This window comes from Peromyscus leucopus, chromosome 13 (genome assembly GCF_004664715.2).
Source record: "Peromyscus leucopus breed LL Stock chromosome 13, UCI_PerLeu_2.1, whole genome shotgun sequence".
NCBI lineage: Eukaryota > Metazoa > Chordata > Mammalia > Rodentia > Cricetidae > Peromyscus > Peromyscus leucopus.
The window spans coordinates 57,501,966-57,615,997 of record NC_051074.1 but is presented as its reverse complement, the minus strand read 5'-3'; the positions used below and the strand labels follow the sequence as shown (position 1 = coordinate 57,615,997).

Sequence of the window (114,032 nt, the reverse complement as noted above, 5' to 3'; positions counted from 1 at the left end):
TTCCCATCGTTCGGAAGTTACTTGATCCTTTGGTCCTCCTACAACTGAAAACGCCTCATCCTGGACTCTTGCTTCCTGCAAAGTAAGCCGGGTGGGTTGTCTAGGCAAAGCGGACACAGCGGGAGAGGGCAGCGACTACGTTTCCCAGCATGCCCTGGTGGGAGCACAATGGAGCATGGCGTCATCCGGATCACGTGGCGGCGGCGCGTTTCCCGACGCTCTGAGGGAGTCCCGCTAGGGTCCCTCCCCATGCGGAGGGCCCTGCTGGGCCGGGAAAACTACAATTCCCGGCATGCCTCACCTCGGGTGCGCCTGCGTACAGGAGCAGCCCGGCGGGCGAGCGGGTTGGTTTAAAGCGCTGTAGTCCCATGGAAACAGACCTGCTGGCCGCGGGACGGAACTGCAGGCTGGTAGATGAATTAGGGGTGAGGCTGGGGCCGGGTCGGTCGAGGGAGGTGGGCGGCGCAGGGGAGAGGCCACCAGTCCCTTTCCCGCCCAGGCCGAGTCCCGTCCCGCCCCCCAGTCCTCCAGGGCCTTGGTTTACCCGGCCTAGCACGCTGCCTGGCAGTGAAAACCGCCTCCGGCTCCATTGGCTTTGGTTGGAGCATGGCCGCAGGAGGGTGGCGGGTCGCTGAGACCGCTCCATGAGCCTCCTTTCCCTTCCTGGGAAGGCCTTTTCAGCACCAACGTTTGGTTTTCTTTTTCTTTTTGGTTTACTGAGACAGGGTTTCTCTGTGTAGTTTTGGAGCCTGTCCTGGATCTCACTCTGTAGACCAGGCTGGCCTGGAACTCACGGAGATCCGCCTGCCTCTGCCTCCAGAGTGCTGGGATTAAAGGCATGCGCCACCACCGCCCGCCCGGCTTAATGTTTGGTTTTCTCCCACTGGTTTTCCTCCCTGGCTTGCTTCCTAGACAAGAGGGGTTTTCATTTGTGCACTGTTTCCTGCCTGTGCTGGAATTAGACCTTGTTAAATATTTATTGTCATGTTTGTTTGGCACCCACAGCAGCCAAGGCACTATGCTGGGTGCTATAAAACAAACTAACCAACCTCCCCCCCCCCCAAAAAAAAAGCCCCTAAGGACTGTAATTCTACTTGAAGACATGTTAATCAACACGGGACAACCGAGTCTTGGTTTTTCATGGACTCCCCCAGTGATAGGGAGGTGGAAAGAGGATGGAGGGCATTTCCAACCAGCTGCTTTCCAAGCATTCTTTGGTCATAGTGTTTAGGCTTTTGGAGACAGAGTTTCTCTGTGCCCTGGAACTTGCTCTATAGACCAGGCTGGCCTTGAACTCACAGAGATCCACCTGCCTCTGCCTCCCAAATGCTGGAATTAAAGGCGTGTGCCACCACTGACTGACTCCAGGCACTCTTTGGGACATAACACATATCTGTTAGTTTCCTCTGATAAAAGTTGCGTGCCTGTAGTCAAGTCAGTCAGATCCTTTCTGATGCAGACAGCGGCTGTCTCCTGTATCTGGAAACGCTTTGGAGACACACATACAAATGTGGTGTCAGTGCTACAGATGACAAGCTAACTCCCATGCAATGACTCAGTCCATGGTGTGATGAAGACAGCACAGGCACTTCACCTGCACAGGCCAGGTTAAGACCTCCAGTGCTTAGGAGGAAATTATATTTGCAACCTGAAGAGAGGAACCTGGAGCCAGAAGGCAGAAAGAAACATACAAGACCTATGGTCAGGAGGCACCTGGGGTGTATCACGGTAGGGTGCTCACCAAGCCCATGTGGTGGTGTGTGCCTGTAATTCTAGCATTGGGAGGCGGAGACCTGAGGATGAAAAGCTCAATGTCGTCCTCAATGCACAGTGAGTTTGAGGGCAGCTTGGGCTACACAAGACCCTACCTCCAAGCATAGCTAACTAACTAAATAAATAAATAAATGTGCCTTAATGAAATATATTCATCTCTACCTACCTTAGCAGACCCTAACTGGTAAGCTTCTGTGTTTTCTGAGGTCTCAGAAAGATAGCATTTGTCTTTGGCAGTCTCCTTTCTCTCTTTTTCCAAAATTGACACCAGCCAAAAAAATCTGCCCCTAACACCGTGGGCATTCTCAGAGTCTCTGAAGAGGTCCTGTCCCACCCCCATGTAACACCCCTTACAAGCCCATGGCTGAGCTTGTCTTTTCTGTCTTTACTTTGGACTCAGAAGCTTAAAATGATAACACAAGTGTAAAGCATCTCAAGATACTGAGTATTGGACTTGATACTGAATAGACAGTTCAGCTGTTAAGAGCACTGGCTGTTCTTCTGGAGGACTTGGGTCCAATTCCTACCACCTACGTGGGTGATAGGTACACGTCTAACTTCATCCTTCTGCATGTGGCTATCCAGTTATCCCAGCACCATTTGTTGAAGATGCTTTTTTTTTCTCCAGTATATGTTTTTGGCATCTTTGTAAAATATTAAGTGGCTGCAATTATGTGTACTCATGTTTGGTTCTTCTATGTTGGTTTTTGTACCAGTACCATATTGTTTTTATTACTATAGCTGTGTAATATATCTTAAGTTATAGAACCATAATCTCTCCAGCATTGTTCTTTTTGCTTAAGATTGTTTTGACTCGCCGGGCGTTGGTGGCGCACGCCTTTAATCCCAGCACTCGGGAGGCAGAGCCAGGCGGATCTCTGTGAGTTCGAGGCCAGCCTGGGCTACCAAGTGAGCTCCAGGAAAGGCACAAAGCTACACAGAGAAACCCTGTCTCGAAAAACCAAGAAAAAAAAAAAAAAGATTGTTTTGACTCTCTGGGATCATTTGTGGTTCCATATGAGTTTAGGATAGTTTTTTCTTTCTATTTCTGTGAAGAATGAGATGGGGATTTTGATTGGGATTTTATTGAATCTGTAAATAGCTTTTGGTAAAATGGTCATTTTCACAATGTTAATTCTGATCCACTAGCATGGGAAGTCTTTCTTTTGTAGAATATTGTTTTAAAGTGTGTTACTTTTGTTTATGTTGCATTTGTTTAACTCTGTGAAGCTGTGTTCCTGTGCCTGTCTAAACCACCTGATGGTCTAATAAAGAACTGAACAACCACTAGTGAGGCAGGAGAAAGGATAGGCAGGGCTGGCAGGCAGAGAGGATAAATAGAAGGAGAAATCTGGGAGAGAAGAGATCTAGGAGCAAGAGGAGGACATCAGAGGCCAGCCACCAAGCTACACAACCAGCAGTGGAGTAAGAAAGAAAGGTATACTGAGGCAAAAGACAGATGGGCTAATTTAAAGTTAAGAAGAGCTGACAAGAAACAAGCCAAGGTAAGGCTGAGCATTTATAATTAAGAATAAGCCTCTGTGTGTGATTTATTTGGGAGCTGGGTGGCAGGCCCCCAAAAGAGCAAATACAAGCAATAACACCTTCCATTTTTTAGTGTCTTTATCTCTTTCTTCAGAGGTTTAAAGTTTTCATTGTAGAGGTCCTTCACTTCCTTGGTTAGGTTTATTCCTAGGTGTTTTTCTTTGAGTATATTGTGAATGGGAATGTGTCCATGGTCTTCTCTGTATATTGGTAGTATATAGAAAAGCCGTTCATTTGTGGAAGTTGATTCTGTGTCCTGCCATGTTTCTGAATTTATTTATTTCTAGAAGTTTTCTGGTAGAAATTCTTGGGATCTCTGTAGTATCATATCATCTGCAATTAGAGATAGTTTGAGAACTTCTTTCCCTATTTGTTTTCCTTTAATTGCTTTCTCTCGCCTGTTGCTCAAGCTGATACTTTGAGCACAATGTGGGGATAGTGGACATTCCTGTCTCATTCCTGACTTCAGTGTGATTTCTTCAAGATTTTCTCCATTTAGGATGATATTGGCTGTGGGTTTCTTGCATATAGCTTTGTGTGTGTGTGTGTGTGTGTGTGTGTGTGTATTTTCTCTAGCTCTACATTCTCTAGAACGTTTATCATAGCATTTTGGATTTTGTCAAAGGCTTTCTGCATCTATTGAGATCATGTGATTTTTGTCTTTTAAATCCATTTATGTGGTTTATTACATTTATTGGCTTGTATATGTTGAACCATCCCTGCATTTCAGGCATAAAGTCAACTTGGTCATGATGTATAATCTTTTTGATGCATTCCATATTCTGTTTAAAATATTTTATTGTATATTTTTGAGTCTATGTTCATCAGGGATATTGGTCTTTAGTCTATCTTCCTTCCTTCCCTTTCTCCCTCCTTCCCTCCTTCTTCCCTCCCTTCTTTTCTTACCTTTCCTCCTCCTCCTTCACTGTTGCATCTTTATCTAGTTTGGTTAATAGAAAGTTATTGGTTTTGTACAAAGAGTGCTCCTTATGTTTCTATTTTTTTAAATAGTTTAAGGATTATGTCCCTTGTTTGAGGACTGTTCTTTGAATGTCTGCTAGAATTCTGCAGGAAATCTGAACTTTTTTTTTGACTGGAAAACTTATTACTATTTGAATATCCTCATTTGTGTTGGGTCTGTTTTGGTTGTTGACTTCTTAGCTTAATTTTGGTGGTTTGCCTGAATCTAGAAATTCAGCTGTTTCTTTTGGCTTTCCCAGTTTAATGTAGTGCAGGTTTTTAAAATATTCCCTTAAAATATTATGAATTTCTTGGTGTCATTTGTAATGCTTACCTATTCATTTTTTATTTTGTCACTTTGGGTCCTGGCTCTCTTTTGGTCAGGTGGGCCAAGGGTCTGTCAATATTGTTTACCTTTTCAAAAAAACCAGTCTTAGATTAGTTGATTCTTTGTATTGGGGGCGGGGTTGTTCGTTTGTTTTTTCTATTTCATTGATTTCTGTTCTGATTTTTATTATTTCTTGCCATTGGCTGTGTCTGGATTTGGTTTGTTTTTCCAACTTTTGGAGTTGCATCTTTACTTCTTTAGTTGTGCTCTTTCTGATTTTTTTAATGTAGGCACTTAGAGTTATAAATTTTCCTCATAGGACTGATTTCATTACGTCCTAGAGGTTTTAGTGTCTTATGTTTTTATTTTCATTTAGTTTCACTAAGTATCTCTTTCTTTATTTCTTCTTTTATCATTTCATCATTCTTTAATGAGTTGTTTAATCCCTTTGAATTTGTATATTTACTAGAGATTTTTTCTTTTTGCTATCAATTTCAAATTTTATTGCATTATGGTCAGATAGAATATAAGGAGTGATTTCATGTTTTTGAGTTTGTAAAGATCTGTTATTGTATCTCAAGATGTCATCTATTTTTAGTTCTGCTTCTATGTGCCACTGAGTAGAATGTATAACCTTTGGTGTTTATATAGAATATACTGTAGATAATAAGTCTATTTGTTATATGATATCAGTTAATTCTGATGTTTCTGTTTATTTTTTGTCCAGATGACCCATCTATTGGAGAAAGTAGGACATTGAAATCACCTACTATTAAAAGATTGAAGTTAATCTGTGTTTGAAATCAAGAACTAGATTTTTTTCTTTTCCTTTTTTTTTTTTTTTTTTTTTTTTTTCTTTATGAAATTGGGCACCCTTGAGTTTGGTGCATGTATGTTTAGGATCGTAATGTCTTCTTGGTTGTCTTCCCTTGAATAGAATGAAATGTCCCTTTTTATCTCATTTGATTAGTTTTAGTTTGAAGTCTATTTCATCAGATATTAGGATGGCAATGCTTGCTTCCTAGTCTCCTTTTGTACATCCTTTTACTCCAAGATAGTACCTGTCTTTAAACTAAGATGTGTTTCTTGTAGGCAACAGATGGATTTATGTCTTGATCAATTCAGCCAGTTTTGTATCTTTTGATTAGAGAATTGAGACCATTAATATTTAAAGTTGTTATTGAAAAGTGTGTATGTGTGTTTGCTTTTTGTTTTGTTTTTTGAGACAGGGTTTCTCTGCGTAGCCCTGGCTGCCCTAGAACTCACTCTATAGACCAGGCTGCCCTTGAACTCAGAGTGTTGCCTGCCTCTACTTCCTAAGTGCTGAGATTAAAAGCATGTGTCACCACCATCCAGCATTTGAAAAGTGTGTGTTAATTGTGGTCACAGTATTGTTGATTTATGTTGGTGTATTTTGTGGTTTTGGTGTATTTTGTGTTTTAATAATTATAGCTTTGTATTTCTTTCCACAGTCTCTTTGATGTGCTTCTTCCACTCTTCAGCCTGAAATAATGCATTTGTTCTCTTTAAGTTATTTCACCTTAATTTCACTGATCTGTTTCTTTGTATCTTCTTTAAATCCCTCAAATTCTTTGATGAAATTGAAATTAAGATTTCCTTTTAAGTTCTGTGTCCTGGAGTTCATCTAGGTAGTTCTCATTGGCAGACATTTCTACAGGAGTGGTAGGTTTTGTAGAGAAGATACTGGCTTGATCTTTCCCATTGTTTATATTCTTGTAAGGAGACCTGGGCATATGGATTGTTCTCTGTAACGCATTTTTTTTCTGTCCCACCAGCCAGCTCCCAGATAATGACATGGAGATTACTTATTAATTATGAAAGCTTGGCCTATAGCTTAGGTTTGTTCCTAACTAGCTCTTATAACTTAAATTAACCAATTTATATTAATCTACATTCTATCACATGGCATTACCTCTCTTCCATCTTGCACCTCTTGTTTCCTCTCCATGTCTCCTGGCATCTCTTGTGTGCCTAGATTCTCTTCCTCTTCCTTTCTCTCCCTGGAAATCCTGCCTATACCTCCTGCCTACCTCTTGACTGTTCAGCTTTTTACTACACCAGTCATAGCAAATACATCTTCACACAGTGTACAAATATCCCACAACATTTCCCCCTTTTTGTCTAATAAAAAGGAAAGGTTTTAACTCTAACATAGCAAAACTGTGTACAATAAGAACAGGTAGGAATTATATCCACAATGTCCAGTCCATTTGTATTTGGCAAATTTAGAGAAAGACTTTAACCTATCTTAGTGAGTCCAAAGTTTTGTACCTAATTCACTTTCTATCCTAACTTGTATTACCAATGCAAAACTATCCTTTTAGACCTCAAAGCATTTTCTTAGATAAACAATTTAAGTTTTTCTGTTTCTCTACCTTATACACTTTCTATCTCTCATGTAACTTTTTGTTTCTGAATTTGGTAACAAGGAAAATTGTAACTATAACTATCTCATCTTCAACTCTATCAGCAGCCTAAGAAGGATATAATATTACCCAAGTAAACAGGAAGTGCAGAGCAAACAACTTCTAAGACTATAGAAATTAAAGAGACAGATGGCTGTCTGGACAGCCACCCAAGATTCCTCTGCAACATTGGGGCATCTGTCTTTGGCCTACAGACCTAGAATATCTGACAGACTTTTCTATGAAGCAGGAATTTTGAAGAACTGTCCTACTTTGTCTTGGCAAAATTAGGCTGTCACCTTCTTTTGTGTCCTGCTTATTTAATTCGGGCAGCATAATGTCAGTAGTTGAGGCAAGGGCAGTTTCTTTGAACAGTGACTAACTTTGTCATAAAGAAAGCAAACTCCATGTGGAGGTTCTTCAATGCCCATCATTCTTTTTTGAAATAGATTGTTACGTACTACCAGAAGCAGATGAGTCTCACTATGATGAAAAGCCTTGGCATCTCCCTGTCATGAAAAGTCTTATGTTATTAAAACATCTTAAATGCCATATTCTGGAGGTCTATGAATTGTTTGAAGACCATCTATCTATCTAAAATATAGCTCTGTATGACCTTAAAAGCATACCTAGCATGACTACAAGTTTGATTGTTATAGATGACTAACTACTAACCTGTGTTTCTTAATTATTTTAAATGGTTTATAATATTAGCTTTCAAGGACTAGAACTTTACATTTTTAAATGAGTTGTATAGGTACAATGGCTTAAACAAGATTAAACACACACATATAAATTTTGTATATTATATATGTATGTATATATATGTAGTGTAACAAAAATAACCCTAAATTTGATCAATATACAAAAATCCATACCATTGTAAAATATTTGAGACTAGTGATTTTTTAAAAGTAGATTCCCATAATTTATATATTATATCCCCCTCTTTTCCCTTCAGAGAGAGGTCCCTGAATCTAATCTCCTTTTAGATTATTTTTCTGACCATTATCAATAACAACTTGTAACCAACCCCTCTAAATGATGGGAAACATCCATAACCCACCACAGAACCAAAAACCACCCACCCCACCTCTTTGGAATGAGGGTGTCGTATTCTCTAGACTGCTTCCTTGTTGTCTCATGGCAATGGCATCTTTAGGAGACCCCAAGAAAATTGGAATACTGGTCAAGTCCTGGAGAGCTAGCTGTATTATTTTGTGTTTATTCTCTGTGTGATAGCGAAGTGTAGACCTTTTCTGAAGTCTTGGCTGAATTTGTGAGTCTGGACCATCTCATCTATCAGCTTTGAAGTTATTCTGTGTGCAGAATTTTGAGGAAACTGCAACAGAGGCATTTTGAGAAGCTGGATCACCAGACTACTTGTCTTTATTGATGTTTGTTTTTTTTTCCTTCTGAAAACACAAACTTTTAAAGGTAACATATATATCTGCATTAACACAAGTATGGAATGTGCAGTATGCACAAGTCAGTTAAAGATGATTTTTTGTTTTATGTTTGACCAGGTAAAAGGCATCTGTTAACTTTATAAGTTTGTTTGGACTGTATAACCAAACCTCTATCCATGCTATATGAAAGGATGGTATGTAATAATAAGTGATGAGGACTCTGTAGCCAACAAGATTTGTCATGTCTCAGAGCTGTTCCTATAGTAGAGGGATCAGCAAACATGTCACCTGTTCTGTGGTCCTTCTTGATTTCTATTTTCATGTCTATAGCCAAGATTTTCGGGAGGTCTCCCCAATCAAATCTGATCTTCATTAATTTTGAAGAGAACCATAACCTTTTGTTTCCTGTGGAAACAAAGGCATAACCTTTCCCCCAATGTAACATATTTTCTGACTTCCATTTTGAAGTTAAGACGTTCTTAAAATGTATAGGTCGGTTTCATTTAGCAGTTTCCATAACCCAATGTCTGTGAGCAGCTATTGCTTTTATACTTTAACATTTAAAAAATACAATGTCGGCCGGGCGGTGGTGGCGCACGCCTTTAATCCCAGCACTCGGGAGGCAGAGCCAGGCGGATCTCTGTGAGTTCGAGGCCAGTCTGCGCTACCAATTGAGTTCCAGAAAAGGCGCAAAGCTACACAGAGAAACCCTGTCTCGAAAAACCAAAATACAAAACAAAACAAAATACAATGTTAAAAAAGCACCATACAGGATCCAGATTCTCTGTGTATTTTCCATCTTTATGTGGCTTATTCTTTTTACATTACTTTAGCTTTTATTTAAAGACTTTATTATTTTTATTTATTTTTAATATATTTAATTTTTTTCTATAACTGTCTGTACCTGTTTTCTTTTCTCTAACATCTAAGCACATTTTAAAGCATATTCTACTGTTCAAAGGTGTTTTGGGTCTAGACCTGACTATCTGCACATCTGCAGCATTTTCTAACTACAAGACAAACCTCAAATGGTCATGTCAGGCTGGCCCCACCCTCCGTGGTTCCCTGAGAGCCCTACCCTCATGCTGGTGCATTTACCACCCCAGCTCTGGGAAGCTGTTGTGTCCATGATGCTGCAGGCATTTTACCTAGCACACTGGCTGCTCAAGTGCTCTGCTGTACAGCCTCTTAAAAGATCCCCACCTCTGTACACCGAGCCTACACAAGAGACCATTTTTCTCAGGCCCTATGTGGATATTTGAGCCTCCATGTTGGACACCATATGTAGTTTTTATGTCAGTTTAACGCCTGCACATGAATCTACTGATATTTTAATTATTGTCTCCTGCCCCACAGCCCCTCATTCCGTGCCCTGAAGGCCACTCATGCCGCACTCTGGTGAGGCTTCTGGTCTCTCAGCCCTGGCTCCGCTGCAGCCGGATATGTGGGTTTAAATTAAGTCTATCATTCTATGTATCAATAAGACTCAGAAGTCAAAGGCTGGGGTGAAAACCTGCTAGCTCAGAGAGGCTGAGTAGCAACTGGCTGACCTTGTTTTTCATCCAGAGACAGTACAAGAGACACATTTCATCCCACAACCAAGAGGAAGCTCAAACTCCAGTCCCTGCCTTTCCTTCCTGTGTGCCTTCTCTATCCAAATTTATGACTTCTCTATGGGCAATTCCAGTCATCTAGTGGCTCCACCCCCTAATTCAGGGTCTAACTATGGGGCAGTCTCAGGGGTGTCAGAGTGTGATCAAAATATTCCACAACAGTTCTGAGTTTATTATGAACAGAGCAGGTTGGGGAAGCAGAGTAGGTGTGTGTGGGGGGGGCAGATTAGGTCTAGAGGTTGGAAATGGCTTGGGGTGTAATGAAATCAGTAGACAGAGGGGACTGGGGGGGGGGAGATATGCAAGGATGTGCTTTCTGTTCCAAGCCTAGGTCTGTCTGGTGGAAAGGTTGGATATGATGTGTGAGAGGCCTGTTTTGGGATTTTGGACAAAATGTTACACCAAGGTGCAACTAAGGTGGTGCACTGGTTGGGCCCAGGCTGGATGTGGTTGTTGGTCAAGTTCGGCTGGGGCAGAGGGGGTGAGACCCAGGGTCAACCCTGGAGGAGGGGGAGCGTGCGAAGTCTGGGGGCTGAGTCTAGTTCTGTCATACGTGTGTGTGTGTGTGTGTGTGTGTGTGTGTGTGTGTGTGTGTTATGATATATAATGTGACTAAACAGTAGAGTTTAATTTTTCCTAGTTTTCAGTTCCTAGCATAGAATTTTGAATAGAGATCTACATATTATGTGTGTATTTTACCACCCCTTTCACTCGATATTGTTTGTGATTTGGATATTATTTTAGTGCATTTTTTACTGTGTATGGTATTCTTTTGCACAATCCTGAGTGGTCACTTGAGTAATTATAGTTTAGAACTGTTATAAGTAATGTTTTTATCAACATGCTTATACAAATAGCCTGGTATGCATATGAAAAGTGAACGAGCTATTTGTTGTTTTTAATAAAATCTTGTGCCAGTTTTTATTATTGCTACTGTCAAACATCCAAATTTAGGATTAAAGCAGCACTCATTCTGTGCTCCTTTGTAGAGACAATGACACATAGGTGTTCTAAAGGTATTATCTTCTAGCTGGGATGTTAGCAACTAAAGATGAATTCTTTGCTTTTAAGGTTCTATTTATTAGCCTGAGCTACAGAGCTGTGACTCAGAGGATCTGCCACAGGACTGTGGATTGTGGGAGTGTGTATAGCATTTTGCCGCCGTGTTTGGGCTTATCAGATCCAGAGGATGGGATGAATGAGTAACTGCAATAAAAGTGAGAGACTTTGACTTTCAAGCTTCACTTTAGCAGATACATGTATTGGATGCAAGTCCTTATCTCACATTCCTTTAGCATCCCTCAGTTACTGAGGGTCTTCTTGCTGACTGCCAGGGCTGCCCTCTCATTGCTCAGCATCCCTATGCCACAGTTACTTCCAAGGGCTCCGAAGCTTGACATTGATTTTTGTTTCCCATGGTGGGGTGAGGCATATGTCATGGGGGTGGTTGTTGGGCAAGAGAGTTTTCAGATGCCCTATGACCTGTTACTAATAAATCCCTAAAGATGGGTTTGTTTCAGAGTGCACCCTTACAGTGGCTCCTTGGTCAGTGTCCACTCTCACACGTTCTGTTCCACGTTATAACAAACACCACCTCCCTTCGACACTGTGTTCTCCCTGTCTCCTCTGAACTCTTTTGATGGAGCTCACAAGGACTGGGGGGCTGAGGGGAGGCCTGAGAGGGATTCTGGTCTTGCAACCTGTCATTTTGTTTACCTCTTCCTTCTACAACCAGAACAGCAGCGCTGGTGATGCTTGTCACCGGGAATGCCTGTGAGCAGGGACAGGAAGTGAATCTTTGAGCTGTGCTGTGTTCAGAGTCAGCAATCAGAGGATAGAGGATTAAAATCCTCCAAATCTGCTTTCCCTTCTCAGCTGCAGCTAGAACCCTTGGTAGGAAATGGAAAAAGAGCCAATAATTCCAGTGTTGAGTCTTCTGTGTGGCAAGTGCTAATCCTTGCTTCTGAGATAAATGCTTGCACAGACCTTCACATTTCGCTCGTTATTGTCCCTCTGCAATGAGATTTTCATACTTGAAGGCCACTTCCTGAGCCCTCCAGCCCAGTAACGGTATCCAAGGAGATTCCTTTCCGCAAGTGTTCCCTTACAGAGAATACAGAATGTCACTGTTGCTTCCCCATCCTTAGCCCAGTTTTTCCCATTTTGGAATAGGAATATTTACTCTGTGCCATTCTATGTTTGAAGTGTACAACTTGTTTTGATGTTATAGGAACTCACAGTTAAGAGGCTTTGGATGGGGACTTTTTAAAGTTACGCTGAATGAATTTTATAAGATGGCCACGAGCCATTGGATGGCATAAAAGCAGTGTTTTGGTGTCACATTGACAAGGAATGGAATTATGATAGTTAGTGTTACTAATTTAACAGAATCTAGAATAACCTAGAAGATAGGCATCTGAGCCATGTTCCTGGGTCATTTTCTAAATAAGACTGGGTGGCATGTTGGAGCCCACTAGGTTTCCCAGTGGCTGTACCCAGCAGGACTGCATAAGAGGATGATTGGATCATGGGCCTGGGTACCAGGTGACTGTAACTAGCAAGGGGGAGGTCTTTTGCCCCACCCCTTGGCATTGGTATAAATAGACCTTTGGAATAAAGATCTGGGCCAGTGGATAAGGACCCAGGCCCACCTGAGTCTATCCTGTGTTCTCTCTCTCTCTCTCATCCCTCATTCCTCAAGAGTCCTGGGGTAAATAAGTATGGGGGCTGGTCCCTTACAGTGGGACCATCCCTTGATTTGGACTCTATAGAATGGAGACGGAGAATTTACAATCGTTGGGTTTCTTCTCTGTGGTTACGGAAACGGTGTTGCCAGCTGTTTTGAGCTTCTCCTGCCTTGACTTCCTTGCCGCCGCGGTGTACCTTGTACTGGGGACGAAAGTCAACCCTTCTCCCTCCGAAGCTGTTGGTGTGCGCGTGTTTTATCAGAGCAGGGGGAACAGGGACGAAGGTGCCTGTGAACCAGGTCTCTGCTTCTCTGTAAGTACTGCATGGCCCTCTTAGCTACTTTTCAACTCCTGTTACAAAGCACCATGTCCAACAACAACAAAGTATTTAATGTGGGGCCTAGAATCCACGACTGTTGTGTTGGAGAGCATGATAGGCAGACAGGCAGGATACTGGAGCAGCAGCTGAGAGCTCACAGATCCGTCCACAAGCCGGAGACAGAGGAAGCTAACTGGGAAGGGTTTTTGAAACCTCAGAGCCCACCCCAGTAACACAATCATCTAAGAAGGCCACACCTCCTAATAGTGCCGAAGTAGTTCCACCAGCTGGGACTAGGCATTCAAACTTATAAACCTATGAGGCCGTTCTCATTCAAACCACCACAATGGCTGACTGCAGGAGGGCTTTGAAAACTTGGCCTCATATGAGAGAAAGAAATGATTAATTTGCCAGTAATACCTGTAAAGAGTTTTTGCTCCTATTATGAAAATAAGGTTGCAAGATGTTTTTGAGCACTGCTGCTTCAGTGTGGACAAACAGTAAGCTAATAATTATGTTTGCTTTATTTGTCGTGTACAGGGTATCTGTTTGTGGTTTGTGTGCATTTAGAGGCCATAGGTCAGCCTCGGGTCACTTTGTTTTTTGAGGCAGGATATCTCACTTGCCCTGGAATTTACCAATTGGACTAGGCTGCCTAGCCAGCAAGCCCCAGGGAGTCTTGCCTCTGCTTCCCAGTGCTGTGCTCATCTGTACACAGCCACCATCTCCAGCTTTTTCATGGGTTTTGGAGCTTGAATTCAGGTCAAGGGAGGAGATCAGAAAGCCTGCTGGTGCAGACATTCTCACTCTCCGTTTCCTGGCCACTGTATTATGAGCTGCTTTGCTCCACACCAGCCTTCTCATGATGCTGGGACGAAGCCTCTTAGTTTGTGAGCCAAACTAAGTCATCCTTTTAAGTTTTTCTCGGTGGTTTGTTGTAGCAACAAAACGTCGAATACATCAGCTTAAGGGGGAAGGATTTCTTGTAACTCATATTTTCATAGTTTTGGGTCTGTGGTCGCTTGGCCCCATCACTGTGGTCCTGTAGCAAGGCAGAACATCCTGACAGGGTAGCAGAGCACCGCCACTCTCTGGGAAGCAGTGGAGAGATGAGTGGGAAAAGAGACAAGTGGTGCCCTTGGCAGACGCGTGCCCAGTGTTCTACTGCCGCCTCTAATGAGCTGTTACCTCCCAATAGCTCATTCGGTGTAAATTCATCAAAGATAGCCTCCTCAAGATCAACCTTCAATAACCGGATCCACCAGGCGGGATACCAAGGCTTCAGCATCAGTTTTTTGGAGGACACTTAATAAACTATGCAGTTATAATGGGAATAAGTAGTAACAATAGAGAAAACTCCCTCAGAAGTCTTAGCTTCCTAGTATGTGACCACTAAAAGCAAATAGGGTAGACTAGATTATAATGTGATAGCAAAGTACTTAACAATCTCAATAACTTACCACAGCTATATAGGTCTACTGTTCACTCATTTTATGTCATGAATGTTTCACTCTGGGACCCTGGCCCATGAAACAAATCTACCTGAGATGTTGCTTATCTCATGAAGGAGAGGGAAAAAAAGATGGTGAATGAGAAGTTGGCTTTTAAAGCTTCTCTTCATATTTGAGCAAAATAGGACACATATCTATTCTGTAGTAAATAAGACAGGATGTATAATCCTCTCAAGGAAGGGCCAGTGACTGTTTCCAACAGTAAGAGAACCTCCCATGCTAATAGTGTAACCTTGTGACCTTAGGTGCGTATGGAAACTACAGTGTACCGACCAGTCCTCTCTCCAACCCGCGTCAATGCAACAGCTTCTGAGACGTTCACAGTACTTCAGCAGAAGATGAGAATTGTTGAGGAGCAGACCAGTTCCCTGAGAGATGACCTGCTGATGCTGGGCTGTGCTGACAAACGGTAACAGAAAGTTAGCTAGATCGTTGCTGCAGTGTGAAGACTTTTAACCTGATGCTTAGCAAAAAGCAGATGAGGTAGATAATTCCAGGAAATATGTTTCCGTGTGAACTTTGACGCAAACATATTTTTAGATAGAGTTGTCGTTCTGTGATAGAGTGTCTTTGTTACTTTTCTGTTGTTGTAATAAAACATCTTGACCAAGGCAACTTACGGAAGAAATGGCTTATTTGGGGCTTCCTGTTCCTCAGGGCTGTGAGTCACCATGGTGGACTGGAGGTAGAGAGCAGCAGGCGGCTGGAGTGAGAGCTGGGAGCTCACTTCTTGAACAGCAGCCAGGAAACACAGGAGATGCTGGGAATGGCAGGGGCCTTTAGAAACCTGAGTCCACCCCCAGTGACACTTCCTCCACCAAGTCCACACCTCCTAACCTCCCCATACGGGGCTATCATTCCGGAGTCTGGTATTCAAATGCCTGAAACTTATGGTCAGATCTCATTCAGAGCACCACCAGATGTTAGTCAGATCTTTGTTGCTATAACAAAATACCCCGGAGGCCATCTTAAGGGAGGAAGGATTTGCTGTTGACTCACCGTTTCAGAAGTTTGGGTTCTTGGTGCTTGGCCCTGTCACTGTGGGTCTGAAGGGAGGCAAAATATCATGGCAGAGAAGACTTAGCAGACCTAGAACCCCCTGGCAGCAGAAACAGTAGTGTTAGAAGAGTGGGAAAAGACAGATTTCCTTTAGCAGTCCCCAGCTCCTGATGGTGTTCTCAGTGTGCACTCGTCCATGGTAACTCAGTTCTGTTACCTTTCCATGGGTGGGTCCACCCCCCACCCCACCCTGGTACCTTTGCCTTTAACATTTGAGCCCTTGAGGAGCACTGTATGTACAAGCCATAAACATAGCCACAAGTTCACAATATTTTAGATTTGGAAATCATTTAAAAGAAAAGCTGAAATGATTCAGGCCTTTAATTTGGTCTTCATTTTTTTCTTCATATGTATTATAAATTAAAAGGCAGGTTTGAAATCCTTAACTGTTTCATGCTTTAGAATGAGGAACTATTGTAGACCTGTTTTTTCCCTTGTAGTGCTAAAGAATTTTTTTGTTGCTGTTTTAAAGCTCGTTGGCTTGTTAATAGTAAGGGTTATACATGTTTATGTAGCCAATATAGAATTTACTGGTGTGATTTGTTTTAGAAAAATCATAAGTATTTTCTGAGTGTCTCACATTAAAACTTTATAGTAGTGTAGTTATTATTGTAGGGCACATAAATTACTTTTATCATTTAAAGATTAAATTTGGTATAAATGCTGAGTATTTTGATAAAACAATAAGAAATTGTTTTATGTTTAAATATATTGCTTCTATGCTAACTTTAATTTCTAAGTTACCATTATAAAATTAATATTTATCATGTTTTATGTGTCATATGTTTTGTGTTGATTTACATAAGAAGTTTTTTTTTTTAACTTCAGATTAAAACAGCCAAAGGGATGGAAAAATGGCTCAGACTAAACTGTTTGCCATTCAGTATGAGGGCCTGAGTTCAGATCCCAGCACCCACACCCACATACACGTTCCCCACCCCAAACCCCTAAGGCCCCTCAAAGCTGGGCATATCAGTGTTTGCAGTCCTGGGTATGTGGAGACAGGTGGATTGCTGGACAGTCAGTCTAGCCTAACTGGTGAGTTACAATTTCAGTGAGAGGCTCTGTTTCAAAAACTAGAGATTGAGGAAGTCCCCCAGTGTCAGCCCCTAGCCTGTGCACACATGCGTGGCCAGCTGGGGTCATAGATGAATGCTGCTGCATTTTGTGAGGCTGCCGGGGATCTGACTCAGGACGTGGGTTTTTCTCTTACAAGGCGGCACTTGACCTGGGGAGCCCCGTGCCCAGACCCCTCTGCACTGTCTTCTACACGTGATTGTCTTTGGCAGACAGGACAGATTCATTTCTTTTCTGAGTTCGGTGCCTTTCATTTTGTTGTTCCCAATTGCTCTTCTCCAGCTGTTGGATACTTGTGGTGAAATTAGACGTCTTAGTCTTTACTCCGTACCTTAGAGGAAGTCTTCAGCGTTTTACAATTGTGTGGCCTTTACAGTGTTGAGGAGCACTCATCCTCTGTGCTGTTTGTTGGCAACTTTTTATGAGGGGCATTGGCTTTGTCAGTTGTTTCCCTGCATTTATTGAAACAATCATAAGGGTTTTGCTTGTCAGTGCCTTGCAACAGATGAGGAAAAGGGCAGGCCACCTAAGTGCAGCTAGGAAGCTTGGCCTGTTCGATTTGTGTTCCTCTGTTCTCAGGGTGAAGCTGAGAGCAGACATTGTGTTGTCCACTCTGGCTTGTGAGAGCGTCCGTGTCTGGTGTCTCTGCTGTCCTTTGCACTGCACCCCTGATCCTGGGAAATGGCTCCCATGTCCACCTCTTTATTTTCGGTGGTCTAGGGACATTCAGAAATGCAGAACCCCATCGAGTCCCAGAGCTAGGTGTTAAAGATGTAGTCTCTTGTGTAGGATCTGTAGAGTGGGACACTCAGCCCTGGACTCATCTCAGGAAGGATCTGTAGAACTGTAGCTGTCACCACAGTGAGGCTGGGGAAGACTGAAAGTACTGTGCTGCCTCTAGGCAGTTGGAGGTCTGTGGTTTGTTTGCCTCGTTACTTCTTGTGTTAGTCAAGGTTTCTATTGCTGTGAAGAGACACCATGACCAGGGCAACTCTTATAAAGGAGAACACTTAATTGGGACCAGCCTACAGTTTCAGAGGTTTAGTCCATTATCGGCGTGGCAGGGAAACATTACAGCGTGCAGACAGGCAGGCAGGGTGCTGGAGGTGGAGCTGAGAACTCTACATGTTGATCTACAGGCAGTAGGGAATGAACTGACGCCCACACTGAGCATAGCTTGAGCTTCTGAGACCTCAAAGCCCATCCCTACAGTGACACACTTCCTCCAGAAAGGCCCAACCTACTCTAACGAGTCCACACCTCCTATAGTGCCAGTCCCTATGGGCCAAGTATTAAAACACATGAGTCTATGGGGTCTATACCTATTCAAACCACCACATTCTACTCCCTGGATCCCATAGGCTTATAATCATAACACAGTGGAATATTCATTTAGTCCAACTTCAAAAGTCCCCATAGTCTATCACAGTCTCAACAATGTTTAAAGGTCCAAAGTTCAAAGTCTCTTCATGCAATCTCTTAACTGTAATCCCCGTAAAATCAAAATCAAACACACAGATCACATACTTCTAACATATAATAGCATAGGATATACATTACCATTCCAAAATGGAGGAAAGGGAGTGTAGTGAAGAAATACTGGACCAAAGCAAGACCAAAAACCAGCTCGGAAAACTCCAAACTCTGCATCTCCATGTCTGATGTCAAATCGCTCTCAGATCTCCAGCTCCTTTTAGCTTTGTTGACTGCAACACAATTCTCTCTCCTGGCCTGGTTCCACTCTTTGCCAACAGCTTTCCTTAACAGGTATCTCATGACTCTGGCATGTCCAACATCTTGGGGTCTCCAAGACAATCCAGGCTTCTCCTTCACAGCTTCATACATTGGCCTCTCTAGGCTTCCATGCAGGGACATCCCTGATACATGGCTGGCCTCAGCAGCTTTACGTAGTCAAGGAGGAAGATTCCATGACCCTTTTCTTCCCATGACCCCTTTCTTCTATCCTTGACTCTAAAGCCAGGACCAGATGGCTGAAGCTGCCAAGTTTTACTGCCTTTGCTGGGGTGGGAACACGGTCTCCTTGCTCAAATGACATTTTCACCAACCTTTTGTTTTTGATGGTTTCCTTCACTGCCTAAACTAGGCCTTCCTAGAACTTGCTTTGTAGACCTTCTGAGTACTGGAGTTAAAGGTGTGCACCACCACGTTGGATGTAAGCTGTTCTTTACATTCTATTTCTTAGTCTATTTATCACCTTGAACACAGGACTTAGCTTCATTCCACCTTTTCTCCTTAGTCTGTACAGTTTGTATTTTAACTTACTTAGCTTGCTTCTTTTCATTCTAAATCTTCATTAGTGTTAACACATTAGTTATTAAACCACACGACAGAGTCTATTCTAGGCTGTTTTGAGATTTACTCTACTAACGAATTAATCCAAATTTCTTCACTTTAGCCTCAGGCAGACTCTTCTGACAAGGGCAAAAAGCAGCCACATTCTTCACCAAAATATCACAAGACTCTCTCTAGGCAGCATACTAAACTTCTCCTTTGAAATCTCTTGAGCCAGATCCCACAGTTCAGATCACCCTCAGCACCACTGTCTTCTGTGTTTCCACTACTAGGGCCCATTAAACCCTACAGTGCTTTTTAAATCAAGCTCCCAAATTCCGCATTCTTCCAAAGAAAAGTGTGGTCAGTCCTGTCACAGCAATACCCCAGTCCATGGTACCTACTTCTGTCTTAGTTAGGGTTTCTGTTGCTGTGAAGACACACCCCATGACCATGGCAACTGTTGTAAAGGAAAACATTTAGTTGGTACTGGCTTACAGTTTCAGAGGTTTGGTCCTACATCATCATTGTGAGAAAACATGGCAGCATGCAGGCATGCATGGTGCTGGAGAAGGAGTTGAGAGATCTACATCTTGATCTACAGGCAATAGGGAGTGAACCTACTCCCACAGCTTGAACTTTTGAGACCTCAAAGTGGCCTCCACAGTGACACACTTCCTCCAACAAGGCCACACCTCCTAATAGTGCAGCTCCCTATAGGCCAAGCATTCAAACACATGAGTCTATGAGGCCCATACCTACTCTAACCACCACACTTCCCCATGCAAGTTAGCCAGGAGCCAGGTCACTGAAGCATGTGCAGAGAAACCCCTTCAATGTAGAAACCAGGAGCTATCTTTTCTAGCCCCTTGTCGGCATGGGTCCATAGGAGTAGAAATTCTGGACGTGCTTGCACTCCTGTTTACAGCAGCCTGTTGGTGGTGTGATCTACAAAGACTCAAATGTCCCTTCCTGTCCAGTGAGAGAACTGGGAGAATTTGAATGCCCTTCTTTATGGGGCATTCAGCAATGAACTAGTTTCTCCTTAGGTAGATTGGTAGTTGTAGGATACGCCAGAGAGAAGGCTTGGGAAGCGCTGAGCTCCTTTTTAGGCTCCGGAGCCCCAGTTGTTGGTCTACTTAATTCAGTTGTCAGCAGCAGTAGGAGAGGACACTGGCAAACCCCTTTTAGGATCTTCTTCCTGGGGAATCAAGTCTTTGCAAGTGTGCATTTTTCTAGAACTGTCATTTTGTTCTGTGGTCTAGAGGCATTCGTACTCTTAATCCCTTTGTTCATATGGCCAGGAGAATTCAGGGGCCAAAGCTCAGGGAATGTAAGAGTTAGGGTGATGTAGCCCACCTGCTTCTGTCCTTCTATCCTTAGGGAAAATTGGGAAGTCAGAGATTTTGTTCTAGTTGTCGAGTGCATGCCTTGGGTAGGGGTTGGATCTAACTGTGCCTCAGCCTTTTCTGAACATCCAGTGTGGATGTGTGGAAGAGTCTCATCTTGTTCTTGACACTCTCTTAGAAAGAACTGGTCTGTGTTTAGTGCTGTTTTTGTGCGTTCTTGTCTGAAGGAGTCAGGAGCCTCAGGTTCTACCATGTTGGTGTCACTGCCGTTCTAACTAGAGTGGCTGCATCGGCTCAAATGACTGCTTTCACCACCGTAGAAACTGCATGATGTAATGTTGTTTTGGGGTGCTTTTCCAGAGGTCAATTAGAAACTTCAGACTATTTCGGAGACCCTGCCAGCCAGAAAATCATTAGTCCTATCCCAAGTGAAGTAATTTGTCCAGAAAACCCAGGTGTTTTATGGAAGAACTGTGAGTTTCTGGTAAATCGAATGTGCCATTTGGAAAACCTCATCCAGTCCCTGAAGATGAGCATCTTCCGTCTGCAAACTGAGAAGGAGTTGAATCCACAGAAAACAGGTATGGATGAAGAGGATGGCTACAGAGAACTCGGTTCTGCGAAGGTGCTTGCTGTCTCTGATTCTGGACCCTTGCTCACCTTCTGCTCTGTCCTCTGTGCTTCTCGTAGCTTTTCTGAAGGATCAGCTGAATACAATACAGGAGGAGCACTGCATGGACCTGAAGCTGCTGCGCCTGGAAGTGATGAATTTGCGCCAGCAACTGAAAGATGTCAAGGAGGAGGAAGACAAGGCACAGGATGAAGTGCAGAGACTGATGGCCACTTTGGAAATAGCCACCGAGACAACGGTTCGTTTTCCATGTTCTCAAGTGCAGTTTCCCTGCTCCAGAGAGCCAAGGGCTCCAGAAAACCGAATTTCAAATGGGTGGTGTGGACCTTAAATTCTTGGCATTTGAAGTGTGTCTGCACTGATAACCTCCAGCAGTGTGTGTTGTCAGCGGTTGTTAGTAGACCTCCTGCTGTGTATGAAAGATAGTGAGCATCTAAACTCTGTCCTCTTTCAGAGCTACATGGTAGTTGGGAGGCTAAGGCATAACATGACAAATAAGAAAAAGTCTAAGTAGAAGACACTGAGGGAACATTGCACAGGAAGACTGTACTCGGGCATGTTTGAGAGAAGGAGAATCTTGGCCAGTATAGATCAGTCACCTTCAGACATGATACACTTGATCTGAAGGCAAAGGCATCTCAGGGGACACATTTGCAGGCAGAGAGGACACCAGCAGTGTTGTTCTGTTCCAGGGACAGTCTGTTTTACTAAGAGGAGTGGGGCTGAGGGAAGTCTCTTGTCCACAATCATGTGCTCGTCCTCCTCCTGTAACTAAGATTCTGCTGGGTGCCACTGGGTTAAAATAGCTAAACTCCAGCTTTCCTGAAGTGAGAATTTGTGGGAAGTAAGCTGAGTAGTGCAAATTTTACATTGCAGAGCATGTAAAAATCAAGAATAATTAACACTTTGGATAATCAATGGGGAGTGATTAAGAATTTTGATGGAGAATCCATGTAACAAGAGGGGAAACTAACTAGATATTACTATCTACTGACTATGGAGAAGAGACTAACTAGATGTGACTGTACTGACTATGGATGGAGAGGAGACTAACTAGATGTGACTATCTACTGACTATGGATGGAGAGGAGACTAACTAGATGTGACTATCTACTGACTATGGATGGAGAGGAGACTAACTAGATGTGACTATCTACTGACTATGGAGAGGAGACTAACTAGATGTGACTATCTACTGACTATGGAGAGGAGACTAACTAGATGTGACTGTACTGACTATGGAGAGGAGACTAACTAGATGTGACTATCTACTGACTGTGGAGAGGAGACTAACTAGATGTGACTATCTACTGACTATGGGAGAGGAGACTAACTAGATGTGACTATCTACTGACTATGGAGAGGAGACTAACTAGATGTGACTGTACTGACTATGGAGAGGAGATTGGTAGCAAAGAAACCAGTTTGGGTTCTTTTATGAGTCTACATAGGTCAGAACTAGCATGGTGGCGTTTTGAAGGGAGAGGGATTTTTTATGAAAGATATTCTAGAATTGGGTACAGGGTAGAAACTGAAGGTAAAAAAGAAGAAAACCACAACTTGAGTCTTTATCTCTAGGATTATATCTACTTTATATCTAGTAATAATTAAAAAAGTGTGTTTTCATTCTGAATTCCTAAGCATGAATAGCATTTGAAACTGGTAGTGGTGGTGTATGCCTTCTTAAATACATCCCAGCACTTAAAACACAGCTTTGTCTCTATGAGTTCAAAGCCATTGATCTACATAGTGAGAAACTCTCTGTCTCTGTGTCTGGGTTAAGAGCACTGACTGCTCTTTCAGATGACTCAGGTTTGACTCCCAACACCCACATGGCAGTTTACAACTCTCTGTAACTCTAGTTCTAGGGGATCCAACACCCTCTTCTGGCCTCTGTGGGCACCAGACATGTACATGGTACACATATATACATAAATCTTAGATGCATAAAAATCTTTAAAAAAAAATACTCCAATTGTGAGGACTGGAGTTTGGATCCCCTTGACCTACATGGATTCTAAGCCAGAAAGGCAGCCCTAATATTCAGAAGGCAAGAACAAGCTCCCTGGAGCAAGCTGGCTGACCAGACTAGCAAATTCTAGGATGGCTGAGTTCAGATGAGAGGTCCTTACTCAATGTGTAGTGCAGAGGGTAATCCATGGAGACACCCATTGTCATCTTCTGGCCTCCACATACATATGTACATGTGTGCACACACATGTATACTCATACATACATACACATGCATATGCATACATGTGCACACACATTTACCCATAAATACATACACGCAAAGAATAAATAGCACTTATAAGTTTGCCGGGGGAGGGAGGAAGACTGGATTCGACTGGATACACCCAGAGACAGTTTCTTCCTGTCATTTCAGGTTACTAGATCTTTCTTCCTTCTCTTTCTAGAAGAATGCAGCTGTTATTGAGGAGGAGCTGAAGACCACAAAGCGTAAAATGAACCTTAAAATTCAAGAGGTAAGAGAAGACGGGAGATGCTGGAAAAGTGTTGGGGTTGCAAGGGGAAATCAAGGAAGTGGAAAGAATGAAAAGAATCCTTTGAAGAAGAAGCCATGTCATTGCGTGAACACTTAAAACATACCACACAGAGCTGAAGCAAGAGTGTCTGCTGTCTGTTGCCTAAAGATGTTCTCATGTGTTAAAACTGCCCTGAAACTGGATCAACGACAAAACCCAACAAACAACAAACACCTTTGAGCCGGTAGAGAAACAGTTACTAAATATGGTGGCCCATAGGCGGCTGTTAAGTAAAACCTTCACCTTTGTGTGGCATTTTAATATAAGTTATGTTAAGATGGAAACTCTACCGTTCTTCTTTGACCTTGCAACCTTCACATCAGCTGAAATGTTTGGAGTTCTGGAAGGGGTGGCTGCCAAAAGCAGTTGAATTAGTTGTGGGTCTCTGTGTTGCTTTCATCTATTCAGAAGGAAGCTCCTCGAAGGCTTTAGAGATGCGCTGATCTGGGTATAAGGATAAGTCACTGGACTCAGTTTCACTCTGTCCCTTAAGCAGTGTGCAAGGTTCTTCACTATGACCTGACTAACCCCAGGTTCTCAGCCCCAGTGATGGTGGTTTTTGTGTGTCAACACAAGCTCCAGTCATCAGAGGAAGGAGCCCAGTTAAGGAAATGTCTCCATGAGATCCAGGTGTAAGGCATTTTCTCAACTAGTGAACAATAGGGAGGGCCCAGCCCATTGCGGGTGGTGCCATCCCTGGGCTGGTGGTCCTGGGTTCTATAAGAAAGCAAGCTGAGCAAGCCATGAGGAACAAGCCAGTAAGCAGCACCCTCCATGGCCTCTGCATCAGCTCCTGCCTCCAGGATCCTGCCCTGTTTGAGTTCCTGTCCTGACTTCCTGAACAGCAATGCTGAAGTGTAAGCTCAATAAACCCTTTCCTCCCCAACTTGCTTTTTAGTCATGGTGTTTCTCACAGTATTAGTAATCCTAACTACACCAAGCCTATATTTTTATTTCATTGTATCAGTTCTGTTCTGTAGAGAACCTTGACTAATTTGGCCCTTTTTAGATACTTTAAAATTTTAATTACTATTTTTTCATTTATTTTACACACTGACCACAGTTTCCCCTCCCTCCTCTCTTCTTGTCCTCCCTCCCATTTATCCCCCTCCCCATCCACTCCTTCTCTATCTCCACTCAGAAGGGGGCAGGTCTCCCTTGGGCTTGAACAAAGCATGGCACATCAAGTTGAGGGAGGCAGCTTTGGGGACAGAGTGGAGGGGGAGAGTAATAGAAGATATGTCTTGATGGAGGTGGGGCATTTCTGGGTTAGGGAGAAACCTGGTACCAGGGAAACCCCCAGGAGTTCACAAGGATGACCCCAGCTAAGACTCCTAGCAATAGTGGAGAGGGTCCCTGAACTGGCCATCTACTGTAATCAGATTGGTGACTACCCTAATTGTCATCAGAGAGCCTTTTAGATATCTTAACATAAAGTTCAATATTTTTTGGTTTATAGAAAAGTTATGTAGAAAGTATGTACCCACTCTCTAAACTCCCAGTTTTTTTTTCTAACATTATATTAGTGAGGTAGTTTGGCCACAATTTATGAAATGATACTGATGCGTTACTGAAGTCAGTAGTTTACATTAGAATTCACTTTCTGTACTGTAGATTTCTATGAATTTTAACAAATCTATCATGCCGTGTACCCACCAGTTCAGGATCAAGCATAAAGTTTCACTGCCCTAAAGATGCCTTGTTCTCCACACACAGCCTCATCCCTTCTGCTAGCCCCTCGGAGAACACTGAGCTTTGCATTGTGTATATGGTTTGGGTATTGTTGAGATCATCCTTTTGGACTGTACAGTTAAAGTTTCTTCATGTCTTCCCAAGGCTGATAGTTCATACCTTTTAATTTCTGAACAGTAATGCATTACATGTAGCACTGTTTCCTCATCCATTCACCTATCAGAGAACACCCAGGCATCTTATAGGTTTGTATGGACATAAGATTTCCACTTACTGGCTTGCACTGCCACCCATGGCCATGGTGGCATCTGGGCCCGGGCTGCTCCTGAGGACCATGTCAGGGTCCATGGTCTTACAGAGGCTGGGAGCTGTGATCATGACCATGGCCCTTGTCGACACCAAGCCACACAGATGCCTGGGTTCTGGGTCACCACCTGTGGCCATGTTGGATTCTGAGGGACATGTTGCTGCCAGGACCATGCCAACCTCAGTGGCCTGCCCCTCACCTGAGAGGAGTGTCCCAGCACCCTGGACTGACCAACTCAGCTGCCACCCAGGCACACTTCTAGGGCTTGGAGGATGTACACCCCAACATCTACCCTATCTATGACCTGCTGGAGTGTGTGAAGAGACTGATCCTGGGGACTCATAATTGCAGGATCTCCGTGACTAGGGGCAACAGCAGAATATTGGAGAGGAATGTCAGTAGGGTTCCAGTATTGATGGTGTACCAAAGCCAGAGGTCTTGAACCTGACCAACAACTCATTACACAATGAACATTTGCAAGTAAAGTGTGGGAGCCCGGCTTTGTGGCTTGATTTCCATCTGAGAGGTCAAGCTTGTCTTTATTCCTTAAGGCTGGATAACAGGATGTTTGGCCAAAGGTGTGGTTACCAGGTGTTTTGAGAATTAAGGAGGTGTTTACACTTGTTTGTACTTTGAACCATGATGTCCTTGAGAGGGGGAGGTCTTTTGCCCCCCTCGTTTTGGGTATAAAAAGGCTGTGAGTAATCAACTCAGGGCAACTCTGATATTGACTCAAAGCTCTCCCAAACCTATTCTGTGTCTCTGTTTCTTTTACATCTACGTCATCTCTATTTTTCATCTCTTATTTCTCAGTCCTCACTCCTCTCTTCAAGGCTATTGGACAGGCTGAGTGGGACCCAGCAGTAAAGCTGTTTGGACAAAAGGGTAGAATGTATGACACGCAGCAGTCCCAGGGCCGCTAAGATGAAGGAAGAGATGGGGAGAATGGAGGAGTGAAGAGTTTTCCTTTTTTAAAAAAATTACTGTTTACTTTTTTCTTATTTTTATTTTTTAGCTTTCCTTTGGGGGGCACTACAAGAGGGAGAGGTAGATATGGGAGGGACTGGGAGATGAGTGGGATTGTGGTGCATGTTGTGAAATTCCCAAAGAATCCAAAAGACAATAAAAAAAGATTTCCACTCACTTGGGTAAATAACCCTAGAGTATAATTGCTGGGTTGTAATGCAAGTCATATTTAGTTTTATTAGGAACTATTAACCCATCTTACAATCTAGTGAGACCATTTTGCATTTCTACCATCGGAGAATGAAATGCTTTGTTGCTGCACACTCTCCTCGGTGTTTGGTGTCAGTGTCTTGAATTCTTGATATTCAAATAGATGTGTAGTTTATCTTGTTCTAAGTTGAATGCCCCAATAATATATGATGTGAGAAATTTTTCTTGTATATATCTCCATTGGTGAAGTATATTATAGATTATTTTCTCATAATTGAATCTTCTTAGTTTTGAGTTTGTTACTTTGTATATTTTGGGTCTAATTTGAAGGTGCCCTGTAAATGGACATTTCCAGTCCCAATTGCCAGTTCCCAAATAACTGACTTAGAGCCTTAATATTACTTGTAAATGCTTGGCCAGTAGCTCAGGCTTGTTACTAACTAGTTCTTACAACTCAAATTAACTTATTTCTATTAATCTATGTATTGCCACGTGGCTCAAGGCTTTACCTGTCCTCTGGTATATTTTGCTTCCTGGGCAGCTGGCTGGAGTCTCCTCTCTCCTCCCTTCTCCTCATCATCCTTAGTTTGGTCACCCCACCTATACTTCCTGCCAGGCCAATCAGCATTTTATTAAACCAATTCGAGTGACAAATCTTTACAGTGTACCAAGAGGATTATTCCACAGCATTTCTCCCTTTTTGTCTATTTAAAAAGAAAGGTCTTAACTTTAACATAGTAAGACTATATACAACAAAAACAGTTATCAAGTAAATTACAGTTGTAATATCCAATCTATTTGTATTTGGTAAAATTAGAGAAAAATACTCTATTATCTATCTTATCTTTGTGAGTCCAAAGTTTTGTACCTAATTTATCTTTTATTATAACTAAAGAAAAACAACTATCTAGTCTCTAACTCCATCAAAGACTCCAGAAGGATGAAATGTTACCTAATGACAGGGATATCAGGCTGCCTGGATAGTTACCCAAAGTTTCTCTGTAACATTGTGGCATCCAGCTCTGGCCTATAGGCCTAGCATATCTGACAGACTTTCCGGTGAAGCAGGGAATTTTGAAGGACTGTCCAACCTTGTCTTGGCAAAGTTCATCAGTCACCTTTCTTGTATCCTGCTGGTCCAGTTTGGACAGTAACTGTCAGCAATTGAGGCAAGGGCATTCTCTTTGCCCACATGGCTAGCTTTTGCCATAAAGAAAACAAACTCCATATGGAGTTTCTTTGATGTCCATCATCCTCTTTGAAGTAATTGGTGCTGCCAGGAACAGACATGTCTCACTGTTGAGCAAAGTCTAAGAATATTAAATGCCATATTCTAGGTCTTTGAGTGTTTGAAGATTGCCCATTAATCTGAGATATATCTCTGTATGACCTTGAAAACTTAACTAACATGACCATAAGTTTGCTATTATATCTCAAATATTATTAAAGACCAGCCTTAATAATAACCTTCCCAGGGACCCAGAAGAGAAGCTATGAATGGCGAGAAATATTTTTGAGAAATGAATCTAAGTACACCAAGCTCTTAGTCTGTCTACTTTATTCCTCTGGGATAAGATCCTATCTACACAGCTACAGTTCTGTACTCAGGCCTAGCTCCTTTCTTACCTGATTTCTCTCTACATTTATCTGCTATCCCCTCTAAATTCTATCTTAATTCTCTCATCTTAGTTCTGCCCCATCTTGGTCTTTCTCATCTCGTTCTTACTCATCTGGCTCTTCCCCATCTTCCATCTCATTCTTCTAGTTCTCCAGTCAAAAACCTCTCTCAGTCTCTGAGGTTTACAGTTATATGCCCATGCAACAGCAGTGTTCTAAAGCAAGGTCACCAGGCTTGAAATTCTTACAGGGTCATAAAGGCAGACAAGAGTTTTCCTCAAGCAGTGACCGTCAGGCTTTCTTTTACAACCCCAAAGGGGAGTGGTAAAGGAGGAGGTCCACTAAGAGCTAAAATTGGTTAATATATCAGAAAAAGGAAATTTATGTGCACAAACTACATTCCTAGGGGTGGTTAGGTAAATGTTAGGAATCTATAATGTTAGTATAAATACCACTAAGGCTGTATAAGAAAGGAGGGTCTGAGCTTAATTTGCCTTAATTCAGGAGATCTTTTGGCCTTGGATGTTTGATAGGAATTTCAGATAAAATACATGGTTATGAGTTCTTGGAAGCACACATAGCATACAAGAAAATCATTGTAGGAATTGGCTAATATATATATATATTAAAGCTAAAATATCACCAAGACTTCTTAAGCCATGGCTTGACCTTGGAAAAGTTGACTTTTTCAAGTAGTAGCTTTTGTGATAGTAGCTGAATTCCATTACATTTTCCTGCTGCTTGCAGCAATTATAGATGACTATTAATCTGTATTTCTTAATTATATATTACATTTTTAAATGACCTGCATAAATGTAATGCCCTAAACAAGAGTAGACATATACATACAATATAACAAAACTAACTTTAAATTTCTATCAATAAACTAAGATTCATACCAATGTAAAATATGTAATATTAATAGTTTCTTGAATTAAAGTAGATTAAAAAAATCTGCCCTTTTATCCTATCATTTCTATATCCTCACTGTTTCTTTTTCAGAACAAGATCCCTGAATATAATCTCCTTTGTTTAACTTTTTTCCTGACCATTATCTATAACAGCTTGTAACCAACCCCCTTAAATGATGACAAACATTCGTAATTTATATTGGGGAATATGGGCATAGTTCTCTAGAGTACTTCTTCCTGATTGGGGGACTCTATTAATCTTATGGGGACCCTGAGAAAATTTAAGATTATGGTCAAGCCCTGACTGGAGAATTCTATGAGGCTAGATCATTTCAGCCAGCATCCTTGAAGCTGTTCTAGATGCAGAACTCAGAGGAAACTGCAACAGAATTGCTCTGATATGTTGGATTATCTGGGTCATTCATCCCCATTGGAGATTTTTCAAGGGGTCTTCCTCAATCAGACCTGATTTTTCTTAACCTAGAATGAATCCAGAGCCTCTCATTTCCCATGGAAGTAAAAGTATAACTTCTTTCCCAAAGTAACATATCTTTTGATTTAAATTTTGAAGTCAAGATATTTTTAAAATATATAGGCTGGTTTAATATAACAGCTTTTATAATCAAATGTCTCTGAGCAGTTATCATTTGTTTATTAACCATCAAAAAATTTAAAGACAACATAATAACATACAGTATCTAGACACTTTGTGTTTTCCATCTTTACATGGCTTATTATATTTTTTTATCACACTATTTCTTTTTTAAGGACTTTTTTGCCCTCTTTCTTTTCTCTCCCAAGCCTACACGTATTTTTTTAACACACTGTGACCCATTCAGAGGCTCTTTTTGTCTGAATCTATCCATATTGTGCATCTGTATCTTTTACTGACCATATGAGTCTTTAAACCGCTAAGCAGCGTGGCTAGGACCAAAGCAGTTGCTTTGACGGCTAGATCCGCACCGCTTGGTTCCCTGAGAGCCTAGTCTCGTGGTAGAGGTATGTTTGCCGCCAGCTCTGGGAGCCGTGTTCACTGCCCAGCTCTGGGAAGTTTCTGAGTCCGCGCAGTCACCCAGCGGCGTGTCTCCCCCTGCTCATAAGCGCCATTAAAGTGTTTGACAGTAGAGCCTCTCACCAGAGCCACCCACTTTGGCCACTAGCATTGGGCCAGAAAGCCGGCTTTTAAAGGAGCCGTGCCTTTGCTCACCGCCAGCAAGCAGAGCCCACTGGAGAAAAGGCAGCTACCACAGCAGCCGTGCTTGACTCTGTTCTTGTGTGTCTAGAATCCCTTTTTAAGCTTTGTCAGGTTTTATGTATAAATTTCGGCCACATGTTGGAACACCATATGTAAACGGATGTTTTCGGTCCTGGCCACCCAGTCCCAAATAACCGACCCAGAGGCTCAATATGAATTATAAATGCTCAGCCAATTTATAATTCAGCAATTATAAATAGCTCAGGCTTGTTACTAGCTAACTCTTACATTTAAGTTAACCTACACTTCTTATTTATGCTCTGGCATGTTGCATACCTTTATTAGTATGGCACATTCATCTCCTCTCTCTGTGTCTGGCTGGTGACTCCTTTCTACCCTTCTCCTTCCCATCATGCTTAGTTTGGTTACCCCACCTATACTTCCTGCCTGGCTACTAGCCAATCAGCATTTATTAAACCAATTTGAGTGACAAATTATAGTACCCTCTAAAGATTCATGTGCTAACAGCTAGATCCCCAGGGGTCTTAGACAGTGGTCAGACCTTTAAGAGATGGGAGGCCTAGTGGAAAGTGCTAATTCATTGAGGATAATCACCCTTGGAAGGGATTAATGTAGTTTTCATAGAACCCCAGTTAGTTCCTATGAAAGTGGAACTATTTTTAAAAGGAGTAAGTCTGGCCTATGAATGTGCGGCTTATCTTGCCTATGTGATTTCACCACTGTGTTCCTTCTGTCATGAAGCCCTCACCAGAGCTGAACATACGTGGTTGTCCAGTCTTGAACTTTAGCTTCTAAAACTTTGCGCTAGAGGCTGGAGAGATGCTCAGTGGTTACGAGCACTGGCTGCTCTTCCAGAGTTCAATTCTCAGCAACCACATGGTGGCTCACAACCATATATAGTGGAACCTGATGCCCTCTTCTGGCATAAAGGCATACATGCAAATAGAGCACTCAAATAAATCTTTGAAAAACAACAGCAACAACAACAAAAAAAAAAAACTGTGAGCTAAATAAAGCTCAAATTTTTATACATTATCTAGCCTCAGATATTTTATTATAGTGAAAAATAAAAGACTAAGGATATTAGCCCTCTGTCAAAATGTGTCTTCTTTCTAAAGCATTTTCTGCCAGTCTATAGTTTGTCTTTTAATTTTCATAGCAATATCTTTCAGAGGGCAAAAACTCTTAATATTAATGAAGTCTAATTAAAAATGTCTTCCATAGACGGTAATTTTGACGTTTTATCTAAAAAGCCATCAACAAACCCAAGTCACGTAGGTATTTTCATGATGCTCGCTTATCCTGGAGACTTGCTGTGCACTATCATTTCTACTGTCCTTTTCTCTGTGCTGCTTGTAAGTTACCAGTGGGCCTTGGCCCTCAATTTGTAAAACAGGTTTCCCCACAGAGAGATGAGGGTACAAACTTGACTTCATTTTTTGGAAGGTACGATGTAGCTAGAGTTTTCCTGCCTTGCTCACAGTCAGGACAAATCTCTGTCACCCGCCAGTCCCACAGCCGCTCAGACCCAACCAAGTGAACACAGAGACTTATATTGCTTACAAACTGTATGGCCATGGCAGGCTTCTTGCTAACTGTTCTTATATCTTAAATTAATCCATTTCCATAAATCTATACCTTGCCACGTGGCTGGTGGCTTACCGGTGTCTTCACATGCTGCTGGTCATGGTGGCAGCTGGCAGTGTCTCTCTGCCTCAGCCTTCCGCTTCCCAGCATTCTCCTCTCTCCTTGTCCCACCTACTTCCTGCCTGGCCACTGACCAATCAGTGTTTTATTTATTGACCAATCAGAGCAATTTGACATATAGACCATCCCACAGCAGGACGAGCATGTCTCTTATGTCTTGTAAACCACTGGATGGTTGCATCTGTATTAAGGTGGGGTGGTGTGATGGTCACATCTGTGTTAAGGTGGGGTGGCTGTGATGGTCACATCTGTGTTGAGGTGGGGTGGTGGCTGTGATGGTCACATCTGTGTTGAGGTGGGGTGGTGGCTGTGATGGTCACATCTGTGTTAGGGTGGGGTGGTGGCTGTGATGGTCACATCTGTGTTAAGGTGGGGTGGTGTGATGGTCACATCTGTGTTAAGGTGGGGTAGTGTGATGGTCACATCTGTGTTAAGGTGGTGGCTGTGATGGCCACATCTGTGTTAGGGTGGGGTGGCGTCCGTTGTCTCCTAACTGCAGTTTTGCCCTGTAGCTAAGGAGACAGCTGGCCCAGGAGAAGCACTTCAGGGAATCTCTGGAGAAATCTGCATCGTCCATGCTACTCAAGCTCCAAGAAATGGGGTCAACTGTGGAGGCAGAGCGGCAGCAGGTAGAGATTGGCTGTCCTTGTTTGTTAGAGAAGCAAACCACAGAAGGGAGAGCTGGCGCTCTTCCTTATGAGCTTTCCAGTTTGTTTATTTCCTCTGAATTATTGAGGTACTTTTCCTTACTAACCTGTTAACATTCTTACTACAGTCTTAAAAATATAGTGCAAAATAAGAAAGGCTTTGCTATTTAATCCAACAGTCTTAATTCATGAATGGGAAAGTCAAGGCCCAGAGAAGGGAATCTGTCTCAGGTTTTAAAGAGGTGAATTATGTGGGTACAGTAGCCTCCTGTACCATGCAGTCTCTGCTATGGGCACTGATTGTGGAAGTCATTGCCTTAGCTAATGCTGTATGTGTCTGATCTGGTTAGAAAATAAAGGCTAAATGGAACTAACCCTTGAAGCAAATAAATAAAATAACCAGGAACATATGTTATGTTTCTGCTTTCAGTTATTGTATTCATTATTAACATGGTATTTTTGTCTTCATTGTACTTATTTGAAGTACCTTTATGCATTTAAAATACTTTAAATTCAAATTTTAGTATTTATTATTTGAGTGCATAATCTTTATCATTTTTACCGATGACTATACTTCACAACTGCATTATCAAAAATGAATATTTTACTGAAGGAATTTATAAAAGATCCTATTTCAGTCAAAGTTAGTTAAGTGTAAAAAAGACTAAAGATGCAGTTCTTCTCTTGCTCCAGCTGACCTCATGTGCTCAGTAGCCTCCTGTGGCTAGCAGCTATTGTGTTCAGTGTACATAGGATGCTCTGATGGACAGCACTTTGAGTAAGAAACTGTGGTCTGCTGAGATTTCAGCTGGGACATACAGGCATGTCCCTTTCCTCTCAGTGACACTAAGGTTGAAAATTGTGCCTTCCGTGTTCTCTCAGGTCATGCATTGCCGTACAGAAATGGCTTTTCTTGCATAATTCCAGGTGCACACTTTGCAGCAGAGCTGCACTGCCCTACACAGCTCCATACAAACCACCCAGGAACTGCTGGCCCAGGAGCAACAGAAGAATGGACAGCTGGAGACGGCCACCTCGCAGCTCAACTCTGACCTAAGTATGCAAAAGCTCCTGAGAGCACAGTTCTTTAGCTGGCCAGGGTTGGTGGTACTTCCTACAGCACAGAGTGAAAAATTGCTGGGCTCCTTTACATATGGTACTGGACCCCAGGTAAACATTGGTAATAAAATTTGATCTGAATTTTCTGTGGGTGTGGTACAAGATTGGGTAGGACCTAACTTATGCTAGGCAAACTCTTTCACTGAGCTTGCTCTAAGGCCTTCTTTGGGTTTGGTTTGTGTGTGTTTGCTGAGATGGGGTCTCACCCAGTTGTCCAGGTTTGGGTGTGCGATCTTCTGGTCTAAGCCTTTTGCCTCTATGTTCACAGGTGTGTACCGGTACGCCTGGCCGAGCCTCTTATTTATAAAACGTTCTCTTTCAGTTTTTCCCTTCCGTGACCACTCAAGCGTGCACAGTGAGAGCATTTAGACACTGGATTTAAAAGTGTCCATAAACTGTTAGTAAGGAAACGAGGCCGTTCTTACTGCAGCCAGATTCACCATCTGTGAATGTGAGCCCATATTCACAGAGGCTGGTGATTGCAATGCTCCTGTCGGAGAGCTTAGAGCGATTCCCTCACTTCACAGCTTTGTCCTCAGAAGGACAGGCGGCGCGTGGAGAGTCTCGACCCCAGGTCTAGTGTGCGGTCCTGGGGCCTCAAGCCCATCAGCCCTTTGGCCCCTGCTGGTGCTGGTGCGCCACTGTAAAGCGGCCTTCGGCAACCTCCGCACCAGGGACCACGAGAGTCCGTACACGAGTAGCGGTTCGCCTAGAGCTTTCGCAGATTGTATCCTTGAATGCTCAAGGCTGTCTACGGCCATTCCAAGTTCTAAAAGAAAGAGAGGAAAAACTTGACCCTGTGTCTTCTCAGCATGCCGAGTGTTTGTTTCCTCTAGTGTCCTATCTGCAGTGAGATAGAAAGCACCAAGGGAAGAGTAAACATGACGGTCATGTAGAGAAAAGAGTACGCCAATGTCTCTCTGCAGTCGTTAGCCCTCAGGGCGGCCGAGAGGGCAGTCACGGTGTCTGGTTCTCGTTGGCGGTGCCCCAGATAACCGTCTGTCTTCTGATTGGACACCCACCCTGTAACGTTGTGTTTCAGTTCATGTTTCTTCCTCGGGCCCTCATTTTCACTTTACAGCACCTTTATTAGAAAGTAAGAAAATATGCCCGTTACACAGTAAAGAGATGTGCAGACTGTGCTCAAGGACCCACTGCACACAGCAGCAGGGGTTCAAGTGCAGATGGCTCCATGTCTGAACTCTCTGGTCCGTCGGGTTTCTGTGACTTAGATTAACTATTTTTATTTTTTTTTTTTTATTTTTGTAAAGCATGTGTGGAAGACCACTAGATGACGATTAAACCAGATAGCATGAGGGAAAGGAAACTCACCTGAATACCAACTGTTATTATTGACTCTTTATGTACAGTTTTAGTTATTTAAAGTATAAATAGTTATATGGCTAGGTTAAGACAAAGAAATGCCTTTAAATGTTTTCCTCAATGTTTTAAAAATAGAAAAGCATATTAACAATTAACAATATATAACTTAAAATAATTGTTCTCTAGAGATAAACATTCTCCCTTTGTTCATACTTTGAGTATAACTTCAGAACAGATCACAACATTTATCTCTTTTCATTTTTCACACATTTTAAATTACACTTAGTGAGTCATGGATTCACATCTTTAAAAACCAGTTTCTACAAGATATTCCCTAAGCAAAATATGAGTCTTTAACATGTTCTGTAATTGCCTGGCTCTAGAATTGAAGTATAACAGCACTAATATAGCTCTGAATTTCACTATAAAGTCCAAACATTAATTTCAAATGTGTCTTTTTGTTACTGATAGACAATGCCAAACTAGTGCCCCATTTTCCTTCTTGTGTGTGTGTGGCAAGTGCTTTAACATGGGCTCACCCTGAAATCACCCTCCAGAGCTCCAGACCACTACCCTGCTGTCAACACCGTAGTCGGATGCCAGGCAGAGACACCAAAACATGAGGAAGATGTTCGAGTCCGTGCATTCCTTTTGTTCTGTTTCCCAAGTCCGCGCCCTGCCACGCGGTCCGTATGTAGCTGAAGAGTCCAGCATTTGCCCTGCCGCGCTTCTCCGCACTCTGCCTGCTCTCCCAGGTCCCGGCAGCCCTCTCTTCCTTTTCATGAGTCTGTTTTCCCTTCCCTCTTTATTGTCATCGCCAGGAGGAAAATGGTTCTTACTGTTTTGTGTGTATGTCCCTGATTGTATTAATTCTTGATTAGAGTAACTTAACAAAAAATTTTGATTATATTCTTTTCAGAATAATCTATGCATTGAGTAAAATGTGACCTTATTTATCATTAAAAGTAACTGTGGACCAGGTTCTTTTAGTGTCCAATTAATTTTAGCTCTTTAAAGATAAGTTTACCATGTAGCCCAGGCTGGCTCTGAACTCATGATCCCCCTGCCTCAGTCTCTCAAATGCTGAGATTGTAGGCGTGCTGTGTTGGTAATTGTGTATTTTAGCATCAGGTCTATGAAAATAGGCATGATAAAATACATGAGTTGTTATTTCCATAAAATGTTGACTAAAGCAAACGAAGCTTCTGGGAAAGTATGTGTGGTTTCCATGTGTACGTCACCATCATCATTGTGCACTTTGTGTTTTTAGTTTCCAGAGATAACCTCATCTGCAAGTTGGTGGAAGAAAGTAAGGTATGTGTTCCTGTGGCGGGATGTAGAGTGGCCTCCCTGTTTACTAAGTCACAGTCCTTCACTAGTGCTAGGATATAGACTCTGATGCTTCAGAAAGCTTTCGGAGAAAGAGTTCACGTCAATAAGCTGTATATTCAGGTGGTACTGAATAGTATGAACTAAGTAATCGTCTTACGCAGGTTATTGTTTTGAAACCATAAAATAAGGAGACTTTTGTGGACTTTGCCAATTGTAAATTACTTTCTAAAGCAGGGTCATGAGATACAATAAATGGAATGTTGTAGTTGGTGGTTGCACAGCAATGTCAGTGCATCGAACGCTACTGAACACACTCTTACAGCTGGGCAGAATGGGGACCTTTACCTAAATTTAGGAGAAAATACCTCTCTGTGACAGTCACACTTTGAGTCAGTCTCTGCTCCCGTGTAGAAGAGGTTTCTGTTGCCATCTCACCCTGTGCGGTGTTTCTCTTCCTGCTTCTGGGGAACTGGAGAAGTAGTTTTCTCCGTAGAGGAAGAAGCTGCACTCTGTCCTTCCCTCCTCTACCAAGAAACTCTTAAGGAATATCAAACTAGCCTCAATTCTCTCTCCTCTTCCCAATCTCAGAGAGATCTAGTTCTGTTCCTCAGAGAGCAGGTCCTTTCCTTCACCATCCTGAGGTCCTTCTTGGTGAAAACATCCTGTAACTTTCAAAGGTATTTGAATGTGTTCCTTTGGAATCACAAAATCTTACTGATAATAAAAATGAGTATATGAGATAAGTATTATTCTTGGAGAGAACCTACTTGATATAAAAATGTGAGTGAGTAGTTATGGAATGGTTTTAGTCATGTTTTTCTAGTCAGAATCCTAGTATGAAAGTCTTTAAAAATAAATGATAACTTTTAGAGCAATTTTACATTCACCATCACACAGAATATAAAGTATGTACATTTCCTATGTACCCCCTGCCTCTACACGCTTGGCCTTTCTACACATGTATAGCCTCCCTGGCTCTCAACATTTCCCACTGGAATAACAGGATTACTCTAGAAGAATCAACATTAGCGTATCATTTTAATCAAGTCAGTAATATACATTAGGGTTCATTCTTGGAGATTTGTTCATTCCTTGGATTTAGATAAATATATAATGACATATTATCAAATATTGTCATATACAGAATGATTCACTTCCCTAAAGTTCTCTGTGCTCTGCATATTCATCGCTCTTTTCCCCAACCTTTGTTAATCATTGATGTGCCTTTTCCAGAACATCGTATGGTTGGGATTATATATATATAACATTTAAGATTGTATTCTTCCATTTAATAAATTTATATTTATTATATTTAAATTTCCTTTGTATGTTTTTATGACTTGATAGCTTATTTTTAGTGTTAAATAATATTACATTATTTGTATGTACCACAGTTTGTTAGCATAACATATTTTTAAAACAAAAGGATATATGTATATAAACATATACATATATGTATGTAACAATAATTAATGAAAAAGGCCATAAATTTGAAAACAAAGAGGGGTATATGTGCAGGTTTGGAGGGAGGAAAGGGGAAGGGGAAATGATGTAACTACAATCTCAAAATATAAAAGAAGTAATTTTAAGAAACAATTGGTTGCTGGATGGTGGTGGCACACATCTTTAATCCCAGCATTTGAGAGGCAGAGCCAGGAGGATCTCTGTGAGTCCAAGGCCAGCCTGGTCTAAAGAGTGAGATCCAGGACAGGACCAAAACTACACAGAGAAACCCTATCTCAAAAAAAAAAAAACAAACAAACAAACAAAAAAAAAACAAAAAAAAACAAAGTTATTTTCTTTAATAGAGTAATTTTTCCTTCTCATACACTTTCTGATTGAATTACATATTTCATGACCAGTTTCATTTGAACAAGTAAACACTCTCCTAAACTGTACTATGGGGACTAGGATTCAACAGTCTTCGTATTCTGCTGAAAAATCAAAAACAAAAATAAAAATACCCACGCCAGGGAAAGTTAGGGAGTTTTGAGTTGAATAAGGTTTTGAAGGACATCTTGGTTGCTTTCAAGTTCAGCAAGTAAGAGCTGAGCTGATGCTAATATCTGCATGACATGCCCACTCCCTTAGTAAGAAACCTAGGAGCAAGGCAGCTGGATCCTAACAGCTTTAGTTTTGTAAGAATTTACAGACTGTCTTCTGAAGGCTCCGTCATTTTCATTCCCAGCAGCAGCCAATGAGAGCACTCTGTATCCATATCAGCTTTGGGTAAGTCCTTTGGTGACTGAGAGATAGAGGGTGTTTGGAAGTTAAAGATCCTAAGACTTCACATGCACCTACTTGCACACATAGATGTGCATAATATCTGCCAGTGTCAAAAGGAGAACAAACCTTTTTTTCTTCAATAGAGTACACAAATATCTTTGAAGAAGGAACATGAAGAAAACACATATTTGAAATCTGAAATGGTGTCCCTTCGAGAAGTATCAGAAAAAGCACAGGTGAATCTTTGCTTTTCTCTCTCTTTTTCTTCCTCTGTTTCTTTCTTCCTTCTTAAGCAATCAGTTTGGTTCATTAAAGAACCAAGATTAATCTTGGTTATATAAATTCATATCATCTCTTTCTTCTAGCTTTTTATTTCTGTAAGGTCAACTTCATCTGTTAATCGTTATCAAATTAACTACATTTTGGATTTCCCCACCAAATTCCTTTGACACTGTGGTACACAAGCTACATGACTAAATCAGTCACAAGGGACATTTTGCTTTCTGCTTTAGTGATACTATTAGTCCTTTTTTTGTGATAAAGTACCTGACAGAGGCACTTTAGGGCGGAATTCATTGTGGCTCACAATTGATGGTGAATAGGTCATGGCAGCGGGAGCTCAAGGTCACACTGCATCTGCAGAGGAGAGGAGAGTGAGAGATGTTTGTCCTCAGCTGGCTTCCCCTTTTTACCCAGTTGGGGACCTCAGCCCATGGAATGGTGTCACCCACACATAATGTGGGTCTCAATTTCATCTAGAAAATCTCCCACAGACATGTTTAGGGGTTTGTTTCCATGGTGATTCTAAAGCCCATCAGGTTGACAACAAGATTAACCATGGGGCTTTCCCTCCCCTTTCCCGGTGCCTCTCTAAGGAGCTCCGAGGCAAGGCTGCATCCCAAACTGTTGTGGTGAGAGCCATGTCAGATTATGCAGGAGGAGCGTCAGAAAGAAATGCTCATTAGATTTGGAATCTCGGTATGATCACTTTCTCTAAATACCCAAATTCAACGTGTACTTTCTATTACTCCAGGAGTGTATGTTGAGAACAGTGACTAGATACAGAGGCTCGCTGTCTCACAGACCCAGTCAGTGCGTATCCCTTAAACTAACTTCCTGGTGGCACAGTCGGATTGCTACAGCGCTGGTGTCACCGTTCTGCCGTCCTTCAGTAAAATGAAAAGAATGTCCTCCTGTCAATCAGTCACTACCATTTCTGTACCAATAGTCAGCACTTGTGAAGCCACTCCACGTCCTAGGCGCAATTCTCAGCACCTCGCCTTACTGACATCATCACGCTCACCAGTACTTGAGGGCTAGAAACTGTCACTGGTGATTTGACGATAAGGAAGCTCGCACACAGAAAGATTTGCTACCTCAGCAAAGTGGCAGAGGAGTGTTTTGTTTTTTGTGGGGCTTTGTTGTTGTTTTGTTTAAGTTTAGGTAATTTGGTTTTAAACACATTAGGTATTTTTTCAAGAATGTGCCCTTATCCTCCGTGAACTTTTTCACGGAAGCACACAGCCCACATCCAGGTGTGGTAGCACTCACCTGTGAGCCCACTCTAAAGTCAGGAGGACTAGAAGGTCAAGGTCCTCTCCAGCTACTTAGAAGGTGGAGTTCTATGTAGCCAGTCTCAGAAGACAGCAACATAAACCCCGCCCAATTTACCTTAAAGAAGAGTAATTCAAGGGTACATCTGCCACAAGAATAAGGATTTCTGGAGCTGAGGGCAGGGTTATAGCACAGTGTGGGAGCAAATAATTTATGTGCTTAAAACCCCGAGTCTAATCCAGAACCTGAAAAAAATGTACAGTTTGATGTAAGAGAAACATTAACTGCTAGTATGATGCAGGGGTTTGTTTTGTTCTGAAGGATTAATCTTGAGAGATTAAAATCTGTATTTTGCTTTTGTAAATACTATCATTGCTGGTAAAAGAACACGGATATTTTCTGTTATTGGGTAAGTAGTTCTCAATGTTGAAGATACAGTTTTGGGAGTGAATTTTTCGTATTATTAGTTAGACACTGGCACTGAGATTCCGTTCTTTAGAAGTCTTGCTCTATCTGATTTGTATTCAAAACTGAAATGAGTAAAGTGCTGAACGCCTCGGGAGCTCCAGGAGTCCAGTCAGTCAGTTGGTGTTGGTCACTTCCTCTCTCCCTCTCTACCGCACCCCTTTCTTTCTGGTCACTTGGTATCAACCACCTCCTCTCCCTCCATATCACACCCCCTTCTGGCTGTAGCATCCAAACTCCCAGTTTCAGGCATTGGTACAAAGTACACTGGTCACCTCCATCTACCACTACCTCCCGCCAATTCTCCTTGTGTTCCCACCTCATCTCCCTCCTAATTTGATGTCTTTTTTTCCCCCATTATTACCATGAATCCAATTAGTGCTGTCCATATGTGCATAGGTGTGTGGCAACCTACCAGCAGCCACACCCCACAAAGAGACTGCCCTCCTCGGGTAGCCACCAACCTCCAGGAGCTCCTGTCCGGCTCCCTGTGCAGGTCGTGTGTGGAAGGACACCACTGCTGAGTTGGGCAGCATCCGTGCCGTGTCCTGAGTCAGCATTTCACCTTTTCTCCATGTTTGCTGCCGGCCTTAAATTCTTCCTTCCACACCTGAGAGATCTGGGAGCTCTGGGCGGTGAAAGGTGGATAGAGATCCACAGCAGAGCACCTCCAGTTACTTAATGCTTGGTACTTTAGGCTATAATTCTCTACATTAACCACTATTTGCTGTAAAAAACAAAACAAAACAAGCTTCCCTGACCAAGGTTGTGAGCAGCCCAAACCTGTGGGCATAAACATAAATATTTAGAATGTAATGACTGACTACATGAGCTTTTAGCAAAACAGTAACAGTAGGTTTCCTCCTAGGACCCATTATTTTCCCCAGTCAGGAGCTTTAAACCAGGCCTGAAATCCCTGGAACAGACATATCCAGTTAGGAGACAATTGGTTATTTCTGTAACAGTCATGCCCCTGCTGTATGCACCATGGGTGTATTTTACTAGCAGGTCAGTATTTTAGCACTAAAGATTCAGTGCTGGGAAGACCATTGGTATCTCCTCTTTCCTAGCTGGTTGCTTAGCACCTTCTGGCATTATGAAAGCCAGTGAGCAGGGAGAGAGTTTCCTGTTAAGATGGATTTTGCTACGTCCTACATCCAAAGTGAGCGGTGTCTTTAGCAATAGGTCTTACTGCTTAGTTACAGTGGATAACCAAGAACAGAGGCAAGAGCCTCTGTTGTTTAGGCTTCCATGATCAGTAACTTATAGGGAAGTAGTTGAAAGTAGTTTTCAAGCTAATGAAATATTAACTGATGACATGTTAGCTAAATTAGGCTTAGTGGGTTACTGTGAAATCATTAACAATAATACATAAGTGAAGTAATTATTAGAAAGACTTATGACTTGCTGTATATGTTTTCTTAGGTTTTGAATGACCAGCTTTCCAGAAAGTGTTCAGAGCTAAGCAGCATGCTTCAGATTGTTAAAAAGGAAAATGCCAACATTATTGCTGAACATCATGCTATTCTGCGGGTATTCTTTTGATACTCAAACTTCTCTTACTTACTAATTTTTTTCTTCTTTTTAAAAAGACAGTCTCATTATCCCATGCTGGCCTCAAATTCAGTGTGAGCTAAGAATGACCTTGACTTGTGACCCGACTGGCGCTCCCTCCAGAGGACCGGAATTAGAGGCTCAGGCTGGCACTCCTTTCAGTTTTTAACTTGACGGTTTCAGAAGGATCTTACTGTGTAGCCCAACAGGCTGGTCTCAAATTCACAATCCTTCTGCCTCAGCCTACAGAGTTCTGGGATTACAGGCTGTTGTTATAACTCATTTGTTATGTTTTGATTAGTACTTTCCTCCTTTTTGCAAAGGGGTGATTTGGCCTTAAACTCCATGATTTTTAATGCTTTCTTCACAAATATCATGACTTTAGGGAAAGTAATTATCTGTTCTAGTATTTATATAATAATGATGTATAGTTTTGACTCATTTATTTTATGTATATGAGTGTTTTGCTTGCATATATGTATGCATGTGCACTATGCCTGCTGGTACCCACAGACTTGAGAAGTAGGCATTAGATTCCCCTCACACTGGGAAACCAAACCTGGGTCCTCTTAGTCACTGAGCCATCTCTATAGCCTCTAATGATGGTGTACATTTAAAACTGACTCTCAAATACTCATTTTCCTCCAAACGTCTGTGACTTTCCATTTTGCTTACAGTATGCTAAAAATACTCTTGACTTCGACTCAGGTTAAGATTGCCTTTCACCATGAATCTTGATCATCCTAATCAAAATGGAAAAATTTTCAAATTCTGGTCCTGGCATGCTAAATAGTAGCTCATGTGGGTTGTGTGGCATGCTAAGTAGTAGCTCATGTGGGTTGTATGTGAGAGTGTGTGTGTGTGTGTTGTTTTCTGTTTGCTTTCTTTGCATATACAAGTATGATATTAAGGATTTTACATATGTTACAGCTTCTAATTATTATAGCTGCTACATCTATTATCCTTATTTTTCCAGTAAGAAATTAAATAAAACATAATTAAGTAATTATCAATGTGTACAGGCTTGCAGAAGTATTACGGACTGTAGGTAGAAGTGTTGCTAACTAGAAATGGTGAGCCAGAGAAAAAGTGCCAACGACTAGTGTGCCAGTGAACAATGAGAAGCCCCATTAGTGCCACGGTGTGCTAGTGCAACGCAAGATGGCCTCGGGGTTCACACCAGCTGCCCCACACAGCCTTCCCAACAGATGGCGGCTGTTTGGAGGAGAAGATAGAGAAGAAAAGGCCTTTTCATCTGATGTTTATATTGTTTCACATGTTAAAGTAAGAAAAATTTTAAGATACTAAAATATTTTTTTGTTTGTTTTTTTGTTTTTTTCAAGACAGAGTTTCTCTGTGTAGCTTTGTGCCTTTCCTGGAACTCACTTGGTAGCCCAGGCTGGCCTCGAACTCACAGAGATCCGCCTGCCTCTGCCTCCCAAGTGCTGGGATTAAAGGCAGGCGCCACCACCGCCCGGCTATACTAAAATATTTTAATGTAAATTTTATTTTTGAAAATATATTGAGATTTATAGTTTCACAAAATATTTTAAGGCTGGTGAATAATATGTCTTCATCTTTGTGTAGTAGAGCTCTAAAATGACGAACTGTAACCAAAGAAAAGGCTGGGTCCTCAAACTATTGGCTGTATTTGTGAAAGTGAAACAAGTTTTGAAGTGAGCATAGTGTCTTTGAACAGTGACGACGATGACGACTATTACCCCTCAAATGGCATCTCAGCTTTTGTTACTCTCTCAGGTGGAGCAGAAAATGATAACAGAGACATTTCAAGAGCAAAATCTCCTGTTAGATGCCGCCCATGCCAGCATCACTGGCCAGCTCCAAACTGTTCAGAATGATAAAACCCAGCTCCAGATCCACCTGTAAGCCAGCGCCGGGGCCTCTTTCGTTCTCTTTCTCTCGTGTGTGGTTCTGCCCTTCATGAAACTATCTGAGTTGACGTTTGTGAGCCAACCACAGGGATGAGGAATCTGCCCGGGAACTAGTTTGTAGAATGTTATGGTAACTGGTCAGGGGACTTGATGACCTTCGTCCTCTTCTTCCAGAGACCACTTAATCCTGGAGCACAGCCAGTGTGTCCAGAAAGCACAGGAAGCCGCAGAGAGGACAAGGGTGCAAAAAGAACTTCTGGAGTCAACTATTGCCAGACTGCGGGCTGACCTGGAAGCCTCAATGCAAGAGAGGAAGTCTCTGCTAGAGAAGAATGAAAGGTTGCAGCAGGAGGTGGGTGGGGACAGATTTCCCTCCTGGTGGAGGTGTAGAATACTGTTTCAAAGTTGTACTCTAGGGTAGGGCAAAAGATGAGAACAGAAGTAAAGCTGTGTTTTAAGACTTTGAGTTGCCCACTAAAGAAATGTGTATTCTTCAACGTGTAAAGTAGTGCAGTGTGCTCTTCCTACAGCATTAGTGTCGACTGATAATTCCCCCATCCTCCTGTTAGTTACAGGGTCAGATGAAAAATGCATTCCTCTAAAGGAAGCAGGAGAGGGAAAGTTAGGCCACAGCCTGTCTTCTGGTTGGAAGGAGAGCAGCCGCAGCTGACGTGCAGGTGCGTCACTTGTAAGACACCTGTTGACCACGGCCCTCTCTGAGAGGAAGTGCTGCTACCTCTGCCGTGTAGGGATGTATTGACTTGTCGGATGTTGTCATCTGCTCTTGTAGAACCTGTGTGTTCTAAACATTGATCCATTTCTTTTTCCCACCTGGGCAGGTCAAGAAAACAGAAAAGGAATTAGCCAAAGGAAAATGCAATTTGGAAAAGGAATTAGCTAAAAGCAAGGTATTTCGGGTTTTATTTTTGAAGTTCATTTTATTTGGATCCCTCTGTGTTGCTGCCCTACTGTCAGTGTATTTAATGAGTAGGGTGATTATCCTGATTATCAAGAAGGGGAGGGCACAAGGCTAATGTCGCTTACGGCCTTCCAGTGCTTTGTGAGGGAGTGGTGCTTGTCGGGGTAAGGGGTTTGCCTTTCTAAGCGTTCACTGCCTCCGGCCCTGGACTTCACCGAGTATTTCAGCCCGAAGTCTCCTGAGATTGAGTTAGCTAATGGGTCTAGAAAGACAAAGGGCTGATTGCCGACACTGTTTACTGTTCAACATAAAAGCAAGCCTGGCTTTTATTTCATAAATATGTGTGCGTACATGCCACTTTATCTTTGAGTTATCCTTATGTTTTTCTGTAGTTGATACATTTTATATTTGTGCACCTTTGTGGAGTAGCTTATAGGTAAATTGATGCGTGCATGCAGTGTATAATAAATAAGGATTATGAGCACTTCCACATTCTCACGTTAGGGATTTTTTGTAGGTTGTATATGTCATACTCTAGACAGTTTGAAGAATATCACAGATCATATTAGCCAATGGTTACCCTACTGTGCTGTCGAAACCAGGATCAATCCCTCCCACCCCACATGCCTGTGTTTTGGTAACTCTTATTTAACTTCTTTCCAGTCCTGCTTCCCATTGCCCCTTAATCTTTAATGATCACTATTCCAACCGGTTCTTCTAGGAGATTGACTCTAGTTCTTATGAATGAGTGAAAACAAGTAATTTGTGTCTAGCTTATTTCAGTTAACATTATGACTTGCGTTGATATACTTACCTATCCTTGTGATGGTTTTGTTTGGACATTGGGATGAACGAGCCTAATTTTTAGATGGTTCTGGTTGTTTTGAGTCTGCGTGTTGCCATGTGAACTTTTAGGATCATTTTCTAGTTTTGTAACACAGGACAGCTGCAATTTTGATAGGCTGTGCACTAATTCTGTACATTAGTGTGGGAGCATTGCAGTTTAACACAATATGTATATGTCCACGTGTGATTGTGTGATCTCTTTGTCTTGTATAAGGTGACTAGAACTTGTGTTGTAGTGTTGACTAGAAATGGTGAGGACAGGCATCCTTTCTCTATTCGTTTGTCGTGTTGGTTTGTAAGCTGTCGGAGTCTGGTAAGTTTCCCTCATGAAAGTGAGGAAATTCCTTTCTATGCCTAGTTTTGCGGAAATCTTTGTTAGACTATTCTGAATTTTGTCAAATGTTTTATCTGGAGGTATTGAAATGACCATAGGGATTGTGTCCTTTGTTTTACTATTATATATTACGTTCATTGACTTCACATGCTTTTTTTTTTTTTTTAAACTTGGCTTACATTCCTTAAATAAATTTTACCTGGCCATGTTATATGCACCTTTTAAATGATGTTGGCCTGGTTTGTTGAGTTTTTAAAATTTGTGTTCATAAGAGATAATTGTTCTATGATTTTATTTTTCTTGTGTTAACTTTGGTTTTGGTGTCAAGATAATATTCTTAAAATGATTTGTAAGTGTTTCTTCTCTTCATATTTTTGGCTAAGATTTTTTGAGAGTCTCATATCAGTTCTTCATTAAGTATTCTTGTAGATTTGCTAGTGAAGCTATCTTGTCATAGACTTGGCATCATGGGAAGTTTTTTGTTGCTTTTCTGTTTCACTTTATTACTGATTCAACCTCCTGTTGAAGATCTCTTCCGAATTTCTGACTCCTTTCTCTTTTCTCAGCCTTTTGGGGGTTTTAAATTTTGCCTTTCTTTTGAATCAGTTTCAATACATTGGTTCTTTCTAGGAGTGTGTCCATTCAATCTAAGGTGTCAAACTTGTTGGCATACAATTGTTCTGACTAGTCATATCCATGTATTTCTGTAAGATCAGAAGTAATGGTCTCTATTTCACTACTGTTTTAGTAGTTTGTATCTTCTCTGGTTTTCCTTGTTATTCCAGCTGCCTGCTTTTTGTTTTCTGTGATTTACTGTACTTTATTTAATTTCTGCTCTTTTATTATTGTCTTCTGTTTGCTTTTTGTTTAACTTGTTCTTTGATTTCTAGTTGAAGATAAACTTGTGTTATTGATTTAAGAAATATTCCTTTTGGGCTGGAGTGATGGCTCAGCTGTTAAAAGCTAGGTTCACATCCAAGAGATACTCCTTTTTAAAATAGAGATGTTTACAGGAATGAATTTCCTTCTCTAAAGTGGCTTTACTGCATACATTCACTGCACTGCATAAGTTCAGTTGTGATGTTCTTTCGATTTTGTTCATCTCAGGGGATTCCCTAAGTTCCTCTGAGATTTCCAGTTTTTTGAACCATTGGTTGTTTAGAAATGTGTTGATTTCCTAACATATATGAACTTTCCCAAATGGTTTTGTTTTATTAATTTTAATGTCATTATATTTTGGATGAGAACATACTTTACAGGATTTTAGCCCTTTCTAATTTATTGATAGTTGCTTTATGACCTAACATATCCTGGAGATTATCGCATGTGTACTTGAGAAAGGTCTGTAGTCTTCGTTGTGGGGGAATTGTTCTCTTAGGGCTTATTAGTTAATAGTGTTGCTTAAGTCTTCTATTTGCCCATGAATCTTTTGTCTTGTCCTATTTAATATTACATGTGGGAGATTTGAGATCTCTGTCTATCGTTTACTTACTTCTCTATTCAATTATGTTCTTCTTTGGCTTCCTATATGTTTGGGGTTCTCTTGTTACCTGAACATATAGCTATATGAATACTACATTTTGATGGCTAATACTATTTTCCATAGGTAGTGTCCTCCTTTATCTCACCAATTTTTATGTTAATTTTTGTCTAATATTGATGTAGCCACCTAAGCTCTTTTTGGATTGTTGTTTATACTTCAGACATTTCCCATCCCCTTGCCCTTTTCATGTGAATCTAAAGTCCATCTTTCAAAAATTGTTAGATCATTACAGTTTTTCATTCTGCCTACCTCTGCTTTCTGAAAAAGACTTTTACTTCTTTTATGTGTTGCTGTTTTGTCTGCATGTATGTAAGTGTGCCACATGCAGGCGGTACCGAAGAGGCCAGAAAGAGCCTCCGAGCCTCCGGAACTGGAGTCACGAGTGCTTGTGAGCCAGCATGCGGGTGCAGGGAACCTAACTCGGGTTCCCTGGGAGAGCAGCCGGTGCTCTTCACTGCCAAGCCTTCTCTTCAGCCCAGTGCTTCTGCTATTTAAACATGATTTAGCCCACTTACAGTCTACATAATTATTGTTAGGAACTAGTTTATATCAGCAGTTTCCTTTTTGCTTTTGTGTTTTGTTACTGCTTAATTATTGCCTTCTTGTTTTGTGAAGATTTCTGTTGCATCGATTTAACTCCATTACTCTTTCTTTATTATACTTTTTGGCTTGTAGGTAAGATAAAGTTACAAATTTAAAAAGCCATATGGGACTTGGGAATATGGCTCAGTCATTAAGATCTTGCTTTCCCCTTGCCAAGGACCCAGGTTCAGCTCAGAACCACCCATAACTCCAGTTCTTCTGACCGCTGTGGGCACCAAACGTGCATGTGGTACACTTTACCATTTATTTCTTATGTGAATTCCAGCAGTCATCCACTGCCCATTTGTTTCAGCCTGAAGAACTCCCTCTACTTTTCCATGTAGAGTATGTTTTCTAGCCCCAAATCTGCACACACACCAGAGGTGGGGACCTTGGTAAATTATTTTACATATTTCAATGAGATTTGAATGTGCCATCACCTCAGGGTTACGTTTAAACAGTAAAGTTCTTTGTGTGAATTATTACAATTTTTGTTTATCTGAGAATTCTTTGATATTTTTATTATTGTTGAGGGCTGCTTTTGCTGGATTTAGAATTCTTAGCCGAGGTTTTTTCTCTTGGAATTTTTAGTCTATTACACCTCTTCCTTCTGCCTTGAAATTGTGATGCTCAGTCAGCTGTCATCCTGCTGGTTATACCTGGTACATGGTGAGAGCCCTTTCATGGTTGCTTTCAGGGCTTTCTGAATTTTGCTTTCCACATTTCAATGATTTGATGATGTACTACATTTTGAGGCATGCCTTCAAGTCTTACAGCGTGTTGACATTTCTAACTTTCAGAGTCTGTCAGAGGTGGGCTTTGGAAGCCTTCTCACATCAGACCATGCATACACCTGTGCCCCTGTGTAAGACCCTATGCATAGACCTGACTTCCTAGAGCTTCAGGAAGTTGTCGGTGTTCTCCAAAGCTTCTAATGGTTATTTCATTCACTATCTTTATCTTCTGGATTTTCTGGTTATGTAGCTGGAGAGTTTTCTCTTCAGTCCTGCCAAACCCTGGCAGTCTGACAACCCACTTATAAAATAAACACAAAGACACTTATATTATTTAAACTGTTTGGCTTAATGGCTCAGGCTTCTTGTTAACTGTTCTTATATCTTTTTTTTTTTTTTTTTTTTTTTTTTTTTTTTTTTTTTGGTTTTTCGAGACAGGGTTTCTCTGTGTAGCTTTGTGCCTTTCCTGGAACTCACTTGGTAGCCCAGGCTGGCCTCGAACTCACAGAGATCCGCCTGCCTCTGCCTCCCGAGTGCTGGGATTAAAGGCGTGCGCCACCGCCGCCCGGCCTGTTCTTATATCTTAAATTAACCCATTTCTATAAATCTGTACCTTGCCATGTGACTTGTGGCTTACCAGCATCTTCACAGGCTGCTTGTCATGGAGGCGGCTGGCAGTGTCTCCCCCACCCCTTCCTGTTCTCTCTTTTCTCCTCTCTGTTAGTCCCGCCTTTACTTCCTGCCTGGCCACTGGCCAATCAGTGTTTTATTTATTGACCAATCAGAGCAATTTGACATAGAGACCATCCCACAGCATGGTTAGCCTATTTTTTTTTCCTATTTGCCAGTTATCTCAGGCAACTGCAAACTTAGCCAGTTACCTCTAATCGTTCCTATGTGTGTGTCTAGAGGAAAGCTTTTTGCACTGAGTAAACTCCAAGTCAGCCCAAATTATGACAGTCCAGTTTACGAAGTTATCCCGAGAAGCACCAGACAGATTGTCCTGGCTGGTCTGTGTCAGCTTGACACAACTGGTGCCATCTGAGAGGAGGGAACCTCAGTGGAGAAAATGCCTCCAGTAAGACCAGGCTGTAGGCAAGCAAGCCAGTCGAGTATTTTCTTAACTAGTGATTGATAGGGGAGTGTCCAGCCCATCGTAGGCTGGGAAACCCTTGGATTGTTGGTCCTGGGTTCTGTAAGAAATCAGGTTGAGCAAGCCCTGAGGAGGAAGCCAGTAAGCAGCACCCCTCTGCATCAGCTCCTGCATCCAGGTTCCTGCCCTGTTTGAGTTTCTGTGCTGACTTTCTTTGATGATAAACAGTGATGTAGAAGTGTAAGCAAAATAAATACTTTTCTCCCCAAGTTGCTTTTTGGTGTTTCATCACAGCAATAATAACCTGAACTAGGGCACGATCATATCACAATAGTGCTTTGGGAATGACAGTTTGAAAGAGTAACAGCCATGTCTTTTATCTTAGGTGACTGCCAGACTTAATTCTCACTGAGCTGGCAGTCTGATGCCTCTCAAAGCTCCTTCTGTGCTGGAGAAAGGAAGATAAGAATAGAGCAAATAAAACAATCCAGATCTCACTGTTCTAGTTTCAGCCATTTCCTTTAATAAGCATTGCATACATTCCCTTTGTTAACTCCAGAGTTCTGAAGATCACTGGGGCTCTTTTTGCTTCTATGGGAAAGACTTTGTGAAGGTTCTGGCTTCTTCCACATCACTGATGTCACTTCTCTGGTCACATCTTTTGATAAACTCCTCTTTTTCGCTTGGATTGTGTTGGTACTTTTGTTAAAAATTAGTTGGTCATAGATATTTAGATCTCATTGTAGATTCCTGTTATGTTTCATTGGTTATGTGTTTTCTTTTTGCAACTTTGAAACTCTTGGCTGTTTATCCTTATAATTAAATAGGATTCCTATTAGCTTTAGGATATTTTAATTAATATTTTTTATTTGTGTTTTTTTAAAGACTTATTTACTATGTATACAATGTTCTATCTGCATGTATTCCTGCATGCCAGAAGAGGGCACCAGATCTCATTGCAGATGGTTGTGAGCCACCATGTGGTTGCTGGGAATTGAACTTGGAACCTTTGGAAGAGCAGCCAGTGCTTTTAACCTCTGAGCCATCTCTCCAGCCCTATTTTTTATTTTTGAAATTAAAATATAGTGACATCATTTCTCCCCTCCCTTTCTTACCTTCAACCTCTCCCATAAACCCCTCCTTGCTCTCTCTCAAATGCATGGCCTTTTAAATTATTGTTACATGTATATGTAACAATGGCTTATATAAATATATGAATACAACATTATCAGTCCATATGCTATTACTTGTATGTATATAATTTCAGGGCTGACCACTTGCTATTGGAGAACCAGTTGGGGTGGGGGGCTCTTCCTATGGAAGACTACCGCCCCCCCTTCAGCTTTCCTTAGTTACAGTAGCTGTCACGACACCAGAAGGTGCCAGGCAGACTTCCAAGAGAGGAAAGCAGCCAGAAGTTCTACCCAGCTGCGACACCATGAACTGCAGCAACAGCTAGATGGCACACTAGCTTGAAGGGCACAACAGAGGCATGCACATTCTGGTAGTAACCACAGCTCTCTAGCTGGGGCTAAGGCCTGTGTTACAAGAGGGGCATCATGCCTCATACTGGAAAGTTCGCCACCTGTGGGAATTTTGTAGGCACAATTGTATCAAGTAGAGGAGAAGTGGTTGTTTCTCATAATTTTCATGTGAGGTTTTTAAGTCAGAGATAAATGTTGAGTTTTTAAAATGTATATTTTTATTAACATGGTCATATGGTTTATCTAATGTAGTCTATTGATGTGATAAATTATACTGGTAGTAAATAGTACATCCTACCAGGATAAACTTCACTTACATCTTATTTCCATTTTGTATATTCCTAGGTTAATTTTGACAATATTTTGTGGAAGATTTTTGCATCTATACACACAAGCTTAAATTGATAAATACCAAATACCAAATACCAGAAAGGGCATAACTACTAGTAAAGACGAATTACTTAGTTCTCCCAGTAACAACTAGAGGAGCAACAGGTGGAGTGTAGAGCCAGAGGATAGGGTCTCACAGAGACTGGCAGCATGCCCAGGCCTGCACAGCTGGACAGGGTCCCAGCACTGAGGGCGCAGGTGGACATGGGCTCACACCCTTAACCAAGAAGCCATCTGTAATTGTTAGCCTCTGGCAAAGGAAAAACTAGTTTTCTCCAAAGGTGTCTCCCTGGGTGTATCAACCATACTTCAGGATAGGGGCCCACGCCCACGAGTAGATGGCCACCACAAAAAGAACTCAATGGTATTTTTGTCGACTTTTGTCTCCTTATACTTTGTTGGAGCATTATTGTCTTATTGGTCTTCTGCTTGTCTACTTTTGCTTGAGTTTTTGTGGTGCGGTTGTGTGTGTATTTCCTGGGTTTTGTCTTTTTTTGGTGGGTGGCGAGGTGGGGAGGATTTGGGAGTTGGGGGAGGGGAAAGCATGATCAGAATACAATGCATAAGAAATTTTTTCAATAAAAACAAAAAGTTGAAATAAAATATAAATAACTTGTTTTAAATACCCTAGAGCTATCAGACAGACTCATCAAAATTCCACTCTTTGAGAAGGGAAACATGCACATAGGCTACTTTCCAATTTCCAGTTCAACTGTTATTTTAAAATAAGATTTCTTTATTTAAAATAATTTTTCTCCTTTTGTTTTCAAAGGTAGACATAAACGTATTGAACCAAACCCTACAGACCCTAACGGAAGAAAATAAGCGTCTGGGAGATCAATTGTCTTCCCTTGAACACCACAGAGCCACTTGTGACTACCATGGGGTGGGTATAAACAGGTCAGTCTGGAGGAGGAAGTTAAGACAGCTGTAAATGACTGTCACAAGTGATCTGCAATACTGACGAACCCAAATGTACCTGATATATTAAAATACATCCTTTTCTGTAAATTATGAGGAAGAAACTTGTATGTTTTTTAACCTGTTCTTTCCCTCCATTGAGCAGTGAGTGATACGTGTGATGGCTAAAAGCCGTTTGAGAAGGTCTGTACATTACAAATGAATGACGTGAGTCCTTACAGCATCTCCAAGTGAAGAGGACTTGGCTCTCCTAGGAAGCTAGTGCTTTTCCTGTGTACTTGACTATCTAAGAATGATGAGTGCTGTTTTAGAGCATGTGAAGAAGTTCTTAGATTTCACAGAATACCCAATGTCCTTTTCAGTCTAAGGTTATTTTTTTTTTCCAAACTCTGTCACAACTTGCTTATTACTTCGGCTCTGAAGAGTTACATGGACTAAATCTAAATCTTTTCATGTTTTCATGCTTTTGAGCCAGGCTGCCTTGCTAACAATTTTGCTTCTGCCTGAGATGATATTTAGTCACTCGGATCCTTGGCTTCTTAACCTATCAAAATGAGGATAATAATACAATTGCTATAAAAGGTGTTGGGGGATTAAGTTAATACGTGCAAAGCATGTAGCAGGTAGTTTTAGCATTTTTAAATTCTTAGTTTCTGGGCTGTTGTGACCAGTGGGAAGCCTGTAGTGCCTGTTGGGGAAAGGAAACCCATTAGCTGGGACTCCTTGTGTGAGCTCAGACCTCTGCATGTTGTCCAGACCTCTGCGTGTTCTGTCCAGTTGTCTGGATGACTGTGTCTGCTGCCTGGTTTCCTGAACCCACACCACTTCCAGGCCTGTGGCCTCCTCCAGCTAGTGTGGATCTGTCAGTTTTTAGTCAGTGTTGATTCTTTCCTGTTCTTCACACTCTTGCTGTTTAGGGTCTCATGGTGCTAGCTTTCATCTCCGTTCTGGCCTGAGTTTGCCCCTACCTAGAAACTTGCCATCAAACCGTCAGGGAAGTGTTTTGGACATATGAGTCTCAGGGTTTGTTTTATCGATTTTGCACTATCATTAAAACTATTGCTAGTCAAATGCTGGCAATGCATTTTTGTTCTTTGGGGCTTAAAACTTAAGATTCTTAATAATGGGAAGCTTGTAGTATAATCCCTCACCAGTCTTTAGAGATAACGTTTGGAGTATATTGCATCTGTAACGTCACAGACTCGAAACCTGACCAACTTGGATTTAGACCCTGGTTCTATTTGCTGTGTGACCTGACCTGGCCTGCAGCATTGAGAGGATTTTCCTTTTCTATGGGACTCACCTGGCATGCTATGTATAACAACTTCTTACCACACTGACTAGAAATTGACCTGTTCATGCATTTGCCTTCATTTTCTAACCTCATGAGAACAGTTGCTATCTACTTTTACTCCCATGATTAATGCATGAGAGAAGTCATGCTGATCTTGCCAGGCCCCAGGGTTGTAGGATTGAGTGTCAGGTGCCTATCTCAAAGCTTAGCATGCCATGTGCATGAATAATATTACTAATATTTTCCCCACCTTCCCTTGTTTTGGGTTGCCCTAGTTGGCTTTTCTATTGCTGTGACAAATAGTGATAAACATATGATAAATATAAACATATAATAAAGGGGGATAAAGCACGATGACAAAGGCACCTTGAGGAGGCAAGGGTTTATTTCATCCTAGCAGTTTACACTTCCATCATGAAAGGAAGTCAGGGCAGGAGCTCAAGGCAGGAGCCTGGAGGTCGCGACTGAAGCAGAGGCCGAGGCGGAGCACTGCTGACCGTTTGCTTTCTCATACAACCCAGGACCACGTGCTGGGGTGGCTCTGCCCCCAGTGGACTGAGCCCTCCCACATCAATCATTAATCAAGAAAATGTGCTGTAGACTTGCCTGCAGTCCAGTCATATAGAAGCATTTCCTCAAGTGAGGTTTTCTCTTCATAGATAGGGTCATCTTGTATCACGTTGACCAAAAAAAAAAAAAACAAAAAACAAAAACAAAAAAAAACCCCAACTGGCACAGAGGTTTATTTCTGCCATCTCAGTTTTTAGCAATATAGAATTGAGTCAATCACTACGGGCACTTACACAGGCGTCACGGTAAGAAAAGGGCCACAGGGAGGGAGGTCACCATTCCCAAGCCCAGGTTGATTGACTATCTTCCCACTTCCCTTTGGGTTTTAACCCTAGCTTTCTAAATAGAAGCACCTAATATAAATAAAATTACCTATGCATTAGGACTTTGATGAAGTAAAATTAAACAATTGCTTAAATACACTATTTCTTTAATTTTTTTTACCTTTTATTGAAAATAGATTTTCTCACAAAATATATCCAGATTAGGGTTTCCCCTCCCTCTCCACCTTCCAGTTCTTCCCCACCTCCCTTCCCATATGGATACACTCCCTTTCTGTCTTTCATTAGAAAAATTTTAAAAACAGGCTTCTAAGAGATAACATTTAAATACAACAAAATAAAATATAACAAGATAAAACTGAAATGATCACATCAAAGTTGGCTAAGACAAACCATCAAAAGGAAAAAGAGCTCAAGAGAAAGTACAACAATCAGAGACCTAGTTATTTCTACACTTAGGAACCCCATAAGAACATTGAAGTGGAATTAATAATACATTCATACACAGAGGACCTGGTGCAGACCCGGGCAGACCCTGTGCTTGCTGCTTCAGTCTCTGTGAGTTCATGTGAGCTTTGCTCATGTTGATTTAGGGGGCCCTGTTTTCTTGGTTTCCTCCATCCCCTCTGGCTCTTACACTCTCTCCATCTCCTCTTCTGCAGGGTACCCTGACCTCCGAGGGGAGGGATTTGATGAAGACATCCCATTTAGGGCTGAGTGTTCCTTCAGAGATCGCCTACTGTCTGCATAATGGGTGGCTGTGGGTCTCTACATTTGTTCCCATGCTGCAGGGGAACTTCAAGGATGCTATCCAGCCTGTGGATAACTTTGTGTCAAAATTAATTCAATCTGGGGTTTTATTTTCAATCTGTACCATGTTTTAAGTGAATGTATACTTATAAAGTAACTTCATAAGAGATATCTCACTGATTTTGTTTATTCTTCTAACAGCTGTTGTTAACTTTCCAGCACAAGAAGGATCTAGGTTTAGTGTCCAAAACTGCAAGAAAATACCTTACAAAAAAAATTCTGGCTATTTTTCTCAGCTTCCTATCATTGTCAACATAAGAAAGTATCTGGATTTGTAATTTAACTGTTTCCATCCATGGTTACTTGGACTGCTGCTTTTGGGCCTTTGTAAGGAAGACCATCTTTGTGGGTCACGTGTGGCAGAGGGGCAGTTCTCCTCTGAAGAGACAGAGAGGCCCCAGGACCTTGTTCAAAGGGCACACTCCAGTGTACTAACATCCTCCCACCAGGTCTCCACACCTCTTAAAGGCTCTGCTGCCTCCCAGTGGTACCCATGGTTAGTAACCATGCCCCAAGCACAGCCTTTGTGGGGTACATTTCAGAAATGAGTTATGCTACTGTTCATCCTTGCTAACGTGGCTTTCTTAAGGTAATCTTTTTATGATTCTTTCCTGATTTTCTAAGTACTGTTGTTTCCATGTGCCAGAAGCTATATATTCGAAGTCTGAAAACTTTAATATTCTAAAACTATATATTCTAACAGACTAAAAACTCTCCTATTCTAAAAACTTTTGTAAATCTATATATTCTAACAGATACTATCCTTTTTCTTTGTATGGCGTTTGTCAAGTAATTCTCCAGTTTTTTGTCTTGATCTCTGTTGTTAGTAATCTATGATAATGCCAAGGTTATCTAAGCAAACACTAATTTCATTTGTGTTCTCCACAAGTCAGAGTCTTCATTTGAGTAATGTTAATTTATGTTCTTCCATTATTTAAAGTGCAGGGACTATCTGATAACCTGTAAGCAGGAATTTAAATACATATCTAACCTTTTTATTAGCTTTTTAAAAATTAAAATATAATTACATCGCGTCCTCTCCCTTCCCTTCTTCCCCTCCAACTCCTTCCATGTGCCCTTCTTCAACCCCCCCATCCCACCCTCACACCCCCTCAAGTTGATTATTATTGTTTCATTATATATATCCATAACTATGTAAACATAACTCACTGTATCTTTATAGTGTGTCTGTGTGCATTTGATTTTAGGGCCTCATTCCTGGTCATTCTCCCTTTCTCAGCAGTCATTAATTGCCTGCAGTTCTTTGTTTGGGTGTGAGGCCCCATGAGATTTCCCCTTTCTGAGTTAATGTCTCTATAGATACTGTCATTGTTCAGGTCTTATTTAGACAACCATATTGTTGAGGTATTATGAGTATAGCTTCCCTCTCATTTCTAGGGAACATAATCTCAAAACAGACTACCGTGTTCTCTGGCTCTTACAGCCTTTCTGCCCCTCTGCTGTGGTGTTCTCTGAGCCTTAAGGTGTAGGGGTTGTGTTGCAGATGTATCCTTTGTGTCTGGACTCCCCTAAACCCATGGACCTCTACTTACAGCCAGTTGTGGTTTTCTGTAACAGTCTCTGTTGGCTGTAAAGGGAAGCTTCTTTGAAGAGGGCTGAGACCTGCACTTTCTTGTGGTTATAAGTTGTAGAATGTAGTTAGGAATCATACTGGTCTAGGAAAGTGGTGGTAATACTTCTAAGACCCATGACCTCAGTAGGTCTGTTGGCTGACTAGGTTTCTAGTACCAGGCATGATTTGCATCCCATTAGTGGGCTATGAATCCAGTAGACTGCAGTTGGTTACCACCAAGATACGTGTGCCCCTATTTTACTTTTAGAGATATCTTTCCATGCTTTTTGTTTTTATATTCATGGACATCACACATGGCCATGACTGTTGATTGCTTCCCTCTCTTGGCAGCTTACATAGTACTTTTTGGTGCTCTCATGAAGCTAAGCCACAGGAAGGGGGCTTTCTTGTTTAGCTCCAGCTTGAATCTTTCCAATTGTGTGTCCAAAGTATGTGGTGTCTTCAGCAGTAGGTACTTACCTTCAACTTCTGAGAGGCATTTTTTGAGCTGTGATAACTATAGGTTCTTCTTCAGCCAGAGGTGTGGTCATTGTTCCTAAAAAACTGAAGGGTCTTCTTCAAACAACTTAAAATCACTATTACAACTCACCAGATCTGGGTTGGAACATATCTACGATGGTTTAACTAGCAGATCAAAAACAAGCAAAGAAAAAAGAATGCAGTACAAAGAACAAGACACTCTGGACTCTTAAGGCCTTGTGTCTTCATTAGCTGGCTCTGTACATGCTGCCTGTCAGCAAAATGATGTATTGTCTAGGGAAGGTCTTAGAGGAGAGTAAGTTGCAAGTAATGTGATATTCTATACAAATAGCAAGGGTATTGATGCCTGTTTTAAAAGGGAAGGGGCATCATTTTGCCTGTGAAAGATAATGATGTGTGTGTTTGCTTTATCAGTTTGCTCAGCAGAAAGTGGAAAAGGCCTTGGAAAAAATTACCGAGAGCAAAAGTAAACTGGCCTATGAAAAGGGAAAACTCCAGGTATGAGGTTTATCTTTAGATTTTTGTCTCATGTTTGAAATAGTGATTGTTGGATTAAGTGTTGTTGACCTTCAGAAAATCTAGCTCTGCCATTTACTAACTCTGTAGCCTCTGAACTTCCCTAAGTTTATTTCTTCATTATCGTCCAAAGGACTTCTGTTCATAGATCAGTAGTATAATGATGAAGCCACATCCCATTCTGTGACTGTCTGAAGCCTCAGTACAGCCATTTACACATGACTGTTCTGTGAGAATATAGAGCGCCTAGGTGTTGTGAGTTTGGTGACTGTAACACACTCTTTGAAAACTGGCCTTGCGAGGCCACAGAACGGAGTCTGCCGTACTGAGTAGTGTGGCAAGACTGTGAGTGAGTGTGAAGGACAGCAGTTTTGTCCCCATGGTGCCCCCCCACAGCAGGGAGCTTGCCTTTGATGTTGCTGAGCCCCACTTAGAGCAGTCCCAGTGGAAACACTAACCACTAATTTGGGAGTCCTGAATCTCAGTTACACGTTAGAACCAGATGGGATTTTTTTTTTTAAATCCCAGCAATAGGAAATGTATATTTACTATTCTTTTTGAAGTACATCCAATTAGAAAAAGTAGATTGGAGGACATTTAGAGAAAATGATATGTGATAAATAAAAAAATAGGTAGAATTTAGGATGGTGGACAGGTTCATATTCACAGAAAGATCTTTCAAGTTTTCTGCATGCTTACATTTTTTCATAATACATAAGATAAAAATTCCCTACTATGACTGTAATCTCAACACAAGCAATTAAATCAGAATTTAAGTCTTAGACTCAATACTTTGTAAAGCTCCCCAGTTGAAACCAGGCATGATGGAGCACACCTATAATCCAAGCCCTCAAGGGGAAGAAGAAGTAGTAGAATGATGAGGCCATCTGGAGCGTTAAGATCCTCTCAACAATAATGAAAGATGCTCCCCAGATGACTCGTGTAGCCCTAGGTGAGGACAGCTGGGCTAAACAGTGTGAAATAAGTCCGTTTAGGCTTCGGACTGGACAGCTGATCTGCGGAGTAATCTCACTGTGGGTTTGCCAAGCATGCCAATATTCGTCTTTCCCTCACGTTCACATTAGCAGACAAAAGGAGGCCCCGAGTTGAAAGGCAAACTGAAAGGTAGTTGACATGAGTTATGCTTATGGAATGATCCTAGCTTCAGTCTTCAGTGCCACAAACCAAATGGGAATTAAAAAGGCTATTTCTAACTCTAAAGCTCTTTTCACGTTCTGAGTGAACTACCACTATAGATGTGTCCTACTTTATTTCAGTGTTATTATGTATACTAAAACTACCTAGGCAATATAATGAATGAATATTTATGTTACAATGTAAACAGGTTAAGAGGGCTCTTTTAATGTTTTGACTGTCTCATAATTAATACAGTATTACAGTATATTAGAGTTATAGGTAGTGAGATATATACTGGGGTATATACTATATAATAAACGCTGCTTATATATAATATAAATTCAGATCAATGAAAACATTGTGAGGGTCTGAGCATGGCCTCAGATCCTGATGTTCCCAAATGTACTGATGAGCTAACCATAGAGTGGGTTTAGAGTTCACCAAACCGCCAGATCTGAGGGAGCAGGGTTCGTTTCCTTCTGACCACTGTGTTCAGATTTTATATACTCTGAGTAAGAATGTCTACAGATGAGAAACTCAGAAGACCAAGTCCCTTCACCGGCAGTGTGCTGCTAGTAAGTTCCAGGGCATTCCATTGTTCTCAGGGGCTACGATACCACAAGTCCTCAGGAGGGAGGATAAGTGATTTTATCCATAAAATAGTCCCTTTATTTAAGAACTCACAGTAATCCTTCTGCTTCTGCTTCCTAAGGACTCAGATAACAGGTATATACCACCATGCCTGGCTTTAGGAGTTAATTTATATTTAGGAGTTAATAATATACAACTCAACATGTAAGAATTCTACCTATTCAGCTTTCCTAGTTTTCTTTGAGCAAAACAAGACTGTCACTTTTTTTTTTTTTTTGTAGATTGACACTTCTAATTATCCACATTGAGAAAAGGTTTTGAATGCCAGGTACTACAATTCCCTCAAAATTGAGATTTATCCACAGGACATCTCACTGTTTTTTTTTTTTTTTGGTTTTTCGAGACAGGGTTTCTCTGTGTAGCTTTGTGCCTTTCCTGGAGCTCACTTGGTAGCCCAGGCTGGCCTCGAACTCACAGAGATCCACCTGGCTCTGCCTCCTGAGTGCTGGGATTAAAGACGTGCGCCACCACCGCCCGGCTCATCTCACTGTTTTATTCATGATCATGTCCATTTGGATTTTTCTTAGGCCATAGAAATCAAAGTGTTGTCTTGGCACATTTACACATTTGTAGCCTGCCTGTGGCATCCAGTTAAGACAGAATTGTTTGCAAGGTTAGAAAAGTGGAGGATTTTTTTTTCAAGTTTCAAATGTTCTCTATTTTTTTAAGTTTATGACCTCTTCTTCCCTTGGAGATCAGGCTTCCTCATTCTTGTTCTGTTTTCCTTACAGACAAAAGTTAAACAGCTGGAAGAACAGCTGCACTCCTTCAGTGAGACCAAGCTGCAGAATGACCATCTGCACAAGCTGAATAAGGCTTTAAAGGTCAGGCATGCTCAGGTACGATGTCTGCAGAGAGCAGGTTGCCGTCCAGAGCGGGTACAGTGCTGCAGGGTTTAAGGTGTGGCTTGATGTCTTTCTGCCCCCCCCCCGACAGCCATGGGAAGGTGAATGCTCTCTCTTGACTCGGCTTAAGCCGCTGCTGAGACAGAACTAGAATGTTCAACATGCTTGGTGTTTATGCAGCATTCGTTGAAATTTGTTGCAGAATAGAAAGCTTTGCCTTTCAGAAGAAAAGGTTTTCCATGACCACTCATAAGGAGCAGCATTGCTGTGAAATATATTCATGGGTTCCATAAGCCAATAGCTTTTTTAGTTCAAACCTTAACATTTTTTTTGGAAAATGTGAGAAACAAGTATCTTTGCTTTTTGAATTGTAGGCAAACACAGAGCTGAGTGCCAGCAAGGCATACCTGCAACAGAAGGACGCTCACCTGAAAGAGGTATTGACGGTAAAAGGGGCTTTTGTGTCAGAATGGTGCCCATAGATGCCATACCTGATGTGGGTCACATAACATTGCAGGAACAGTAAAGTTAAGCAAGCAAAATATAGAAAGCACTTAATAAAGAACTTAACCCATGAACATTTTACTGAAAGAAAACAATTCAGTTCAGTGATTACAAGTCTACCATATATGCAAATTAGCTCACTGTAAAAATCTTGGACTCTGAGTATAAACAGAAAGTGCTGTCTGTGACATTTGTGTACATAAACTGCCAATAACCATAGTGCTAGAATGTCTCCAAGTGGAATGCCCATGGGGTTCTGACTAACAGACTCTGCTGATGAATGGTGAGGTCACAAAGCTGTAAAGAGGCCCTCATCAGATATACTCGCCTGAGGAAGCTTAGGCTGCAGCCTGCTTCCTCACTGGGTCATAGACAACAGTGTGATCTTTTCATTCTTGACAACAAGGAATACATTTTCCAGCTTCTTCCAGAACATTCTGCCATTTCTCTTACTGAAGTGGGTACTCCTTGAACAGTAAGTCTTAGACTTACTTGGTTCTGTTACTTGTGACTGGAGATGCCTCCAAGAAGAAGGAAGTCTCCAGAGAGGGCCACGTCTTCGAAATCCCTCGAAGCGTCCCGGCTTTATGTTGGCAGTGGGAAGGAGAAAGCTCCAGCGGTTGCCTTGCCCACTGTTATTCCCAACTCCACGCGCCGAGTGACCTTTGCACCTGCCTTGCCTTCTGTGAGAGTGTCTCAGGAGATTGGAGACTCCAGAATCTCTCTAAAGACTCTTCTGAATGCTATTAAAACCATGGAGGGAAGGCTGGAAGGCAAAATAGACATTCTTGCCTCAAGACCTTTACTGAGTGAAGAATCATCAAATTTTCTTAAACGAGATTCAGTAAGTGAAGACACACATTGAATCTTAGGGAAATTTCAGACTTGTATAATAATTTAGAATGCAGTAACAATCTAGAAACATGTTTAACTAGAGTAACAGGGAAATTGATATCTCACCAATAATAAAAATTGGCTGCCACATAATTTTGTTTGGGTCATAGGAAAGTTGGTTTAATAACAACTGACTTTTCCAAATCAAACTTTGATATTCTAAAATTCAAAATTTATGCTTAATCATAAAATTTGAATTGAAATACTTAGCTAAAGAAAGATTGCTGTTAAAATAGGAATATATTAATCCAATAAGTCCCAACATATTGAACATTTGGAAATATTTTTAGAGAAAACTTGTCAAAGCATCAACCTTTGCTTGATATTTAAAAACAATAACTACCATACCCTATTTTCCAAAGAAGTATTTATATATTTTCGGTAACTATTTTTGCTAGAGGAATAGGGAACTGTAAATAAAACCAGAGTGAAGTACTACCAAACAACATCTACTAGAAATACTCAGTCTTTGTAGTGGTCGAGGGCTTATGCAAATGTCAGAAGCTGCCAGCTTGTGCACTGTATTTATGCAGCTTGCTGTATGCCACACACACTTCAGTAAAGCGTTGTAGAAAGAATTATATGAATTGTTACCTGAAAAAGGTTGCCCTATTGAGATCTTCACCAGTTTTGAAAGGAAAGAAACAGGAAGGCGGTGGGTGAGCCTGTCAGGGAATGGCTGGGATTGGAGGAGCAAGTATAAAAAGGTGCTGTAGTTGGTGGACCAGCTCCGCAGGCTGCTTATCCAGGACACACAGATGCTCGTGTGGGATGAAATCACACACAACTCTGTATGTACCCCCCCACACATACACACACAAATGAAGGTTAGAAAGAAATCAGTTGAGTTCTGTAACCTGGGTGGTGATTGTGGCAGTTCACTGGGTTGAAAAGCAGGACATTCTGTGTACTATTTTGTAACATTCTGGGGACCTATAGTTATTTTGAGATAAAGTTTTAGAAAGAGTGTCATGTAAAATAGTATGCTTGTTTGAAATTAATTGTGCAGATCTATGAAAACTATCTCATACTTACAAAGTTCTAGTGTTTATGCTTTTGGGATTTTATTAAATCAATAATCCATTTGTGTTTTATTTTTCTCTTCTGCCTTATCCTGTCTTCTTCCACCTTCCTATTTTTAGACCCCTTCCTTCCGTATGCTACTAGTTATACATTAATTTTATATTATTTAGGTTTAGATTTCACTTATCGCAGGAAGTGTAATATTTTCCTTTTTCAGTGTGGCTTATTTCACTTATATGATGCTATCCACTCCCATCTGTTTTACAACAAATAGCAAAATGCATTATGAATATATATACCACATTTTCTTTACCCATTTATCTACTATGGGGACGTGGCCTGGTTTCACATCTTCACTGTCATGACCACTGCTTCAGTATTGTGGCTGTGCAGGTATCTCTGTGGTTTGCTTAGATTCTTTCACACAAAGGGGTGTTGTGGAATATCATTTTAACTGGGCAAAAATGTATTGCATTTGTTTCTGCTGTGGAATGTTTAACTATATGAAGGTATGTTACATTTGTCTCTGCTGCCTTTGTTAATGATATAAAGATGGTTGGTGTTTCACCTTGCCTGCCTAAGGCACCTGATTGGTCTGAAAAAGAGCTGAATAGTCAGTAGCCAGGAATAGAAAGGATAGGCAGGGCTGGCAAGGAGAGAGAATATATTGGAAGAGGAATCTAGGCTCAAGAAAGAGGAGAGAATGAGGGAGAAAGATGGGATGTGCCTGGGACCAAAAGCTAGGCAGCCACCAGCCAGCCAGACAGGAGGCAGCAGGAAGGTGAGACATACAGAGAGAAAGGTGAAAGGCCTGAGGCGAAATGTAGATGCAGAGAAACAGGTTAAGTTATAAGAGCTAGCAAAAAACAAGCATGCGATAAGGCCAAGCATTTATAGCTAAGAATAAATCTCTGTTGATTTGGGATCTGGTTGTGACCCAGAAGAAAAGGCCTGCCGCACAGGAGCGGGAGCGTGGGTCTTGATTTTTTCAGAGCATCCACGCTGCCTTCCACAGTGGGTGCACACATTTTCATCCCACTAGCAGTGTGAGAGAGTTCCATGTTACTGCCATTTTCTCTTGGTGGTGGCCATTCTGACTGGGGTGAGATGAAATCTTAAGGAAGCTTCAGCTTGCCTTTCTCTGATGACTGAGGGTGTTGAATAGTTTTTTACATACTGATTGCCATTTTCTTCTTCTTTTGAGAACTGTATGTTCAATGCATTTGTCCATATATGAAGTGATTTGGGGTTTTCTTGTTTAATCGTTTCGAATCCCTTATAAACTGTAAACATTAACCCCTGTCCTTGCTGTAGTTGGCAAGGATTTTCTCATTTTGTGTGCTGTCGTTTCACTCCAGTGAGGGTTCCTTTACTGTACAGAAGCATTTTAATTTCTTAGAGTTCATTGGTCAGTTCTTGATTATTCTGAGCTATTAGAGTGAGTCCTTTTCATAAAGTTCTTGCCTGTGGCTGTATCTTTATGTGGGGTGGGGAGGGGAGAGTGCACGTGCCATGATACATGGGAAGGTCAGAGGACACATTACGAGAGTGGATTCTCGTCTGCCATGTGGGTCCTACCTAGAGTCTAACAGGGGTCAAAAGCCTTGTTAGAAAGTACTTCTGCCTGCTGAGCCAGCTTGCCAGCCCCAGCCCCATGGTATATGTGTGTGTGTGTGTGTGTGTGTGTGTGTGTGTGCGCGCGCGCGCGCACGTTTTATTTAAAGATTTTTTTTTAATTTTGAAAATGTGTACTGAGTACCGTTGACATTGTTTTTACTCTTCCCTCTAGCCTTCCAACTCCTCCCATGCCTCCACTACCACTTCCTCCCATATTCATGACCTCTTCTTTAATTATCGTTATTACATATGCTTCCATAAACACCGCTTACCGAGTCCATTTGGAGTTCTTGTATGGATATGTGTTTAGGACTGACTGCTTAGGACTGCACATGTTTTCAGTTTCTACTCTTGAGAAGACTGATTCTCTCTGAACAGCCATTAATTGCCTCTATCTTCCTCTAGGAGTGGAGCCTTGAGAGATTTCCTCCCATCCACTTTGGCATGTCAGCCGGTATTGTCACCATGCAGTTCTTTAGGTGACCACAGTGTTCAAGTTCAGTGTCGTATTTAGAGGATAGCATCCCACAGCAAATGCCGTGCCTCTTAGGGTCTTTCTGTCTCTTCTGAGATATTCCCGGAGCATTAGGTGTAGGAGCCGTGTTGTAGATGCATCAGTTGGGGTTGGTACCTCACCGTCAATTGTTATCTGCATGTTGACCAATGTGGGCTTCTGTAGTGGTCTCTGACTACTGTAAAAATAATATTTCTTGGCGAGAGCTGAGATCTACACTTAGCTGGGGGATGATAATACTGTGGGATAAGTATTTAGAATGTAAGGAGAAACTATTCTGCTTGATGGAAGTGGCAGTGGTAGTTTGTCTCTCTCTAGACTCCATGATCTCATCAGCTGGGAGTCGGCTCTCTTGACGTGCTTCCCTATGTTTTCCTCTAGCAGTTTCAGAGTTTTAGTGTTCAACTAAAGCCTTTTGAGTTGATCTCCGCACACATGGAGCCGCTTGGGTCTACTTGCATTCTTCATGTGTAGATCCTGCTTTCTTAGCCTCTTGGTTGAAGACTCTTGTGTTCTCATCAATGTATGTTTCTGTCACCTTTGTCAAACTCAGGTGGGGATGCTAATTTCTTGGTCCTCTGTTTTGTTGCATTGACCCATATGTCTGTCTTTGTGGCAGCAGCATGCAGTTTATAATGCGGTAGCTCTGTAGTATAATTTGAAAACAGGCATTGAGATGCCTCCAGGTATCTTTTTGTTTTCTCCAGGACTACTTTGCTATCTGGGATCTTAGGAGTTCACATATGAATTTTTTTTAAGATTTATTTATTATTATGTATACAGAAGAGGGCGCCAGATCTCATTACAGATGGCTGTGAGCCACCATGTGGTTGCTGGGAATAGAACTCAGGACCTCTGGAAGAGCAGTCGGTGCTCTTAACCTCTGAGCCATCCCTCCAGCCCCACATATGAATTTTATATTGTGTTTTCTAGTTCTGTGGAAAATGCCCAAAATTTTGATGGGTAATATGGGAATCTGCATATTGCCTTTGATTAGATAGCTGTTTTTATAATATTACTGATCTGTGAACATTGTCAATTTTTCTTTTAGTATATTCTTCAAGTTCTTTTTTTAAAAATGTAATCTTTTAATTTATTGATTGGTTGGCCTTTTTTTTAGACAGGGTCTCACTATGTAGCGCTAGCTGGCCTGGAACTCACTGTGTAGACCAGACTGGTCTTGAACTCAGAAATCTGCCTGCCTCTACTTCTGTATGCTGGGATTACTAGCCTCTATTTCTGTGTGCTTGGGTCACAGGTATGGACCATTGTGCCAGCTCAGTTTCGTTCTTTGGTTTCTTAAAGTTTTCAGTGTAGATTTTCCATCCTTGGTTACATTTATTCCTAGGTATTATTTTTAAGCTATTCTAAATAGGATTTTTTTTCCTAACTTTTTTCTCAGGGTGTGTATTCATTATTGACACATAGTCACTGGTCTTTATAGGTTGATCTGTGTCCAGGCATCATGTAGATAGGGCCCTCAGATCTGAGGGTTTTGGGGTGGGATCTCTGTAGTATTCAGGTCTAAAGTTTCTTGTTGCTGTGAAAAAGCAGCTGCTACAATGAGGGTTTTGTTTGGGTGCAGAGGCCGAGGGGGAGTCCTTACAACAGGAGGACACACCTGGGGAGTCCTAGGGACCAGGACGCAGAGAGCAGACGATGCTGGGCCCTTCTTTCTCATGCAGTCTAGCCCCCCACCCCCAGCCCTTAGGATGGTGCTCTCCACGTACAGGGTGGGTTTTCCCTCAGCCAAACCCCCTTCCAAACACCCTCACAGACGTGTCCAGAGTACGTGATTTGTGTGTGTGCATGCACGTGTCTGTTGTGTTCGTGTTGGGGGGTGGGGCACACGTGTATGTTCATGCACGTGACATGTAGAGACCAGAGATTGCTATCTGGTCTCTTCCTAATCTTTCTTCATCCTAGTTTTTGAGACAGAATTTCATGAGACCTAGAGCACATAGATAGGCAAGGTGGCCAGGTAAGCTCAAGGGATTGTCTAGTCTCTGCCTACCCAGCCTTGGGATTGACAGGTACACACTGCCACGCCTTGGTTGTATGTGATGCTGTGAATCAAACTACATGCTTGTGTAGCACTTTCTATGTTATCTCCCCGTCCCATAACTCTAAATTCGGCCAAGTTAAGAATGAAGATTATTTATGTCATGGGATTGATTATATTGTCTATAAGCAATACTTATTTGACTGCTTCCTTTCTTATTTGTATCTCTTATTTTCTGCTCTTGATTATTACTCTAGCTAAAGCTTCAAGCACTGTCTTAAATGGAGTATGTTCACTTTTATGTCATTCCTTATTTTTCAAGAAAGGCATTCTATTTCCCTCATTTAATGTAATATTCACTATAATTTATTATATGTTATGTTGATACATTCTCTCTATACCTAGCTCTTCAGGGGTTTGATCATGCAGGAATATTGAAACTTGTCTACCTTTACTCCATGTATTTGAATGATCATATGATGTCTGTCCTTGAGTCTGTATGCTGTGTCCCGTTTATTGATTACGTTTAACCATCCTTGTAACTTTGTAGTTAGAAACCAACTTCATTTTTGTGTATGGTATTTTTCATGTGTTATTAAATTTGATTTGCAAGTGTTTTATTAAGAACATCTGTATCTGTGTTATCAGGGAAATTGGTTTATTCCCTTGCTTTTTTGTTATGTTAGGTTTTTTGGTTACTTTTTGAGATAGGCTGGCTTCAAGCTCACAGAAATCAGTCTGCCTCTGCCTCATAAATGCTAAGGTTAAAGGCACAGGCTACCATGGCCAGCTTTTGTGTGTTCTTAGCCAGTTTTGTATGAGGGTAATACTGGCATTGTGGAATGATTTTGGTAATGTTCCTCCTGTTTCCGTTCTATAGAATAATTTGAGGAGCACTGGTATTATTTCTTCTTTAAAGATAGGTAGAATTTTGCAGTCATCCTCCCTTCTGTGTTTCTCTTTGTTGGGAGAGTCTGTATTGCTGCCTCAACCTCCTTGTTCATTAGAAGTCTATTTAATTTTTTCCTGTCATCTTGAATTAATTTATATGTTTCTAGAAATTTAACCATTTGTTTATCCCTTATTCATTCATTCATTCATTCATTCATTCATTCATTCATGTTTGTTACTGTTGTTTTTGAGACAGGATTTCTCTGTGTAGCCCTGGCTGCCCTGCGACACTCTTTGTAGACCAGGCTGGCCTTGAAAGAAATCTACCTGCCTCTGCCTCCCAAGTGCTGGGCTTAAAGGTGAGTATCAACACCTCCTGGCTTATCCCTGATTTCTTCATACAGCTTTTGAAACTGTAAATTTCCCAAATATTCCCTAATGGTCCTTAGTATTTTATTGATATTTGTTGTAGTGTCTCCCTTTTAACTCCTTATTTTATTATTTTGGCTTTTGATTAAGGGTTTCTACATTTTATCTTTTCCCAAGAACCAACTGTATTTCATTGATTCTCTGCATTGTTCTTTTATTTTAGTGTCCCATTTAATTCATTCTTTATTTCTTTCCATCTGTTGCTTCTGGGTTTGGCTCGGTTTTGTTTTTATAAGACTTGGAGTGTTAACAAGGACTAAGAGGGTCCAGCCCCTTGATAGTCCCCTCCCAGGGTCCAGGAAGAATCTACAACTGATAATCTAATCTTTGATAAGAGAGGAATCTATGTACACGAAACTCCTTAGTCCACACACTTTATTCTTGTGTCAGTTCTCTCTCTACACAGCTTCTACTCTGCTCTCATGCCTAGCTCCTTTCCTGCCTGATTTCTCTGCTGTTCCCTCTAAGTTCTATCTTAATTCTCTCATATTAGTTCTGTCCCATCTGGGTTCTCATCATCTAGTTCCTCCCCACCTTAGTTCCTCTCCCATCTCCTTCTTTCTCATCTTGCTCTTCCTCATCTTGTTCTTCCCCATCTGGCTCTTCCTCATCTTCCATCTCGTTCCTCTAGAACTCTCTTCTAGCCCTTCAATCTAGTTCTTCCATCCTCAAGTTCTCTCCCCCTAAATCCTCCTCTAAGTCTCCTTATCCCTCTCAGTTCCCCCATCTTTCAGGTATTCAGTTATAAGACCAAGCAATAGAAATCCTCTGGCTGGGCAAGGTCACCAAGGTTGAATTCTTCCAGTGTCCTAAAGGCAGATGAGAGTTTTGCTCAGGGAGTGACCATCAGGCTTTCTTTTACAACCCAAAAAGGGAGTGGTAAAGGAGGGGTCAACTGAGAGCTAATGATCGGTTAGTATATCAAGAAAAGGGGATTTATGTGCTCAGTCTAGAAGTGATTAGGTAAGAAGTTAGGAGTCTGTAATGTTAGTAAGGCTGTATAAGAAAGGAGGGTCTCAGCTAAAATTGCACAAGAAATAAAGCTATCCACCTGACCTAGGAGACAGGTGCTGTTTCCATAATGGTGTTACCTTAGTTCAGGACATCATTTGCCCTTGGATGTTTGATAGGTATTTTAGATAAATACACTGTTAGGAGTTCTTGGAAGCACACATAGCATATAAGAAAATCATTGTAGGAACCGGCTAATGTATATACAAAAGCTAAACTATCACCAAGACTTCTTAAGCCATTGCTTGACCTTCAGAAAGGTCCTTGACCTTTCCAAGTAGTAACCTTTGTCATAGTAGCTAGGTTCCATTACATTTTCCTGCAGCCTGCAGCAGAGTGTATCCTGAGATTGTCTGAGAGCACTCTGATTCTTACGGTCGGCACTCACACTGTAAGTTTATGTATAAGAGCTGCCTTAACTCTATCCTTATTTAGATAGGTTGTCTGTTCATTTGATTCTCAAGTTTAAAAAAATTAATGTCCCACTGGTTATTCAAGGGTAATTGTTCAGTCTCAATATATTTGGAGTTTCTGTAGCTTCACTGGCTATTGATTTCTGGTTTTATTCTAGTATGATATAAGATAGAAAAATTATTTTGATATTTTTGTTGCTGTTAAGACTTGCATTATCACCTAAAATGTTACTGATTTTGGAGAGGATTGCATAGGATTCTGTTATAGATTTTTTTTCTTGGCATGTAACACGACTATCCCATTCCCATCCTGTAACAAAGACACCTTTTCCTGGTAATCATACCAATAAAATAAGCAGAAAATTACAGGGACAGCTGGCTCTGTGGAAATGATAATGGAGCTATCTCTATTCTCCAGTAGAAGAGGCAGGGAGGGCTGTGAGACTCATGCCTGCTCACACAGCCACTATTTCTTCTTGCCTCCCAGCTGCATGTGATCTTGGGAAGGTTCTAGATGAGGCACATGAGAGGTGGAAGATTAACTGAAGACAGAACTCTGGTGCTGATTCAGGGGGGTTATTATCATGCCAGCGTAGGACTTTCCAATGCCATCCATACACCTTAAAGTAACACCTCACTCATGTTCCTGTAAACCCACTAAACTCAGTGATTCCAAGTTGGACTTAGGTAGAGTAATTGTTTTGGTTTTCCTTTGGTTTTCTATCTGGAATTAATGGATGTTTGTACATATCTCCCTAATAAAGTCATGCACCACCTACTGAGATGAATGTGCATTATACCACTGAAAAAGGGAATATTCTGTACATGTCTGTTAAGTGTGTTTAATCTATGGTTCATCTTAACTCTGGTTTATTTTTTATTTCAGTCTATATGATCTATGTATTGATGAAGAGAGATATTAAAGTCTGGGCCTATCTGTCCCTTCAGATGTTCAGTAGTGTTTATGAAATTGTTTCATTGTTTGATGCATGTGTATTTACAACTCTTTTATCTTCTTGATGCCTGGGTTCCTATGTTGATACCTCCAAGCCTTCTTTCTTCTGTTTGGGTGTGAAGTCTACTTTATATGTGACTAGCGACACCAGTTTATTTTCTCTCTTAGCTGCTTGGCGCGTTGACTTCCATTGTTCTCTTTTCAGTCTCCGTGTCTTTCCCAGGAGATGTGTTTCTTTTTTATTTACAGTTCAATCATCTGGGTCACACATTTTAATTGTAGAGTGAACATGACTTATATTTATTTTTTATTTATTTTTGAGAGGCTTACTGATGACTATGATTTTATTGGTTGTTTTTCTAGTTGGATTGGTTATTGTTTATTCTTCCTTTCTTCCCTGTTCATCTTAGGGTATTGCTGGCTCATTGATTTAGACATGGTGGGTTCTCTTTTGCTTCATCCTTGTATGGAATTTTTTTCCTGTGCTATCATGATTGAGACTTTTTTCCCAAATCCTCTATGCTTAGGATTCCTTTAGATGTTGTTTGCATTGATGGCTTGGTGAACATAAATTGTTTTACCTTGATCTTATCTTGGAATATTTTTATTTCCTCCATCAATTTTAAAAAATAGCTTTATTGGATATGGCAGTCTTGGTTGGCAGTTACATACTTTCAAGGCCTGAAATACATCATTTCATACTTTTCAGGGATTTAGGGTTTCTGTGGAGAGGCCTGATTTCAGCCTTACGTTTTACCTTTGTAAAGAATTGGTATTTTGTGTTACAACTTTTAATATTCTTTGTTTTGTACTTTTGGCATATTAACTGTAATGTGCTATGGAAGGTTGTTCCCTGGCCACAGTGTCTATTTGTGCTTGGATATTCATTGTTTCCCTAGATTTGGAACATTTCAGCTATAATTTTTATTTTTATTATTTTTTTAATTTGGGGAAAATCCCAGGATACTTTTTTCCTTTTTTAATTAAAAATTTTATTTCATACAATATATTTTAATCATGTTTTACTCTTCCCCAACTTCTCCTCCATCCTCCACACCTTTATAACTACTCAACTTTATATTCTTTCTAACTTTAAAAATCTACAAAAAAATGAAAATTAAAAAATCAAAAGACAAAAAAAAAATCTCAAAACAAAGCTAAATGAAGCAAAAGAACCCCCTCCAATAAAAACCACAAAGTTAATCTTGTGTTGACCAGCTACTCCTGGAAATGGGGCCTGCCCTGCTGTGTGGTTGGTGCACCCTATGACCTTCCATTGGATCAGCTGTGTTAAAATAGATTTTCTATGCTGTTAGTTTTTATTCCAGCCTCCTTGTTTTAATCCAGTAGATTCTTACACTTGATCTTGTCATCATGTCCCAAGAGCTCTTGGAAGTTGTGGTCATGCTTATTTGTTTTCCTTCCTGGTGTCTGGATGCTATATTTTTTCACCTTCCATTATTAGTACTCTTTTTTCTTTTGTTGTACATTACATGTGTGGTATAGTGTGCATATGTGTGTGTACACGTGTGGGGCCATACACACGCCCATATATGCACATGCAGAAGCCAGAGGAGGACATTAAGCATCTTCCTCTATTACTCTCTATTTCATCCGTGAGGCAAGGTCTCTGTCTGAGCTGAAGCTCTCCCTTTCAGCCCTGCCGGCCGGCTGGCCAGGGTCTGCTTGTTTCCACCCACCAGTGCTGGGGTTGCAGGCATGGACAGATCGCTGTGCCCGGCTTTCACGTAGATAATGGGGATTGAAACTCTGGTCTTCATGCTTGCACGGCAAGTGTTCTGACCCACTGAGTTCCCTCTCCAGCCCACTAATGTTCTTTCATTGTTTGATCAAGTCTATGGCTTATGCTTTCTTTGGTGGTTTTTATTTGAGTTTTCATTTCTAACATTCTATTCTTTTTCTTTTTCAAATATCAATTTCCTTACTATATTTCTCAACCATGTTGCTGGCCTACTGACTTTAAAAAAAAAAATCTGTGTTCTGAATTGATTTCCTTCTTTCATATGTTTGTTTTTTTTCTTTGAAGTCATTATTTTTTCAAAGTAGACTTTTGGATTCTTGCTGTAGCATTTAAACCATGTTAGTCTCTTGGGATGTGGTAGATGAGCCATGGTCTTTGAAGGTACCTTGATCCTTTTACATGTTTCTTGTATTTCTCTGTTGTAGTTTCGGCATTTTAGGATTGAGTGTCTGTTCCTATTTCATCTGAGACCCTTCCTAGTAGTCAGCCTACTCTCAATTTCCAGCAATGCTCAGAGTAACGCTCACTATGCAGCAGCAACTCTAAACCAAACAAGATACAGAAATGAGTTAAAAACTGGTACAATACCAGGAACCATGGGGTGGCAAAAGGGATGTGAGTGTTGCCAGTATACTATGCAGTTAAAGTGTATGGTCAGAGTAGCCCCAGTAATTGAATGGAGTAGAGAAGACGGCTCAGTAGTAAAGGCACCTGCCACACAAGCCTGATGGTCTGAGTTTGATCCCTGGAACCCTTGTTAAGGCAAAAGGAGAGAATTGACTCAACAAAGCTGTCCTCTCGACCTCCACACGTGTGCTGTGACACACACAGCCACACATAATACCACACACAATAATAACAACAACATTCTTTAAAGCGAAGTGGAAAAAATACTACTAAAAATTTTTTTTGAATAGGGGAATATTAGCATAGCTTAATGGATCCAGTAAAACTGTCTGCCAAGGAGAAAGAAGCAATCAGCTGAAGTCTGCCTTTCCTACCATTTAGGACAGTGCTAACCCAGGATCAGGCTGCAGTAGATGGCAGGCAGACTTGTCTTCACTTAGGAATGCCCATCCCTGTGTACCAGAGCCCATGCTGACCACCATTAGCTTTGAAGTCTGTCCCAGCAGATCTCCCTCTACCCCAAGCCTTCTCAGTCCCTATGTCCTTGGGTAGCTAGTGTCGCAGCCCAAGGATGGCCGCTGGGTGTGTGGCAGCGTGTGGAGGAACAAAGCACTGAGATCTGTACAAGGGCCACTCTCGTGCTTTCGAAACCCTCCTGGGGTCAACCCCCAGTAGAGGTTGAGGCTGAAGAAGGCAGGACTCCACCGAGCTTCACTCCAACAGTGGACTCCCGCCTCAGACAAATGACTCCAGAGGACGACTCCACCCTGACGTCAAGCTCGGGGCTAAGAGACCCTTCTCATTTATCCTCGGGTGATGGGCTAAGCTTCCAGCACCCAGCACTCTCATTCTGTACCCTTCGCTGCCCAAGGGGAGCCTGCTGTCAACTGAACTCCTCCAGGTTCCTTGACTTCTGATTGGTCCTTTTATTAGGCCCAGGGCGTAGCACAGTCTTAACCAATAGTTTCCCTTTCTAGATGGCACCTAGCCAGGGCACTGTGAGGTGTGAGGAACTGTTTACCACTCTAGTTGGTGGCCTGAACTTGGGAGAGGAGGGCCTAAATATGAGGCGGACCAAAGTCTCATGCAATAGCCAGCTTTAGTCAGAGCATCAGACAGTTTGTATTCTCAGGGTTAAGAATTTCATGAATAAGGTGTTCAATCACAGAGACAAGACACATGTGGAAACACATGTTTTTCCATAGAGGCATCTAAACAAATAACAGCCATCTGTAATGAACAAAATGAGCTCACTCCTATCCACTACTCCTGGGTGGGGCATGAATACACATTCCAAGAACAATTCCGTGTTTTGAAGAAACTGAGGTCACTAGACTCTTGTCTGTTTTCTTGGAGTTTTCTCACAACCACTCAGAATTCCCCTCAACCAGCTCCATTCTTCGACCATGTTCTGACAGAAGGTAGCAAAATAGAGACAGCCACCATCCCCCCATGTCTCAAATGGGTCAGAGGCTTGTTCTGTGTGTAGGGTGTCTGTTTCCACGGAGCCTGCCGCAGGCCAACCCTCTTGGTAGGGCGTCTGATTCCCCTGCCAGGGAGCCAGGTGGAAGTCAGGTGCTGCTTGCTCCTCTTCCCTAGTCAAGGCTGTCTCCTGCTGCCCCCGTCCTTCCGCTCCCTGTGAGTCCTCTCTTCTCCCAACCTCTACCTCTGTTGTCCTGACTCTTCTCATTTCCCATACTCATGGAGGCAGCTCTGTAAGTCTGTCTTAGTCTGGAAGTGTTTGCATTTTTCAAAAGTTGTGAAACTCCCCATAGCCTTAATCTTGTGTGTTTGTGTGTTCACTGAATTGAGTTACATAAGTAACCCCATGTGGAGTTTGTTTATTCAAGTGGATATGCACATTTAATTATTCATGTTTGTTCTCGACATTTCTGTGCCTTATTACAGTCACTGATTGGTTGTGTTTCAGAAAGTTATGCATTATTTCTTTTTTTCTTCCAAGATGAAATCTATTCTTGGGAAAAACGAAGAAGAGCTGGCCCAAGCTGTGAAGTGTCGCGATGCTGCCCTGAAAGAGAGCCAGAGGTTGAGAGGGGACCTGGAGGCTTTGGAGGACAGAGAGAGCAAGAAGGCAAGGCGTCCTTGTCTGCACGTCCATCCTGACCGGGGCCTGAGAGCCCTGACAAGCCACACCCCCAGCTTCCTTTCCCGTCCACACAAAGGGGAGCTGTGATCAGTGAATGGGCTAAAATAGTTTTAAATTTTCCATACTGATGCACTGTGACTACAAGGAAAAGTCTGATTGTTTTCTATTCAATTCCATCGGATTTGGTAATCACCTTCTGTGGGTCTTTTACTGTCCTAACTTCTTCGGATTTTTAACGCAGGGTCTGACCATGTAGCCCAGGCTGGTCCGAGAATGTCTACCCTGTCTTAGTCCCTCCGCATCCCTGACCTTGGGGTTGGGATTACAGGCAGATGCCATCCTGCCCAGCCTCCTCTTTGTGCTCAGTGTGAATGACATCACTGGTGTTTCTCCTTGACTTTCCTGTGTTCTGTGTGAGTTAGTGGAAGCAGAAGTCACCTCCCAAACAGCTTTTAAAAATGTGTTTAGATTTTCCTCGTTCACACATTGTAATTGTGTGTACTTATTGGATATTATATCCAGTCACACCAGGATACTCAGCATACCTGTCACCTCAACTGTGTCACTTGAATTGTGACGCAGGAACACGTGATGTGTTCCTTACTAGCTACTCACACTGTTCATATGAGAAACATTCAGCTAACTCTTGGCAGATGTGATAAGTTGCTGTACTTTGAAAAGCATGAGGAGTTTGCCTTCTACCCAGCAGCACCACTGTACTAGTTAACCACCCTGTGTCCACTGTACTAGTTAACCACCCTGTGTCCACTGTACTAATTAACCACCCTGTGTCCACTGTACTAGTTAACCACCCTGTGCCATCCTCCACCCCCTTTCCAGGCTCTAGCAGCCACTATTTTCTACTTGTTTGAGGTCGGGTTTTTAGCTTCCACATTTAAGTGAGCATATATAACACATATCTTTCTATGCCTGAGTTATTTCAGTTCAACCTAATGTCTGCCACTTCCATCCATGTTACTACAAATGACAGAATTGTTATGTGTGAATAATGTTCCATTGTGTATGTGTGCCATATTTTTATCTCTTCTACTCAAATTTCAAACATAGATAGATAGATTGATAGATAGATAGATGGGTGATAGGTAAGTAGATGGATGGATGGATCAATAGATAGATAGATGATAGATAGATGAGTGGGTAGATAGATTGATGATAGGTAGATAGATGATGATAGTAGATAGATAGATAGATAGATAGATAGATAGATAGATAGATAGATAGATAGATAGACAGATAGACGATAGAGATAGAATTTGTTTCTGCATGGATGTGTGTGGATGCACTGTGGAGGTCAGAGGGAAGTTTGCAGGAGTGAGTTCTCTCCTTCCATCATATGGATCCCAGAGAGGGAACTCAGGTCATCAGACTAACTGGCCAGTACTTTATACTCTGAACATTTTGTTGGCCCATCTCAAACTTCCTGACAGCCAGTGATGAGTGTTCTGTGTCTTTGAAGAGGAGACCTATGGGCCACATCATTCCTTAGCAGCTTCCACTTTCTCCCCCAGTTTTTATCCTCAGATCAGTTCCAATGTGTTCTCCTTTTCTGAGCCCATCGGGAGACAGCTGATCACACGTGCCTGAGATCACTTCTGAGCCAAAGAATTCGTTGGTCCCAGTGTGTCCACTTAATTGTGAGCTGTGCCCAAACTGCCACATTTCTCACAGACTGTAGGACCTGCTTTTCTCTTTCTGAAAGCACAAAAACTCAGGGACAGAAGTGGAATAGACTTTCCCTGTTTCTTCTTCATTTTCTTTTAGGTGGGAAACTTCCAGCGACAATTAGCAGAGGCTAAAGAGGACAACTGCAAAGTCACCATCATGCTGGAAAACGTGCTGGCTTCTCACAGCAAGATGCAGGGGGCGCTGGAGAAAGTCCAGATAGAGCTCGGGCGGAGGGATTCCGAGATCGCCGGCCTCAAGAAGGAAAGGTACCACATTTCTCTTTCTGCCGTGTCGAGGAAGGACATGAGGCTCTTGAGTATCATTGACTTTGAAAAACTGCTAAAATATAGTGTTTTAAGAACTAGCAGGTTAGGGGCTAAACCACAGGCAGGAAGCTTTCTAAGAAGTTCAAGTTGCCCATCTTAGAGTGGCATGAAAAAAAAAGTGTGTCCTCGAACGTCATGGACTTTTTTTTTTTTAATATTTTTTTTTAAGATTTATTATGTATACAGTATTCTGCCTGCATGCCATAAGAGGGCGCCAGATCTCATTACAGATGGTTGGGAGCCACCATGTGGTTGCTGGGAACTGAACTCAGGACCTCTCTGGAAGAACAGCCAGTGCTCTTAACTGCTGAGCCATCGCTCCAGCCCCGTCATGGATTTTTTTAACCTTGCTCCTTTCTGCACCGTTTAAGCCTAATTCTGTCCTGCTCTGCAGAATATTAATTCTCCAGAAAACTGAAGTTGAACTAGAGAGCTAGAGATCAGCCTCAGTAGTAGAACACTTGTGGAGCGCGCACACACACACACACACACACACACACACAAACTTGAAGTAAACAACTTATTCATTTATTGCAATATTATTTCAAGATTAATAATTATTTTAGGTGTTAATCATCCTGAGAATTATTTTTAGCTGTGTTTTATTAGTGAACTTCCTTCAGTGTTTCCAAATTACATAAAATGAAAAGTAATAATTAAAATATTACCTTTAATATTTTGGGGGGGGCTAAGGAAAAATGGTCTGAGGCTGATAGTGCCTCTGGAATATATTATGTATATTACTGGTTCATATTGCTTCTATGTTATGAGAAAACAAGTGAACTGTATCTTCTTCAATGAGCTTATCTTTATTTTTACATATTATAAAAGTGTAAAATTAATATGTATTAAATATATTTATAAGTATATAAATATAAATATTATATATTAAATGTATTAATATATTACTTTAATTTTTTTAAAGCAAGAGACTAGTATATAAAATACTGTTTACTTGTCACAGTACATTTCAACATAGCTATTATGTTTAGAAGCAAAATTTTCAACAGCTATCCAAACCCTACCCAACTGGTAAAGCAATATTCTAACTGCCATCCCAGAAGTCAATCAAAAACATAGACTCATAGCCTAATGAGTAAGCCTGATTGAGTCACACATGGGACAAGAGTTTTAATTCCTTATGAGCCTGCCTTTATTGTCCTGAAGATGAAGCTGTCGTTGTTATTTATCAACACTCTTAGATTTTGATACTTTGGATGTAGATACTTTGGAAGCCATCTGAGCTTCCAAGAGAAAGGTGTCCTGGTACTTTCAAGTGGCATCGTAATTTCTGTGCCCTTCTTTAGTCATTTCCTATACTTTCTATTTTTAGGTCTCTAAATCAACAAAGAGTCCAGAAGCTTGAAGCGGAAGTGGACCAGTGGCAGGCCAGGATGCTGATTGTGGAGGCCCAGCACAGTAGTGAGGTAGAGGCCAGGTGTCAGAGCTGGCCACGCTGATCTGCTCAGTTTTATTGGGACATTGCTATTTTAGAAAATTGAAATGAAACAGAGAAAGTTCCTTTTCATCCAATTAAGAGTCTTGGACAGTGACATATTTATGAATAAGAAATAGGTAATGAATCATAGTTTTGACTGATTTTTTTTTCCTCTTACATTGTCCACAGTCTTCCCATTTATCAATGCAGAGGTTATTTCAGGAGTTAAATGCCTTAGAAAACAGCCTATAATCTCAGCTAGCTGGTGACACTATTAGTGATCAGGCGTGCGCGCACGCATGCGCACACATACACACACACACACACACACACGCCCACTAATTATGTGTATATGTGTGTGTGTATGTATATATATATATGCAGTGTATAAGCCTTTTAACGTTTGTTTGGAGGCCAGCATACATGTACCATGTGCAGCTTGTGGGAATCCATTCCCTCTCATGGGTACAAGTGACTGAACTCAAGCCAGCTAGCTGGGTGGCAGGTGCCTTCCCCTACTGGGCCCTCACAGTAGCCCTTAAATAAGCCTGGTTTGGGAAGACTATACAAGGAATAGTTGCCGGGTTTTAGTCTCCTAGACAATGGGACCAGAAAGTGATGTAATCAGTAAGAGAACAGTTTAACTGGTTAAACTCCTGAAAATCAAGATCTGTAAGCTAGTTCTTATTTTCTAGTGTTCTCTGCTCTCCAGGACGTGGCCTTCTGGAGACTCTTAAGCAATGTCTGTCATAAGCTGTTTGTTTGTGTATTATATACTTTACCTAGAGTGTCTCTAGTTCCAGCTGATCATTTCTGTGGCGCTTTAGAGAGTGTAAGGAGTAAAACCGTTCTGCCGGCTGCCCTGCACTTACAGGTGCCCTTCTCCCTTTCAGATGGAGCCGCTACAGAAGTCTCTGGACATAACTAGAGAGGACAACAGGAAACTGGCCATGAGCCTCGAGCAAGCTCTCCAGACAAATGGCCATCTGCAGTCTAAGCTAGATAACATCCAAGAAAAATTGGAAAGCAAAGAATTTGAGCGGCAGAATTTAGAAGCCTTCAAGTAAGCGCCGTACATTCACAGTGAAATTGGGGGTGAGCCTCTGGAGGCGTAAGTGTCTTATTCAGATAAGGCAGGGGAGCCCTGTCTCTTTCGTGGCAAGCGAGTGGGCACAGCTGGACTCAGCAGGTAACAGCACCTGAGCGTGCCTGTGTGGTCTCCTCCCCACTCTTCCTTGTCTACTTCAAGCTGATTCTTTGTGAAGTTAGCCCAAAATGTAAAGACTACTGCAAGGGACACTCACATGTTTCTGCCAGGCTTAAGCCATCCTCTCAAAGCATGATTTGAGCCAGGTGTGGAGGCACACACTGATAGATAGTTCAGCACTTAGAAGGCTGAAGCGGGGAGACCATGAGCTTGAGGCCAACCTGGGCTACGTAATAAGATCCTGTCTCAAGCAAACCAAAGCCAGGGCTGAGAGAGAGGGCTGAGTAGGCAGAGGAAGCTGTGTGGGCCTCATGACCTGAGCTCAGTCCCCAGTCCAACCCGGCAGCAGGGAAGAGCCAGCTCCCACGAGTTGTCTGTTGTCCGACATGTGTGTATGGTGCACGCGCACATGCACACACACTTATAAATAAAAATTGAGGAAACCAAAATAAATAATACAGATTTGGGCAAGGAATCACAGTGGATCTACCCATCCAGGAATGGAATGGCTACGTGTAAGCAGATGATAACCTGGCATTTTAATTTTTGCCTAAAACTGGTTATACCAAACCATGAAAGTTTTGTTACAAACGGTATGTTGATAAATATGATTTAGACACTAATATCGTCCTGTGGATGTTTCTGCTTAGGGAAACATGCATAGAACCTCATTTTTGTCACTGGTTGCACATGCCAGGATGAGGGAGGAAGCTAAGGCTAAGGAGGTACTTCCCATAAACGAAATCTGTGCAAAGTTGATTTGAGGGTCAGATGTTCCTGCCACAAGGCTGTGCAGTATTGGCTAAAACAATACTGTGTTTGTATAGTGGCTAGCAGAATCATTTAAAAATCCATCCGTGTCAGATAAATTATTTAAATTTACCTGTAGTCGGAAGTTTTCCTGTGTCCTGCCCAGTCCCATAGCCACTCAGACCCAAATAAACACACACAGGCTTATATTATTTTTAAACTATTATATTATTTTTAAACTATGACCATGGCAGGCTTCTTGCTAGCTAGCTCTTATATCTTAAATTAACCCATTTCTATAAATCTATGTTTTGCCATATGTTCAGTGGCTTTACCTGCATCCCATTACATGTTGCTCCTTGGGCATCTGGCTGGTATCTCTCTAGACTCGCCTTTCTCCTTCCTGTCTCTCTACCTGGATTTCCTGCCTGCCTCTAAGCTGCCTTGCCATAGTCCAGAGCAGCTTATTTATCAACCAATCAGAACAACACACATTCACAGCATACAGATCGACATTCTACAACACTTCCCTTTTTTGTCTAATCAAAAATGAAGGTTTTAACTTTAACATAATAAAATTACATATAATAAAACAGTTATCAAGCAAGAATTATACTTTATAATATCTAGTCTATTTGTATTTGACAAAATTAAAGAAAATATTCTACCTGTATTTGTGAGTCTAAGGTTTCATGTTTACTTTATCTTTTATCATAACCAAGGAAAATCATAATTATCTAGTCTTCAACTACATCAGAGATCCCAGAAGGATATAATATTACCTAAGTAAACAGGAAGTTCATTGTAAGCAACTTTCAAAATTCTAGAATGACAGAGACAGCTGTCTGCCTGGACAGTCATCCAGAGTTCCTCTGCAACGTTGGGCCGTCCATCTTCAGCCCACAGGCCTAGAGTCTCTCAGTTGCTTATTCCTATGTCCTGTAGAATGTCTGGCAGTTTCTTCTGCAAAGCAGGAACCTGAAGGACCATCTTACCTGGCAAAGTTCAGTGGTCACCTTTCTATGGGTCCTGCATGTCCAGTTTATTATCAAGCAGTCCTTGCGAGGGCATTTTTTTTGTCCAATGGCCACAAAGAAAGCAAATTCCATAATGAGTTTCTTCAGTGCCCATTATCTTCTCTGAAGTAGATTGGTGTTGCCAGGAGCAGATGTGTCTCATTGTCCAAAAAAAGTCTAAGTTTTTAAAACATTTTAAATGCCATATTCTGTAGGTCTTTGAAGTGTTTGAAGATTACCTACCTAATTGGATTATATCTATGTATACCTAGAAAACTTAATGTGACTATAAGTTTGACTATCATAGAAGACTAATTATTAATCTGTATTTCTCAACTATACATTACAATTTAAATGAGTTATATAAACATAATACCTTAAACAAGAGTAGAAATATATATATAGTATAACAAAATTAACTTTAAATTTATATTAATAAACTAAAATTCATAGCAATGTAAAATATTTTAAGCAAGTTGTTTTTTAAAAGTAGATTCAACAATCTACCCTTTTATCCTATCATATCTATATCCTATATATCTATATCATATCCTCTTTTCTTCTTTTAGAAATAGATTGACTATGCCCAATAACAATTTGTAACCAACAACCTAAGAAAAAACAAATATCCATAATCCATTTTTTGGGAATGTGGACATAGTTTTCTAGGCTACTTCCTGCTGATAAAGAGCGCTGTTGGTTTTTCTTTGTTTTTGTTTTTGTTTTGGGGTTGGTTTTTTTGTTTTTTGTTTTTTTGAGACGGGGTTTCTCCGTGTAGCTTTGGTGCCTGTCCTGGATCTCACTCTGTAGACCAGGCTGGCCTTGAACTCACAGAGATCCTCCTGGCTCTGCCTCCCAAGTGCTGGGATTGAAGGTATATGCCACCACTGCCAGCAAGGGCACTGTATTCTTATGGGGATCCTGAGAAAATTAAGAATTATGGTCAAGTCATGGGAAGACTGGTTATAACCTTTGTTGATAGGTACCATCTGTTAAGGTATAGGAGGTCTGGCATGATCAAATCTGATCCATCTTAACCTGGAACAAATCCATAATCGCTTGCTTCCTGTAGAAACAAAAACAGAGCCTCCTATCCAAAGTAGCATATCCTTCAATCCAAGTTTTAAAGTCAAAATACCTTTAAAATATACATATTGATTTAACTGACCAGCCTTTACAATCAAATATCTTTCTGCAGTTAAAAATATCAAAGACAACACAATCCAGATTCTGTGTGTAATATCCATCTTTATGTGGCTTGTTTCTTTTTATATAATATATCTTTACTGTCTCTTTAAAGACTTTATTTTTTAAAACTCTTTCTTTCTTTATATAACTGTCTATATTCCTTTTCCTCTCTCTTCCAAGCCTATGTACATTTTTAAACACACTGTAAACTGTTTAGGGTTTATCCTATCTGAATCTGTCGTATTGCGAATCTATTGCTTTGAACTGCAGCATGATTAGGAGTGAAATGGCAGCTTTGGCTGCTGGCTCTGCCCACCTCAGCTTGCCAATGTGGCAGAACTACATTACCACCAGCTGTGGGAGAACCATGCTCACTGCCGACTAGGGGAAGCAGTGGGTCTAGGCTTCCATCCAACAGCATGTAGCCCAAAACCTTTTTTTTTTTTTTTTGTACTAGCAAAAGCTAAGTCCACCACACAGTGTGCTGCATGGCTTGCAGATGCCACAGTGTACAGTGGCAGGAATCCGCCGTGCTTCACTCAAGCCCGCACGCCATGACCCTGCACGCCACAGCGTCTCCGTACCTTGGTGTCTCTATATCTCGACCCACATGAGACAAGAAGTAGTAAGCTGTTTTTGGCTCCATTGTTGTGTGTTTAGAAGCCCTTTTTAAACTCTTTTAGGCCTTATGGAAATTGAAGAACCCCTTATTGATACGCCAAATGTAGCTAGAAGTTTTTCTGTGTCCCAACTGAAGACCCACAGTCCTGCAGCCTTTTATAAAATAACCACACAGAGGCTTAATATTAATTATAAGTGCTCAGCCATCGGCCCAGGCCTACCATTGACTAGCTCTTATAATTAAACTCATCCCATTTCTGTTAATCTATATGTTGCCACGTGTTTCATGGCTTTACCTGTGTGCCATTACATGCTGCTCCAAGCACAGTGGGCTGGTGTCTCCTGACTCAGCCTTCCCCTTCCCAGAATTCTTCTTGTCGGCTTATCCCGCCTATACTTCCTGCCTGGCTCCTAGACAATCAGTGTTTTATTAAACCAGTGTACAAAAGCATTATTCCACAGCATTTACTTAGTAAGTCATTCCTATCCCTGAAGAGCCTGAAAATTCTTCAGGTACTCTGTGTTTTCTATTAATTTGTTTGTTTTGTCCTAACCAGGTTGGTTTGTTTTTATTTTACAATTATTTTTCTTTCTGTTTGTTTTCTTTCTTTTTTTGTAAAGATTTATTTATTATGTATACAGTGTTCTGTCTGTGCATATCCCTGCAGGCTAGAAGATGACACCAGATCTCATTACAGATGGTTGTGAGCCACCATGTGGTTGCTGGGAATTGAACTCAGGACCTTTGGAAGAGCAAGCAGTGATCTTAACCTCTGAGCCATCTCCTCAGCCCCCTCTGTTTGTTTTCTAATAAGAGAAAGCAAGAACTGTAGATTTGGGTGGGTGGGGAAGTAGGGTGGTCTGGGAGGAAGTGAGGGAGGGGATAATAATCAGAATAAATTATATGAGAAAACTATTTTCAGTTTAAAAAGACAAAAGTATAATCCCTCTCACAGTTGCTAAAATTGTGGCAAGGTAAATGACAGGGAAAGAGTAAGGTGAAACCCATAAGCATTTGCTTCAGAATAGGACTTTACCTATCACTATAGCTCCTATTTTCATCAAAGAATCCTACCTCACTTGAGACTTACCAACCTCTTGATATTGTACAAATTTGTACTAGTTTGTGTGCACACTTCGGAAGAAAGATCAAGCCTGGGAGATTATGTTTTAGATGCATTGGTTTTGAGATGGAATTGTGAGATGTAGAGATGCAGGTTAGTTCTGAAAAGAGGTCACAGGCTGGCACTCACGTTTACAAAGATGAGAGCTGATGTACTGAAGTGCATCATCTTCAAGGGACAGTAGGGGAGGATGGAAGTCACAGGGTAGTGGTGGCTCTACCGGACGGAGAAGGAGCCTTGGAGTGTGCAGCTGCTGTCTCCCGAGCGTTCTCAGAGGACCATTTCAGTAGCTCTACAAGTTTACACAGAACAAGACCCTTCTAGAGCTCGAAAATTCCTGACCATATAGAAGCAAAACTCAGCTGGCGAGGAGAGGCAGGCAGGAGGACTCTGAGAAGACGAGGGCTCAGGCTGTGTGTGAAGAAGAGTGCTTCTGCTGCCATCCTTCCGGGGTCTACAGGAGAGCTTGGGCTCTGATCTGAGGGTGGAGAGAAGCGCCCCACTGAACTCAGAGATTCAAGAGTGGAAGGGTTGTCACTGAGTGTGAGGCTAGGCAAGGATCATGTGGAGTGTTCCTTCTACAGTAAGGAGAATTGAAGCTATGTCTACACAAGTGGCAGCAGAAATGGAAGCCTGGAGGGAAGAATTACACTGACATTAAGGGCTGGGGCTATGACTCAACAGGTAAAGACTTTGGCTGCCAAGCTTGAAACCCGAGTTCAGTCCTTGGGACTCACTTGTTAGAAGAGATCAGATTCCTGAAAACTGTACTCTGGCCTCCACATGAGTGCTGCGGACACGGACACACACACACACACACACACACACACACACACACACACACACACACACACGTAAGTTTTGAAAGTAAAGGCACCCACAGGTACTGAGATGATGCAGTGAAGTTCCCTGTCAGGAGCACGGGAGGTCCAGGAGCTGAGAGTGGGGTGGAGTCACATTTCTGCCTCAGTTGCCTCCTGAGCACACGGTGCCCATGCTGCCACACGGACAAATGGAATCCATTAGCAGAGGCTTTTCTGGAGGCACATAGGGAGCGTGGACACATAACCCAAACACACAGAAGGCATGCTCAGTGAGGGAAAGGATGGCAGGCCAGGCCGTGATCCACCTACTCTGAGAAATAAGGTAACTCAGGAGCGTCCCGGTCCTGTGCTGAGTCATTACCACCCTGCTCGATCTTAAGGCAGGAAGGAGTGATTGCTTAAGTTCATGGGTGTTCAACTTTCACATGTCTTTGTAAGAGTAAAAAATCATAGACGCCACATGAACTTTGCTTATCATTTCAGGGAATTTCTGCATTCTCAGAAGCCTAATCATGGGTCTTAACCAAAGAACCCAAACTGGAATGCTTATCAGATGAAAGGCTCTCGCTTCAAAGAAAAGGAAGCAGTATAATTAGCAACTTAAACCTGAAACACTGGTTATCAGTCTGTGTGTGCGACCCCATTGAGGGGGGGATTCGGACAACCTTTTCACAGGAGTCACCTAAGACCACCAGAAAACACAGATATTTACATTACAGTTAATGAGGTAGCAAGGAAAATAATTTCATGGTTGAGGGTCACCACAACATGAAGAACTGTATTAAAGAGTCGCACCATTAGGAAGGTTGAGAAACACTGACCTGGAGAGTAAATAGCTAATATCAGACAAAACAAAACAACAATCCTCTCATGTTGATTGTACCCTCTGCTGTTTTCCTGCTTTGGGCTGAATCCCGTTGAACAGAGCGAGGTTTGGTTTAACACCACAGGTAGTCACAGGCACCTCTTCCCTCGGTTCTCAGCTGCTGCTCCTGAGGTTGACTGGGGGCCGATGAGCTGCTCATTGTAAATCACACACCTTTGAGAGAGTTGCACATTCCCCTGAAAACCTTCTCGACTCTTAAGATAAATTTTAAAGTGAATTTATCATGTTTCCTCCCAGAGAGCGGATTGCTGAGGAGTCCAAAGTGGAAGCGGAATTACATGCGGAGCGCATCGAAGCCCTGAGAAAGCAGTTTCAGGTGGAGAGAGAGACTGCCAAGAAAGCCACACAGAGGGAAGTTTCCGAGGTGAGGACTAGAGTGGGGTGGAGCCAGTGCACTGCCCGCAGCTGGTCCCTCTTCTCAGCAAGCAGCACACCAACACTTCCAAGAAAGCTGTTTCTGATACAGGCCAAGCAGAGGGGTGCCTTAAGAACTTTCCTGTCCGAGGCCACCTGACAGATCTAATCACCTCAGCCCAGGTGCCTTGCCACCCACTGTGTATCTGCTGTCTCCGGAGAGGCTCACACACCCAACAGCAGCGGAAGGGCTGGGGATCCACCTTAGTGTGTAGAAGCCTTGCTCAGCTGCATGAGCTCTGGCCTCCATCTCCAGCAGCACACATTCCAGGCACTGTGGTACACAATTGCAACCCCAACACCTGGGAGGTAAAGAGAGGAGAATCAGAAGTTCAAGGTGACCCTCAGCTACAAATTGAGTTCAAGGCCAGCCTGGCCTACATGAGACCTTGCATAAAACAAACAAAAACAACAACAAAAAGCAGCTGTAGAAGATGTGACACATGCTATCTGCATGAGCCAAATAACCCTTGTTTAGTTGTGATTGCCACTCTGGACATGAGAAAAACAGAAGACCTCAGAGGGCTTCTCCTGGATAACTGGAGGCAGTGCACAGCTTTGAAGGGATTCAAGGTATGTTAGGCTGGTTGAGAGTTAGAAGACAGGAAACAGCACACAGCTTTGAGTCTCACAGAGATGCAGGGCTAGGCCTTTTTAAGAGCCTGGGCAAAGCTGAGCTACAAAAATGGAAATCAGGGAAGGAAAGTTATAGATGGGCCACCGGACCTCATGGCCTTGCCTGCTCGACCACTGGCTGTGAATTATCAAGTGAACTTGAGCACTCTGGGAACAATTTCAAGTTACTGTGGTGACAGTAGAAAGTAGGGGAGAATGAGGGGCATAAGAAAGCCATAATACCTTCTGGTATTGACAGTCAGGGCCAAGCAAAACGGTGCTGTTGAAAAAGAGAGCAAGTAACTCAGAAGGCTATTTTAATAGAGGAATAAACAGGTAACTGTTGTATACTGAGCATGGAAGAGGAAGGTATAAATTTTTGTGTGCTTTTATTTGCTTACAGTTTGATGCTTTGTTTTGGTTTTGGTGTGGTTTTATTTTGTTTTCTTGGTTTTGAGGGGTTTTGTGGTTGTGTTGGGATTTTGTTTATTTATTGAGAAAGAATTTAAAGTGCAGTGGGTCAGGAAGGGAGAAGATCTGGAAGGACTCGGGTAATTAGAAGAATATGATCAAAATGTATTTAAATTTAAAAATTGTTTTAAGTAATAAAAAATAGAAAGTAGTAAACATACTCAAGACTTGAGGTGAATTGTGTTTTAACAAATTTGATACATTTAGTAATTGTAATTGACAGATCCAGTTAACACGTTAACTTCAACTAATATTTATAAAAGTTTTGTGACCTGCAAACCACTGTATAAATATGTTATAAAAAGCAAGTTCTATGGGAAACAAATAGGTATCCTAAATGTAAACAATACCATTGTTTAGAACTTATTGCTCAGAACACGTAGAAAAATGAAACCTGGAGCTGGAGAGATGGCTCAGAAGTTAGGAGCACTTCTTGATCTCACTTAGCACCAGAAATGTGTTCCTGGTGCCCATATGGCTCATGGCCTCCCCATAATTCCCATTGCAGGGGATCCAGTGCCCTCTCTGACCTTATTGGGGATGAGGCACATGTGGTATACATACATACAGGCAGGTGAAACACTCAGACACATAAATTAACCTCAATTTAAAACACTGAAACCCTAGAGGAAGCATCTGTGATAATGGTGACCTGTGAGGGAACCTGGCGACAGAGTGTGTCATTGGTGTGGTGCGTAGTTCAGAGCATTGCTGACTCCCAGCCCTGCCTGTATTAGCTACGTATTCATTCTTTCTATGTGGCTTCACTTCTGAACCCATTTCCTCTGTCATAAAATCAAGGTCATCACCACTACTTTTCAGGTTTGTTTAAAGAGTTAAAGCATCTGTGCCATATGGCCAAGCATAACTAGACGCTGGTGTTAGTCTGCCTTGAGGCCGCGGTGGAGTGGGTCATAGATGGCAGTGATGGCAGCAGAGGGTGTGCTGGACCAGTGAGGTCTAAAGACAGAACCCTGTGGTGAGAGCGAGGGCAGAAAGCTCTGACGGGGTGTGTCAGACGCCCCCAGCCGCGAGGAGCCTTCCCTCTGCTCCTCCCCCCTTCAGCTCCTCTTTAAAACTCAAGTTGTGTGGATTTAAAGGAGCATTGTGAGGACTAGGACGATGCAAAGTCGTTCATCATCATATCACTTCTCCATGAGACAAAATGACTAAAGTGCTTTCAGAACAAGCAGCAGCACCATCAAATGCATGCAATAGTGGTGAACACCTGCCCCGTGTATGCAACTACTCTAACTTTATTTTCAGTTTTAGAGCCATGGGACAACAAGAAAATGATTGTAGTGTGGTAGTAATCTCTGAGCGATGACTGTGTACCAGGTGCTGTTGGTTGGTCTTTACTCTTACCCTTTGCTCTTGGGGGGCCCACCACCCAGTTCCCAAATGAACACTCGGGGACTTACTCTTACTTACAAATTCATGGCCTTAGCTTGGCTTGTTTCTTGCCAGCTATTCTTAAATTATCCCATCTATATTGTGCCTCTGGGCTTTTATCTTTCTCTATTGCTGTATACCTTTCTTTACTTCTTACTCCGTGCCTGGCTGTGTGGCAGGGTGGCTGGCCCCTGGTGTCCTCCTCCTTTTCTCATACCTTGATCTTCCCCCAGATTTCTCTTCACATTTATTCTCTCTGCCTGTCAGCCCCACCTGTCCTTTCTCCTGCCTAGCTATTGGCCATCCAGCTCTTTATTAGACCGGTCAATTGTTTTAGACAGGTATCTCAGCTTCACAGAGTTAAACAAATGCAACATAAAAGAATGGAACACATTTTTGCATCATTAAACAAATGTTCCACGGCATAAACAAATGTAACACACCTTAAAATATCTACAACAACTGGGTTCTGTTTTCTTTCTTTATTTGTTTTACTTAATTCTAACTTATCCCCTTAAGTAGGCTATCCACTCATTTTTCAGTTGATGAACCTGAGGCTTGAGGAAGTTAATTACACAAACCTACTCATAGGTGACGAAGCTGAGACTGGAACTTAGGTCTCTCCACAGTCATGCTTGTAAAATGCAGCTCATGACTACATAGTTCACATTCATTATCTAAAGAGTAGTTTACTCTCAAATGTTAAAAATGGTGAAAATCACCGGATTTGTTGCTCTGTGTAATCAGACATCATGCATATCATTTTCCTATTTATTTTTTATATGTGTAAGTCTTTGGCCTGTATGTAGGTTTGTGTTCCATGTGCATGCCCAGTACCCTCAGAGGCCAGAAGGAAGGCATCAGGTCCACTGGACCCGGAGTTACAGATGGTTGTGAGCCACCACGTGGGTGCTGGGAAATGAATCAGGGACCTGGGACCTGGGACCTCTGCCGGAGCAGCCGCGCTCTTAACTGCTGGGCGTCTCCCCAGCCCCCACTCTGTAAATGCAGGAACAAAGTGAAGCTCCCCTCACTGAAGAGCAGGTAGAAGTATACCTTCTCTCTTGTTCTCTTGTCTTCTAAGCTGAAGAAAGCTCTTGACGAAGCCAACTTCAGATCAGTGGAAGTGTCCCGGACAAACCGAGAGCTACGACAGAAGCTGACGGAGCTGGAGAAGGTGGTGAACAATAACAAGGAGAGACTCAAGAACCAGAAGGCTCAGATAAAGCTGCACTTGTCGGCCAAGGCAAACAACGTGCAGAATCTGGAGAGGATGAAGGTTGTCTGAGGAGCCCAGCCCTCTCCTTGCTGCCTCAGCGGGTTGGGAGGGTCCGATGCTGCGGGATCCGGGAGGTCATTTCAGAGCCCAGCAACAGCGTGTGTTCTCTGGGAAGTGGGCAGGTTACCTCTGTGGGATCCTCTCTGCTTTGGTGGAGACACTGCTGTGTACATGTCTGTCTCCATCCATCTTTTCCAAGGTGGGCGGTCCTCATGTACCCAGTGTGTGCAGAAGACTGCCCATCCTGACTCTTTTGGGGTCAGTGGGCTAGATAGGAAATAGAGCCCAGCAGAAACTGAAAACTTAGAATTCAGTCAGCTAAAAGCCCAAGTCAGTCTACTGGCCATTACTTTTTTTTATGTTATTTTAACATTTACTTTCAGCAAATAGAAAAAGAATTGAGGCAAATGGAGATAATTAAGGACCAATATCAGAAAAAGAACTACGAACAGGTAAAGTGTGAGTCCCATAAACTGTTTTCTGGTCCTGTGAGGTTCGCTTGGCTTCACCGTGTGTCCCTTCTTGTTCCCCACCAGTCTCTGAGTATCCAGAGATTTGTGTCTGAGATGAATGCCCTGCAGAAGGAGATGGAACGGTTAGCTAAGAGCCAATGTGAAACCTCGGCGCGGAATAAACAGCAGGAGCTGAGACTAGTGGCCGAGCGGAAAATGAGGCAGGACCTAGAAAATCGGTGTGAGGTAAAGACTTCTTAAGGTTCCTCTCAACAGTTGCTAGCAAGTATATGTACCTAAATCCGGTGAAATGGCACTTAGATTTGCCTAGACTCTGTGAAAAAAGTAAAACGCCTGTTGTGGTGGTTTGAACAGGTATGGCCCCCGTGCCCCATAGACTCATGTGTTTGAGTACTTGGCCCATAGGGACTGTGCTATTGGGAGGTGTGGCCTCGCTGGGGTAGGCGGGGCCCTGCTGGAGGAGGTGTGGCCTCGCTGGAGTAGGCGGGGCCCTGCTGGAGGAGGTGTGGCCTCGCTGGAGTAGGCGGGGCCCTGCTGGAGGAGGTGTGTCACTGTGGGGATGGGCTCTGAGGTCTCAGAAGCTCAAGTTAGTTCACTCCATGCTGCCCGTGAATCAAGATGTAGAACTCTCAGCTCCTCCTCCAGCCATACCTGCTGCAGGCGCCATGTTCCCCTGATGTGATGATAATGGACTGTCTGAAGCTGTGAGCCAGCACCAATTAAATGTTTTCCTTTATAAGCGTTGCCTTGGTCATGGTGTCTCTTCCCAGCAGTAAAACAGGAAGATCCATGTTAAAAAGGATACATCGTTACTCTCCTTATTGCAGTGACCAGAACACCTGACACAAACAGCTAAAGGAGGTCAGGTCAAAGGTCATAGGTTTTAGTCTGCAGACCCTGGCTCTGTTGATTCTGGACCCCGGCTGGACAGCATGAGAACAGGAGCACATATAGAAGGAGACTGCCCACATCATGGTGCGCAGGACTGGGCTGGGTATATCCTTCAGATACCCCCAGGAACCAGCTAGCCCCACTTCCTAGAGTTTCCAAAATAAACCCACCAACTGAAGATTAAGCATTCAGCCATGAGCCTTTTGAAGGACATTTCATACTGAAATCATGGTAGTTAGAAATATGGAAAATAATCATCATTCTCAGTTTGCTTTTACAAAAGAGCTAGAGCAGAGACATTAAATTAATTTCTCTTGGCAGAATCCATAAACCAAAATCAAACTCTTTGGATACACTATAGATTAAATTGTATTAAAATACGAAATAGAACTTCAGAAGTGTCCTGTCTTGTTTTCATGATCTAGTTGCCATGTTATAAATTTGAAGCATTTTGGTTCTATATGGCACATTGGAAGTTTATTAAAATCTATCACATTTTCAGGAATTGGAAGTAACTATCAGACAACTGAAGAGATGTAAAGAAGCAACAGAGAATAAACTAAAAGAAGCCAGTGTGGAATCAGAACAGGTGAGCCAGACTCAGGTGCTTACAGAGGTACGGCAACCCTAAAACACAGCGCTGTGAACTCTGCCAGTGACGTGGTTGTCGGGAGTACAGCAGGCGAAGGCCAACAGTTCACTAAGTGTCATCTTTATTGTGAAGAATTTTAGATAAGATGTCCTGATGATGATCAATGCTAGAATATTAGTGAAATCTGATGTCTAAGAACATACCACTCAACAGAAGGGAAGGACAGCAAGGTGTGGATCTGAAGTGAATTGCTCCCAGACATGAGTTGTCCTGAATCTAATCAGAAAGTGGTTGGATATTCCTGCACCGTTCACACCACTGCTCTTCCCCATGCAGAACCCCGGAGACTACAGTAATGACAGCCTGGCACCATATGTCAGTGGGTGTTAGGGTGGCATGCAAAGGAAATTCTAAAGTATCACAGTAACCTAGCTGTCCATTTACCATTTGTCCCTGGATGACCATTAAGTTACATGGCAGTATAACCTGCCAATGAGTATATTAGGAAGAAAAGGATTCTTGACAGCCCCAAGTTTGAGTGCCAACTATGACGCTTTCTACGTGCCCTTAACAAAGTTACATTTACTCTCATTTTTGAGTGTGTGAATGCACATGCATATATGTTCATGTATGGGGTGCATGTGTATGAGTGTAAGCATGCATGTGGAAGCCAGAGGACAACCTTGGGTATCCTCGGGTACCATCCACCCTTTTTTTTTTTTTTTTTTCTGAGACAGGGTCTATTATTGGACTGGAACTCAGCAACTAGACTAGGCCGGCCAGCCAGCGTGTCCCAGGGATCTGCTTGTCTCCTCCTCCCTGGCTCTGGGATTACAAGTACATGCCACCACACCCAGACCATCTTCTGATGTGGGTTCTGGGAATCAAACTGAGGTCCTCGTTCCTCCACAGCCAGCACTTTACCCAATGAGTTGTCTTCTCAGCCTGTGTTTACTTTCTCTGAACTATTCATTACTGTGTTTACAGAGTAATTCATTAGCTGAGACCCACTACTGTTTGCTCTAGTAGACTTTTCAGTAAGTTTCAATGTCAGTTCCCTCTCATTTGCCATACAATAGGAGGTGTAATTTATTTCAGTCTTTCCCTGTACTTCTGGCAAAAAACACCTGGAGGAAGGGTTGGGCTGGGTTTGGAGAGGGAAGTTGTTGCTGTTACCAGGTTGTCCCAACAGACCTGAAAATATTTTTGTAGTTCCTGAAAGTCAAGTTACATTCTAGCAAGTGAGTCCAGGGCTTTCATCTCACTATCCCATCATGTGCCCACATGATGGCCTCGCTGATGTCAGAAAGTGTCTGGAAGCACACAGCTGCTAGCCACACTCTGTTAGTGCTCCCTGGAAGCACACAGCTGCTAGCCACACTCTGTTAGTGCTCCTGGAAGCACACAGCTGCTAGCCACACTCTGTTAGTGCTCCTGGAAGCACACAGCTGCTAGCCACACTCTGTTAGTGCTCCCTGGAAGCACACAGCTGCTAGCCCCTCTCTGTTAGTGCCCCACCAGGTGTAGGATATGCAGGGGGTTCTGAGGAAGTGCCTGGGAAACAGGAGCCTGCATGCATCCTCTAAGGCCTCACTCAGAGAGTGTTCCCTCAGCCCAGTGGCTGTGTCGTACACATGGCAAGAGTCCCTGTGATCATTTGAGTCTTCTGATAGCTAGGTGTAAATCTCCCAGGCTCGTACCCAAAAGAACTTGTGGCTATTTCTGTGTTCAGATAACAGCTAACCTGGAAGAAGCTCACCGCTGGTTTAAATGCAGGTTCGATGGCTTACAACTTGAGCTGACCAAAAACCGGCTGCAGAGGCTTCCCCGGGAAGACAAGTGGCCAGAAGAGGTGAGACTGGCATGGTGGTTGTGAAGAAGTCTGAAGTTTTCCTTCTCCATGTCTGACTACAGAAGCCCTCCTAGTCATCTAGCCGCTCCTTACTCACCTGTGGGTTTCTTTCAACTGCTGTTAGGAAACCAGTGGACTAAGTTTCTCTAGATGTTTTACCTTCCCCAAGCCATCGAGATCAAATCTACCTATCTGAATGTATTAGTGGCATTACGGAGGGTAACAGGCTGTAAACACTGTTGGTTCTCATCAGACAGAGTTGAGTGTATTTTTTTTTTCCCTACAGAATCAAGATAAGCGGCTTGATATTTCATCCAGCCAGTCAATTCTACATCGATGGGAGACTAAACAAAACCTTGGGCTTATGCCTAAGAAGTACTATTCTGACACAGAAAAGAAATGTCCTTGATGAAGGAGCCTCCTTGTGAGAAGTTTTGCCTCCATGATTCTGCTGGCCAGCAAGCGGGGCTGGCCTGTTCTGTATTTAAGAACATGCTGTGTGACGAGGATTGGGGACTTTGTCCTTCATGAAGTCTTTTATGTTATTGCAGAACCACCCCATCTTTTTATCCTCTTCCCTATTTTCCACACAATAAATTTAAATTAGTTTGTTTTATATAGTAGATGCTGTCACATGATATTTGCCATTTTTCAGAATGAATTTAGTGAAGTGTTAAGTGAAATGGCTACTGAATAATACAATGCTTTGTGTCTGTGAGATGTTCGAGACACATAGAGTAGGAGCCTCTCTAACTGGTTGTGATCAATTAGTTGTAAACATCCTTCCTCCCAGACCAATCAAGAATACTCTCTGGAAATGAAATGATCTGTAAAAACAGGAGACACTCTTCTGTACCTTCTAAATGTACACACTTCTGGGTGGTCACAAAGTGTATCTTTAATAAGATTTATAAACAACACATGTCAAAGACTGTATTTACAGTTTCTTAGGTTATTAAAAGGCTGTTTATTGAATACAGGAGTCTGATCTGCTCCTTCTCACACTAGTAAGTAGCAAACTGAGCTTTGTATTTGTTATTTCAGTTATTAAATGGTGGGTTGGATAATCTAGACTTAACATACATAAAGGATTGGCATAATATCTGAACTAATTCCCAAGTAATAGCATTTTTTTAAATTTATTTTACAATACTGTTCAGTTCTACATAACAGCCACAGATTCCCTTGTTCTCCCCCTTCCTGCCCCCTCCCCTTCCCCCCAGCCCACCCCCCATTTCCACCACCTCCAGATCAAGGCCTCCCCTGAGGATTGAGATCGACCTGATAGACTCAGTCCAGGCAGGTCCAGTCCCCTCCTCCCAGATTTTGCCAAGCGTCCCTGTATAAGTCCAAGTAATAGCATTTTATGTTGATATAACAAGACCTAATATAAGTACACAATTATGATAAAGCAAAGAGTAGTGACTATAAGACTGCCCAGGGTTAGAGAGTCCAGCACTCAATATCTGATGTCAAATGGCAAAACTGAATTTATTGCATGCTATATTTGAAAGGAGAACCTTATGATTCAGGCCAAGTCCTGCACACAGTGCTGATCTTTTATTAGGAGTTGGGGCACATGGAATTCAAGCTTCGTGGGTTGATGTCTGCATTAGTTACTTGGGTGAAACTGCATTGATTGACATCCAAATCCACTTCTATTTTACTGGCTTTCAGAAGAATGGGACTGTCACTTTTGGTGGGCTTCACAAAGCATGTACACTAAAGAACGCCATAACCAGTCTAGTGGACAAGCTGGAACCTACTTCTGAGGACTGTTGTTACCACAGCCTTAGAAGGATCTGTTCCTGGGAGGATGGCATTTTATATTTGGTGCACCCTTTGTTCTTGGTTTCAGCTTAGTGGGGCTGTACACTTGAAATGTGACTATACACACATTGAAGACTGAAAATAATAACTGTCTTTCCTGCTTAAGGAGGAGAAATTATATAACTTTTATTGCTCATAACTATTTCTGTGTTATGTTTTGAATATGTCCCCTCCAAAATTCTTGTTGAAACTTAATCCTCATTGTAATGGTATTAAGAAATGGAGGCTTTGAGGATGTTGATTGTACCACGAGAGCCTTTAAGAATGGATTCATGCCTTTAAAGGGGGCAACTGCCTCTGGCCCTACTGACCAAAGGCAAAGCTTTTAGCATCTCCAGAGGACACCAGTTATAAGGTGCTACCCAGAAGTGGAGCAGAGTCTCATCACACACCAACCCTGTCAGAGACTCCATCCTGGACTTCCAGGCCTCCAGAACTGTGAGAAATTGTTTCTGTTCTTTATAAATTTCCTACTCTCAATTACTTTGTTTCAAGAAGCAAACACACACAGACATTTGATTGAGGAAGTTAAACTTGTTTGTAGTGTCTTTTGAGTCTTGGACACTATTGTTAGCCATAAAAGTCATTTCTCAAAAAGATATTAATGCTTTAGGACTGTGTGTGTGTGTGTGTGTGTGTGTGTGTGTGTGTGTGTGTGTGTATGTGCGTTTGTGGTAAATACATATTTGATAAATGTATATATAAATATATTTTATAAGAGTGTGTATATGTGATAAATATATATTTGATAAATGTATATGTAGATATATTTGATAAGAGTGTTATGTGTGTGTATGTATATGTGTGTGTGTGTGTGTGCGCGCGCACGCGCGCCTTGTGGGCCACAAAAATATATTATAGAGATTCAGCTGTGTATTAAAGCTATGTACTTTGACCAGCCAAGGGTCCGTCAAATGGGAAGCCATTTATCATGGAATAGTTGGTGTTATACAGCCTTAATATTTCAGCTGTCTTCTGCTATGAAATTCTTGCATGTCCAAATACTGTAGACCATTTGGCAAACAGCTAAGCCTCTCAGACCTGCTGACTTCTAGGTAACTAATTTCCCTGCTGAGCCTAGAAGACAGGGCTGTAGATGCATAGCTTTGCTTCTTGTGCAAATGAAGCTCATACCATCCCTTGCCTTCAAGCCTAGTGGCTTTCCAGAACAATTGACCAAGGACAATAGGGCTTTTTGCCTAACCAGGTGCAATAAGGACTGGAACAGAATTCCAGAGGCAGACATAGAACTGCATGGGCAGAGAGAGGAGAGGAAGAGTGAAGGGTGAGGCAGGAACAGAAGACACAGAACCACAGAGAGAGGAGAAGTTCTGTAGAGAGTAAAACAGATCTCTTGTAGAGTTTATCAGGGTCAGGGGTAAGGAGCCAGGAAGGATAGATGGAGGATGAAGGAACAGAGGACAAAGACCAGGTCAAAAGCATAGGAGCTGACTAAAACTATGAGGACAGGAAAAGTAGGCAAAGAGAGGAGCTCAGTGTGAGGACAGAGCTGAAGCTGTGTAGATAGAATTTTGTCATAGAGGAATAAAGTAAACGGACAAAAGAGCGTGGTGTGTGTAGATTCCTCTCCCTCAGATACCCCATGCCATACATAGCATCTAGGAGGGGTTTTCTCAGGGCAGGAACTTGGGAAATATCCATGTGTGTGTGTTTGGAGGCTCATAGTTTTGAATCAACCAAGAGTCCTATAGATAGTAAACCTTAGTCCTGAGTCAACACTGAAAACCTGAATTCCATATGAAAAGTTCACAATTACTACATCCAGCTTTTGTGGATGGCCATATGCTGCCATGATCATTTATGACAATAACAGTTACATGCTAGAATATTCATGTCCTTTTGATCCTGAACAAGGACATTTTTCTTCATGTAGATATCATCATCAAAAGATAGTGTTCTTGACAGTCATTTAGATTGCTATTTGAATTTGGGAGAGGGAGTAGTTAAATTGATGACCATTTCTAGAAGACTACAGTAGTTATTCATAAGGGAGACATGATAATTAAATCAGAACTATATATAAGCCTAAACTACCAAGGAATATGATAAGAGAAAATGACTCAAGGAATATGTAGCATGTGACAAAAATATGCAAAACAGAATAGGGCAGAAAATTTTTGTTCTGATGAACTTAGGCACCTGCTTGTGCTGAAGTTCTTACAGATTGTTTGCTTTGGGAAGCTTTCTGAGGAACTTGAGTCTCTAGTGGGTATAATTAATTCTGAAAGGCCTTTCTATTGTTCTAGAAGCTCAAAGTTATATGAGCAATAAGATTCGGAGTAAAAGACAGAGTTTATACATTCAAACCATGAGTAATGCTTTTACCTTAGTGTGTTCTTGTTCGTTAGGTGGAGGAAATGTCTTTGTAGTAAAAACGAAATCTATTGACTTTTGTAGCTATTGTAAGTCTGTGCTTCTTGACAGAAGGTTTCCATCCATGCAGAACAACAAATACTGTTATTAATACATAGCACTTAGAATGAAGCTCTAAATCTAATTCATACTTGCCAGTTTTTGTTCATACTTACCAGTTTTTCCAAGTTCTGTTATGAAGCAGCCACCTCTCTGCTGCTCTTAGTATTTTCCATACGTGCCACATTTTCCTTACTCTATTAGGTTATTTAATTTTTTTATTTATTTCCCATACCAACCAGAGTTTTTCTCTCACTCCCCTCCTCTCATTCCCTCACCTCACCTCCTTTCTTTACCCCCGCCCCCCCCCCGCCCTCCATTCATTTCCACTCCTCAGAAAGGGTAAGGCCTTCCACGGGAGTCAACAACGCATGGATATCAAGTTGAGGCAGGACCAAGCTCCTCCCACCTGCATCAAGACTGAGGTGAGGTATCCCACCATAGGGAGTAGGTTCCAAAAGCCAGCTCATACACCAGGGACATATCCTGGTCCTACTGCTAGGCGCCCCACAAACAGACCAAGCTATACAACTGTCACCCACATGAGAAGGCCTAGGTTGGTCCCATGGAGGCTCTCTAGTCTAGAGTCCATGAGCTCCCACAAGCTCTGGTCAGCTGCCTCAGCTGTGGGTTTCCACATCATGATCTTGAACCCCACCCCCCCTTGTATAATTCTTCCTTCCTCTCTTCAACTGGACTTCCAGAGCTCAGCCCAGTGTTTGGCTGTGGATCTCTGCATCTGCTCCTATCATTTACTACTTGGAGGTTCTATGATGATAATTGGGGTAGTCACCAGTCTGATTACAGGGGAAGGCCAGTTCAGGCACCTTCTCCACTGTTGCTAGGAATCTTAGCTGAGGTCATCCTTGTGGATTCCTGGGAGTTTCCCTGGCACCGAGTTTCTCCTTAACTCCATTATGGCTCCCTCTATCAAGATCTCTTTGGTTGCTCTCTCTCTCTGTCCCTCCCCCAACTCAACCGATCCCTCATATTCCCATGTCCCCTCCCCTCCCCTCTAGCCCCCTCTTACCTCGAGTTTATCCAGGATATCTCATCTATTCCCTCTTCCCAGGGCAATCCATGCGTCCCTCTTAGTGTCCTTCTTGCTATACCTAGTTTCTTTAGGGCTGTGGATTATAGCCTGGTTATTCCTTTGCTTTACATCTAGTATCCACTTATGAGTGAGTACATGCTGTGTTTGTCTTTCTGTGTCTGGGTTATCTCACTCAGGATGATTTTTTTCTAGTTCCATCCATTTGCATGCAAATTTCACGGTATCATTGTTTGTTTACCACTGAGTAATACTCCATTGTGTAAATGTACCACATTTTCTTTATCCATTCTTTGGTTGAGGTATGTCAAGGTTGTTTCTGGGTTCTGGCTATTATGAATAATGCTGCTATGAACATAGTTGAGTAAATGTTCTTGTGGTATCATTGAGCATCCTGAGATTTTCTCTTCTGTCTCTTGTATTCTGTTGGGTATGGTTTGCATCTGTCGTCCTGTTCATTTACCCAGATTTTCCATTTCCAGAATTCTCTCGGTTTGTGTTTTCTTTATTGCCTCTATTTCTGTTTTTAGGTCTTAAACTATTTCCTTCACCTGTTTAATTGCTTTTTCTTGGTTTTTTTGGCTTTCTTTAGGGAATAATATTGATTTCTTCCAATTTTTGTTTGTCTTTTCCTTGATTTCTTTAAGGGAATTTTTCATTTCCTCTTTAAGGACCTCTTTCATCTTCATAAAGTTATTTTTAAGGTCATTTCCTCCATTTCATCTGTGTTGGGATGTTCAGGTCTTGTTGCAGTATTACTAGGTCTAGTGGTGCCATATTGCTCTTTATGTTGTTGAATGTATTCTTACACTGGTGTTTACCCACTTGGGTTCGGGATAATTATAGGAACAGGTGTTGATTCTTGTGATGTCTTTGTTGGCTAGGTCTTTTGTTCCTTATTGTCAGTTTCCTTTATTGTCTTTTGTGCTGAATGGCCAATGGTTCTGGTGATTGGCTGGCTGTCAGGTCTCATAGGGTTGTCTTAGCTGAGGTTTGTGGTGGTTTAGGTTAGATCTAGGTTATTGTCCAGTTCTTCTGGCTGGTGTGGGCTTTACTTGTGCTTCTGGTCTCTGTTCTTCCAACTGATGCCAGTTGTGCCTGTGCCTACAGAGTCTGTTCTTCCAACTGGTATGGGTTTTGCTGTGCCTGTCCTTCCAACTGGTGTAAGTGACACTTGTGACTGCCTGTAGGGTCTGCTGATATAGCTGGAGAGGGCTGTTCCCAGGGAGGCTGCTCTCCTTTCAGTGGGTGCAGATGGTGCTTGTGCCTCTAGGGGCTGCTGATTTTGCAGGGGGGGGGAGGGCGGGAATAGTTGACCAAGGGGGAGGATGTTGGGTTCCATGTGTTTGAGCAGCTGAATAGGTCTTGTAGGTTACAGGGTCCAATGGGTGAGGGTGGTGGTGTAGAGGCCTGCTGGCAGGAGTCTTACCTACTAACTAGCTGCTGGAGCTGAGATGGGAAGCTGGGGGCACAGGATTTGCCCTGGGGCTTAGGGCCTAGGGATTGGAGCAATTTAGCTGAGAGAGGTCACTCCCCTTTTGTTCTAAATGGTGCTTGTACCTCCAAGGGCCATTTTTGCAGGGGATGGTTGGCCAGTTAGAGGATGATAGGTTTCCATGGGTTAGAGGGTTTTAGAAGCATCTTTTTGCTGCTATATTTATTGCTACTGAGTAGCCATTGCAGTTTTAATAGATCTTACCCTCAGTATTTTCCTGGCACTTCTTGAATTTGATGAAAAAAATGTTTGATGAATGTAAAACAAACTTCTTGAACTTTTCCATGAATTTGCTATTTGTATGTACGTGTGCATGCATAGGGGGGCAGGGCTTGTATAAGGGCCTTTTCTAGAATAGCCAGTTTAATGTGCTGATTTGCTTGAGAGTTTCTATAATACTTAAGCGGTTGGGAATGTCTGCTGCATCTGTATATAGTGCAGTAACTAAGGTGGTGGCATCTTCTCCTGGCTGTGTTCTGTGGCTGCCTACCCCCAGCCCCAGTAGCAACATCTGCCTTGGGAACACTTTTGGAACTGTTTGTGACTCTGACCATCATCCAGATATGTCAACCGTAATAATTAATGTTCATACAAACTGCATCAAACTAAAATAACTAGAAGTATAAGTCAAAGAGATTAGTGAGTATACCCTTGAAGCAGATACTGATACCCTGGCATTTCCTGTTTCTTTCACTTCCTAGCCGCCGTGATACGAGGAATTTTGCTTTACCATGTATTCTCCACCATTATGTTCTGCTCACCACAGGCCCAAAGCAATGAAGCTAACTAATGGTTTATTATCTTCCCTTTGGCATCATCCACAAACATCTATTCATCCCAGAGACAGTACTGATAACAGAGCAAAGTAACTCTTCCGCTCAAGTCTACCTTGATGAGCCAGTGAGTTTATTGGACTTGGTTACAGGAGCATGAGAAACCTGCAATATCTGCGTCGCCGCAGAGTCCCACCCTGTCGTGGATTGTGACCTCATGAAAGCTACATCATGGAGTCAGAGTCCCACCCTGTCGTGGATGGTGACCTCATGAAAGCTACATCATGGAGTCAGAGTCCCACCCTGTCGTGGATTATGACCTCATGAAAGCTACATCATGGAATTCCTCTCGGTTAATCTTTCACCTTCTATATTCTCCGTTACCATTGCAGCTGAGAAGCAGGGGGAAGTGGTGAATGGAATCCCAGGAGAGGCTCTAGTGAACCCCTTCTTTCCCTGCTGGGGAACGTTGGTAGCTCATCACTGTCACCGCAGACCTACCTGTCACTCCGTTGTTCTGCTCACTTTGTCTCTGTGACTGTAGGACCAAAGTCCTCTCTCCGTCTCTGCTGCAGAGTGGAGCCAGGATGGTCACGGCATCCCAGAGGGAGAGTGCTACTGGAGCAGCCACCCGGGCCTGAACTTCTGAACCTGTGAGTCGGACTTTCCTTCCTCTAATGTTGACTGTCCTAGGTATCCTCCTCAGTGCTGCAAAGCCTACAACAGAACTTGGAGTTTTGTAAATCCTCATCTTTAAAGATTAATAACAAACCAAAGCAAATAATGATCATTTCTCCTCTCAAGTTTCTGTAATGGCTATCCATTCTGAAATTAATTTCTAGAGAATATGTGGAACAGCCATTTGTACATGAAGACAAAGTCTATCTCACTAAAGGTAAGTTTGCCCCTTTGCTTTTTAGAAAGCTCTAAACTGTTGCTCTGCGGGCTCTTCTATTCCACGGGAGCAGAATTCATTGTGGATAACACTAGTAGCAATCAACACGCTGCTAGGTTGCACTTGGGTGTCTAGAGAGGACAGGGAGCTATTGGATGTGCTTGTGTCCATTGGCATTTCAGAATCACAGAGCTTAGGCAAGCATTGATTCTTCCCGTTTCTTTGCAGCACAAACACTGTTCACTCAGCCTTCCCTGTGCACAGCATCTCTGAGTTTCTGTTCTTGTAGGCTTCCTAACAGAAGACTCTCGTCTAGTCTTATCTCAGAGGTTGGCCACAGTTACCTTGACTTCTAGTTGACTTACTTTCCAAGGCTATCCAGAGTCTGATAGAGTCTCCATATCAGAAGATTGGGTTTCTTGGAACATACTCCAAGGGCAGGTGGGGATTAATGTACAAAGAAAACTACAGGTTGTAGTGGGTAGCCATTCCAGCTTTGATCTGGAAGTTCCAACCCCCATTGAGACTTTGGCAACTGTCACGCCTATGAGGCGGGGCCAAAGGAGGTGTCTGGAGACCCAAGATCTGGATGGATGGGCCAGCGCTCTCTCTGTTCTGGGACCCTGAATGGTGGAGGTGAACCGAGCAGAGCTCCAGAGAACACCGCTGGACTCTGATACACCTTCCCCAGACCCCCGCGACCTACCTATCCCCTAATTTGTAAGTTACGCCATTAAATAAATCTCCTTTTAACTACATGGAGTGGCCTTAATAATTTCACCAATAACAGGTCAACATTAGTCATGATGTAAAAACAATAACATTTTAATAAATAGACAATGTAGCTTGTTAACCATGAATGAGTCTTCAGATTTGATCTCCAGTGCCACAAAAGAAAAAAAGATTATATGATCCCTACAGATGCTAAAAAGCCTTTTTAAAAGGATAAAGATAATAGGGCCAGCAGGATGGCTTAGCGGGTAATGGAGGGTCCTGCCGATCCTGAGGATCCACAGATCCCATCTGGAAGAAAGAGAGAACCAGTCCAAGAGCCAACTCTCACAAGTTATCATCAGACTTTCACCTGTATCCCATAACATGCATACACACACTAAATAAATAAAGATAAAACGTCAATAAAAAGACAAAATGGAATAGAGAGACCTCTTACCATGGTCAAGTGTGTATACAGGAGACATGTATAAGCTTGCCTAGTAGTCCAATATGTAACACCTATTGATGAAACCAGGGTGAGAACAGCTCAGTCTCCATTCAAAACATTTCATTGTGATTATGAGGTCAATTAAGAACATCAACTAAGAAGGGGGAAGCAAAGGCATTTGAATACGCTAGGGTAACATACCTGGAAAACTCCAAAGGAATGATCATATAACTTAAACAGTGAAAGATAAACACGCTAGAAGTATAGAGAGTAAATGTAAAAATCAATAGCCTTGTGAAGGGCAGTGCTGGGAGCTGAACCCAGGGCTTTGCGCAAAATGGAAATTAGAAGCACTCTAGGGGCTGTTAAAGACGTTAAGCGTTCACATAACGGTGAGCAACGGTAAGGTAAAAATGCAGAAGCATGGAAGGATCATGTTAAAGTCATTGACCAGCTTGTGTGAAGTACTGCCCTTGTCTGTGGGGGAGTCTAGGAGATCAGCCTAGTTCAGCTGCCTGGGTGGGAGAGCAAAGGTAGCTGGTAAAACTCTATGGAAAGCTGCTCCTGTGGAGGTCAGTTGGAGTTTGGTCTACTTTTGGGCACCTGAGGAGAAACCAGCACGCAGGAAAAAAGGCGCAAAACAACCCCCCTGCAACTCTGCATCTGTTACCACCTCAACTCCCTAATCATCACATCATAATGGCAACCACCTCACATCTACCTATCAAATCCCATGCAGGCTCTCCAGGTTATCTCTAGCATGGAAAGCACAAGGAAAGGGATTCTGGGAGCTTAACCAGACTGGCATAGTTCAGACACATAGGAGTGAGCATCTGCAACCGACAGGGATACTAGTAAAGTCCTTTCTTGGTTGGGATGATAATCAATCTCTCTCTCTCTCTCTCTCTCTCTCTCTCTCTCTCTCTCTCTCTCTCTCTCTCTCATACACACACACACACACACACACACACACACACACACACACACACACCCCACATATGCTTGTATGTAGCAACGATTACTGAAAACAAGAGGCCATGAATATGAGAGAGCAAGGAGGGGCTTATGGGAGAGTTTTGAGGGAGGAAAGGGGAGAGTGTAAATGGTGTAATTATATTACTATAGTCTCAAAAAAGAAAAAATTAAAAATGTAGCCCCACCCCTGCACCTGAAAGGTAGTCTGGGTGCGCTTGGAAAGTTCTGTGAGTCCCATGTTCCCTCTAGTGGTCACTCACTTCCCTTTTTTGTTCAGTAAGACCTGCACTTAAAAATGGAGAAAATTCACTACGTACGCAACATCTCGGTGCAAACAATACAGAAATAGCTCTGTAAAGTATGTCATTAGAAAATGGCTCGACCCTCGGAAAGTATGCTTAAGTAATCAATTTGCTCCCCAGACCCCTCTTTTTCTAAATAATTATTTTAAAAATTTATGTGTGTGGGTGTTTTGCCTGAATGTGTATCTGCACCACGTACATACAGTGCCTGTGAAGGCCAGAAGAGGACACCAGATCCCCTGGAACTGGAGTTACAGATGGCTGTGAGCCACCATGTGGGTGCTGGGATCAAAACCCAGGTCCTCTGGAAGAGCAGCCCGTGCTCTGAGCCGCTGAGCCACCTCTTTGCCCCCACATGGTCTCTTCTTGTATTCTTCTCTCACGTATTACATCCCCACCAAGTTTCCTCTCCCTCCACTCCTCCCAGTCCCTCTGCTCACCTCTGCTCTCCCCTGGGTCCACTCCTCCTCCATTTCCCTCAACAGGGTGGGGGAGAGCAGGCCTCCTCCTGATACCCACTGAACATGGCCTAACAAGTTACAGTGAGACGAGGCACAGACCCTCATCTTAAGGCTGGATGAGGCAAACCATTAGTAAGAAAAGGGTCCCAAAAGCAGGCAAAAGGCTCAGTGACACCCCCCCCCCAACTATTGGAAGCCCCACAAGAACACCAAGCTGCACATCCATAAGGTGTATGCAGAGGACCTTGCTCAGACCATGCAGGGTCTGTGTTTGTCACCCCAGTCTCCGGGAGCCCCTGTGAGTCCTGCTTCGTTGACTCTGTGGGCCATGTTCTCGGGTATCCTCTGCCCCTCTGACTCCTACAATCCTCATCCCCCTCTTCTGCAGGGTGCCCTGGCCCTGCCTAATGTTTGGTTGTGGGTTTCTGCATTTTCTCCCATCAGTTGCTGGATGATGCCCCTCTGATAACAATTAGGCTAGGCCCCTATCTATGAGTATAGCAGAATATCGTTAGGGATCTTTTCATTGACTTTTTTTTTTTTTTTTTTTTTTTTGCCAGTCATGTTTGGTTCTATCCTGAGTCTCTGGACTGTTCTGCCTCTGGTTCCTGGCTATCCAGGCAGTGTGAGGTATGGGCTCCCTCTCCTGGCTTGGGCTTCAAGTTGGACAAGTCATTGGTTGGCCACTCCCACAAGTTCTGGCCACCTTTATTCCAGCACAGCTTGCAGGCAGGACAAACTGGGGGTCAAAGACTTTGTGGCTGGGCTGATGTCCCAGTCCCACTGCTGGGAGACTTGCCTGGTTATGAAGATGGCCAGTTCAGGCTCTGTATTCCCGTCACTAGGAGTGTTCACTACAGGGTCACTCTCATAGATTTGGGAGTTTCCACTGTACTGGGTTTCTGCATCGCCCCCGCCCCATGACCCCAGTTGAGGTCTCTCCCAGTACTTTCTCCTTCTGCCCCTCCCGCCCTGCCTCTTGTTCCCACCCCCACCCACCCCCAGTCCATCCAGGAAATCTATTTTCTTCCCAGGAAGATCCGTGCACCCCCCTCCTCGAGCCCTCCTTGTTACCTAGCCTCTCTGGGTCTGGATTGTAGCATGGTTATTCTTTACAGCTAATATCCCCTTGAAAGTTTGTATATACCATGTTTGTCTTTCTAAGTCTGGGTTACCTCACTCAGTATGACTTTTTTTTTTTCTAATCACATCCATTTTCCTACAAATTTCATGGTGTCCTTTTTGGGTAAATGTACCACATTTTCTTTATCTGTTCTTCAGTTGAGGGATTTCTAAGTTGTTTCCAGTTTCTGGCTGTTATGAACATAGTTGACCAAGTGTCTTTGTTGTATGCTGGAGCATCCTTTGAATATATGCCCAAGAGTGATGTAGCTGGGTCTTTAGGTAGATTGATTCCCATTTTTTTCTGAGAAGTTGCCATACTGATTTCCACAGTGGCTGTACAAGTTTACACTGCCACCAGCAGTGGTGGAGTATTCCCCTTGTTCTATATCCTCTCCAGCATGAGCTTTCACTTGTGGGTTTTTTGTTTGTTTGGTTTGTTTGGTTTGGTTTTTTGGTGTTTTTTTTGTTTTGTTTTGTTTTGTTTTTTGTTTGTTTGTTTGTTTGTTTTTTGGACAGGGTTTCTTTGTGTAGTTTTAGTGCCTGTACTGGATCTCACTCTGTAAGCCAGGCTGGCCTCAAACTCACAGAGCTCCACCTGGCTCTGCCTCCCAAGTGCTGGGATTAAAGGCGTGCACTACCACCACCCAGTTCACTTGTGTTTTTCATCTTAGCCATTCTGACAGATACGTATAAGACAGAATCTCAAAGCAGTTTTGATTTGCATTTCCCTGATGACTAAGAATGCTGAACATTTAAATGTTTCTCTGCCATTTGAGATTCCTCTGTTGAGTTCTGTGTTTAGATCTTTACCACATTTTTAATTGGATTATTTGGTATTTTAATATCTAAGTTTCTTGAGTTCTTTATGTATTTTGGAAATCAGTCCTCTGTCTGATGTAGAGTTGGTGAAAAAAAAAATCCCATGCTGTTTCCCATTCCCATGCTGCTTTTTTGTCTGATTGACAGTGTCCTTTGCCTTACTCACAGAAGCTTTTCAGTTTCAGGAGGTCCCAGTTATTAAGTGTTGATCTTAGTGCCTGTGCTATGAGGTTCTGTTCAGGAAGTTGTCTCCTGTGCCAATGTGTTCAAGGCTACTCTCCATTTTCTCTTCTGTCAGGTTCAGTGTATCTGGATTTATGTTGAGGTCTTTGATCCACTTGGACTTGAGTTTTATACACGACAATAGATATGGATCTATTTGCAATCTTCTGCATGTTGACATCCAGTTATGCCAGTACCATTTGTTGAAGATTCTTTCTTTTTTCTATTGTATAATTTTGGCTTCCTTGCAGAAAATCAAGCATCCATAGATGTGTGGATTTATGTCTGGGTCTTCTATTTGAGTCCATTGATCAATCAGTTTGTTTTTATACCAATACCATGTGGGTTTTGTTACTATAGCTCTGTAATATAGCTTGGAATCAGGGATGGTGATACTTCTGGAAGTTCTTTTATTGTTTAGGATTGTTTTAGCTATCCTGGGTCTTTTGGTCTTGCATATGAAGTTGAGTATTGTTCTTTCAAGGTCTGTAAAGAATTGTGTTGGAATTTTGATGGGGATTGCATTGAATCTGTAGATTGGTTTGGGTAGGGTGGCCATTTTTACTGTTAATCCTCCCATTCCATAAGCATGGGAGATCTTTCCATCTTCTGATATCTTTAGTTTCTTTCTTCAGGGACTTGAAATTTTTGTCATACAAGTCTTTCACTTACTTGGTTAGAATTACACCAAGATATTTTATATTATTGTGGCTATTGTAAAGGGTGATGTATGGTGGTATTTTATTTGTACTGAAATATGATTTTAATTGTATGTTAATAAATAAAGTTGCCCGGGGGTCAGAGCTATTAGAGCCATAGCAAGAGCATGGCGGTGGTGGCGCCGCACACCTTTAATCCCAGCACTTGATAGAAGAGCTAGGTAGATCTCTGTGTGTTCAGGGATACAGCCAGCATTGGAGACACACACCTTTAAGACCTGGAGGGCTGTACATACAGGCAGTGACAAAGCAGTCACGTGTTTGGGTTTACAACCAATGAGAAGGCTGAACAGAAAGACTATGTAAAGACATACACACAGGAAGTAGGTCTCTTTCGGAGAGGTAGGAGCACTGCAGGAGGAAGGGTAAGATTTTAGCTCTGAGCTCTGACCTCTTGGCTTTCTCTTTTACATTGGTTCTGTGTTTCTTACTTAATAAGACAGTTGGTTAGATCTACAGTGGTGTTTCCCTGATTTCTTTCTCAACCTGTTTGGCATTTGTGTACAGGAGGGCTACTGATTGTTTGTTTGTTTGTTTTAGTTAATCTTGTATCTAGCTACTTCACTAAAAGTGTCTGTCAGCTGTAGGAGTTCCCTGGTAGAACTTTTGGGGTCACCTATGTATACTATCATATCATCTGTAAATAGGGAAAGTTTGACTTCTTCCTTCCCAATTTGTATCCCCTTGATCTTCAGTTGTCATATTGTTCCAGCTAGAACTTTAAGAACTATATTGAATAGGTATAGAGAGAGTGGACAGCCTTGTCTTGTTCCTGATTTTCATGGAATCGCTTTTAGTTTCTCTGCATTTAATTTGATGTTGGCTATCGGCTTGCTGTAAATTATCTTTATTATGTTTAGGTATGTTCCTTGTATCCCTAATCTCTCTAAGACATTAATCATGAAGGCATGTTAGATTTTGGCAAAGGCTTTTTCAGCATCTAATGAGATGATCATGTGGCTTTTTTTTTTTTTCATTCAGTTTGTTTATATGGTGGGTTACACTGAAAGATTTTCATATGTTGTACCATACCTGCATCTTTGGGATAAAGCCTACTTCATCATGGTGGGTGATATTTTTTATGTATTCTTAGATTTGGCTTGAGAGTATTTTATTGAGTATTTTTGCATCTATGTTCATGAGGGAAATTGGTCTGTAATTCTCTTTGTTGAATCTCTGTGTGCTTTGGGTATCAGGGGGACTGTTGCCTTATAAAATGAATTTGGCAATGTTCCTTCTATTTCTGTTTTGTGGAATAATTTGAGGAGTTTTGGTATTAGGTCTTCTTTGAACGTCTGGTAGAATTCTGTGCTAAAATTGTCTGGCCCTGGGATCTTTTTGGTTGGGAGACTTTTAATGACTGTTTCTTTTTCCTTAGGTGTTATAGGTCTATTTCAATTGTTGATCTGATTTTCCTCCTGTTAGCTGGGCCTTAAATTCACTTAAGATGTGAATGGCATTTATTTCTCATTTATACATGTTTTTTCATGCTGGTAATTTCCATGGGTCATAGGTGTTGCAGCTAATTACTTTTCTCCCTTAGCAGCTTGCAGAGTGTTTTTCTGACACCATGGAAGCTAGAAAGGAGGCTTTCAAGTCAGATCCAACTCAAATTACTTGAGTCCTGTGTCAAAAGCATATGATGATAACCAAGTGAGAGACGGAATAATGGGGAGGGGACTGCCACTGGAGAGGAGGAAGGAAGAGGGAGGGGATAAGGAACAAACAACACCAAGGCTGCTTGATAAGACCTCAAATGATCACATTTAGCTGAAATTATACACAAGACATATATGTGAATGTGTATACACACATACATACATACATGTATATAATCTTTTTAACCTTTTAAAGAATTTTTCATACAACATATTTCATCATTCTTCTCCCTCCCCAACTCCTCTCAAATCTGCCCCAACTCCCTACATACCCAATTTGATTTTTTTCTCTTACTTTCACTCTAAAAAGAAAAACAAAGCAAAAATAAAAATCAAGACAATTTTAAAAAGAGAAAATAAGACAACAATACTAAAAGAGTGCTCACACTCACAAAAAAAGTCATGGGGTCCATTTTATGCTGCCCAGTTCCTCCTGATTATGGGTCCTGCCTTGGAGTGTGGTTAATAGTCCAGGGAACACTCCGTTGGAGAAAACAGATTTTCCCTTTCCTGGCTAGTATTAATTGCAGAGAGCTTCTCAGTTAGAGGTGGGACTTTGTGTCCACTTCTCCTTCTTAGTACTGGATTTTGTCTGGTTTGAACTTGTATAGGTCTGGTGCATGCTATCACAGTCCTGTGAATTCATGTTGTCAGTCCATATGTTTCCTTGGAGTTATCCAGCAGGTGCAGGTGACAGTTGACAATTTTCCCCAGAAGAACCATAGACTGACAGAAACCTCAGGATCAGATGTAAGAAACCTTTAAATGGTTGGTCAAGGTAGTCCAAATGACTCCCAAAACAATATATATTATCAATGTAGCCATTGGTTACCTCTTGAGTGCTGAGGGTGGACCCCTATTGTCAAAGACAAAGAAGTGTCTCTGCAACCAAATCAAACTAGTGGGGACTCATGAACTGTGGCCCAATAGCTGTGGAGCCCCCGTGGGACTGGACTAGGCCCTCTGCATAGATGAGACAGTTATGTAGCTTGACCTGCTTAAGGGGCCCCCTGGCAGTGGAATCGGGACCCATCCGTAGGGCATGAGCTGGGTTTTTGGAACCCGGTGCCTATGGTGGGACACCTTGCACAGCCTTGGTGCAGGGGGAGGTGCATGGACCTGTCTCAACTGAATGTGCCAGGCTCTGCTGACTCCCCTTGGGAGGCTTGCCTTGGAGGACGTGGGAATGGGGGTAGAATTGGGGGAAGGCTTGGGGGTAGGAAGAGGGAGGGGAGGGGGATCTGGGGTTGGTATGTAAAATGAATAGAAAATTTCTTAATAATAAATGTATTTATATATAAATGTGTCTCCGATACTGACTAGCTTGAAAAGGAAATCAAATTGAAAGACCTAGAATTAGATGTAATAGAGTTGACTTCTTGTGTCCTCTTCCTGAAGCTGCAGGTCACAGTGCCAGAGCTGTGCGCACTGGTTTTCCCTTTCCTCTGGACATAAATGTCTTCCTGTCGTCTCTAAACCGTCCAGTGTCCGCTTGTTTACATGAAGTCTGCAGTCAGGGTAAATTTGACACTTGATCTTCAGGGCTGTGATTAGACTTTTTGTGGTTACTGGGGTATCTGTAAGATGGTGGGTTTGGTGTTCTGGTGGTGGTTTTTATTGACCCTGAAATCTAGATAGCAGGAGCCCTGCAGGATGTCCCATGGTGCCGAGACATGCTGTCAGATGTGGCGCTGAAACTCTGAACTTTTGTTCCTATTCAAATAAAAAGTTTAATTGGTTTTCAAAAATATTAAAAATTGATGTATAAAATAATGAGATTGTTAAGTGTAATTCTAAATAGGTAGAAATATACTGCCATCTAATGCACATAAGAAAATCCTTGCAAGAGTAGGTTCCTCCTGGAATTATTTATAAACAAATAATGAAATCTAAATTATAAATGAAATGTAAGAATTAGTAATTACCACAAAGAAATGACATGTTAGAGTGGTAGGTGGTGTTTCTGAAATTTTTTATCCCTTTTCTATTTTGTATATTTGAATTATTTCCCCTATTTCCTCATTGAAGGAATTCTGACAGTTAAATTGGGTAACCCTGTAAGCCTGGGTTCTTTGAATTCCTTCCTTCTGTAGTTCCCTGTCTTGTGGCATGCTGTGTTACAGTATTTCTCATCCAAAGATATTACTTGTGTTGTCTTTATTGGCACTGCAACAAGACCAGGGTACAGACCTCACTGTGCCAGCCAGCTTCGGATTCCTCCAGCAAGCATCATGTTCCAGCTTCGCCATGGAGCTGGAAGTCTGTCCCAAGCTGCCGCCTCTTCTCACAAGTTCTACTCACCAGGACACCTTTGTACTTCTGTGGAACCAGGTGAGTGTATGCAAGAAGATATTGGAACATGGAGTTTTGGAGAATCAAATTTATTCATGTGAGGAGTGGATCTGTATCTCTGTATTAGAACACTTTCCTGGCATGTGTGCTGTCCTGGGTTGCATCCTCAGCACCACAAAAAAAAAAAAAAAAAAAAAAAAAAAAAAAACAGACTAAAGGACCCACTGGTGAAAGGGTGTGTTAAGGTACTGCGGTTAGTGTAACTTAGTTCCAAAGACATAAAACTTCACCATCTCTCTAGGCCACCCTTCAAAACAGGAGAATGTGATTGGCTCAGCTGGAGTTAGGGTCAGATATAGCAGTGGCTGTGAATATTAGTCTCTACTGGGGACCGGTCCAGAAAAGGGAGAAGTAAGTGTGAGCTAGTTACCAGCTAATAAGGTACTACAAGGCAGACTTGCTAGGGTGGTAGGGATAACAAAAGTAAGTTAATTAGGGGGTGTAGTCTATGAGAGCTAGATTATAACACGGTGGAGACGGAGATGGCTGGGGTGGGTGAGGGGTAAGGTGCTTGCTGAGTGAACATGAGGACCGAGTTTAGCTTTCTAGCACCAGGTCAAAACCAAATGATGCACATGTATAACACGGCATGGCGGAGGTGGGAGGCAGGTGGATCCCAGAGGCTCACTGGCCAGCCATTCTAGCTGAACCAGTGAGCCAGAGGTTCCCTGCCCCCAAC

At 42.1% G+C, this 114,032-nt stretch overlaps 1 protein-coding gene across 5 annotated transcripts; it reads left to right on the top strand.

The window, feature by feature from the left end:
• Positions 1-210: 210 nt before the first annotated feature.
• Ccdc150 (coiled-coil domain containing 150) lies at positions 211-95,704 on the top strand. Of its 5 annotated transcripts, none has more exons than XM_037210413.1 (28): positions 211-425; positions 14,817-14,980; positions 20,709-20,929; positions 21,039-21,217; positions 23,400-23,465; positions 32,664-32,780; positions 33,726-33,855; positions 36,511-36,554; positions 38,942-39,034; positions 42,243-42,350; positions 44,130-44,254; positions 44,438-44,615; positions 45,103-45,171; positions 52,961-53,074; positions 58,553-58,636; positions 61,174-61,281; positions 61,662-61,724; positions 75,893-76,021; positions 77,819-77,988; positions 79,382-79,475; positions 80,380-80,549; positions 87,340-87,466; positions 91,079-91,273; positions 91,657-91,725; positions 91,810-91,971; positions 93,140-93,226; positions 94,962-95,081; positions 95,368-95,704. In XM_037210413.1, the coding sequence occupies exons 1-28, from the start codon at positions 369-371 to the stop codon at positions 95,488-95,490; spliced, it is 3,366 nt and encodes a 1,121-aa protein (XP_037066308.1). In that variant the 5' UTR covers positions 211-368; the 3' UTR covers positions 95,491-95,704. The 5 variants fall into 5 exon arrangements, with proteins under 5 accessions (XP_037066308.1, XP_028742241.1, XP_037066309.1 ...); XM_028886408.2 differs by having other exon boundaries at positions 23,397-23,465; XM_037210414.1 differs by lacking the exons at positions 94,962-95,081; positions 95,368-95,704 and adding an exon at positions 93,967-94,951 and having other exon boundaries at positions 23,397-23,465.
• Positions 95,705-114,032: the final 18,328 nt, after the last annotated feature.

What these genes read in the sequence shown, in the direction of transcription:
- Ccdc150 (XM_028886408.2), top strand. Translation starts at nt 369, where the DNA reads ATGGAAACAGACCTGCTGGCCGCGGGACGGAACTGCAGGCTGGTAGAT. An exon ending in ATGAAAAGGGAAAACTCCAG is followed by an intron (nt 58,637 to 61,173) that starts GTATGAGGTTTA and finishes TTTTCCTTACAG; the next exon opens with ACAAAAGTTAAACAGCTGGA. An exon ending in TAAAGGTCAGGCATGCTCAG is followed by an intron (nt 61,282 to 61,661) that starts GTACGATGTCTG and finishes TTTGAATTGTAG; the next exon opens with GCAAACACAGAGCTGAGTGC.